This window comes from Sturnira hondurensis, unplaced genomic scaffold (assembly GCF_014824575.4).
Source record: "Sturnira hondurensis isolate 20B ecotype Veracruz unplaced genomic scaffold, ASM1482457v3 Scaffold0022136, whole genome shotgun sequence".
NCBI lineage: Eukaryota > Metazoa > Chordata > Mammalia > Chiroptera > Phyllostomidae > Sturnira > Sturnira hondurensis.
In genome coordinates this window covers 7,306,273-7,450,451 of record NW_028094767.1, presented here as the reverse complement: position 1 = coordinate 7,450,451, position 144,179 = coordinate 7,306,273, and the positions used below count along the sequence as shown (strand labels likewise).

General features: G+C 35.0%; 1 pseudogene; it reads right to left on the bottom strand.

Annotated features, from left to right (window-relative positions):
- Positions 1-41,132: 41,132 nt before the first annotated feature.
- On the bottom strand, positions 41,133-139,435 carry LOC118978727 (keratin, type II cytoskeletal 7-like; annotated as a pseudogene).
- Positions 139,436-144,179: the final 4,744 nt, after the last annotated feature.

Genomic DNA, 144,179 nt, shown 5'->3' with positions numbered 1-144,179 from the left:
AAATGGAACTGCCTTATGACCCAGTGATTCCACTGCTAGGATCATTTCCTAAGAACCCTGAAAGACCAACCCAAAAGAACCTATGTGCCTCAATGTTCACAGAAGCACAATTTATAATAGCCAAGTGCTGGAAGCAGATTAAGTGCATATCAGTAAAATGTATGGATGAAAAACTATGGTACATTTACACCATGGAATTCTATGCAGCAGAAAAGAAGAAGGGGCTCCTTCCCTTCCTGACAGCAAGGATGGATCTGGAGAGCATTACGCTAAGTGAAATAAGCCAAGCAGTGAAAGACACAGACCATATATATGATCTCACTTATAAATGGAATCCAAACAACAAAACAAACAAATGAGCAAAACAGCAGCAGAAATAAAGAATGGAAATAAAGAATAAACTGACAGTGATCAGATGGGACCATGAGGAGGGTAACAGGGGCAGAAGAGGATGGATCACATCAAGGAGCATAAGGACAAAGACAAAGGTGGCAGAGAATTGAATGTGGGAGGTGGGGATGGGTAAGGTAGGGGAGAGTAATTGGGAGGGGATAGGGAAAACTGTGATTGAATAACAATGAAAATAAATTAATAAATGAAAACAAACTCAGTTGTCACTTTAAAAGAAAAGAGACAATGAGGAAAAAGAATTTACTGTAATATTGAGGCAAGTCAAGATCACTAAGAAAAGTATGCAGTTATAATCAGTTGGTCAAAAATGAGTCCAAGAGGGTGGTGAAAATGGTGTAATACTGAAGTAGATAAGTTCTAATAGAGATACTAGTTAGGAACTAAACAAAAAGTATATAACTGAGTAGATAAAGGGAGAAGAACATTTGTAAGAATGAGAGAGAAAGGTGAATTTTGAGTATGAATGCTATAGGTGCCAAAAAGAATTACAAATAAAAACAGCTGTAGGATTTTTCAAGAAAGGTAGAGACTGGTATCCTATCGTATAGGATATCAATACAGTTAAATACAGAGACAGGGGTATAAAACTGCACAAAAAAGTAAGGAGGAGAGATAATGAGATATAAGACTTTTATTAGAAGTGCATGTAATATTTAATAAAAGAAGTGTGATGCAGCCAGTGGTAAGAATATGCATATGGCCTTGGCCAGGTGGCTCAGTTGGTTTGAGCATTGTCCTGTACACCAAAGGGTTGTAGATTCAATTCCCAGTCAGGGCATGTAACTAGGCTGCTATTTGAATCCAAATCATGATGTATATAGGAAGCATGAGACAGATGTCTCAGCACATCTGTCTCAGACACTGTGTATCTCTCTCACATCAATGTCTCTCCCTCTCTCTCCCTCACGCTCTTTCTCTCTCTACATCAATAAGTCTATCCTCAGGTGAAGATTTAAAAAAAGAAAGAATATCCATATGTAAACCTGATATGTTACCCAAGCATTAACCAAGCCAAGTATTTGACAAATTGAAAAAAAAATGTACTTAAGATTGTCTTTTCATTTTTCTATCACATTCAAGTGCAGTTCCTCATCTTTAATTAGATTGTAAAATCACAAACATATATGACACATATGTCACAGAAATGATGAAAAAATTAAATTTCAAGGAAATCTCTCATCAAAAAATTACTGACAAAGCAAGAATTGAATATGAGTAAAAAAGTACAAATATGTCATTGTCAAAGAGGATCTTAATCTAGCAAGAGAACTTTATCTCCCCAAAGATATTTTACTGAAACATCTATAATTTTCATGCTATAAAATTACATTAACTATCATTCATAGATAAATATAGTAATGTAGATTATTGTTTGTCTGAAATCCACTTAAGAAAAGAAGAATCCCACAGGCTTTGATGATTTTATATTTACTAAGATATTTTACAATTATTATTCAAAGGAGAAAAAAGTCAAGCAATATAGGCTTTCCTATAATATGTTTGTTAAATTAAATAATTTGTATCATCTAAACTAATTGACTTTACAAAAGAGAACCAAGTACATAAATAGTCAAATTTAAAGATGTTTTGAAATGCAGAATATATAAGAAAATTGAAAATGGATAAGTTTTTGGTCAAGGAAAGAATTTTAATTTTACATTAACAACAAAAAAGTGTATTAGTGACTTGTCTTAACTATTTTTTCATACTTCAGATATATTTTTTAAAATTATATTCAGATAATTACTGATATCTAGGTGTAAAGATATTATTTCTTATATATCAAATATAATGGAGACATATGAGTGAATTTTGTTACAAATAACTGATAATACAGTGAAACACATATCTTTTAAAGCAAATAAGAAAGATTTTACTAATACTCGGAAAAAATACATGGAAAATAGTTTTTCTTATAATTTATTTTCTTATAACCAATCACTTTACTGTTAATATGGTAATAAATAAAAAATAGTTTCAGAGATTATAAAAAGCAAATTAATTTGTTTGCCTTTATTTTATTTTTTTGTTTTTGTAGTTTTTACATATATTGAATTTACTCCACCTGAATTTATTTAAATAAGTTGGGATTCCAGGTCAAAGCCCTGACTGGTGTGGCTCAGTGCATTGAGTGTAGGCCTGTGAACCAAAAGATTGTCAGTTCAAATCCCACTCAGGGCACATGCTTGGGTTACAGACCAGAGGCAACCAATGGATGTTTCTCTCCCACACTGATGCATCTCTCCCTATAGGTCTCCCTCCCTTCTGCTCTAAAAATAAATACGTAAAATCTTTTAAAAATAGAATAGAACTTTTTGGAAAAATTATATTAAGTTTAAAAATAATAGGGAACAATCAAAAAATACCACATTTTTATGAGTGTCTGTAAGGAAAAATGTTATATCTTTTATAGTGATACAGCTTCCATATATGTAAACCTAAAAAAAATGCCAAAGTGAGAGGCAACAAGCTCCAAAAGAACAGCTATTCTGGAAGCACTGACTCAGGCAGAAATCCAAAGAATGGCCTGATTAGGAGGGGAAGGCAAGGGGTAATTATGAGAAAGGCATGGGAAACAAGAACACTGGTAGAAGGATGTTATTTTTATAGATACAGGTAAGTTAACATAGTGACACTAATTATAATGAATGTTTTTAATTTTCAGTACAGCAGCCCTCAATCTGGTGGACTTAGTACCTGTTTTTTTATTATCTTTGTAAACAATTCATTGGGATACTATGTTGCTTTAGACCCAGGCCAAAGGGTAATTTGTGTCCCATTTTAACATCCCAAAGGTTTAAGGAATAAGGCCAGCAAGGCAGTTCCTTTGGAATGGCAGCTCTGACTCCACTTTAAAGTGGTTTTATTTATTTTTATTTTTATTCTTGTCTTCTTTTCCTGTTCATTCAAGCCATTTTTCGAACCTGTTTGGACTGTCCTTTCCACAAAGGCCTGTTTAAGTGAACAAGAAAGCATTTTATATACTGTTGGTGCATATTTGGTGATATAAGTCTGAATATGAAAATAAATCCCAGTTTGGATGATCAATTCCATATGTGTGAGGTGACTACAACATCATTGGCTATCCAAATATGATTTTAATGATATTTGGCTACCCACTCAGTTTTAGAACTGTAATGAATAATTCAAAAGATGAAGGTGGCCATACAACACAGAATTTTGGATTTAATTCAATTTAGTTTATTCTTACGGCCCCTTGGTTATAATGAATGGCTCTGTCTTTTAGGTTGATACATTATTTTGCTGAAACTATCCACAATAAGCACATATTTAAAAGTCACCTGTGTGGCTCACAGATAGAGAGCAGGTGATAGATCTCTATGGGGTTGGGGGCGGGTTAGGGGGTTGAGTGATCCATCAAAAGGTAAAAGGATTCATAAACATGGACAACAGTGTGGTGACTGTGGGGGGGGCAAGGTAAGGGGAATAAATGGTAATGAAAAACATAATCAATCAATCAATCAATAAAATACACCTGTATGAAGTACAAAGTTTGTCTTTGTTTTTGTTTTTAATACTGTATTTATTTAGTTTTAGAGCAAGGGGTAAGAAAGGAAGAAAGAGGGAGAGAAACATTAATGCATGGTTGTTTTTCAAGCACCCCTTATTGGGGACTTGGCCTGCAACCCAGGTATGTACCTTGACTGGGAATTGAACTGCTACCCTTTGGTTTTCAGGCCAGTACTCAATCCACTGAACCATACCAGCCAGGGCTGAAGTAGTAAGCTTTTGGGGGTCAATTTTATAACTCTAAGAATAGTACTTTTGGTACTATATTCTGGTAATACTTGCTTTAATGTAAATGTAGGAAGCTTACAAAATACTTTAAAGAATAAAACTGTCTGAAAAAAAGGGTTGAAGTTCAACATGCATAAAATAAACTTTACAATAAAAGGAATTCTTAATAAAAATGTGTAGACTCTAATACTTGGGGTACTTAAAATTGGTACAATATCAGTCAATATGTTTAGTGCTCAATGTATCTCAAGACACAAGAGAAAATTTGTTTAAGATTCTTCTGAGAGAAAATATTTAGTTCACTTGAGGAGCTACCCTTACAGCTTGACTTTCATTTCGGTAGAACAAATGTTCTTTTATTTCTCCCTCCATCTAGACACAAATCTTTTGTCAATGTTTTGTAATAAAACCTAGAGGAACAATAAGAAGCCCGTGAAAGTCATTTTGAGTTGTTTTCCCTTTGAGTTGTTTTCACTGTTTAGATGAAAATAGTCAATTTACTACTTGGAATAATCAGACAATGAGCAAGGAATCTCTCCACTCCAGACAAGTCGGTTAAGTTATAGCTCTGACTTGCCTTGTATTCTCTGGGGCTGCCTGGCTCTGGGTAGGAGCCCCTGGAATCCACACCCACTCTGACACATCTGACTCCGCTAACACCCAGGAGCCAGCTCCCATAACTCAGTACAGCCGGTGCAAATGTGCTCATAAAGTTATACATCTGAACCCTATAAAATTGCCATTTTGCAGGTCAGAAACAGTAAAAAATCAGCAATTTTTAAAATAGATCAATTATATCTTTCTTTTTGATGAAAGAAGGCAATTGACACCTCTTTCAGGTGTCATTCAGTCCAATAGCTTCATTTAATTTTAACTGTGCAGTCTCAGCCTGTGCCACAGGAAGTATTTTAGCACATTAATAAAGTGTTTTGAATAGTATAAAGTCATAAATGATCAAAGCAATCAATAACTTTGTTAGTAGATGTCACAATTATCTTAATTTATTAAAATTGTGTACTACTCAAAAGGGGGCATTTAGAAGGGAATTGATCTGTCTATAAGTGTTTATTATTTGAAAGCTGGATATTATTAAGTAGCCAATAAATGCCAGGTATAATTATCACAATAATGTTATTGAATATTTTTCTGGTTGTAAAAATTATTACAAGGTTAAATTTAAATCAAAATCATGTAAGTAATAAATATTATGCGTCATGTAAAGAAAGAGTAGATTTGTATTTGAAAATTCCAATATTTTGTGACAATGTATAAGAAAATTAAAGTTCCTAGAATGTTGTCAAAATAACTTTAAAATTACAGAATAAGCACAAAGTGTGGGACTTGGATATAAGCAGACACATATTTGAAATATTGTAGCTTTACACATAGTCATAACAATATTAGAATGGGAAACAACTTACTACTCTTGTAAACCTTTCAAAGGTGTTTCTGATAGGGCATTGCTTTTAGTGATGATTAGACCACATGTAAGATACTGATACTTTTTGAATGCTGATATGTATCTAATATTGGCCATCCATTCCAGCCACATAGAAATGACATTAAATGTGTTATATGTGGAAAAAATACTCATTTTGGTTTCCCTCTTGATATTTAATGGCAAAAGGGAGATTGTAACAGAACATTTTTTTAAAATTCTATCCTCCACTTATCTTTACTGATCTTTTTTTATTTTTCAAATCGACCTTATCAATACATGATCCACTCTTTGTCTTAAAAATTCAGTTCAAGAAAATATAACCAACTCTCTCAATACATTTCTTCTTGGTGGTATTGTAGTTGTAATACATATGTAAGGCATTTCTGTTTATAATTTGGGGGGAAACTGAAGCTCACCTTTTGGCTGCTTACGAGCTCTAGTTAGCCAAATGCTAAGGCACAGATTGAGCATTGTGTAGGGTCCAGTGAAAAGCAGATGATAAACACAAGCTTAGGTCCTTGCTGTAAAAGAATGAATTCAGATTAAGCATTAAAGAAAAGAACAATAATGTAGCATATGGAACATCTATCCCCAAAGGTGTGTGTGTGAGGGGAACAGGCCCTGTGAAGACAGTAGAAAACCACAAGGGTAGTACTTAGAGCAGCAATTGCCTCTTTGGGAAAAGCAAAGTGATTTGCCAGTTGGAACAACCTTTAGCTTCTAAGTTCTGAGTTAGCCAGGTGCAGTGTGGCTCTGTGCAGGGTGACTCTTAGAACACAAATACATTTTGATTTTTAGGAACTCTGTTGGCCCGTCATTTCTGTTAGTTCGAGTCTACAGAGAATGATTAAGTCCCCATGAGAGTCAAACTATAACTGTTTCCATTGACTCTAATTTTCTAAAACTCATTGCTCACACTACAGTGTTCCAATCCTTCCCGAATAGCTCTCTTCAACTGTTCATATTTTACAGGTACAAGGTTCAGTAAATTACCATCTTTAAGAAGAAGCCCAGGCTTCTAACTAAAGGAATTCATCTTACCTGATTGAGCTGACTAATTCAAATTTTAAAGCAAGAATGCAAAGATATTATTGTTTCAACTTCTTCTTAGATGGCTTTTTGTTAAAAACTCTATGTCTTTATATGAGAAAAATAGACCTTTAAAATAATAAAACGTGGCATCAACAATGAACAAGTAGTGAAGATTCATTGTGTACAGAATGACACAGTTTTCAGAATTCATAAAGAAATAGAGCTATTTCAGAGAAAAATTAAAATAAACCCATTCACTCATTTCAAATATTGGTCAATATTATTAAGAAAAAAAGCAATCAATAATACAACTTAGATACTTATCAAATATGTCATTAAAACAAATAGTACAAACATTTCAAATATCTATGGAACCATTAAAAAAGTTAAAGTATGTGGTCATGAGGTCATGAAAACTCATGTATTCTAAAATTAGATATAATTCTACATTTTCTAAATTAAAATGCTGTAACTAAAATAAAATTATACAAAATAGTAAGCCAGAAATGAAACTTATGAAAAAAATTAAAGTTAAAATAGAACATTTTTTAAAAATTTCAAAGGTAGTATAAAATATTATATAAATAAACTACATGAATATACTATATATAATTCCTTTAAGATCTAGCCAATTTTGTGATCAAAGAAAATTTTATACAATAAATATTTGTATTTAATTATATTAGTAAATAAAAATAAAAATTGTTTAAAAAGCCTATAAGTCAAAATCATTAAAAGAAAACTAAAAAACAATAAAAGTGGAGATTCAATGACTATAAAACAAAATAATAAATTAATGAGTTTGTAAAATTATTGGTTTATTGAAAAAAGAATAAAATAGAAGTTAATATTTATTTCAACTTTATTTCTGTACACCATTAGTAGTAATTAACAACTGGGGATATACATTTAAAAAATTTCCACTTACAAAGTTTTGAAATATTTGTTCTAGTCCTATAAAATATGTCACTGGACTCTTGATAGGAATTGCAATGAATCTACAGATTTTTGCACTGTACTATGGACATTTTAATGTTGTTAATTCTTTCTATCCATGGATATTGTATGTGCTTCTACTTAGCTGTGTTGTTTCAGTTTTTTTCTTCAGCATCTTACAATTTTCTGAGTACAGGTCTTATATCCTTGGTTAGGTTTATTCCTAGATATTTTATTCTTTTTATAGCAATGCAAATGAAAATATAATACTACAACTGGATTCTGGATATTAATTTTGTATCCTGCTACTTTGCTCAACTGATTTATAAGTTCTAGTAAATTCTTGATGGTATCTTTGGGGTTCTCTATGTACAGTATCATGTCACCTGCAAATAATGATAGTTTTACTTCTTCCTTTCCAATTTGGTTATCTTTTATTTCTTCTTCTTGTCTGCTTGTGTCTAGGACACCCAGTACTATGTTGAATAGAGATGAACGAGACATCTTTGTCTTAGTCCCAATGTTAAGGGGAATTCTTGTAGTTTTTCTCCACTGAGTATGAATCACAAAAGGCCCTGCATAACAACAGTAATCCTGAGAAAGAAGAAAAATGGTGGAGACATCATACTACTTAACATCATACTATGCTATAAGCCCACAGTAATCAAAACACCATGGTACTGGAACAAAAGGAAACACATGGATCAATGGAACAGACTAGAGAGTCCAGAAAAAAAACACATACTTTTACAGTCGATGTATATTCAACAGAGGAAGAAAGCACATAAAATGGGTTAAAGATAGTTTATTCAATGTATGGTGTTGGGAAAATTGAACAGATACACGCAGAAGAAAGAAATCATACCACCTTTTTTTTTTACCACACACAAGAATAAATTCAAAATGGATCAAAGATTAAATGTTAGACCTAAATCCATAAATATAACAGAAGAATACATAAGCATCAAAATCTCAGACATTTCCCATAGCAATATTTTATTGGATATATATCCCCTGTCACTGGAAACAAATAAAAATAAATAAACAAATGAGACTATATCAAACTAAAATGTTTTTGCACAGCAAAGGAAACCATCAACAAAATAAAAAACAACTCACATAATTAGATAACATATTTGTCGATACATTTGATAAGAGATTGATATGGAAAATTTATAAAGAATTTACAAAACTCAGCACCAAAAAAAAAACAAAAACAAATAACCCCATTAAAAAATGGGGGCCTGAATAGAACCTGAATAGGTACCTGGCAATACAGATTGCCAACAGACATATGAAAAGATGCTCAATGTCACTGATCATCAGAAAAATGCAGATTAAAACCACAATGAGATATCAACTGACCCATGTCAGAATGGCTGTCACCAGTAAACCAGCAAACAACAAATGCTGATGAGGCTGTGGAGAAAAAGGAACACCTTTGCACTGTTGGTGGGACTGCAAGCTGCTGCACACTGGTACCACTGTGGAAAGCAGTATGGAGATACCTCAAAAAGGAAAAATGGATCTGTCTTTTGATCCAGCAATTTCACTTCTCAGAATATATCCAGAGAAACCCCAAAACACTAATTTGGATGAATATAAGCATCTCTATGTTCATTGCAGTGTTATTTACAATTGCCAAGATGTGGAAGCAGCTCGTGTCCATCAGTTGATGAATTGATAAAATAACTACAGAATATTTTTACACTGTTTGCTGTAAAAAGAAGAAAATGTTACCCTTTGCAACAGTATGGATGAACCTGGTGAATGTTATGTTAAGTGAAGTAAGCCAATCAGAGAAAGATAAATATCATATGATTTCACTCAAATGTGCAATCTAATGAACAAACTGAACTAACAAGAAAAATGGGAGACACACTCCTAGATGGAGAGCAGGATGACAGCTGGAGGAGTAGGCCAAAGGGTTCAGAGACTGAGCAACAGATAAAAAGGACTCACAGACATGGACAATAGTGTGGTGATTTCCAGGGGAGGGGTATAAGGATATTAAATTTTAATAAAAATATGATAAATATCAAATTACAAATAAATAAATTCCACTTAAAATATTCTACAAATATAAAATACTTAGGAATAAATTTCACTAAAGCTATCCAAGAACAATAAACTATAAACACCAAGGCATTTCTGAAAGAAATTTAGGAACATCAATCAGAAGACTCAATATATTTAAATATCAATTCTCCACAAACTGACATGTAGATCCAAGGGAATTGTAATAAAAAATTTTAGCAAAATTTTTGGATAACTTTATAAGTTAATTGTAGAAATTAATGGGAAATACAAAAGACTTAACCAAAATATTTTTAAAATAGATGAAGTCGAAGATACACTGACATCATGATATTATAAAACAATAGCAATCAGGAAAGTGGATGACATTTGCATAAATTAGACAAACAAAACAGTGGAAAGACCAAATAATCTAGAAATAGATCTCCATGTACACAGATAACTGATTTTTAATAGCAGTGACAAAACATTTCAGTGGAAGAAGAATAAGTAGTCTCTTCCATACAATGGTGCTAGAAAAATTGGAAATCCATACAGAGAAAGAAAAATTAAAAATCTTCATCTACGTGTGCATCATATACAGTAATTATTCAAAATGAATCATAGACTTAAATACCTTACCTAAAGCTATAAACACCTAGAGTAAATTTAAAATGAAATATTTTTAAAATTTTTGTTAACTATACATTTATTCAAATTAAAATCAAAAGCAGGACATATAAAAATTTAATTTAATTTTTTTAAAGGTAAGAACTTTTGCTTTTAAAATACACTCTAAAGAGAGTAAAAAGATGCTTATTACTAGGAGAGAACATTTGATATATATGATAATTTTACAAAGAGAATATAAATAATTCTCAAAATTAAATAATAAAAAATTGAACATCCCAATTAAAGAGGCACATAAGATTTGCACAGATACTTCACCAAGGAAAATGCCACGTAAGCAGAGGAAAGATATTCAGCATCATTACTCATTATGGAATACCAATTAAAAACCACAAGACATAATGATACATGCATTAGAGTGACCATATTAAATGTCGGCAAGTATGTGGAGCAATTGGATTACTCATACATTGCTTCTGTGAACATAAAATTGTGCATCCTTAAAAGTCACTGTAGCAGTTTTCTAGAAAGTTAAAGTCAGTGTAACAGTTTTCTAGCTCTAACGGGATGGGGGACTCAGAAAAACTGGAATTTCTTCTGGAGGACAGAGCACTTGTAGCACAGTCTTACATAACAAGGTGCATTCTAGGAACCCATCTGGACCAGTGCACCAGCTGGCGTTGCTGTGAGAGGCTCCATTCAGCTACAGTGAATTTTTTGAAGGCTTTTCAATATGTGCCTTTCATGATAGGTAATTTATTAGTGCACCTGCCTACACCACACTAGTGTTCAGCAGATTTTGACCCAAAATGGCATGACTCCTTCTCCTCTCTTCCTATTCATCCCATTCCACCCCAAGACACCTCTTTTTTGTTTGTTTGCTTTCAAGGTGAAAAAAATTTCTCAAAGGGAAACATTTTGCCAATGTGGAAGAGGTGAAACGAAATTAGCAGAAGCGCTAAAAGATATCAAAATCAACAAGTTCAAACACTGTTTTAAGCAGTGGACAAAAGGTCTCGATAGGTCTTTTGCATCAAATGGAGAGTACTTTAAAGTTGACTGAAGTTTAAATGTATGAAAACACACAATTTTTACATATAAATTCCAGTTGTTTTGGGTAAACTCTCATATATGTCCAGTTCATTCCATTTCAAGATATGACAGTGAATGTCTGTACATTTTATATAGACTCAAATATTCATTGCAGCTTTATTTTTAATAAATATAAATTTAAAGAAACAAATGTCTATCAACTGATGATTGAATAGAATATGGCAAATCCATATAATGAAACACAACTCAGTAATAAAGAAAACAGGTGATACACAGAAAAACATGGATGAGTCTCAATCTAACTATACTTAGTAAAAATTTTAAAAAGTGCACATTGAATATTTTCATTTATATACAATTCTAGAAAAATACAAACTGATATAATTAGTAATGAACTCATATCCATGGTTGCCTGTGGAGAGAATGTGCAACGGGCATGAAGTGAGTGGAGAGAAAGGAGTAAGTGAGTACAAAAGAACATAAGAAAACTTGTAGAGGTAATAGTTATATCCATTGTTTTGATTGTGTTGATGGTTTTCACTGGATGTATAGGTGAAAGATATGATGATATATAGATATTAATAGTTATAAATATACATGCTTTATTTCAAAACTTGTAAAATTATGTGTGGTTTATGTAATGGCAATCATATTCCAATAAAGGTGCTTTAAAACATTTAAATTTGTAATGACAGCATCTTTGCTTTATGATTGGCAAAGATTTTATAAAATACTAACTAACTAGTGAAGTTATAGGGAACTAAGATCTCATATTTTTTGTAGTTGTTTGAATTCCTATAAACTCTACACAGTTCAGAACAGTCATATATTTCAAATACACGAACTTCCACCGACAGTTTTCAACAGTATATCAGTGTAACAGTATTTTAAAATGAGAATCTTTCTCTCTCAGACTTGACAGAGTTTTCAGATTTTGAACATTACAATTGTTTCCAGTAAACTTCAAAACCCAAAACAAAATGTTAATTCACCAGTATAAGAAAATCTGAAAGATTATAAAATCCATTTGGCCAACATTCACCATCAATCGCCTTGTGGGTGTGAGAGTTGAGGTAGAAGGATTTGGACAGGAGTTTCACATTACTATTTTCATAGTATATTCATGTCCCTCATCATCATCTACAGAAATTCTCTGTAAGGAAAATATATGCATTGTTTCTATGAGGATTACATATGTAATTTTAAAAAACTGTGGACTTCTAACTTGTGAAAAAAGTGATTTTTTATCTGAAACTACTAAATGAAACAGGCACCCTTGTACTCGAAGAGACGTGTGCATGACACCCAAAATTAATGTCTTTCAAGATCAGCTGATTTTTTCATGTACCCTCAATCTAATTTTTAAATATATTTCTTTCTGATTACTGATTGAAATGCTTTTAAAATTTTTTCCAGAGTAAATATGGAACCCTGAGAATGCCATATTCCTAGTAAAACTTAAATAAGCAAACACGATTTCCCCCCCAAAATGGATAAATATTTGAATTTGGAATTTGGTCAAGATCTTTTGGAAAGAAAAGGTAAGTTGCTCTTTTTTTTGCCAACTTTGGATTGCTTAATATTCTTACTCACTGGAGCTCATGGTTGATGCTGTTCCCTGGGTCATATGTGACTTTGACTTTTCTCTCCCTCAATTGCCGTCTATTGTGTGCGAAAGACAAGGAACAATTTATGCTCTTACATATGGAATATAGGAGAGATGCTGAGCAATTCAATATTTTTTAGAGATACGTAAAATTGTTGAAAAGTTATCTTTTTTCCTTTGATTTTGGCAGCAAAAAGTTAGAAAGAAGACTGCATCTCTTCTTTGTTCTAACACTCTCCCTAGGAATCATTTGTGGCATGCCATGTGATTTAATTCACACTCTTTAATTCATACTCAGGAAGACGTCAAGGCTTATCATGACAGTTATGCACAAAGTACTTCTAGGATACTCAAATTTATTTTATTTGCTCCCCAGTAACTTCTTCAAGGTCAATTCTTCTAGGATCCCATGTTGCTGTAAATTTAAAGGATTTCTGTTGAATTCTCAGAATAAAATATTTCTCAGATTAATTTTTTTGCATTTGTTGCAATAAGAAAAGTTTCTTTAATTTAAATTTATCTGCTTGTACATCCCAGCAAGCCCTTATACGTTCCAGTTTGTGTTGCCAACCTTTGTCTTTTCAGTGCTTATATTAATTTCATTTTATTTCCACTTACTTTTTGACATCTCAATGGGACTCAAATAGTGAGATGTCAGGGCAGTGGCTTAAATAGTCATGCTTCAAACCTTCCAGCTGTCACCTCTAAACAGTTTCTACTACTATATTACCTTTAAAGTTTCAAAAATATGTAAAACTTTCTAAGACTAAAAAATATCACTAACATTTATATATGAGCAGAATCTACAGAAAAATCAACAGTATAGGTCTAAGTTAAAAATCATAGAGCTATTTGGGACAATTTAGTCTCTGAGAGAATAATTACTTCATATTTAAAGAAATAATGACGTATGTCTCTGAGTCAAGTCAAGGAACATGTATAAAGGACTCACAGACAAGGAAAACATGGGAGGATTGAATATGGTAGAGGGTGGTGGGCAGGGCAGGGGAGAGTAATGGAGGAAAAAGTGGGACATCTGTAATTGAACAACAGTAAAAAAGTTTAAATGTATAAAATGTGATATACTCATTTATCATATATTTTATATAGAAAGAGCAGGAGAGCCCCTATATTGTGCTTAATGTTAATTCATTTTTTAATCAGAAGAGGATATTTTAAAATGAACCTAATACACATTTATAATTATATATAATATAAATTAAGCCTTAGGAAAATATTTTAACTAAAGTGGCAACGATATTTTAGTCACTAATAAGATAGTAAGATATCATCAAAAATATTAGACACTCTGAAACAAAAGCAAGTAAAGAAACACAAAGCTTCATAAGAATTGAAAATGATGAAATTTTTTAATTAAACATTCACCAATATTTTTTGAGTACACTAGATTTTATAATGAAATTTCATTACAAATTTGAACAACAGGCTGGTCTACAAATATACAACTTTGTTTTGGGGAAAAATTAATGATGAATAATTAGGAAAAGTGGTCAAAAAGAAATATAGATAAACTAGATGCATATTGAATCCTGAAAAATATACTTTAAACACTGAGTTTGAAAATTATAGAAATATCTATATCCATCAAAGAACAAAAGTATTTTTTAAAGGGTAATGTCCATACTACTTATATTCCAAGCTTATAAAACTAAGGAATGAGAACAATACTGTAATTGTAGTTATCTGTAATTGGTGGCTTGATGAATATTTAACAATTCTTTAGAAATTAACAATTTACTTTGTATTTAAAGAATCTGTGATTCACCTGTTATTTTGAGCTTTTCCAAAATAAATCTATTTTAAATGTTTAGCTAAGTGAATAGACAATATGTAAATGCTATTTTTTTCTCATCTGTTTGTCTAAGTAACCAAAGATGTCTCTCATGATGTATTGTTTCTATAAAAAATGTATTTAACTTCCAAATATTCTTTAAGAAATTTTGAAATATTTTTACATGTGTTCTATTTCTAAAGGAAGATCTATAAATGATTTTTTTCATTTAAACATTCAATGTTTCTTTAAATGTATTTATATGTATAAACAACCTATACTTTTGGCTCATTTAACATTGTAACAAAAATAACTTTAACAGTTTTGAATTTTCTTGGGCTTAAATGTATAGTGGCTATTTAAGTCATTGAGCTTCTGGCTTTCTCTCTTTCTAACATTCTTTTTCTCTTCCCCAGCCCCACCTCAGTCTCTCTTTTTTATCATCTAAGAAGAAACCTATTATAAACTAACAAATGAATCTTGTGTGCAGGCAGTGAGAACTCACTCATTGGTCCCTGAGGAGTGGTTTGGCAGTAGATGATGGTCTGATTACCTATTACGGTGCAGTGCTCTTGGCCCTTCCATCAGCTGTGGAGTTGCAGTTCGCCTACTATAAATATAGTACATTTTGCTGGCACTCAAGGATGATGTGATCTTGACCTAAGAAAAACTTGATGGCCCCTGGCCTTCTTGACTGAACTATTCCCAACTAGACTTCTTTTATCACAGCAGAGCCTCAAGAGCAGCATGCCCTTGTGTGAATGCTTAATTTAAGTGGCTGTGTCTCAGCAGACACATTAACTTTCCCTTCAGAGCCACATCCCAGCACATTACCTGAGTAACATGGGGAACTATGAGTGTTTCCACGAGAAATAAAGTCAAGGAAAATTTGTAAAAGCAGTTGGAGACGTCTCAGACTACTTTTGAGTTTTCTGCCTAAATACTACACATTGACCTCTCACTTCCCATCCAGAGTCTCCACTCCCCCAACCCTACTTATGGGGACTAGGACATGCTGGGGTGGGGTTCTCTGTAAGGTGTTCACTTAAAATTTTTAAAGGGAACTCAATATCTATCCATTTATCTGATCTATCAAATCTATCTATCATCTATCCATCTATCTACCTACTTTGACACCAATGGACTCTGAATAGTTGAAGATGTCCTCCCTTCCACACACCAACCAGCAGGTGAAGATTGTCTCATTTAGTTTCAACACAAGACATAACAATTACACCTTGACATGACTCATGTGAACATGAAGATTTATAATGGGAAGTGGCTCTGAATTATTGACACCATTGCTTTTCCCCTTAATGGGGGAGGATATTTTTTAAAACATTCTGATATCTCTATTTTCCTCTGCACAGTATAATCAGTCTCTCTAAAACTTTATATTAGAACTCTTTCAGGTTTTGACAAAGCTGTGTACTTTTAATTTTATGAAAAAATGCCTAGCAAAGAATTATATAATAATAATAATAATAATAAATAATTATTTATTATTTAAGAATAACAATAAATTATTATTTATGAGTGTCTTTCTTAAAATGAACAAGTTGAATGATCAAATAAAATACTAATATCTATGTTAGTGACACTAAAGCAATAAATTTTTATGTAAAAAAAGGTGAATGCAGGTTATTTCCCATGCTGGTGTAGTGTTTTTTTAATGAGTAATTCAAAAATAGTCCATTTGCAGTATGTGCTTTACAGGTTTATTGTTGTTGCATACTTAAGGAAATAGGTATCAGTAAATATAGGATATTTCATGTTACTGTGAAAGAAACTTTTCAGAAATGCCAACCTTATTCCCCAATTTGTGTGGAAGAACTTAAGCCGGTGGAAGGCACAGGGCTAGAAGAGAACAGAACCTGCCTGCCTTGCTTCCTCCAGAATTCTGGGCTTTACTTCCTACAGGGGGGTGGAAGCTGATTATCCTTTCACTGGCAGAAAGATAACTTAGGGGAGTAGAAGCGTCAACACTTTGAGTGTGGAAGTACACCTAAATAAGGCATACTATCGCCATCCTCCTAGGGAAACAAACCTTGGAAACTAATACGACTTCATCCTCTGCTTTACTTTTGTAAACAACTAAAGCAATCCTAACACCTCCACATAAACTAATCATCTTTCTATTTTTCACATCCCATAGCCTAACTTAATGGTCATAAACTGGGAATACCCTTGTGTATTTGGTATAATTCTACAATGATATTTATCTTTAGAACTAGATTTTCACATAAAGATATGTTATGTTTTAAATGAATATCTTAATTAAATGTTTATTTGCTAATTAAAAAGTATGTTATGTCACCTCAATTATACTTATCATTGTTCATATGTCAAATCTACATAATGAAGTAAAGGATCCGGATGGTTGTAGTGATGCGTATCTGCTACTTCCAGGAATTTGGCAGATCAAAACTATTTTTAAGACTAATCTGCTAAAAATATCATACTCATGTGCTGCTATATTTGTTTTTTAAACATGTGCTTATTAGATGAATAAACCTTGAGTAAATAAAAACTTATTTATGAATACAATGGCTCTCAATGTTCAGAACAAATAATGTATGGACAATATTCACACATGTTTGATTAATGCTCAGGAATGAGTTTGCTGGAGAATATGGAAAGCACCTATAGAAGCAGAGATCCCCCAAACACTGGAATTATTTTCTAGAGGGCAGGCCCGTCATGATACAGCCTTCCCCCACTAGGTAAGTGTGCTAAGAACCAACCTGTATCAGTGTAACATCTGGTGTTGTTGTGAGAAGCTGCACCTTTGTTTGACTTCAGAGAATATTTTTTTGAAGACTCTTTTCAATGTGTCTGCCCATTTCATGATGGGTGATTTACGAGAGTGCCTGACCACACTGCTTCAGCAGATTTTGATCAAAAAATGTCATGACCCCCATGCCCTGTTCTCCCTATACACCAGATCTCACCCAGAATGACTTTTTTTTCTCTGTTTTCCCAGATGAAAAAAGTCCTCAAAAGGAAACATTTTGCTGATGTGGAGGAGGTGAAACAAAAAACAGCAGCGCTAAAAGGCATCAAAATTGACAATTTCAAATAACTGTTTTGAGCAGTGGAAAAAATATTTTGATAGGTGTTTTGCATTAAATGGAGAGTAGTTTGAAAGTGACTGAAGTTTAAACATGTAAGAATAAACACACACATTTTTATAAATTTGTTCCATATTTTAGGCCACCTTTGCACGCTTGTTAATGAATTGATAAACTGTTTCCCAAAGTAGTTATACCATTTGCACTCCCACCAGTGATGATGACCATTCCAATTATTTCACCTTCTAATCAGAAGTTATTATTTTCAGGGGGGGGTTAATTTGACAATTCTAATAAGTATGTAAAAGTAAATCTGTCATATTTTAATCTACATTTTCTTAATAATTAGTGATATTGATCATCTGCTCCTGTGGTTATATATCATCCATTGATCTTCTTCAGTGAAGTATGTATTTAAATTCTTTTCTCGGTTTGAAATTAGACTACTTTTTACTCTTACCATTGAGTTTGAGTACATCGGCATATCTGTGAGTGTTCATGCAGTGAATTTTGTCATGGATAAGTTATAAAATGCAGATATGTGCTTTGTGTATATTCTCAACGAGTCTCTGACTTCACTTTTCATTTGTTTAAACATGTCTTTTGAAGAACTGATTTTTAGTTTGACCCCGTGGACTTTGCAGCTGAACTGACAGATACAAACAAGCTCTTTTGTTAAATATTGTTACCTATATCAGGTGCATAGGTTCAAGGTCATGCCTAGCTGCATATTTCTACTGACTAATCTTAAACCATAATGTTTAAGTTGTCAGTTTGGTTATAACATGTGTTTCATAAGGGTGTTCAATATTCAGTTGTAAATTTTATCTGAGAGATATCATTTATCAAAATATTTTTGTGTTGTGAAAAGTATTTATGCCTTGAGCATACTGATACTGTTTGTGATGACTGTTACAAATGTTTTGCAAAGCCAGCTATTGAAGATTCTGATTAATTAACATTAAAGACATTTTTGTTGTATTTTTAAACAATATCCATGCTTCAGTTATCTGAAAATGAAAATTTTTGTTCTTTATGTTTTTATATTTCTTTGTTTAACAATTTCTAGGTTGTAATGAAAAATAAATAAATAATCGTGTGTTTTATTATATAAATATAATAAATGCACATTTGCTATATTTTTATTATTTCAATTGTTACAGTTGTTCCAATTTTCCCACTTTGCCCTCCTCTGCCCAGCCAACCCCCTACTCCCACAGCCAATCCCCACACTGCTGTCCATGACCATGGATCATACTTGTTCTTTGACTAGTCCCTTTCCTTTTTTCCACCATTATTCCCCTCCATCCTCTCCTCTGATCGCTGTAAGTCTATTCCAGATTTCCATGCCTCTGGTTCTATTTTTCTCGTTAATTTATTTTTGTTCATTAGATTTCCTCTTATAAGTGACATATAGTATTTGGATTTCACTGACCGGCTTATTTACTAAGCATAATATTACCCAATTCCACCCATGGTCTCACAAAATGTAGAAGTTCCTTCTTTTTTTTTATACTGTGTCATATTCCAGTGTATAAAAGTACCTCATTTTTTATGTTCTTCCCAACTTTTTACATTCTCAGCAGAAGATATTATCATCATCATCATCAGTATTATCATCATCTTTAATCTTTAAATTCAGAGAGTACATGATGTAGCTAAAATGAATTTCTAATATAGGTATCCTTGTTCTTCTTCAAGTGCTGAGAATTACTGTGTATTCAATATAAAAGTAAAAACCAAAGCAATTAAATGATTCTTTTGTGTCTCCTACAAATAAAGATGTAACTCTAGTTAATGCTTACATTTTTATGTATTTATAAACTAGTCAAAATTTTGAAGAGTTTCTTGAACCAGGAAAGGTTATTTTACATACAAGTACTAAATTTTTTAAAGGTTAGACTAAAATATACTCAAAATGATTTTTTCATTTGTTCAGTGTATCTAACAATTAACAATAATAATATTTTTAAATTGAATTTCTTGGGGTGACTGGCTAACAATTTTCATAGGTTTAAAGTATGTAACTCTAATACACAGATGGCAAAAACAAGGCCCACAGTACAAATCCAGCCCTCCACCTTGTTTTATATGGCTCGATACTTTGTTTCTACCCAGCAGTAGCACCTGGCTCTTGCTTAACTGTTAAGGAGTAGTCACATTTATACAGTCCTAAAATTATATTTGGCCCTTTGAACGCAACTGTGAGGCTGATGTGGCCCCCAGTGAAAGTGACTTTGACACCTCTGGGCTAATACATCATCTGTATATTGCACTGTGTGCCACCCACCCTAAATCAAAACATTTCTAAAAAAAAGAAGAAAGAGTAATTATTACACTATTTATAATGTATTACATAATGCATTTTTATACATTAAGAAACTATTGTAAAAATAGCAGCAAATTTCCAATAAAAATTAGATTTATTTTCATTAGCATTAATTATGCTCTTGAAACTATGATCTATGGGTTAAATACTTGACTTGATTTGGGGCATCCCTCAATAGTTTATTTTATGTTTACAGCATTATAAAAAAAAGAAAATACATGACAAGCCCTGGCTGGTGTAGCTCAGTGGATTGAGCGCGGGCCTGCGACTCAGACGATCGCGGTTCGATTCTCAGTCGGGGCACATGCCTGGGTTGCAGGCCAGTTCCCTGCAGGCCAACTCCCAGCAGGGGATGCACGAAAGGCAACCATACATTGATGTTTCTCTCCCTCTCTCCTTCCCTTCCCCTCTAAAGATAAATAAATAAAATCTTTAAAAAAAAAAAGAAAATACATGACAAAGATCCTATGTAATTCTCTACAAAAAGATTTCTGACCCCTCGTATATATAAGTAAATGTGAATTATATAATGTTAATATTACTATGCAGAATTAATAACATATAACATAGACAAGCATTGTGAGGATACCTAACACAGGTCAGGTGGGCAAGAAACAAATAAATACTGTACAGGTAACAATCTTTCTACTATTTCTTTTTTTAATATATTTCATTGATTATGCCATTACAGTTGTCCCTTTCCCCCCTGCATTCCCCTCCACCATGCACACCCCTTTCCACCCACATTCCCCCCACTTTAGTTCATATCCATGTGTCATAAGTTTGTTAGCTTCTACGTTTTCCACACTACTCTTGCCCTCCCCCTATTTTCTCCCCACCATCCATGCTACTTATTCTCTGTACCTTCTCCTCTCTCTCTCCTCTTCCCACTCCCCTGTTGCTAACCTTTCATGTGATCTCCATTTCTGTGGCTCCACTTCTGTTTTAGGTGTCTGCTTAGTTTGCTTTTGTTTTAGGTGTGGCTGTTAATAACTGTGAGTTTGCTGTTCTTTCACTGTTCATATTTTTTATCTTCTTTTCCCTAGATAAGTCCCTTGAACACTTCATATAGTAAGGGCTTGGTGATGATGAACTCCCTGAAGCTGACCTTATCTGAGAAGCACTCCCTCTGCCCTTCCATTCTAAATGAAAGCTTTGCTGGATAGAGCAATCTTGGATGTAGGTCCTTGCATTTCACAACTTGGAATACTTCTTTCCAGCTCCTTCTTGCCTTGTAAGGTCTCTTTTGAGAAATCAGCTGACAGTCTGATAGGAACTCCATTTCTTTGTTGCTTGGTCTTGGATATATGATTTTAATGTTAATTGCTTTAACTTCCTTGTATGTGAAATTAGGCTAATAATACTATGTACCCCGTTATTTAATTGTTAAAAATTAAATAAAGCACCATAGGCAAAGATCTTAGCATAGTTCCCAGAATATGTTATTATTTGACATTTAATAAACAATGGGAAAAAATTTAAATGTGGCAATGTCAAGAATGTGTGTGTGGTACATGGATTAGAATCACAAAGTAGAATGAGCAGAAATCCACTATGTGTTAGTGCTACTTATTTAAGAGAATGTAACTATTATTTATATAATGTTTTACAATTTGGGCATTACTTTTTTATGTATTTTTCAATTTTGCCACATGTAGTAATGATGAAAATTCCCTGAGTGTACGGATTTTTGTCTGCTTTTTTTATTTTCAAGGACAATGTCTGAACCTAATAGATGTTCCATATATATTTGTAAAATGACTAAAAATAATCTTGTTAGGTGGGCATAATAATCTCACTTTGTTTTAATATGCAATGATTAAATAATTTTAATGTAGATGTGTATTTAAAATATACTAAAAAGACAACTACAACTGTTTATCTTAACTTTTAATTCCAAAATTCTCCCCAGATTGGACTTCTGTTTCCATGCTTAACCCATGGTATGTCTTTCAAACATTTTAAAATTTTGTAAATTTTTAAATTTATTAACCAAATATTTCAATTAAAGAAAATTTCTTTATACAGACAGCCATAGTACCACTATATATTAGCACAGGAGGCCACAGAGAAACAACCTATAATTTTCCCAATTCAAATTTTATAAAATAAAACCTCAGAAAAATTTTGATTGATCCCACTACATAACCGTCATAAGTAGAGGTGTCAGGATTTTTGAGTCATCATTGTATCTTTACATCTACCATCTGCCTGGCAAATATAAGATACTCAATAGAATACTAATAAGCAAAATAGTTTTTTTTATTGTTGCTCAAGAACAGTCATCTCCATTTACCCCCACACTCCCCCCACCCGAGCAATCCCCACTTCCCACCCTTGATCCTACCTCCCCTTGGCTTTGTCCATGTGTCCTTTATACATGTCCCTGAAAGCCTTCCTTCCTTTTCCCCCCATTAGCCCCTCCCACTTCTCCCCTGGTCACTGTCAGTTTATTCCTTATTTCCATGTCTCTGGTTCTATTTTGTTCATTTATTTTTATCTGGTTCCACTCATAAGTGAAATCATATAGTATTTGTTTTTCACCACCTGGCTTATTTCACTCAGCATAATGCTTTCCAGATACATCCATTCTGTTGAGAATAGTAGGAGTTCCTCCTTTCTTTCTGCTTCATAGTATTCCATTGTGTAAATGCACCATGATTTTTAATCCTCTCATTTACTGATGGGCACTTAGGCTGTTTCCAGAACATGGCTACTGTAACTGTGCTGCTATGAATACTGGGGTACATAGTTTTTTTGAATTGGTGTTTCTGGGTTCTTATGGTATAATTCTAGCAGTGGAATTGCTTGATATATGCTTTACATTTAAACAAAACGTGTGTGTGTGTGTACATTCTTTGATGAATACTTTGAAGGGCACAAATCTTATTTTGAGTACTTTAAATCTGAAAGAATGAATTAAGTAGAAAATAAATAAGAAGACCACCCATTGGCCAAATGAATACCCATCTAAAGATTATGTATCATCAGACATTATGATCTAAGCACTATACCTTTAAATAGTCAGCATGTAGGATACACAAGAAGGATAAAGGTGTGAGATGAGATGCAAGTTTCCATCAAGTTGGACTATGGACTATGTGGGTTCTTATAGGCCAAGTTATATATTTTGATCTTTATCAGAAATTAACAATAGCCCTGGCTATTTTAGCTCGGTGGATTGGGCCTGCAAACTAAAGGATCGCGGTTCGATTCCCAGTCAGGGCACATGCCTGGGTTGCAGGCCAGTTCCCAGCAGGAAATGCAGGAAAGGCAACCATACATTGATATTTCTCTCCCTCTCTCCTTCCCTTCCCCTCTAAAGATAAATAAATAAATAAATAAATAAGATCTTTAAAAAATTAACAATAATCCTATGGGAGAATTTTGACAGTAAAAATATGTTAATTTGGAAGTAAATACCTTAAAAAAATTATACATACATAATGAAAGACTACATATTTTGAAGTTCTTCAAGTTCATATTCATAAAACTTGTATAAAGTTTGAAGCCACTTTTATTTGTCTTGACTTTGGGTTAAAATAGTAGATGAATTTATAGACATAAGGTCATTCATTGCCTAAAATTTATGTTCTCTAAGAGCAAACTATATTAATATTTAGAAGGAATATTAGAAAGCAAGATCTTGAAGTTTACATTTCTAATATTAATTTTTTTTCTGGACAGAATTTAGGACATTGAATCCTAAGTTCCATAGAAATTCCACTATTGGTTGAAATGAAGCCATTTGCCATTTGGAATCTAGGATTTTATGATTGTTAATATTTTATCATGGTCAATATATATAGATCTAGTTTATAACAGTGTAGTAAGCAGAGCATAAACACATAACTCTTTGTGGTGGGAAAGACCAATAAACTTCTTTGAATACATGATCCATAAAAGACCTAAATGAGGACTCAGCAATAAGAAAACGGTATGTGGTGATGGATTTTAATGCATGCAAAACTGGGGAACAATCTGTTAATGGAAAATATTGAGGGAACCTACTAAGGAGAAAAGGGGCTACAGCTAATAATCAGTAGTAGCTCTACCACGTTTCCTAGTCCAACCTGCTTCATATTAACTAATTTCCTCCATAAGACTGTCCAATGGCATTCTCTCATTTCACTTTGGAGGTCTGTGCAGAGAAATATAAAATAATACTGAACGGAAAGTCATGAGAATATTTCCATGTAATATTGTGGTCAGTCTCTGAACTATATTTGTCCTTGTCAGCTTCTATGGTCGAGTTAGGATCTATCACATCTATCTTGGAACTCATTCAATAGTCATTTGATAAACAATTTTATGGGCCAGCCTCTGTTTTCAGTTTGGAGTACACATAAGGGAGCAAAATAAACAAAGTACCCACCTTTCATGTACCTCCTATTGTATTTAAATAGAAAAACTATAACATAAATGAAATACAATATACCAGGAGGTAATCATTGTGATAGTCCAAAATTAAGTAGGCAGTGGAAAAATATCTTATATGTTTCATCTGAGACTTCATTTCTACAAAAGTACCTTCATAGATAAAGCCAGAGGTTTTTCTATTTTACTTCTTTTGTGGAGGAGTTGAGAAGATCTGCACAGGATAATTTTTTTAAACACTTGAACTCATAGGAGTTGAATAAGTCTGAACAAATTTAACTGACTGACTTGCAAGTATAACACTTTTATTTAACCAAATTTATTATAAATTTTCTATTATGCCTACTTCTTAGAAACTATTAAAGTAAGAAAAAAGACCATATTACACATCAATATAGAACATAAGGGATTATTTAATGGGGTTCTCCCTGGGAAAGAGTTACAAGCTGTTTATTTTTTTTACATTTCATATTATGGAATATTAAATTGCCTGGAATCAGCAGGTTTTATAGTCTTCAAAAAATACCAAACAGATGAGAAAATTTGACTTAGAAAATTTCTTAAATTTGATAAGAATTTGGTTTATTTGGTAACCTTGGGGATTATTTTAGCCTATGGAGACTCTGACATTTCCAGGTGAGTAATTTCAGAACATTTTCTTCTTCAGGCCCTCCCCGCCTCTGCCTCCTCATCCTTTTTCTTGAATGCTCTAGCAAGCATTTTCTTCTGGTCTCTTAGCTTTACATTCTGTTGTGGTAGATAGGTGGGATAAAAATAGACCTCAGAAGGTTTGTTAAAATGTTGCAGGCCTCCCTTTTCAACCTTAAATTACATAGTATTGTGCAAGTGGTACAGGAAAATGCAAATTTTATTAAAAAGAAAGAATGATGTGAGTCATCAAAATCTTATAGGTGAAACGAAGACATGCACAAATACATTTGCCAAAAAGATTTAAAAAACAAATACATAAAGACAGAAAAGGGAAATAGCCAGTGCCCTCAATGCCTAGGAGGTTGTGGCTTTTTCTTACTAATAAGAAGTGAAATATTTTAGTTTGTCCACTTAGTGACATGATTCACAATGTTAATGAGCATCAAATGCAAAATTCTCTTCATTAACAAGATGAAAAATACCTAACAAATCTAACAGGGAATAAAAGCAATTAATGAATAAATTATAACTCAAATGCCCTTTTTATTCTATTTTTCTGTAAAATCAGGTTGTATGGGTCAGAGTCTAGGTTATTACCAGCCAATGACAGTTAAATGTTCTGCTAAGCTTTATTAATTTCTTCTCTAAAGAATAGAAACATTCTTGCAGTGTATTAAGAAGGCATTTAGTGCAAGTTGCTCAGCTCTTGAAGTCTTTTAGTCCATCTTTTTAGTGATTCTCATTCAGTCCATCAAATAGAAAATTAAAATCTTTTCTCTTATAAACTTAGGTGTTTTGGTAAAGATTTACTGCTATACCATTAGAAATTTTCTCATCTATCTGCTTTATTTTTCTTAGATTTTATTTATTTGTTTTAGACAGAGGGGAAAAAAGGGAGAAAGAGAGAGAGAAACATCAATGTGTGGTTGCCTCTCATTCACTCCCAATTGGGGACCTGGCCCACAACTCAGGTTTGTGCCCTGACCAGGAATTGAACTGGTGAACCTTTGGTTCGTAGGCCAGTGCTCTGTCCAGTGAGCCACACCAGCCATGGCTCATCTTTCTGTTCTAGAGATGCTTTTCTGAGTTAATTAGTACTGCCCACAGATATGAACCGTATTAGCCCATACCACTAGCAAATTAAATGCTCTTCTTATTTACTGTCTTGTAGGTGATTCTGAGTGAGTAGTGTCTAGTGAGAATCTCCTCAGAAGATGATAGATGTAGTCATTGCTTCTCTGTGTATTTATGAAATCCCTGGCTATAAGTGGATAACACATGCTTTGGAAATTACCTGATACAATGAGCTAAATTAGAGGGACTTAGATCTCAGGTGGGTACTGAAATTTTTTACCATGTAGTAGTAAGCGATCACTACTTGAGAGCACCAAACTGAGTGCTCTCAGAGCATCAAATTGAGAGCACCAAAACGTTAAGGATAGAACTACCATATAATCTAGCAATTCCTCTTCTGGATATTTACTTAAAGAATATGAAAGCACTAAATTAAAAAGATAAATGTACCCCTATGTCCATTGCAGCATTATTTACAATATCCAAAATATAGAAAAAAAACTTAGTGTCCATTGATGGATGAATAAATAAATAAATACATAAATATAATAAAATACAGCTCAGCCATAAAAAGATGAAATATTGCTATTTGCAACAACATAAATAGATCTTGAATAGATTTGCTAATATTTAGCAAATATGATGCTAAATGAAATGAATCAGATAAAGGGCAAAAACATGATTTCACTCATGTGGAATATAAAACCAAAAAGTAGCAATCCTACCAATGAAGTCAAATGAAAACAAATGCATAGTTGCAGAAACCAGAATGGTGGTCTTCAGAGGAAAAGGGGTGGAAAGAGGAACAAATTATTGGGGGGTTTCGAATATATGATAATGAAAGAAATGTAGACTTATGGTGGTGAGCACACAATAAATATTGAATTACATTTGAAAATGGAAAATTCATGGATTAAATATTGAAAATTCATGGATTAAATATTGAATTATAGACAAATATTGAATTATAATGTACACCTGGCATTCATATTAATGGTGTAATCAATGTCATCAGTGTTATCTAAATGAGCAATAAACCAGTGCACATTATAACTGAAAAGGACCAAATAAATATTCATTAATTTTCAAGTAAAATAACATCACCATTGGTGCAAATATGAAAAATAAGATACCTCATAACTGCTTATTTTAAAAATATATTTCTGATACCCAACCAGAAAATAACATTTTTTAAAATCATCAAAGCAAACACAGAAACTTTTAAATGAGAGGCAAATAAAAGAACTTGGCTATGTAAAGAATAAATAATATAAATGATAAAAATTATAATTCCAAATATCCAAAAAATATGCATAACTAAGAAAACAGTTTAAAGTGGTCTGAAATTTTCAACCATAATAATACTGGTATTTGTTAAAAGAGAACATTTAAAGTCTCTCTGAACTCTGGGGTTTTTGGTCTAAAACTCCACTTAGGTGATTTGCCTTTCAATCATCAATTTGTACATATGACAGAAATATGAGAATGTGAATAATTGAACATGGATTACATTGGTTTGTAGAACTTGGAAGTACCTAAATGTGATTCAAGCTCAGCAGTTAAAGTCTTTCACTTCAGCAATGCTCAGAAGATTCTGCTAAAGTTGAAAAAAATTAGCTTTGATTTCCAAAATTCTGTTTCTATTTACTGCTACCTTTAAATACAAGTAAAGAAATTTGAGAGTAAGTCTATAAAAACTATTTTAGTTCACTTAGCTCTTGTTGAAAATAATGAGTCTTTAACAAGTTTATGCTCTCTTAAGCTCATTCTAAATTCAAAAATTATGAAAAATTAATGACAGCCCTCAGATGATAAAATGCATTTTTTAAAGATTTTATCTAAGTTGAACAATGTCACCGTTCACATAAATTATCATGTGAAATTGCAATTATATTTATATTTTAAGAGCAGATACTTTTAAATAATTGATTTAAATTTTTCAATTAATTCTCCAAACCTATAGCCAGGCAGTACTGCCTTTTGAAAACATCTACTCTAAAGGCACACAAAATATATTTCAATTGCACTAGACAATATAATAATTTAATATTTAGAAATCAATGTTCACAAGAGTAACATTATCAAAAATATAAAACTGGTAGTAGAATATTTGAATGGAACAGGTGACCTCAAAATGTATCCTTTTCACTCTGCTAAGGATTTAAATTTTACATAGAAATATCAATGAGGTTTATGTATTTTAAGTACAATCAGCACAAAACAGAATTACAGAATTCTTTAGGAATATCAGGAAAAAAGATTCTGTGAATAAACACAAAGTTATAGGCTGAGAGTGAGTAGAGCCTAAAGAAAACTCCAAGTGAAGTAGTCAATGTATATCTTTGTCCCTTTTTTGCAAGGAGGATTATGTTCATTGCAGGGTTGAAATTGCATCTAATTCCACCCCCAAACTCATACATGCATGCTGAAATTCATTCTATTTATTTTGTGACTGGACAAACTCAGGTGCTTTAAGAGAAGATTGTAAGGTAATAGCTTATCATGAAGATCTTTGAATGCATCAGAAGGTAAACTGTGAAGGAGAGCATGGGAATAATAATTGCTTTCCCTTTTTGCTTAGCCATGTTGGCAATATTCATTTCAATATGCATTTTCTTCTGTTGATGTGATGAACAAAACAAAACAGCAAAGAGCTAACATCACTAAGTTCATTTATTCATAAAATTTAATTCCTTAGCACAATACACACCTTGAAATTTAATAGTTTCAAGTTGATATGTCCTGTCCCTTACACATTGTATTTTTCTTAGTGAAAATTTGCTCCCTAAATATTATCTAATTATGGAAGGCACATTACAAATGCTATAATAATTAATTTAACACTGCAACATAGTATGAGAAGAAATAAGTTTTCCTTAAATATAAAAATCAAAATTGGCTTCAAAACTTAGGCATATACAGGCACATATATTTTTCACCATTACATTTTCCAACTTCATGGGGACCCTGATTCTTACAGTTTTTATCTCACTGATAAAATTAATGATCTAAGCTTGCCTGTTGTTCAGCCATTCTATTAAAATTTGTAATATAATTATCAAAATAGCTTTGAATTTCCTCTCTGATAATTGCAACATTTTTGTCATTTCTGTGTGGTTCTAATGATTGCTTTGTGTTTTCAGACTTTCTTTCTTGCCTTTCTTTTTTCTTTGTATGTATGTATATGTGCATGTATGTATTTAGAAAGCTGAGAATGTTGTGTAGGATATCACAGAATATTATGGGTAGCTGTATAGGCCATTGTATATATATGAAAATGTATATATCTTATATAGCTTTTTAGATATAAAAATACTAAAAACATTATCTGTTAACTGGAAGTTTTCTAAGATTGAATACATAGACAAAATGTTTTTCTTTTTTGATTATAAGTGTCAAAATTTTAAAAATGTGAATAATTTTTCTGTTGTTAAATGACTCTGAATGATAAATTTAATGTGAAAAAATTTAAAAAAACCTTTATTTGTCTGTGAATAATTTGAAGTTAAAAGTATAAATGAGAATTTTCATTTAGTAAAAATGGTATTTTAAGCCCAGGCTGGTGTGGCTCAGAGGACTGAGTGCTGGTTTGTGAACCAAAAGGGCACCAGTTCAATTCCCATTCAGGATATATGCTTGGGTTGTGGGCCAGGTCCCCAGTAGTGGTTGCTTGAGAGGCAACCACACACTGATATTTCTCTCCCTTCTCCTCTGTCTAAAAATAAATAAATAAAATCTTTAAAAAACTTACCAAAAATGTCATTTTAACATACATAGTTATATACAAAATATAATTAAATTAAAAATTAAATAGATACTTAAAATATTTAGATCTTAATAACTCTTTCATGTTATATGGATATACATATATACATAATCTTCAAAGTGTTATATAGCACATTTATTTGGTTATCCAAATACTGAAAAATTTTTATCAAAAACTTCCTTAGGATGCAGAAATGGTCTGTAATTACTATAGTTTGATGTCTTCATTCTGCCAGGTACCTGCATCACCATGTGCTGATGAATTATCCTTTTTTATGCTTTTTTTGGTTTGGTAGATTGTTAAGATGTATTATATCTTTGAAGTTGGCTTAATACTTTAAGTTGGAATAATTTTTAGTTTTAGGAGGGAATAAACTTATTTAAAAAGTCAAGATTTTAAATGAAAGTTTGACCATGTTTTAAAAAGTTAGTTTTGAGAACACCTATTCATATTTTAATACGAACAGAGTTTAATGTTTATATAAATTGTTTTTTACTTTTTCAGAAGAAAAAAATTTGTTTTTTGTGCCTGAAATAAAAAAAATAATAATAAATCATGTCTCTAGAAAATGAGATAAAAAGACTCTGATAAAAATTGACAAAGTTGTTTTCAAATATGCTAACAATAAAATGGTATCTTGTTTACTTCTTTTTTATGTCAAAAAGAAAAGAAACAAATTTCATATGGGGCTGGAGAGGGCCTATGAGATGGGAGGCTGTGGAAACAGAAGTCAGGGGTTGTTTGTTTATTTTGTTTTGTTTGTTTATTTTATTCTATTTGCTTAGGCTTGATTGGTGAACTGAAAAATTTAAAGTCTCTATTCAATTTCGACTTTAGCTTTCTGAGGAAATTCCATACTTTTTTGACCTGTAGCTGAACCAGTCTGCAATCCCACCAACAGTGCACTAAGAATCCCTTTTCTCCACATCCTCTCCAACACTTGTTGTTTGTTGTTTGGTTAATGATGGCGATTCTGACCGGTGTAAAGTGGTATGTTATTGTGGTTTTAATTTGCATCTATCTCCCTGATGGCTAAGGGATGTTGAACATTATTCCTTATGTCTATGTGTCCTATGTACGTCCTCCTTAGAGAAGTGTTTGTTCAGGGCCTTTGCCCATTTTTTAATTGGATTGTCTTCCCGGTCTTGGATCAAATGAGATCTTTATATATTTTGNAAAAGTCAGGGGTTGTTTGTTTATTTCATTTTGTTTGTTTATTTTATTCTATTTGCTTAGGCTTGATTGGTGAACTGAAAAATTTAAAGTCTCTATTCAATTTCGACTTTAGCTTTTTGAGGAAATTCCATACTTTTTTGACCTGTAGCTGAACCAGTCTGCAACACCAACAGTGCACTAAGAATCCCTTTTCTCCACATCCTCTCCAACACTTGTTGTTTGTTGTTTGGTTAATGATGGCGATTCTGACCGGTGTGAAGTGGTATGTTATTGTGGTTTTAATTTGCATCTATCTCCCTGATGGCTAAGGGATGTTGAACATTATTCCTTATGTCTATGTGTCCTATGTACGTCCTCCTTAGAGAAGTGTTTGTTCAGGGCCTTTGCCCATTTTTTAATTGGATTGTCTTCCCGGTCTTGGATCAAATGAGATCTTTATATATTTTGGAGATCAAACCCTTGTTCAAGGTATAATCGGCAAATGTGTTTTACCATACAGTTGGTTCCTTTTTCACTTCGCTGATGTTTTCTTTATTTGTGCATAAGCTTTTTAATTTGTTGAAGTCTCATTTGGTAATTCTTTCCTCTATATCTTTTGCCCTAGGAGATATATCAGCAACTATATTGTTTGGTGGGACATCTGACATTTTACTCTAAAGCTGGAACTGCCTTTTGATACAGCAATTCTGCTGCTGGGATTATACCCTAAGGATCCTGAAACGCCTCAAAAGAACTTATGCACTCCAGTGTTCATAGCATTGTTTACAATAGTCAAGGGCTGGAAACAGCCTAGGTGCCCATCAGGAAATGAGTGGGTCAAAAAAACCTGGTACATTTACACAATTGAGTACTCTGTAGCAGAAAGAAAGAAGGAACTACTATCTTTTATGACAGCATGGATGCAACTGGAGACAGTTATGCTAAATGAAATAAACCAGGCAGTGAAAGACAAATACTGTATGATCTCACTTATAAGTAAAAACTAATAAACAAAAATAAATTAGCAAAATAGAACCAGAGACATAGAAATAAGGGATAAACTGACAGTGACCAGAGGGGAAGGAGAAGGGTAATGGGGGAAAGATGGAGGAGGGTGTAGTCAAGGAACATGTATGAAGGACTCATGGACATGGATGACAGGAAGGGAATTGACTGAAGGAGCAGGGAGTGGGCAGGGCAGGGGAGAGCAATGGGGAAAAACTAGGACAACTCTAATGTAACAATAAAAATAATAAAAATCTCTATTCAGTAACAATATATATAAATATATATTTATATATTTTTAATCTCAAATCTTCAACTGTTATATTACAGGATTTATGCATTATATATATACACACATATATTAGAACTTATGCACTTCATATATACATATATGTATATGTAAACATATACATATATGTAAACACACATATATATACCCAGCATTTCTACTTTCGAGAATATATCCCAAGAATTCAGAAACACCAATTAAGAAGAATATATGCAGCCCTAAGTTCATAGCAGCATTATTTATAGTAGCCAACATTTGGAAACCGCCTAAGTGCCCATCAGTAGATGAGTGGATAAAAAAGCCGTGGTATATTTACACAATGGAATACTGCCAGTGGTAAAAAAGAAGGAACTCCTATCTTTTGTAACAACATGAAACTCGAGACTGTTATGCTACATTTACAAGAGGAATTTAATGGACAAAATAAACTAATGAACAAAATATACAATCAGAAAAATGGAACAAACCGATAGCTTTAAGAAGGGCAGAAGGAGATGGGGACTGGTTGAAAGAAGTGAAGGGATTAGTCAAAGAACGGATATGCATGACTCATGGACATGGACAACAGTCTGGGGACAGAATGTGAGGATGGGGGGGGCTGGATGGAGGAGGCAAAGGGGGAAAATTTGTACAACTGTAATAGCATAAGCAATAAAATATTTTTAAAAAGAGTGTAAAACAAACAAAATATGTACACTGATATGATAGAGAATTCAAAGTACTTGAGTGGTTATCAAGATGTTATATTTATGATTACTGTGATTTTATCAGTTCTGTATTATGCACAGGCAGGAAGTAACAGGCAGTGAAAGACACCTTATCCACACCAAGATACAGAGTTGAGCATAAAGGGCAAGATTTGTGTTCAAATGACTCACTTCACAATGTAATTTCTTAGCTACCATCGCTTTGGTGCATGCTGTTCATTTATGGTCCATGACACCTAACCTTCCCTTGGATAAAGGCCTGCGATCTAAAAGAAGCTACTACAATCTGCAGACCTCTGCAGACCTCTGCTTACCTAGCCCTTCCTGTTGCCTCCACAGCCTTGTTTTGTGATTTCACCTCCTACTGGAAAAATATTTAAAAATCAATCAAACACACAAAAATCAAAACCCACAAACAAAACAGCAGCAACAAACTCCCCGTCCACCCAAAAAAAAAAGAAAGAAAGAAAAACAGAAGGTTTATTGCTGATATCTAAAATAAACTCAGAGTGTAGTACCCACTATATCTGCATTAAACAAAACTCTCCCCAGGCTTTGCTACAATGACATACAATGTGGTTTCAAAAAAGGTTTGTCTACTAATTTAGATAAGGTTATATTTTGAGATTCAACACATTTTGTATGTCTTCCTAGTACATATGTTACTCCTACACTTGATAAAATGTAGAATGGTTTCTATTTAAGAAAATTCACTTTAAAGTGGTTGGTGATTTTAATAGTTTCAACAGGGAACAAAACTTTTTCATGTATGTTATTACTTAAGGATCACAATGTACTTGAGTTCAGTTGCATAAAAACTGAACACTTCTGCGTGAACTTCTGAGTTATCTAAATCTAATGCTTCTTCACTGATTTTCCTATTATTATCTCTTAAAATACACTTTTAATTCAGGCTGAACAATCAGCCTTCCTGTTATTGCTCGACCTTGTGGTGGTTGTTGTCTGCTTGGTGTCAGGATGCTTTTCTCCAAGCTTTCCGGGACTTCTCTCCGATGTTCTGGTAAGCAGTGGAATTGTGTCAGAGGAAGGGGCACAGTGTGATACAGATCTTCCTGGAGGCTGATAATGCTTTATTTCTTGATCTTGATGGTAGCTCTATAGATGTAATTGCTTTATGAAAATTCATGGATCTGTACATTCTTTTTGTGCATTGACATATTTAAATTTAAAACATATTTTAGAAGTAAAGAAATTGTCAGAAATGAAGAGATTTAGTAGTGTGATGCCATAATAGTGGCCTGGAATAGAAATAAGCATGTAAAGGAACCATGAAGGATTAGAAGATTTTCAAAGCTCTACTTAAAATATGAAGTATTGATTGAAGGATGTGGACTGATGCTCACCTTGTACACAATAGAATGTTTTAATGGTTTAATTGTGTATGTAAAATATATATAGTTATTTTAGCATAAATAGTTTCTGGTAAAGATTTTTATACTATAAGAAGAATAGATATTAAATGTGTATTCATTTTGCATTGCTTTTATCTATAAGCATATTTTCATATATTCATTTGTATAAAAAGACAAGCCATATACTCTTATTATAATTTGTATTAATTCACATTAGCCCCTTCAAGAAATGAGTGATACTTAATTAATTAAAGCATAAAAATTAAATTATTTATTACCATGTATGTTTATTGTTATGTATAGTTATATATAGTAGTAAGAATGTGTATTGTATGATAATATCTTATATATGTTAATAGTCACCCTTTTCTATATATTCTTATTTTAATGCATACATATTTTTATTTTACTTTGTCTTTATTGTAAAATGGTAAGACGGAGCTGAAGTTTCTTCCTCTAGAAGATACTGCAGTTGTCAAGTTGTGTTGCCCTATACCCTTGTGAGGTTGTCTCTATTGTCTGAGTACTTTACAAAGTCTAATTTTCTGTGGGGAAAAAAAAAAACCCTGCAAAGCTATGTGACCAATTGAAAGATTAAATGTTTCCTTTTTTAACACTGGAACATGATATTACATTGTTTAAATGCATTTAAATCCTTTCCATTCAATATTAAGTCTATTCATATTCTTAATGTTAACTAAAGTTTCACTAACAAAATTATGAGCTTATTTTTAGGTCTTTCTATTAGTCTTTTGATTTTTTTTTAAATTTTGTGACTTTTTTCAGTTTCATATATATTTTTAATTAAATAATTTTGAATCTTATTGTTGTTTAAGTACAGTTTTCTGCCTTTTCCTCCACCCTGCTCCCCACCTCCTGGTTTTATTCCATGTGTCCTTTATAGTTGTTGCTATAAACCCTTCAGCTCCCCCCGCCCATTATCACCTCCATTTTCCCTTCTGGTTACTGTCAGTTAGTTCTTAATTTTAATGCCTTTGGTTATATTTTGCTTGCTTTTATTGATTAGGTTCTAGTTAAAGGTGAGATTATATGGTATCTGTCTCTCACCAGCTTATTTCACTTGGCATAATACTCTCCAGTTCCATCCATGCTGTCACAAAGGGTAGGAGGTCCTTCTTTCTTTCTGCTGTATACAATTCTGTTGTGTAAATGTTCCATAGTTTTTCTGATCCACTTAAAAACAAGTATTTATATGTTTGTCTACCAAGATATNCCCACCCCCTGGTTTTATTCCATGTGTCCTTTATAGTTGTTGCTATAAACCCTTCAGCTCCCCCCGCCCATTATCACCTCCATTTTCCCTTCTGGTTACTGTCAGTTTGTTCTTAATTTTAATGGCTTTGGTTATATTTTGCTTGCTTTTATTGATTAGGTTCTAGTTAAAGGTGAGATTATATGGTATCTGTCTCTCACCAGCTTATTTCACTTGGTATAATACTCTCCAGTTCCATCCATGCTGTCACAAAGGGTAGGAGGTCCTTCTTTCTTTCTGCTGTATACAATTCTGTTGTGTAAATGTTCCATAGTTTTTCTGATCCACTTAAAAACAAGTATTTATATGTTTGTCTACCAAGATATTCAACCTTAATATTACACAATAAACAGGGAAGTGGTAAAATGGTCTTCTTTATGTTTAATGTGTTTTTTTAAGTATTATTTTTTTAACAACTGCTAACCGGTCATTCCAGTGACTGTAAGCAAAATTAGGACCCTTTGTTAATGGGTCCTAATGACAAAGTTATGTAATGACAAAGTTACATGCTAACACATCAGTATTTATAATTACTTTACATAAGATGATGTTTTCAAATTCAGTGAAAACAGGAAAATTATATTATTATGTACTCCAGTAAAATTTAAATCTGACAAAGGCTGATATTACCAATGAATGACACAGAGTGAAGGCCTATCTTTATAGCTTTTATCTCTCTGTCATCTTGGACCTTGAGAATATGCCTAAATTGTTCTTTTACTTTCATTTTTCCAGCTGTAAGAGGTTAGATATTTTGAAATGAACAATAAATTATAGAAATTCAAACAAATATCATCAGAGGCATATAATACTGGTAAATCACTATGCAAGACACAGTTGTTAAAGTGTGAAATTATTGATTGTATGTAAATAAAATATTATGAAGTTAAGAATTGTTATTTCACTATATCATACTGAAAATACTTTAAAATATTTTATTTTATGTAATCTTGACACAGTTGTAGACTAGCTTTGCTGAATTGACTTAGTCTCTATAAATCTGTGAATATATTTCTGTCATCGTGGCCTGAAGAACACACTATAAAACCTTCAGGAGTTTGTCACTGACTACAGGATAAAGCACAAGTTATATAGCAAGCTATTCAAGACTGTTAACTACCTTTGAATTTTCAGCTGTAGTTATCCCTACATGAATGTTTAATTCTAACCAAATTACGTATTTGTAAATCTCTCTATACTCATCACATTTCATTTCTAACTTTACCTTTCTTCCAACTTTATTATTTGTCTCTTAGTACATAACATATATTATCTTGAATAGTTTTATAAAGCATGATTATTCATTACTAAGCAACAAATATTTGAGGCTATGAACTGTGCTCTGTGTTTTTTTCATATCAATAGCATCTAGCATGGTGGGCAGACATAAGTGCAACTAATAAATTCTTGATTGTAATAATGGGTATGGTAATATAATATTGAAGACTCACTCATGTAAAGTAGGACAACAGTCTGGTTTGCTAATGTAACCATAGCAACATTGATGAAAAAAGGGATCTGTGGATCCTTCCAAACATATGATTTATCCACTACCAGAAGGGACTTTCTTTCTCCCACACCCAGTCCTAATCCTGCTGGTCCTTCTGTTCTCAGTTTATACAAGAAACTGTGCCATATCTAGTGAGAGATTTGATTCTTCAAACTAAAGTTCTTATTTTTCTCATAAGAATGGGAGGCAACAAAAAATGACAGCTGCAAAACTCATACATAGATATATTACTCAAACTTCAGAATACCATGGGACATCATAGGCATGTGATTTAAAAATCATCTTGAACAGTTTATGTCAATGGGTCTCACAATGATCCTAAGTAGGGCCATTAAACTTGGATTTCCTCGATTAGTCTTCCAGTAAATAATAGAAGGTACCAGCCTGTATGTAAACCTGTAAGTAGAGAATTTAATATATATATATATATATATATATATATATATATATATATATATAATACACTAATGAGTACAGCATTTTCAGTCATTAGAAGACTAGTGATCTGAGTACTAGATGCACTTAAAGTTCATTTATGTAATTAATGTCATCAATAACTTTTTAATAAAAATGATTTGACACAGAACTTTAGAACATATTAAATAAAATAGTTTTAAGTCATGTGTAATTCCTGTGGACCTTTGTTTTTTATTTATCATTATTTTTCTGGCTTGTCCAAATATACTTTAATGGCTTTTGTAATTTGACAACTGGCGCAAAATATTATTGACAAATGCTTAATGGTTACTCTGAAACGTTAATTCAAAACCTAAACAAATTAATGAATACAGGAAACAAACAAAGTAATATTGTGGAGAATATTATAATATCTATGCATTCTATATTGTGTTATATTTTCAAATATATATTTTTGGTAATAATTTTGGTAAAATGTCAAAAGAATAAAACAATGGTTATATGGAAAAAACAGAATATAATAAAATAATAAAATTAGAACTACTATGCCTCTGCCAATATAACAAAATAACAAAATAGGTTAAATGTAGGTTTTATGAATGCATTCTGTGTCTAAAATGAACACACAGTTCTGTTTTTTTTGGGGGGGGTGGGGGAGAGTATTTAGAAAAAAAGCTCTTTAGATATTGAAAACCATGCCAAATGAGCATAATTAACTTTTATTTCAAACACCATTAATCAATTCTAGTGACTCACATTTAAATATGTTCATTTTAACTTTTTAAATTTAAGCTTTACTTTTTAAATTATATTAACATCATCACACATATGCTAGAACATAGTTCTATTGGGATACATACATTTTGGTTTATGTTGTGGTATTAAATGTTTTAATACCACAACACATACCTTTCATTTTATATTTCATACAGTCATGGTATGATGAGATCAAGCAGTGACACAATGGAAAACTAGCTGTTTTAGATAGTGATTTTCATCATGAGGATTAACAACCTAGCTGAATTCTAAGGATGGTGTTATTGACATTAAATCAAAATAATATAGATAGCAGGCAAGGAACTGCAAAACTTTTCATTTCTTTGTGAGACTGAATTATTTCTCATAGGTTAATATTATTTAGAAAATTCTGAATATCAAAACTAGAAAATTCAAAATAAAAACACTTAAAATATCATGGCAAAGCAAATATAAATTAATTTATTTGATCCCATGAGAGGATATTATTTTGTTCATTAACCATGTATATGTTTTAAATTTAATTGCAATTGATAATTAAACACTTAGTGAGGTGAAGTTCCAGAAAAGAAGTTGGATAGTAAAGTTACCTCTGATATAGGAGTCCAGGAACTTAAGATAGAAGAAGGCAGAAAGCAAACTTGAATTAAAGTTAGAGAGACATTTCTTTCAGACCAAAGCTCAGATGGGAAATTACCGTTTTTTATAAAAATCCAGTATGCTGTATAATTCTCTTCCTGTGATGATGGTAGCAGGTGGGGATAGCAGGGGTTTTTGTTGTTGTTGTTGTTTGTTTTTCTGTTGTGTGTGTGTGCATGTGTGTTAACGGAAATCATTCAGAAAGCACTTGTGGAATACATTTGTATAGAAGAGGGTGAGTTGCAAGATATCTGGATGATTCTATATTTGCATAGATATAACTATCCTGTATATAAAAAATATAAGTAGCTAGGGTCATAAAAATCAAGTACCTTTGGGAAGCATGTGAAGGCTTTACCTTAAAGGATAGATGTTTACCTTAAACATTAGTGGATAGAGTATTAGACAGTTTTATACTACCACAGCATATGTAAAGTCCAGTAGTGACAAGGAAAGCATGAACTGCACACCCAAATGCAAAACAAACAAAAAAGCAGTTTCCGGTGGAATGACACATGTTTTCTCTATTCTATGACTTATATACACAATGATAAAAGAGACTCTATTTTAGAACAACTCTTCTCTTCAGTTTTTCTGAAATCCTACACCAGGTTTCAGTTTAGCTTCCACTTGTATATGGGGTATTTATTAGCACTTTGGGAATAGGACTTCCCATAATTTAATTATTGTACAAGTGTGTTTGTGTGTGTGAGTATTGACCTATGAATGTACACAATGCTTTAATTCAACTCAGGAGATGGCCTCATTCTTCTTACCATCTCCCCTTGCTTGCTGCTCAGAGGGAATCAGCTACTCGCAGCATTATAAATATCAATTCCACTTTCAAAGCCTTTCCTCAGGTTCTTCGGGCCGTGCACGAGCACTCTTTTCTGTTTATTTTCCCCTGTTCCCCATTACCTGCCCATCAGTACTTTCTTTCTGGTTCCTCTTGCCAGAAATATGAATTTCTATTTGCTTTAGCCACTGGCTCTTTCCCACACCTCAAACCCTCAGAGAAAAGAAGGAAAAAGTGGGAAATACAGGCCTTGATGGTCATTTCTCCAGGTTTTGACTCCTTCTGCTATTCAACTATTTATTTCTGAAATTCAGAAGTATTACTTTTTTGCATAATGTGTGGGATTTTTGTTATAATTAGCAAGGAATATAGACTTTAGTGGGCTTACACCTCCATGCCAGAACTCTACATATAGTTCCAACTTTTCAAATGACACATTACTTATACTCTAAAGTCTTTTATCAATAACAAGTGAGATCTCACCTATACTTAGAAGAATATTATTTCATTTTAAAATCCTACTTTCTTATTCCTATACAAACTTATGGGGAATAATTGTTTATGAGTAATTCATGATAATTCACTTGAATAACTGTAACCATTCTTTTTTTTATTTTTTTAAATTTAATTCTTGTTCAAGTACAGTTTTCTGTCTTGCATTCCCAGCCCTGACCCCGCAGTGTTCCCCACCTCCCTCCCATTTCCACCCCCCACCTTAGTTATTCTCCATGTGTCCTTTATACTTGTTCATATGAGTCCTTCCCCTTTCCTCTGTAACTATTCTTAAATATAACATTATGCATTTTCTATCTATTTATTGTTTCACTATTCATTGTATACATATTGTAATTATTTTAATTTTATCACTTTTAAATTTCACAGGCACTTTACACATTACATTTGGTGTACACTGGCTATAATGCACAATAAATAGTTGTGAATTGTACATAAATTAATTTAATCATTACCAGAGAATATATTAAATTATAATATATGATCATGATTATGCATGAATTATATGCTATTTTAATTAAAATAATTTCATTTTAAAGAAAAAGGAAAATAACTAAACATTTAAGCTTGAATAGTATTAACTTTTTTATTTCCCTGGTCATGGGTTCACCCAGGGCTCAGTAAGAGAATTTATTGGAAGCTGTTCTGACATCATTTTTCAGACTTCTTTGCGGTCTTGGGACCACGGATGGGACCAGGACAGTAATCTTCTTGTGACTGTGGGGGGACAAATCTGGGTGTCCCATATGTAGGACTCAGTCGAGGGCATTCCTGCTAAGGTTTGATGGGCTCCTCATGATATAGGCCTTGTTGGTTTCATTTGAGAATCTCAGGGCATTGCTGCACATGGTCCCCCCGAAATCCCACCCACTGCCACCAATGGTTCCCCTGTAGGTCAGTGTGCTGCCACCACCACCAGTGGTATTCGCCACAGAGATATTTGGGGGTATCACTTCATTTCCTTTAACCTGTACTCTGCCTTTGAGCAGTTTGCAGTAGGTGGCAATCTCAACGTCCAGAGCCAGCTTGACATTCATGAGCTCCTGCTACTCCCAGAGCTCTCAGGCCATGTTCTACCTGGTTTGCTGCAGGGCAGCTTCCAGCTCCTCCTGTTTGGCATGTGCACCCTTGAGTGCTAGCTCCCTATCGTCCTCAACCTCAGCAATGGTGGCCTCCAACTTAGCACGCAGATTCTTGATGTTGTTGATCTCAGCTTGCAGCCCCTGGATGGTCCAGTTCATCTCTGCAATCTCATTCTGACTGTTCCTGAAGTCCCAGCCTGGGCCTGGAGGATCTCAAAGTGGGTCTGGTACCAGGTCTCAGACTCAGCCAGGCTGTGGTTGGGGACCTCCTAGTACTGGGCCGTGACTTCGGCGGTGATGCTGTCTAGGTCCAGGGGGGAGTTGTTATCAATGGACAGCACTACAGAGGTGTTCAAGATCTGGGACTACAGCTCTGACAACTTCATCCCAGAGAAGGTCCTGAGAAAGCTAATGTCTTTCTTCAGGGCATTCACCTTGGCCCCCAACTCCACCTTGTTCCTGTAGGCAGCATCCACATCCTTTTTCAGCAACACAAACTCATTCTCAGCAGCCATGCACCAGTTAATTTCCTCTTCATTCTTATTCTTGAAGTCTCCAGAACCTGCACCTTGTCCATGAAAGAGGCTTACTTGTCGTTAAGGGTCTTCATCTGTTCATGGTCCTTCCGGAGCACCTCTTGGATGGAGGGGTCAATGCTCACCTGAAGTAGGGCCAGCAGGGTCTGACCGAGGGTGACCTGGTGGATGCAGGGGCCCACCGAGCCCCATAAACAGAGTGTACCACCATGTGCAGCCGCAAGGTGTCCAGGCCTTAGAGGCTACTGCCACAGGAGCCGCAGCCAGTGCCGACAAGGCTCAGGCACACCTGGGCACCACGACCATGGAAGGAGGCAGAGTGCAAGCTAACCAGGGAGCTGAAGTGGGTGGACACGCTGGCTGCACCAGGCTGTACTTAGCAGTGGGTGAGAAGGAGCCAAACTCTGAATTTTTTAAATTCAGAATTTTTAAAATAAATATTAAATTGAAGATAACATAAAGTAAACTTGGTATTGTATTTAATAAAATATTAAACATTAAAGAAAATGCTTAATTGGAGTGATTAAAGTTTGTATACTATATCTAGGGTTATAGTCACATTTTTATTATATCTGTTCAATTGATTAAAAACTTGAACAAATAAATATATTTCCATATGAATAAGTTGTTTTACTGACTATAAGCATTAATTAGATGGTTTAAAATAGTATTATTGAAACTTCCTCTAATATTTCAAATGATTTAAGTTAAAATGCTGACTAGCTATAACCAAAATTATAGTATTATTGTTTAGTTAAGCAAATAATTCTACCCCTTTTAAAATCTATTATTTCATATATTTTAACATCAACTAGCTTTAGCATATAAAGTATGAATGGATTATTGATTAAAGTCTCCTATTGTTTTAATGTACCTGTACTGTTAAAACAAATTTAAGATTAAATGCATTTAACCATTTTTTAAAAATTGAGAAGAAATAATTTTACCCTGTTAGAAATAGAACTATTTTATTGTCTAACAGTGTTGTACTAGGCCTTGACATTTTACAAATTCCCAAATACATAAGATTCTTAAGGATAGTTATGCAATGACAGAGAGAGTTCTTATTAGAGAGATATGCAATGTTCCATGATACAAACAAGTTAAAATCGTAGTTTGATAGTATATGCTACCCGCCATTACAGTCCATTATTTTATTGCCTTAATTATCTATTAGCCCTATCTTACTGCACCCAAAGAAACTTCATAATATATTTTATTCAATCCAAAAGCATCAGACATTTTACATTTTATTACAAAGACTAGCTTTAATTTCTGAAATAATCAGATTTATACAAATGATTATATGCTGTGCAACTGTTTGACATTTTTGTATTAGAGAAATTTATTATCTATTTGATATTTCAAAGTATCATTTGTGAAACATATTGTAAATGTTCATTTGAACTTATATGCTATAAAACATGTTTACATTCCTTAAAATTATAACAGGCAGAGCACTTGATAACTGTCCATAACTCACACTTAATCATTGTCTGTGTTCAACAATGTGCCCTTTTGGAAAGCAAATAATATGCTGGAGGTTTAAATGTCACCCAAAATAGAAAAAAGCAGTAACCAACTCTACAATCACCAAAAGAGAAGATCAATTTTCCTTTTCTCTTGAAATTGCTGTTTCCCAGGTGGTCAATTGCACTTGTCATCTGCTATTTTGGAAAGTGTACAGGATTTAATAGATGAGGTATATCAAACTAACTACATTAGGAATGTACCGGCTGTCAATATGGCTTCAACCCAACATCATCTTTTGGGAAAAGTAAATTCCAAAATGCAGACATTATACTATTAGTCTGATAGAATGATTATAAGTCCCACCATCTGTTGCACATTTTACAATTAATTGTGATTTGTTTTCTCAAAAAATGTACATTTTTTTGTCATATAAGAAACAAGCCATGATGGACCATTTATTCTCTGGTAGTGACACCATAACTATCACTTTAAAGGTGACACACATTTGCATAATAATTGTCTTGAAAACTAATTATAGACATTTATTTAAAAATAGTAATTCTGTGTCAATTAATTCAATTTAAATTTCATATGGATTAAAGTTGCCTTTTAACTTTCTTTCCAAGTATTACTACAGTGCAAATTATGAAAAATGTATTCAAGCAGATAAATACAAGTCAGATTTTCTGCTATAATTTTTATAGATACCAATAGTTTATTCTATTACAGAGTGTTTATTTTGTCATTATAGAGTGCTAGTTTATTATTTAATTTTAACATTTTCATTTGTTTATGATGTTAGTTTAAATTATAATTTTTAAAAAATGTTGGGAAAATTTGTATCAAATTGATATATCTTATAAAATATTAATAAATCTTTATTTCAATTATATTGAAATTATATTGTGAACTCTATTCTGATTTTGATAGCTTCTACCATTTCTAAATAAAAGAAGATACCCCTTTTCAAAAGTACTCAACTTGTCTTCTGTATCAAAATACTAATTTTAACATCAATTTAGTTTCAAGGGAAATCTACGAGAAAAGTCTTAAATAACTAAAGCCTGTTACTGACATATTTTTGATAGAATAATTTTAACTCTTTCTGTGGAAAGTTTAATTAAACTATAGTGGTATAAGTGCACTTATATTCTATTTACTTGGCATAATAAACAATAAATTAGTAATTCTCTATTTTATGGTTAATAGTATTTGGTATAGTTCTGGAAAATTACACAGTTCAGAATATCTAAATCTAAACTACCTACTTTTGCATATTTTATAAATACGCATGTTTTCTTTTTTAAAGATTTTTTATTTATTCATTTTTAGAGGGGAAGGGAAGGAGAAAGGGATAGAAATATCATTGTATGGTTGCCTCTCGTGAGTCCTCTGCTGGGAACTGGCCTGCAACCCAAGCATGTGCCCTGACTGGGAATCAAACCGCGATCGTGTGGTTCTCAGGCCCGCGCTCAGTCCACTGAGCTGCACCAGCCAAGGCATGTCTTCTTGAGTTATAACATTTCTTTGGATAAGTTGATCAGTTGTAAACACTGTAAATAAATCTCTAGAATTTAGACAAGTGAATGGAAACAGAAACTTAATTAGATAAAGATCTGTGGAGTTTGCGGTAATATACCTTTCTAGTTATAATTACGATTGGTGGTATTTACATCATAATATAAAGAACCCTCTGAGTTTCCATCAGAACTTACTGTTCTGTGACACCATGTTTCAGAAAGTCATCAATGCAGCATTGGAAAGCTGCCGAGATTTGTGGACATCTTTCCTATCATATGTATCACAAGAGCAATTATTTTGGAGCAATCTTTCTAATTTAAGGTAACATTATTTGTACATTTCTAGAAATAAAAATCTATATTTTTCTAAAACGATAAAATTGCCAAAATAAAAATCGAGTTATCAATCATCTTAAAATAAGTATATACAATAAGTATGTTTACGTATTGACCCAATATGTCCAGGTTTTAAAATACATTAAAATTTTAAAGTATTTTTATCAGATATTAAGCTCCAATGTGGACTAGATTCTATTACATACTCTGGTAGAAAAATGGAATGCATGTGGTTTAGATTCTGCTTTGAAAGTGCTTACCTCCTACATAGAGACTTAAAAAATCTACATGTGAAAATCTATTATCAAATTATAACTAATACATTGAAGGTGTATATAAAGGTTTGAGAAATAAAGGAACAATATAAAACTCCATCAAAATAAACCACTTGGATATGAATTTGAATGATCGATAGGTCTCAGAATAACTGAAAGGAGCATGAAATTTCCCAGACGCACTGAGATCCAACCCTGTAGCAGCTACTCTGCTTAGCACTTTATATTCACCAGCTAATTTAATTTGCATTGTAGATTTCAGGAGGTAGAAATCATATCATTTTACAAATAAAGAAATTAAATTTCAATGGGGTTAACTAAGTCTCCCCCTATAAAAGAGTGTTAGTTTAATATTCCCGAGGTGTTGTGAAGGTTAAATAAAATTATTCATACAATAACAAGCTAAGAAGGTATTAAACTAAAAAAATTAAAACTCAGACACAGACAACAGTATGGTGATTATAAGAGGAAATGAGGAGATAGTGGAAATGGAAAAGGTAAAGGAGGAATAAATGGTGATAGAAGGAGACTTAGAGTAGTAAACAAACAATGCAATATACAAATGATGTGTTATAGAATTATATATCTGAGACCTATGCAATTTTATGAACCAATATCACCCCAATAGATTCAATTCAAGTAGGCAAGTTACAGATATAGAGTATTATTATTTTGAAGAATCTGTAATCCTCTATACAACTTGTTTGGGGTAACTGTGAAAGGCCTGAAATTTTACAATACTTGCAAGATGACAATTATATTTCCAGTTTTATATATATAGGCAGAAGATATGAGACTCTTGGATAAGATACAAAGGACCGTTTATTATTAACTGCAATAGCAGTAACCAGAAAACATCATTTTACTTGTTCTTTGAAGCCTAGTTATCAGTATTATGTGCAAGTGTCCTACTCATTCAGTAGATTGTCTATGGGAAAGAACTCCTAGAATGAGCAAACCCTGACATTAGATGTGGGCTACTAGAAAACACGACCAAACTGTCATAAAGGGAGCTATCTCATGTTCCTGGACACCGGTCAAATCTTCTCCAGAGAGGAATGCTGTATCTTCCATGGATGTTTTCTATAAAACATTTATGGAAAGACAGTTAAGAACAAAAAATGCAGAAATGTTAGCAAACATTGTCTCTGGGCATCTATATTCACAATGACATTTGATATATAATAATAAATGAATAAATGTTAATTAACAATATTCTCAAGGATATATTAGAGGAATAATATATGAAATAAAATAGCAATACCTATGGTAATTGCATGCTAATAAAACAGAGTAGTAAATTATGTAGTGTGATAGAGACAATGTTTTAAATATTTAAATGTTTAAAGTACTTGCATGATTAAGCATTAGTATAAAATAATTTCAATGTAAAATAACTATTTTGGGTTGGAGTTATTTTAAAATAATATTTGAAGGTTATGCCTCAAGATGGTCTTTATTGGTAAGGCAAGGAATAGGAAAATAAGATCATCTTCATGCCAACAGGTCTGTACACCAAGAAGGTACAAAGAGATGTTTATGGTAGGACTTGAGGAAAAAAGTAGTGCTGACCTATTGAGGGAATGCCTGAGCATGGGTCAGAAAACATGCTCATGGTAATTGAATAGCAACTCATTTTTGGACTCTGTTTAAGGTTACTAGCACAGAAGTTTAATATCAGCTTAGAGACTGGGTGGAGATGAATCTTCAAATGGTAAAACTTCTTAGTAGCATGTAGGTGGGCAGAGCTTATAGGGATTGCCTGAGAACAGATTTATTCCCCATGAATCAAAAGACAGTATAAGCACTTAAAGATATAAATCAGTTTATGATTTATTTCCCATATATTTTCTAATTTTTGTATAGGCAACATTCTATATTTTATGTAAATGCTGGAATGGTGTTCTGCTTGGTATTATAATAAAAGATTGATTTAAAGGCTTTTTGTAAGAGAAAATTGGGGTAAGGTAAGGAAGGGATTAACTATAAAATTCCATTTAAAATTCTTTCTTATTTAGAGATAATTTACATCAAGTGCATATTTGTCTCTATTTTCATACTTCAGATGACTTTTATGAAATATTTAGAGGAAGTATAATTCAGTATGCAGCATAAAGAAGAAAACCAAATTTAATAGTCTCAATAAGCAATGTGCTAATGGAAATCTATAAATAAATCACATATCCCAATAGAAAAACAGGGAAACCAAAATAGCTCACAGTAAAAAGATTTTAAAATATAATAATTAATTATAAATAAATTCAACTTCACTATTTATAAGAAAAATTGAATTTTAATGTGTCTTATACCAAAACCCCAAAGTTAAAAATACAATTATAGTAATAATATAATGAAATAAGACTGCTAGTGGGAATGTGCATTCAGGATCACTTTCTGAAAGTGACTCTGTCAAGTCAATCCATATTCAATCCCTTAAACATGCTCGAATCCTATAAGTTTCTCTCCCAGGAATGTATATTCAAGAGAGTTCAGTAAGATCCTAATCAGGACATGAATGCTATCATGTGGAGCAAAATGGGGTTAGTTGCTTTTTTCCATCCACACATCTTCTGGATCATTAGCTCTAGTCATGAGTGGGCTGTCAATCAAACAGGATGTTAACATTTTGAAGAAAAAGTGATTGGCCATGTGGGTAAATCAATTTAACTTCAAAAGGCAAGGGCAGGATACACTCCTGTGCATGGTGTATATGAGGATAGGCTGAACATAGGATAGTAGTAGTGAATATCAACAGAAAAACAAACCAACCAACCAACCTTGGGGCATTCACCTCTGGTAAAATCAAAAGAGAAATTTAATAATGGCCCTGGCTGGTGTAGCTCAGTGGATTGAGCATGAGCCTGTGAAGCAAAAGGTCACCAGTTCAATTCCCAGTTAGGGCACATGCCTGGGTTGTGAGCCAGGTCCATGGTAGGGGACACATGACAGGCAACCACACATTGATGTTTTTCTCCCACTCTTTCTCCTCCCTGTCCCCTCTCTCTAAAAATAAATAAATAAAATATTTTTAAAAATTTAATGGAAAAAGTTAGAATATCTTTTAGTTTCTGCCTCTGGAGCAAAATGTTACCATACTCTCTGCAATAAGTAAAGTTACATTCTCTCTGGATATGGGGTAGATATGGCCCATTTAGTCATAAAGTTCTCTCTCTGTCTCTCACCTCATCTCTTCCTCCTGATATCCTTCTCTCTCCCCACATTTCTGGACTGTCTCCATAAAGGAGATATCTACAAGACAATCCAAAATTTTGATTGAGTCTATATTTGCCGTTTATTAGTTAAAATGTATTTTTGACCCCTGAATCAATAGTCATGCACTTTTATAGTTATTCATATGTGCACCAAGCAGCAGAAATGGTCTTTTACTCGGGTTCCCAGCTGAGTCCAAACAAGGAGATGTTTGCCTTCTTGTCTAAGAATTCATGCTGTAAAAACTATCATTTCTCAGTATTTTTAGTGTCAATTTTTTGCATATTTTGGTAGTGATTTTGCTCCTTTAAATGACTCCCAAACATAGTGCTAAAAGTTCTATGCCTTGTTTCTAAGTCCAAAGGGGCTATAATATATATTATTGAGAAAATTTACATGTTAGATAAGTTTAATTATGAGGCATAAGCTATAGTGCTACTTCTAAATAAACAGGCATCACTTCAAATTATAACCTGTTATTATTTATTCAAACTGTTAAAAAGTTTAGATCTTTTGATCTATAGGTCTAATTTTTGAAAATTATAAATGCAAAATTAAAAGAGGCATATAAAAGTTATGGGTAAGAATATGCATTACAACATCACTCATTATAATAAGATACTATAAAAAGCAACTTCAGTATTCCACAATAGATAAAAGAACATGCAACACATAAAACATAAGTATGATTAAGTAATTTTTTCAAAGAACATTTTACAATATGGAAATAGTGAATATACATTGTTCACTTTATAAAGAAGGTCACAACATTATATATCAGAGAATAAAAATTTTGTTAGTAAATAATATTTATATAGTATTAACATATTAACATATGTATTGTTATGTGACATATAATGAATGATGTTTAAAATACATCATAAATACTTTACAAGTAAAATAATGCTATTAGAGTTAACAGTAGTTATCTCTATATACTGTGAATTTTAAATTATTTTACAAGTACAATATATTTTTACATTTTATTTTTGTTTCAAAGAAACTGTTTCTTTTTCCTTATTTATTTATTTATTTATTTATATTGTTGTTCATGTACAGTTGTCTCCATTTTCACCCCATCACGCTCCCCCACCCCACCCATCTCTGGCCCCCACCCTTGAACCTACCCCCTTTGGTTTTTTCTATGTGTCCTTTATACATGTTTCTTGATGGACCTCTCCCTATTTTCCCCTATTTCCCCCTATTTTCCTTCTCCCAACTCCCCTCTGGTTACTGTCGATTTGTTTTTTAATTCAAGTTTCTGTTTACATGTTGCTTGCTAGTTTGTTTTGTTGATTAGGTTCCACTTACAGGTGAGATTTTATGGTATTTGTCTTTCAATAACTACAATATCTTATATTTCACTTTTGTTTCAAAAAAATGTGTTTCTTTCATAATAAAAGTTTATATAAAGTATTTAGAACACAAGAAATATTTTTAAAGTGTTGCATTGACCACATTGTATATTTGTTTTTAAATGTGTTATATTATGTATATGAATTTCTGAAATATTATTTTCTGCTTTTATAATAATGATAAAAATAAAAGAAATTCCACTAGTTTAAGTAACAAATTTAAGTACTAAACCTGATAGGGCAACTGTAAAGCAAAGGCACATTATAAAGCCTGTGGAGGTCATAGCTGATCTGAGAGATACAAACTCTTTCCTGAAATATTGTTACATATATCTGGTGCATAGATTCAAGGTCATGACTAGCTGCGTGTTTGTATATGACTAATGTTAAGCCATAACATTTAAGCCATCAGTTTGGTTATGAGGGTTTGTGATATTTGATATGAATTGTGTCTGAGAGACACTTCGTACTCCAAAGTCAATGTTGTGTGTGTTTGTTTGTTTTTCATTTACTGGAAATGACTGGAACAACATATTGAGTTGATAATCTAAGAGTTGTTGAAGAGCCCAATGTTGAGAATGATAAAGTTGAATGGGAAAATGAAAGTGATTTAGAAGATGATTATGTAGAATTTCATTCAGGAGATTCAGATACAAATCAAAATATTTCTAGTGAAGAAAGTGAAGGAGAATTAGACATAAATGAAAAAGAAGTTTTTTTTGGAAAGAAGAAAGAATCAAAATGGAAGAAAAGTCCAATAAGAAGAAAAAAATTAAGAACAACTGCAGAATAGTTTGTGTCAACTTTCATTAGCTTGAGGACAAACTTACCCACTTAGGGTATCAGAAACTGGACAAATTAGTGGCCATGAGAGACATTTTCTCAGTATTTGGAGGAAATTGTAAATTATGTTACTCGATGGAAAAGAATGTAAAAATAGACAAAATTGTACCTGGATTTAGAGGCAAATGTGGGTTTAGACAATACATTACATCCAAACCCAGTAAATGTAGTATAAGATTTTTGCTAAGGTTGATTCAAATGTGTTTTATACAGGAAATCTTAAAATATATGCAAGTAAGCAGCACAAAGTTCATTACTTGATTAGTAATAAACCAGCTGAAATAATCAAGAGAACTGCAGAACCCATTTACTCATTAGAATGTAATATTACAACAGATACCTCGTTCACTGATATAAATCTGATCTCCAACTTGAAAAAAAGAAGCAATTTTCATATGCAGGTACTGTTTGTAAGAATAAACCCCAACCATCCCCTGAATTTATTTCTTCTAAAAACAGACCAAAAAAATCTAATTTATTTTCTCTTGGTACAGATTGCACACTTGTATCTCATATACTCAAAAGGGGAAAGATGTAATTTAAGTTTCAAGTATGCATTTCAATGATGACATAAATTTAGATTTGCAAGACTCCTGACATAATAGAATAGTACAAGCAAATAAAGTCAGTAGTTGAAATTGTAAACCAAATAATATAGGTACATATAATGTATCCAGGAACACCAGAAGATGGTCTATGGTTATATTCTACACAGTTTTGAATATTGCAGGAATACATACTGAGACCATTCATATGCTGAACAGCAACGCCAAAATAAGGTGCAGAATATTTATTAGAAATCTAGCAAGGCACTTAGTGTCAGAACAAATGAAAGGGCATTTGAAAATCTCTACAGGTGTGCATAAGCATTTACACCTGAAGCTTCATCGATTTCAAACACAAATTGAAGTAAATTCTAATGACAACACAGATACAGCTCCCTCCACAGGCAGAAAAAGAAAAAAGATGTGTTAGGTACTGTGTATCTAAAATGAGTGCTTATCAAAGTATTTTTGCTAGTGTTGTGAAAAGTATTTGTGCCTTTAGTATAGCAATATTTGTGATGACTGTTACAAATGCTTTGCAAAGCCAACTATTGAAGATTCCGATTAAATAAAGACATTTTGTTGGTTGTATTTTTAGCAATGTCCATGTTTCTGTTATTTGAAAAGAAAGATTCTATTCTTTATGTTTTATATGTCTTTGTTTAATAATTTATAGGTTTTAACTGGAAATAAATAAAACATGTATATATTATATAAATATAATAAAAACAAATTTGCAGTGTTTTCTTCATTTCAGCACATACTATAATGAGTATATCCCTTAGATATGTGTTACCTAAACTGTAATTTTTTTGGCCATGGCCTCCATGAGGTAAGCAATAGCTGTTAAAAAACATAAAATGAATAAATTTTCTACTCTCACACTGAAAGTGTAAAAGTGTGTCCTAGTTACAATGAAAAGGTAACACACAAATATGAATTTATGGGGTTGCTTATTACAGTTTTCCAAACTTTTACCAATATTTCCTTGAAGAGCAAAAGATGAGAAAACTATGGGTGTTCTTATAGAAGATGTACAAGTTTTCCAGGAAATTCTAAGGAATAGAAGCTAGGCATAAATCAGAATGTTAACTATGGGTTAAATTAAGGTCACACCAAAGTGTATTCACGAGAGGAAAACAGGTAGGACAGAAGGAATTACTTTTAGTAGAGAATGTATAAAGTAAGATTAGAGTTTCCAAGCCCTAAAGTCAACTCTCTGACTCCCCTTTGATTGATGCTAGAAAGAACTGAAGAGACTGAAGCTGCTTTAAAAGCAATGACTGGATATAGGGGAAGTTTATTCTGAGAGAAAGTGGAAATGGTAATATTGCATTGAGTTTGGGACTGTACCAGAAATTTATCCAAAATCATCAGTTTAGGAATATGATTAATTGTGTTTCCTTTGACATCTTTATTTATCTATGACTAGAAAGCACATTTTAAAAACTATCCCCTTCCAAATTAGAAATGTTGACTCAGAAGTTTTCATGAAAGAAACACTTAGATTTGAAAAATGTTTATTGTTGTATTCAATAGAGAAAAGGGCCCTCTTGTCTTTACTATTTGGAAATAATACCAGCTACTCTGTATTTAAGTATGCATCATGTACTAGACATAGTAAATTTCTTACATGTATTAATTCATTTAAATCTTGTTACTTCTTTATGAAGTAGTTATTTCTTTATGTTAGTTTTACGTATTTTGAGCCATAAAGGTGTCTAATGACAGTGTTAGACAGCAAATAGGTGGCTGAGCAAATCTGGCTGGTACCCAGAATCCTTGATGTTAACTAGTGTCCTAAGACAGCCATGAAGTACAAATGGAAACAAAACTGCATATCCCAGCCAGATAGTTTCATGTACAGTGAGTTCTCCCTTAACATCCTCCATAATTTCTGTGACCTTAAGCCAAGTAATGTATAATAAAACCAATTTTACTAGAGGCCATCTCATATATAAGCAAGAGTTAAGTTCTTATGCCATGTCATCAATGATGTAATCAAATGATATTGAACAAAACAACATGATTTAAGCATATGCTGTATTTACTTCATGTATTAAAGAAATCTAAATATTTTATTAATTTTTCTAAAAATTATCCACATTTTTATCCTCCAAAATAGTTTGAGAAGAAAAATATATTATGCAAGAAAATGACTATTTATATACCATTACGTGGAAAAAACATAAATTAATCCAATGAACACAGTAGATGAGCAAGAAAGTTTTTTAACATATAGACCTATATTTTAAGATATAAAATTAAAAGGAAGGTGGAGTTACTGTATCCACACATTAAATATGAGAATTCTGCACATCTTGACACATAGGAAATAGATTTTTTAATTTAACAGGTTATTTCCGTGATCATGACACAACATGGACCTAGTTCTGCCTACCATTTTGTTCCATTAGGCAAGAGAGATAGAGAACCAAGGCAGGAATTCGAAGGCAGACAGATTCACCTCAGCAGTCCTGAGCCCTGTCAGATAAGATTACCAGGTCTTCTAGTGACTAGAGAGAAACATAAACACAGCAGGAGGGAAGCTTTTGAAATTCTGTGGATATTGTTGTCACTTCCTGGGAAAGGGGGACTTTTTAAGCCATATGTTATTCCCAAAGTCCAGAGTAGGGAGACAGAGGGGGAGCCTGGAGGCTAGCTGCAAACATATAACCCCTAAAACCCCAGTGGGTAAGGCACTCAGACTAGCTGGGTGTCCACTGCAGCTTCATGCTCATGTGTATTTCATAAATAAAGGTGTTACCTCGTTTCCACTATATTTTCTGTCTCTTGTCTGAATTTATTTTTACAAGCATGGCAAGAACCGAGGAGCAGAAGTCCTGTAATTTGGGTCTTCCCAATAACACGTACTATGCAGAGCGCATGTATTACAGCACAGGGCTCACTCAAATGACCATCGTTTTCTAACTCCCAGAAGAATCAATAGTATTTTAAATAAAAAACAATCTTAGTTACCTGTTAGGAAGATCAGAAACAACTCCCCCAAAACAAAATGTGTGTGCATCTGTTTCTGCACATCCCATAAGCATCTATCATCTATCTGTTACACACACATATAAATATAAGATATATAGGCATATGTGTTATATTTAGTATGCATATGTATGTTTTACTAGAAGCCTTCCAACGTGCTATAATTCAAAGTGATTTTTACCTTTTTTTCTCTGAGTTGCTGTCATGTAAGTTAATAACACATCCAAATCTCCAGAAGTGGTTTATTTCATAGATACAGAAATAGAGGGCATATATTGTTCGACTACTTAATCTCCTGACAGTCTGTCAACTCCCGAGTCCATATAAACTACTTCTAGGATTAAGTTATCCCTGTTCATCTTCATTGTTTTCAAGAAAATGCAAAGCTATTTACATTTTTCAAGATACTATTTTTGTCCCTATTAATATTTATAAGGGTATTTTAATTAGATCACTTAACAGATTAGATCACTTTTAGATTTTTCATCACAATTATTTCTCTCATTTCTAAAAAAGTCTTTTGAAGTCAAACTTTTAAGTGACCAATGGAAATTGGAGAAGTGTAAGTGACAAATCTTCCCCTGGACAATGTTAGGTCTTATAACATATTAAGTCCTGTTTTACTCTGAGTTAGATGGAGTAGAAATATGGTAATGTTTACAGAAGATATTTCCTGTGTCCTAAGAACAAGGTTATATTTGCAGTGTTCTGTTGATGCTGGCAATTTTGACAGCCCCTCTATTACACTCAGGATATTTAGTTGGTTTAATCTATGTTTTCCTTTCAGTAAGAGAATTCTTGAAGGTAGGAGTCCTGTTCACCTTGATCAATCCTGTGCCCTAGTATGTATATATTACTAGGAATGTAACAACAATATTTATTCAGTAAAGAAAGTAATAAATAAAGAAAGTATTGGATGTAATTCTACAACATTGTGTTTATATTCTATATTGTCAAAGTAATCTTTGTATCAAGTTGTGACTAAAAGATAAAAGGTATGGGGAAGTTGGTAAAGTGCATCAGTAAAATATTCTAATCTCTAATTTATCTCAGAATTTTTTTATAAACCATTGGAAAGTAAAAAAATCTTCTATTATAAATGTGGGTAATTTAGATTATTTTAACAAAAAATGGAACCCAATTTAAATTGAGAATACATATGAAAACATATTTCTACTCTGGTAACACAAGATTTTAATTTTTGCATGATTTACAAATAGTGACTTTAAAAAAAAACTCTATCCTTTATTTAAATTTGTCAAATTGCATTTTTGTTTGCTTCCATAGGAATTCTAGAATTGTTTTTCCAGCTTTTTAAAAATAAAGTAAATGAGTAGAATTTTGACTAAAAAATACATTTGAAATAAAAACCTCAGTTATTTCTATCTGAGAGCACAGCCTTTACTCAAGATATATATTACAAACATTGAACTCTGAAATTTAAAATGTTTAAAGCAACAAATATATTTATTTAAGAAAAAGTACTAAATATCAATGATAATTGTGGATTTTGTTACATGGTAATTTAGGACTATTCCCAAACTATAGCCTCAAAAAACAACAGCCTTCATACCTGTTCGGAACTCACTGAAAGTCCCATCACCAGTCTATTGTCATTTGATCCAACATGAAGCTCCCAGGATAGATTTCACCCCAAGGATATTATGGCTGTTTGACCTGATTCAGATCTCAGCTCAAGAGGAAAAACCATATCCTGAAGCACTGAGAACAATCAGCTCCAATTGTTCAACAAAGAGGTTACCTAAGGTTACAACAGAGCTTTGGACAAACTGTGGACAAACAAAACTACAGCCAAAAATGTAAGGGTAGTATCTGGGGAACAGAATGTGTCTAGTGAGTTAAGAAAGGATCTGACATATACCTGGCGATTGAGAAAGCTGCCTGTATGCAGGAAAGCGCTGCAGTTACTTACCCCTGGCTGTTCTCTAAACACTGCACAAGGACTAAGTGAAGTGTTAAGAAGAATTACACACAACCAGTATGTTGAATGTTGAAGGTAAGCCTAACACACACACACACACATACACACACACAGTGTAATCTCTTCTAAAGGTAGAAGTCTTTTTGGCTCAATGAACCTAAAGAAATCATTGGCTAACCACTTATCTATACTATATGCTGACTCAGGTGCAAACATGAGGTTGCATGATTTATACAGAGTGAATGTGTACCCCAAAATGTATGTGTTAAAAGCTAATCTTCATGTGATGATATTTGAGGTGGGAGGTTTGTGATGTGCTTAGGTCATGAGGCTGGAGTCTTCATGATTAGGATTACTGCTCTTATAAATGAGATTCTAAAGAGCTCCTTTTGTTTTCTGCAATGTGAGGACATAGCAGAAAGAGGAACCAGTTGGAGGACCCTCACCAGGCAAGGTCTGCTCGCACCTTGATCTCAAACTCCCTTGTCTCCATAACTGTAACAAATGAATTTTTGTTGTTTATAAGTGACCCAGGTTTTGGTATTCCATTATAGCAGCCCAACAGTCTAACACAGTGATAATAATAAACAAAAAGCAACACATTATTGGTTGCCTGCTACAGAGAATGCAGGCTATGTCTGGAGCATGTCTAGAAAAGTAAATAACAGTAACTATAGCAACAACAGAACAACAATCATTGGATAATGATCTCAGAATTAATAAAAGGTATTATCTAAAATGTCCAATTTTTTAAAATTAGGAGACTTGCAAATAAATAGAAAATTGTGGCCATACAAAGGAACAATAAGCAGTCAATAGAAACTGTCTATGAAAGCACCTGTACATTCAATTTAGTAAAACTTTAAATGGACCCTTATAAATAAGTTCAAGGAACTAAAATAAACCATGCATAAAGAAGGGTGTGACAATTTTATCTCACCTAATATTTCAATAAAGACATAGAAATTACATAAAAGGACCAATAGAAATTATTCTAGAATTAAAAAGTCTAATAGCTGGAATTAAATTTTTTGTTTATTTTTTATCCTCACCTGAGGATACTTTTTCATTGCTTTATTAGAGAGAGAGGAAGGGAAAAAAAGGGAGAGTAACATCAATGCAAGAGAGATGCATCGATTGTTTCCCTCCCTTGCACACCCAGACAGCCACACTGGCCATTGCTAAAAGATAGAATTAAATTTTCCTGAAGAGGCTCAATAGCAGATTTGAACTTACAAAGCACTAGGTACCAAGAGAGTGCTAGAATACATACTACACCTGAGTAGCATGGAGTACACCCAGCCCTCAGGTCTTGGTTTCCAAGATCATTCTCTAATATAATAACTCAAACTCTTTGGAGAAATGACTGATTCTAGGGTTAAGACAGGTAAAATAAGCCTGTAACATCTTATAGGAAAAGAAATTAAGAAACTGCTCACATAATTAAATGATGAGGGCCTGTTAAAGGGACATAGAAACCAATGTGAAAGAACTCCCAAAAGCCAAAGTTGGAATATAATAACAATATTATTGAATCATAAGCCAAAGAATAAAAGAAAACCAATAAATCCATTAATTTATATATAAAGTATTAAATAAATATATAAACAGGAACACATTTTTCTTGAAGAAAATTCCATGGAATAAAGAGAGAAAAAAATCAGAGACAGAAAATTAGTAGAAACATACTAATAGTTGCTGCAAGTGAGATTCATTGAAGAATGTTAAAATTAATTTTAAAAATTACAGATAAAATTTTATGGGAAAAAAAGGATGTTCAATACATTAATTACTAGAAGATTGCCACTCCATTGGAGTTCAGGCTCAATTTAGTGATTTTCTTCTAAAAAATGAAGTATTGAAGGGGAAAACAGTACTTACGATGAAGGAACCTCTGACCAAGGTTGTCATCTTCACTCATGTCAAGTCGAGATCATGTGCCCACTGACATGCTGTAGAGAAGAAGGTCACATAAACCCACAGCTTCAAGAAGGTCATGAGAAAACTTCAGATAAACCTAACTGATGGACACTCTGCAAAACACCTATCACAACTCGAAAACAAGCAAGTTTGTAAAAGACAAGAAAATTCTAAGATATGACCTGGCTGGTGTGGCTCAGTGGATTGACCGCAGGCCTGCAAACCAAATGGTCACCAGTTCCATCCCAGTCAGGGCAAGTGCCTGGGTTGCAGGCCAGGTCCCCAGTAGGGGGCGCATGATAGGCAGGCACACGTTGATGTTTCTCTTCCCCTCTTTCTCCCTCCCTTCCTCTCTCTCTAAATATAAATAAATAAAATCTTTAAAACAAATTTAAGATAGTGTTATACATTGAGTGACTCTAATTAGAAATAGCATTAAAGTCAATATAGTGTCCTGGATTGAATGATCAAATAGAAATCTAAATTACATATATATTTATATATAATATATGTTAAAATATAACATAATTATTTATATAATTTTATAATCTATATATTATATATCATTTATATGGATATTATTTAATTATAATATAATTTAAATATATATTTAAAACTATAGAAAAATCTGTAGTTTACAACATTGAATTAATATTAACATCTTTCTTTTGATAATACCAATATGCTAATATTGGTTATGCCAATATTAAAGAGAATTATGTAAGAGATATATGAGAACAGTATTACCTTTGAAATTTTTATGTAAACTATACAAATTTAAAATTAATAAATTATTTTAAAAGTTCAAACACTTAAAATGTAAAAATATTTAAAATGTTAAATTTTAAATGAAAACAATACAAAGTAAAATAAAAATTAAATTAATTAACAATTACAATGACAAAAGTCAAATCAAATATTTTATAATTTTAAAGTTTCAATAATTAAAAACAAAATGTTAAAAATTAAATACAAATATTTGCAAATAGAAAAAGTTTAAAAGTTAACAATTACTGCAGTCTCTAGAGAACTTTGGTTTATGTCATTGCTATCTAACAATATTTAATATATTAGAAATAAAGCAAAAAGTTAACATTATTTATTAAGTCACTTAAAATTAACAATAAAAACATTATTTGTTACCAGAAATAATTTTTATTCAGAATAACTGCATAAGTTATTTAAAAATAAATGTGTTCAAGGCCGTTCCCAGATAGCTCAGTTGGTTAGAGTGTTGCTTTGACATAACAAGGTTTTGGGTTTGATCTTCTGTGTGAGTAAACCAATGAATGCATAAATGAGTGGAACAAAAAATCAATGTCCCTCTCTCTCTTCCTCTCTCTCAAATTCAGTAAAAAGCAAAGCAATTTTCTCAAGAACATTGTTTTACATTTTTGTAAATCTCTTCAATCTCTGGTTAAAAAAAGATAATTTCATTCTCATCTTCTTCCGTATTTAATCTATTATCATATCTTGTTTTGATTAAAGTATATGAAGAAAATTTGACCTCCTAACCACATTTAATTAGAAAAAAATGTGTTTGAAAAACTTTTTGGATAATTATAGATGTTCTTTTTTTGATATTTTACCCAAATAATATTGGCAATTTGAAATCTCAAGTCATAACAACACACTTTTTATACTCTGTATTGTAACAACCCATTGTCTTGAACTTGAATGAAATTTCTACCCATAAGTAATCATTTTATAACAAGCACTGATCATTTGGAAATATAGTTTCACTGAATTATGCAGATTTTTCAATTGTTGACAAATTTAATACATTCCATAAAAAATCACATTTTCTTATAGAAACAACCTATTTTATTATACAGTTTTAAAAGTCGTAGGTAACTAAAGTGACAAGTGACAGTTACAAATATTCTATATTTCTAATCTTCATTTGAAAGCTCAGATCTCATTTGCAGTAAAAACTATGAATTATTTCCTTTGAAATAACAGTCTTATTTTGATTCTTTTTGAGAAAATTCTACCAAGTACTCTGCAAAAATTATTAGTTAGACTTTTTATTACAAATGGGTTTTTATGAAAAAATATTGGCTATTTCAGCTCAAAGTGAGAACCATTACACAAGCGGTTTTCTCAAGAAAATCACAATCTGATTGGCAGGAGAATACTCTATGTGTACTTTCCATACTGTCACATAAAATAATAATGTGCCAAAAAGCTAAGATTAAATAAATATATTTACTGCTTCATCAAGGACATCTTTCACCACAACTTTCTGTGTGTGTATGTGTGTGTGTGTGTGTGTGTGTGTGTGGACTATGAATATAACGAAAGGACTATGAATATAATTTGGTGTCCTGATTTATTTAGGCTAAGGTATTAGCAATTGCACATATCATTGCTTTTGCATCAACAGAGAAAACATCAACACAGACAAAAAGAAAAACAATGTCATAGTATCATTATAAAAATGCTTTACCTCTTGTACTCCCTGAAAACATCTAGAGATTACACATTGACAGCCTTTTGTCAAAGGCAATGGGGAAGTAGGCCAAAGACAGTGTAGATGCATTCCTAAGGAATAGTTCCAAAGCATATTGGAAGCTGCTTCCTAGAATGTGTTAGAGTGTAAGCCTCTGATTTCTATACACTTTCTATTTTCATGATTCAGACATATGAATTTCATAAAAAAGAAAAAAAATTTAATACTTTTAATTTTCTATTTTTTGGTGATGATATATAATAGATTTATTATGTCACTGAACAGGACCTTGAATTATATAATTTCTTAAATTATTTTGGACTTTTAAGCTAAAACGTAGTGTCTTTCAGACTACATATTTACTCATAAAAATCCCCGTCTTTCTTTCTAATCATCTATTCTAATGATCTCCAATGTCAATAAATTTATAGGCAAATATGGGTTGACACGAGCATTCAACAATCCATAAAAAATAACTTAAATTTCAAGATTACAGAATAATTGGCGTTTATATAAAAACACTTCATCAATATACTGAATATAATAAAATGTACTGATTAAAGTGATATATAAATCAAAGAGTTATCAATGCATAGTAAATTAAAAGAAAACAAAATTACAGTTTATGGTATGTATTTTACACACACAAATTCAAGATATGGTCATGTTGATAAGTTATATATCCATTCTATTTTCTTTATTTCATCAGAGATACAGTCTGGCAGTCTTTGTACTGTTGACAGTCTTACCAACTTGGTATTAATACTCTCCCACTTATTATTTCATTTTCACAAGAGGAGTTCTGACAGATTCAGCTATCTTAGGCAAGGATTCTGAGAATTAGTTGGTCTCATTGTCCTAAAATAGAGATGACTTCCATTTTTAGGACAGTAAATTGTAGATCAAAAATGAAGTAAATATATTTGAGTGAACACCCTTTGGAGAGGCAATATTTGGTAACTTCTCTCAGAATTGTATAGGAGAAATCTTGGGATTACAGTGTCCAGAAGTGGTGACTCTTCCACTAATAGTTCTTGTACTTGAAATAGTTATTTAACTTTACTGATTTTCAGCTTCTTTGGTGTAAAATTATAAAATAATTTTCATCCCTACAAAAGTAACTTTCAGTGTGTCTTCTTACGGTTTAGGTTCAGCTACTAAGAATGTACATCATAAATTTTGCTTACAAAATACAATTAATAAAACTTTATGAAAATCACTGGATGTAGTTGTTTACAAAGTTATAATTTTTAGGAAACTTTTTTAAATTCAAAATATACTTCCAAATTTCTACTTCAGAAGTATGGTTAGGCGCAATGATAGGCAAGCACGGGTGTCTTGACATGGCCAAAAGTCAAATGGAAAGCAAATAGGGGAAAAGTTTAAGCACTAGCAAATCTGGAGACAGATAATATGATTTTGGGGAGAATGGTTTAGAATCTATTTATGAACAACTATTAGTTTGTACAAGATAGAATTGTGTAAGTTAAAAAATTGAATCTATAAAATATTGATTAGTCAATATCAAAACTGAAAAGTTAGCTATCTTTCAAATTCAACTTTCAATAATAAAAGTTTTGAGTTCACTTTATGAGTTTTTATTACACTCATAAAAGTGTTAAGAATACTGAATAAATTTAACAAATATTAATTGAGTGTAATGAATTCCGTGAAACACCTAATTGAAGTAATTGGGGTTGAGACCCTGCCTAAGGCAATTAATTTTTACAATCTAAATCTGGGAGTATTTCTCACTGAAAATATATTACTTGCTTCATTATCTCTAACAAAAGTTTCTATAGTAATTATATCCAAATAGGTGAATAGAAAAAATGTGACAGAGAAATTTGTAATTATTTTTCTCTGATATTTTAGTTCATTCACTATATTCAGATATGATTTGAATAAATTAAATTTAAAAAGGTTCAATAAAATAAAGATCAAAAGGTTGGCTCAGGTAAAAAGTGCTTAGGCTGAGAACATTGAACATATCAGAAAATATTTGATAAGACAAAAAGTTGCTACAACTGAGCATAATTTGTAGCTCTGTACTTCCTGTCAGCACGTAGCAACACACAGAGTAATGCATTTTAGAAACACGTGTTGTGATGGAGAAAATAAGTAATCCCCATGTACATATTAAATCTTCCCCATAAAGAAATGCTCTATTTTCAACAACATTAATGGTTAGGTTTAGAGCTTACATTTCAATACACTTTATGTTTGTGATATATACTCAAGCCTCACATCAGTATTAGAAAACATAGTGATAGAATAGCAGTGAATGCAATCTTGTGTTTTTCAACTTTTCTCTCCCAAGAATAGAAGTAAAGATGTTTTGAACCTTGTCACACTGTAGATAGAACTACTGAACCAATTTCTTTTTGGGCTGATTTAATTTTCTTTTCATGGAAGAATTCAGAGGAAGTTTCACAACTCTTTATCTATTTATATCCAAGCACTGAATTCAAGAGACAGAGTTACATTAATAAGGTAATATTTAGGTTAATCCATTAATTTTCATGACATAGAGAATAAGTAAATATTCCAGTGACTACAGAAGTCAGTGCAAATCATAAGATTATGACCAAACATCCAAGCCAACCCCTTTAAGACAGTGGCAACAGATTTACTATATTCAGTATATTAAGCTCCCATGCACTTATGGTTATTTTCACTTTGGGGAACAATCAGTTGAAATATTTAACTTTTTCTGCTTACGATTCCCTTTGCAATATGACCTTCAATGATAAGATAGAATCTACTCAACTCCCCTTGAGTATAGACTAGCCTTGACTGGCTTTTAGCAATATGGTGCAGCACAAGTCACTATAAACCAAGTCTGAAACTAGGCCTCATGAAGTCTAATGGAATTCCCTTCTCTCCTTTGGAAATCTGCCACTACTATGTGAATAGGCCCAAAGATTTTCTTAGTGGAAGATGAGAGATGTGACAGGCCCAGTGGTCCTTGTCTCACCAGACAAGCCAGTGATACACAGCACTATATATGTGAGTGGGGTAAGTCTGGACCAGTCACCTCCAAGCTAACCTACCAGCTGACTGCAGGTAACAAATGAACCTTTCAGATATCAGCCAAACCTGGCTCAGAAAGAATCATAGCTAAATTAATATTTGTTTATTAAGACACTGATTTAAGTATTTTCATACAACAATAGCTAAAAAAAGAGTATTTCCCATATTTTCTTTAATAGTTGAAAAACAGAATGTTTTATTTGGAATTCAGACATCATTTAGAATAAAAATATCTAAACTTGAGTCTTCATTAGATTTGGTTAAGGATAATGATAATGTAAAAAATAGAATCTCAAATCACAGTTTAAATCTAAAGAATCTTCCTAATACTTGTAGCTGCCAAACATGAGTACAAAGTACAATCCTAATCTGTACAAAGTCAGTCTGCATGTAACCTCCCAAAATTTCAAAATTATTGGAATTTTTATTATTTTAAATTTTATCCTTGTAAGCATAAATGTCTCAATCAAATCATAAGCTTACTGCTTTAATAATTTTTCCCATCAATGAACAAACAGCACATAGCATTAGCAAACTCCAGCTGTCTATAAGACAAACAAAACAACAAAAAAGCATGGCTTCATGTTTCTTAGAATTCTGTGTGTTTCTTGCTGTAACCTTTTAATTAATATTTATTTACATTGTGGTGCTCAGATGTAAATATGTTAAACATCATCTAAAGAGTGAAGAGTAAAGTGCAATATTACTGTTCATATCTGGATACTATATTCTGCCCAATTAACTTTGTTATGGAGATAAAAAATCTCCATAAGTCTAAAGATCTTGGGAAACATATCTCATTTGCATGTTTGAGAATCACTTTTTTCTCAGTCATATTTAATGTGTAAGTAAAAATATACACATTTCTGCATTCTAAGGGAGAATCTATCACTTGTTTAACATGTTAAAATAATTTTCTTCTCTGCCATCTTGCTAAAAACAAGAACTTGCCAATGTTCATTATTGTATTCATATAATAGCAATACTAAAAATCTAGAAAATAGGTACTTACAAAATATAAAATAAATTTTCTTCACAATGGCAAAATTTATATAACTAGAGAGATTCTATAAAAGCATGTGCTACACATACATACACAGAGAGACAGATGGAGAGAGTGTAAAAAATATCCAAATGTACAAGTAGATACAATCTTATAAAGACTGATGTATCTCCAATATAAATTATAACTATACATTGATCTATAGAAATGTAATGGCATTCCATTAAAAGTTAAAATAAATTAATCTATCAATAGTTCATTCTATATTTTTCATGAAACAATTTCTCAAGAATAACCGAGGCATTTTTGAAGAAAAATAAAATGTGAAACAGAGCAGAAGTTCTGCGAGGGAATGTTCCTATGAACAAATACAAATTTAAAAATTGTAAGATCATTTGAAGTTTTGTTTTTACTATCTTTCTCTAAGAGAAGATTTACTTTCCTTACTGTAAGCCAGTTTGGCTAAAAGCAGTCCACCTTGGTACAATACAGGATTGATTCATTTAAAGCTGTTTCAGTCGTTGTGAAAACATACCTGTTTTCATTTTACCACCACTACAAAGGTTTACCCTACTTCTGTCTTAAAGACAGTTGGGACTTGATTGCTCCTGAACTCTAATTTTGTCCAGTCATTTTAAAATTTTAATTGAGAGTGCCCACCTGTACCAAAAGTGAACTAGAACTTTTGAGAATGAGCTGGAGTCCAAGGAGAAAACTAGGATACATTACTCTCTCACCACTGCTACAACGCCAAATTTAATGATAGAATAAGCATGACTCTCATCCTGCAGCTAACTCTGATCATGCCCAATAATTAAGTAAGCAAAGGAGGATATTTAGCAGCATCAGGGTAACTTGTGGGCCAGGGTAACAAGCTGCTGCCTTATGCCAAAAAGGTGACCCAGGACATCCACGATAAAGCACACAAGCAGAAACAGTATGCAAACTATTATCCTAAAATCTTAAAATTTTGAAAACTCAATCCAAGTTACAAGTACCTCTTGCTTATAACACTGCAATAGCGTCCTGACTGTCCATACCACATCTTATGTTACTCATCTTAAACTCAACTGCTTCCAGAAAAACATTGTGATTTTAAATTCTATTCTGATCAGCCTTGGCACGATTAACATTTTGGGCCAGATGTGTGTGTGTGTGTGTGTGTGTGTGTGTGTGTGTGTGTGTGTACTCTGTCCTATGAATTGAAAGATATTTGGCAATATCTCTTCCCTCCAGCCACCAGATGCCAGTTGCCCTCTACCCATATATAAAACAACGAGGACAAGTAGATAGCCAATAGGCATATGCAAAGATGCTCAACATCACTAATCATCTGAGAAAAGAAAATTAAAACCACAAAGAAATACCACCTCACACCTGTCAGAATGGTTATCAACAAATCAACCAACAAGTGTTGGGAAGATGTGGAGAAAAGGGAACCCTGGTGCACTACTGGTGAGAATGCAAACCGGTGTAGACACTGTGGAAAATAGTATGGGATTTCCTTAGAAATGTAAAAATGGAATGGCCTTTTGGTCCAGCAATTCCACTTTTGGGACTATATTAGAAGAAACCCGAAAGATTGATTTGAAAGCACATGTACACCCATACATTCACTGCAGTGCTATTTGCAGTAGCCAAAATTTGGAAGCAACACAAGTCACCTTCAATAGAGGAGTTGATTAAAAAAAAAAGAACAAAAACACTGGTACATTTACACAGTAAAATATTACTCAGCCATAAAAAAGAAGGGAATCTCATCTTTTGCAACAGCATGGATGGACTTGGAGAGTGGAATAAGTGGCTAAGTGGAATAAACCAGTGAAAAAAAGATAAATATTCTATGATTTAAGTTATGTGTGAAGTCTAATGAAAAAGGTGAAGAGATTAAGCAAAAACAAACAAACAAAAAACCAATAGACACAGGCAACAATACCATATGTACCAGAAGGAAACGGGGAGAGTAGAGGAGGGTTAAAAGAAGGTAAATAGTGACAGAAGAGGAATGACTTTGGATTGTGAACACAGTACAATATACAGATGATATATTATAGAATTGTAGACCTGAAACCTCTAAAATTTTTATTATTGTCACCCCAATGAATTCAATTAAATACTTTAAGGATGTACCTGGCTGTGGTCTTAGTACGTGGTCAATATTATTTATTGAATCAATTAATGAATTAATAAGAATAATTATCACCTACCTATTCATCCAAGTCAGGTTAAATTATGCTGGGGGCAAGAATTATTTATCTCTCTCAGGTATTGTCTTTGGCAATGCACCTTTTTCTCTGTCTGTTAAAATGCTTTGCACATATTAGGAGCTCAAAAGCATATGGTATAACTCTTTTCATCTAGGCTCCAGCATGATAAAATTCCTCCTGGCAATTTTTTCCTTCATTGTGATTCAGAAAACCTATTAATTAGAGAAAATCTCTAAAGACAAAGGAGAGAATAGATTCTCAATCATTAAGGTCAAAATGGCCTCTTCTGGGCCTGTTTTCATGCATATTGTATTTATTTTCTACGCTCAGATGAATGTAAAGTGATCTCCTGATGCCACATAAACTGGCTTTGTTGTGTCTTTTCATAGACCTCATAAATGACTATTAATCAGTTTCATATGCAGCAAGATAAATGGAGGGTAAAGGTAAGCTGGAAATTTTTCTGCAGAAAGTAGGTTCCTATAGAAAATGTATCTTTGCTCTTTCAGAAGCTGCAGCTAACTTCAAGTAATCAATGCATCTGGTGGAGAATAGTTCTATTTTCTGAAATCATAACAATTTGATGAATTGGAAATCAATCCACTAAGGAAATGAAAATGACAAATGAACAAATGAATAATCCAAATAATAAAAAAATGACATTATGTTTTTCTCAGTAGGACATTCATAAAAACATGTTCAGTAAAATATTAACTCAAAATAGAAAGTTTCATGGAATGATAAATTCATATATTATAGTAACAAGTAATTTTATTAATAACATTTTTATTTTTATATTCTATATAATATGATTATATAATTCTGATTTTCAAGTGTAAGTTTATGATCATCTTTCAGTTAAAATTTAGTATTTCTTCCACAATGTCTACTAAAATTAATCAGGTATAAAAACTGTAGTGAAAGCCTGTTTTTTCTAAAAACTTGATTGTCATCAATTTTATTAGACAGAATATTGCAATAAAATGTTTGGTCATAATGAAATGTACCTATATTATTATAAGGACAGAAGGACTCATATCTTGCAGTTACCCACTGTCTGAGACTCAGTCTCTTGTTCTAGTTATAGTTTTGCACTGTGGCTTGAAACATCTGTACTTCTGATTTTTCTTCCCTACACTCAATCCTATCCAGAATCAGCTTTGAGTATCTGAATCTATTTATTTCTGGTTGCTTCTAGCAAGAATCTAGACCAATATAGCCTGGTATTTTAGAACCTCAATCTGCAGCAACAGGATTTTTGTAGGCCAGTGCACCTGCTCCTAGGGATTGCTCTATAGCTAGGAATTGCACCTTGAACACCTATTCTGTCTTGTGAATTTATTGGTACCCTTTGGGGATGGCTGGTTACAGTGTCCTGCTCTCTAGGAGCAGATAAGTTATTACAATTGGGCAGATAGTAAGAATCTGGGCAAGTGGAATGGGAAAATTAAGACAGACAGCTGAATAAATGACTGAGCAATTACAGCCAGATACAGAAGGTCACCTCCCTAAAGATAACATCTAAGCTTCAGTTGTATCTCAGCTCCAGGCAAGGAAACTCAGCAAAACCAGGTGGGTGGGGTGATGTCATGACCAGCTGCAATGACTACTGACCCCCTAGCTTTTGACTGACCAATGAATAAAGACCATGACTCTGAAAGGGCACACCTGGAAACCCTCCCCTGAGACCCTCCCTAAGATTCCTGCCTGCAAGAGAGAGATAAAAGCCTCAGGACAAAGGACCCAGAGTGCACTCTCCATCTGGTGAGCAATCTGTGCTATTATTACCTTTCACCTCTTCTTCCCTTAGTTCTTCCCCCACAGGCACACATCTCATAAACTCAAAGGGTCCTCAGGAGACTTGCAAACAGGGGAGCAACAGGCATTGGTAGCTTGTCTGCAGCTAATTCCCTGAACCTGTCCCCAGGGCCCCCTTTTCTCTGACTTCCCAATGAGCTAAGACAGCCCAGCCTAGTCTCTCCAGTTGCTTCTTTTATGCTGCCTTTGCTTGTTTCACTGTCTTTAGCTTTAATACATGTACCTTACAGTCACTGGACTCTACATCATTCCTTCATGAAACCGAGAACCCACACACTACCGGCGGATCCTACTCAGACTTACTCAAGGCCAGGTCCCCTGTCTCGTAACACAGTGACCTCTGAGGATATGTGTGGGAAGGAGCTGGTTAAAGTTTTTCTACAGAAGTCCAAGGGAAGTATTCCTCTGAGGATTCATAAGGGTTTGATAACTAACCTTCACCTCAGGCTTCTTCACTTAAAGCTGTGACTAAGGTGTTTCCAGGCAATAAGATATAAAAATAATGGCACCCCCTGGTGCAGTTCCACACTGTAATGGTAAAAAGTTGCAATAAAAGTTAGAATGTACATAAAGTTTTTGTCACTCCTGAGGACATTTTATTAAATACATACTATACATTTAAAAAACTAATTTTTGAGCACCTTTTTTGCTGGTGCTATATGCTTGTGCTTTGTCCACCTATCATATAATCAAGGAAGTATTCCACATTTTTCTGAGTCAGTGTTCAGGTTCAATGATCCTCCTTAAGCTAAGGGTAAGCTCTCACAATTCCTACAGGAGACTTTTTGAAAAAATAATGTTTTATTGTTTATGCTGCTCCAATTGTCCCAATATTTTCCCCTTCACCTTCCTCTGTCCAGCCCACCTCCACTTCCATAGTTAGTCCCCACACCATTGACCATGTCCATGGGTCCTTCAGATATGCTCTTTGACTAGCCCCTCACCTTCTTTCAGTCAGTCCCCACCCCCGCCCCCACTCCCCTCTTACTGCTTTCAGTCTGTGCCATGATTCTATGCCCTTGGTCGTCTTTTTTCTCATTGGTTTATTTTGTTCATTAAATTCCTTTTGTAAGTGAGATCATATGATATTTATCTTCAACCAACTGACTTATTTCACTTAGCATAATAGTCTCCAGTTCCACCAATGCTATCTCAAAAGGTAGGAATTCCTTCTTTTTTTCGGTTCTGTACTATTCCATTGTGTAAATGTATCACAGCTTTTTTATCCACTCATCTGCCGATGGGCACTGAGGTTATTTCCAACTCTTGGCTATTTTAATTAGTGCTGCTATGAACATAAAGGTGCATAGGTTCTTTTGAGTTGGTGTTTCAGAGTTCTTAGAACAAATTCCAAGCAGGGGGATCACTGGTTCAAAAAGTAGTTCGATTTATAATTTTTGGAGGAAATTCTATGCTGTTTTTCACAGTGGTTGCAGCAGTCTGCATTCCCATCAATAGTGCAATAGGGTTCCTTTTCTCCACATCCTTAATACTATAACAACTCAGGTGTAGACCTAAAATAAAGAAAGAAAATACAAAAGCAAAGAAAAATGCTGGCCAAAAATAATAAAATCAGAGTCATGGGACATTGTTTTCTAGATATATCAATTACTGCACTAAATATAAACAGACTAAGTAATCCAATTATTAGATCATGGTAAACAGACTAAATTTTAAAAGAAAATGAACTATATATTATCTGACAGAACAAAAACATATTTTCCTAAAATCCATACCTCCTGACCTTCTAGTCTTTATCCTTTTGTGTAATTCTTCCTAACCCTCTCCTCCAAGTGTAGTGAAGGCCTGTGTCTTATTTCTAAGTATTAGATTATTACAAAGTTGATGACTATCATTACTTGGTGGCCATCAAAGTTGGTGGCTATCAACTTTACCCATTATATAAATCTCCAATGTCCTAGAAGATTCACTCCAGACACTCTTATTGCTTGATGCCTTAATGAATAGCAACTACATTGTGAAAACCCATATAACAAGGAATTGTGTCCAGTCTCTAGAAGCTGCAGGAGACCTCAAGGAGCTAATAATGAACTTTATCTAACAACCAGGTGGAATGTGGGACCCTCTGATCTTCAGCTGCAAAAAAAATAAATTCTGCAAACAATTTGAATGAATTTGGAAATGGATTCTTTCCCATTCAAACCTCTAGTTTAGAATACAGCTCAGCCAAAAATTTTGACAGCAAAAAAATTAGCTGAGCCAAGTCCAGACTCATGATTCACAGCAAGTGAGAGATAATTAGTATGGCATATTTGAAGCCATACAAAATCATAAAGATTTTTAGGCATTGGTAGAAAATTAATACACATGCCTTATAAAAGGTAATCCTTGAATATAAAAATACATGAAAAATGAAAAGGAAATATGGAGAGATACAAATCAAGCAACTTTCAATGCAAAAAACATTTGCACCAAATGGACTTTAATATAGGAAGAAAAATAATTAAATTAAAATATAATTATATTAAAAAGCTCATAGTGAAAAATGGTTATTCTAAAGAATTTGAAAGAAATGGATATCCTTTCAAATTCTTTAGAATATTTGAAAGAATATTCTAAAGAATTTGAAAGAAATAGATAAACAGTGCCCAGCCACCTATATACTTATATGTACATAAATAAATTATATTTCAAAAGATTTAACTAAAAGAACAATTGATATATATGTGTGTATATATACATATACATATATATACACACATATATACATACACATACATATATACGTATATGTATATACATATATATACACATACATATATGTATATGCATATGCATATATGTGTGTATATATGCACATATATAACACTTAGTATTGTTTTTAAAAGACACGTTTGATATGCTAAATTGCTTGACACATCTGGGCAATAAATCTGTGGAGAGTACTTGCAATCTAGATTTGAAATTATCTTGGCCCTGTAGAGATTAGTCCATGATACTTGTTTATTACAATATTATCCACTTTATTAAGTTGATTACAAGTTGATATTGTTTAGAAACAACATATATCATAGATTCAAAGGCATTTATATATATCCATTAGAAAATGGAAGCATATTTATTCATATAAATTTCACATCACTAGTGTGTATAACACAGTGATATTAATAAATCAGGGGCACTTATCCAGAAGAACATTATCCAATTTCCTGAGGATTAGCAAAAGATAAACTGGTGTTATTCTAATGATTGCTGCTTTCTAATGTAGTGTTGCAAATTTTAATTAAAAATGATTGCACAATGTTCATATCAAAAGCAGTTACTATGCTGAAGAGATTGTTAGAGTTAAGATGACAGAGGGCCCTCTAGGTTAAGCACACACTTTGTTCTTTATGAGGTAACCACAGGAAGTCAAGGTGGGGTTTAGTGAGGAGAACAGCAGGAGCAGATATTTATTTAGAGAGTCTATGTTGGCAGAAGTGCTGAGAAGAATTCAGAGTAATATTTTACCAGATACATAACAATAGCATCTTGTGATAATATATGTCTAGTTAAAAATCCATTACTGAGTAAGAAAAATTAAGTTTTTAGTAAAAAAGTATAATTTTTTAAAATATAATAACTAAATTTGATAGAATATTGACTATGTTTATGACATTATGCTATATGCTTTAAGTCATCGTACTTATTTCTTCCAGGAAATGATTGGTTATGTTAAGGCAAAAACAACTAACAACTGTGTTTAACTATTTATAGCTTTGGTCCATGTCTGTTATTGCCTTCCTATAGCTGTGCTAGCTGGTAATATCTGTCCACGTTGAATCTTGGCTTGACTATATACCTTAATTTGGCTAAAGGTACAATAGTGAGGTAAGTCAAGGTGTGAAACTTGTTTGCACCTTGGGTTTTGCTCTCTTACTGTTCTTGGAAACATGCCATGTGCAGCCTCATGAACCCCCTTAGGCTAGCCTCCTGGACAAGATATATGAGGTCTGTCTAGAAGGCATTCAGCCATGTAATATGAAAAAATAAAGACATTTATTGAAGAAGATATAAGAAACATCGCACATAGGACACTAATGCCTCAAAGGCCCCTTCAAAGTAGGCACCTTGGGCCTCCATACAGTTCTAGTCACCATCAGCTGCCTCAATATATTTCCCTGAATTTCCTCAATGGTCTAAAATCTCTTCCTTTCAAAGGTGATTGTAGTTTTGGATAAAACAGGTTTCAGGGCACCAAATCTGAGTTGTAGTTGGGTGGAATTGCCTGGGTGATTTGATGTTTTCCCAAAAAACTCTGCATAAGACTTTATACATGAGTGGGAGAGTTGTCATGATGAAGCAGCCAATCACCAGCTGCCATTAACTGCAGCCTTCTGAATCATCTGAATAGTTTCTGTGGAGGTATGTTCAAGCTTAACACCAAATTTGATGCAAATTCATTGTTCTACTTGCTCAGTCATTTTGAATGTGGTGGCCACACAGCACACATGTTCTCAGTGGCATCTACTGTCCCCATGGACTAGTACAGTGAAGTCATCATTGTTCACACATGTACATTCCAGTGTACCCTCTTTGGTTGTCAGGTATCATCAAAGTTGTACCAGCCATTCTTGTAATCTGATTATCTGGATTTTTTCTGGACAGACATTCTATGTAGCCCAGTCACTACAATTACTTCTCACAACCAGAACTGACAGGGAACTAACTGCCAGATCATCCAGGCTTCAGAAAGCCTGAGGGAAGTCAAGTTCAGTGGAGCCTAATTCAGATGAACAGAGTCTCTCTGTTGACCCATAGACATAGAAATAATAAACAAATGATTAATGCTTTAACTGCAACTGATGGGTTCACTTAGTAGAAAAGTTCATATTCCTATATATCTCTATTTCTTTTAATAACTAATTAATAGAACTATAATTTTGTTGCAAAATATTAAAATATATGTTTAAAAATACTGTTTTCCTTGATTGCTAGAATATGGGCATAGATATTTGTCCCAGATCTGGCCAGTGAAAAGGAAGGAGAATTTATCTAGTAAGGCATTAAAGAAGACTGCCAGTTTCCTGACATAAAGGAATGCGTAATTTATAAAGCTTTACTTTCTCTCTTCTTCCTGCCTTTGACACAAATGAGATGCCAGAAGATTCACCATAATCTCATAAAAATAATGTTTTTCATGTGTTTTGGGATGGAAAAGAAGAAAACTAGAAGAAGTTTGTGTTTTGATAGTCCTGTGGCTTTAAACTTCAAAGTACACACTTCCATGATTTTTACATGACAAACTAACCCCTCCTCTCATCACTTTATTCTTGCTTAGTTTCATCAAATGCAGCTCGACATATTGTTAGCTCATTTATAAGACTAGAAAATGAGACTTTTGAATGTTAACTAGCATTACAATAATACTTACCTATCAATTAGATGATATTTTGAACCCTACACATCTATATTGAGCACAATGCCTGGCATTGTTTCATGTATTGGAAAGTGCTTTAATTTGAACCCAGAAAGTCTTACTAAAGAGTATTTCTATTCTTTAATAATAATCTTCATGTTTCTCACTGGTAGTTCATCTCAAAGTCTTTAAAGCACTGATATGTAGTTTTAGAACATTTCCTAGGACCATGATTCTAAAAGATTCAACTGAGAAATGCTTGTTTAGAGGTCTGTAGGAGAGGGAGCAAGGAAAGTAGTCAGAATATCATTGCACTGTCTTGAGTAGGTAGAAGTCATGTGTCTAAACCAATAAATAAGCAGCAGACAGTGAATAGAAGTGCTTTAGAAGAATAGAATAGACAGTACTGTTTGGGTGTAAAAGACTTGGTAGGAGTGGACTTCTCTGGTGCTATTTGAGAATATAAGCTAAATGAAATTACTGGGATAACTGTGATGTGTTCTGTGGGCTACCTAAGCAAAGTCCACATAGTAGACATGTGGTAAAAGGATTTGAATATGCAGAGGGAGAATGTGAAAATTATTTAACAACTAGTTTATATTGGATAATGATCATTTAGAATAGATTATTATACCCTTGGGCGAGTAACAGGTTTGAATCTGTACTGAATATATAAAGATGTGAAGAAAAGAGAAAGGAAGAAAGAAAGAAAGTGGGGGGCGGAGAAAATACAAAAGTAAAAAGAATATTCAACAACATACAGAGACTATCTCCTCACATGCAGCCAAATTAGAAGATTACCTGCCAGAACCAGAGACAGCCAACTCATCTTCATTCAACAAATATCAGGTGGCTCCGTCCCTTAAACCAGAGACTTTTCTAAGGACAGTAAGTATTTTGAGAAAGATAAAGCAGAACCCTGTTCCTGGTGTGTTTACCTTCTATTGTGGAAAGGTAGGCACTAAATAACTGAACACATCTAAGACTGAGATATTTTATAGACATTAATATGAACTCTGAATAAAAATAAACAAGGAAATTGTGACAGTTGTCATTAGCATTCTCTAACATAATGGGAAACTGTGGTCTTTGGAATAGACCACAACACAAATGTGCAATTCTTATGGATCCAGTTTTGACAAGTAGCAGCACTGTGTGAAGGCTGACAGTAAGGCAAAGGAGAGATTGTGGAGCAATGCTCAATATGCTGGTTTTTCCTACATTTGAGCTGTGTTAAATATTACTTTATTTTTAATTTAATTCACAAATAAGTAAAACAAGCAATCAAAATGTATGTTTTCTACAATATTTAAAGACTCCAACTGTGTCACATATAATAATTTAAGTCCCAAACTCTAAAAATAATTATCCTTTGGCTCAATTAGTACTTTCTTCAAATTTCATATTACTGAAGTATGAAAAGTCCATTTAGGTGGCAAGACTCAGAAGTCTGTGTGTGTATGTGCTTTATCCTAAGTGTCTGAAAGTTCTATGCCTTACCAAGCCATATGTTATCTACTATTTTCCAATCTGTTCACACTAGTGAACTAGTGTGATCCTCTATTCAAATTGTAAGATGGCCAACCTTCTTAGTGCTTATATTGTACATTAAAAAAGAGAGCTGATGTCACTCTGAGGAGAAACAAAAATGTCTCCAATAAGAGATTATAAACTTCAAATATGTGTTGTGTTCAGTATGAATCCGGTGAACAATTAATAGCAGCAAAAATTCACCAGGAGATAAACTGAGTAACTACAGGAAGGAACTGAGAAATAGATCTACATATTTCAGCATAAGTAAAAATAACCCCCCTCAATTCTCAATGACTCTACACCATAAAGATTTAATTCTTGCTCACCCATAATTTCATGGCAGTGACCCTGGTCTGCTGATTTCTTGATGGCCACAGTCCATTTAACATATTCAAGGACATAAAATTCCATCAGGTTCTATTCACCATTTTTGGAGTACTTCACTCCAAGGCACTCAAGCAGAGAATAGATGCGAGAAACTGCAATATTGTTTTGCATCTAGGCCTCAATACATTATACTTCGTTTCTCCCAAAGCTGACCTGAACTCAGCCACATAGTCCAGTCTGAAAGCCTAAACTTTCTAGTGCTTGGGAAAAAAGGAAAATATTTTGATAAAATGCATCATGTTCTCTGACACATACTCAATCAAGGTCAAAATGTAATTGAGCTTATGATAAACACTTGTCATTTTACTAAAGCTATCAAACCTTTTCACTGAATCTATTACAGGATTGAAAAGAGGCATGACAGCAATCAATCTATGAAGTTGCTCTGATGTTTGAGTATCTGAGCAATTCTCTTAGGAATGAGTTACAGTTTTAGTAACTATTTTTTTAAAGAGCCATATCAATAACTGCCATTCGTCCCTCCCTATGAATATAAATCTTATTCACAGATCAGGAAACTTGTTATAAATTATGGTCAATTGAGGGTAGACCAATTTTTTAAATTTATTTTTATGGTATTTTTTCATTACTATTTACCCTCCTTAAACTCCCCTCCAAACAATAACCACACTGTTGTCCATATCCATGAGTACTTTTTCACTTTTGCTTGATTTCCCCACCCCTGCCCTGAGCTGTCAGCTTATTACCTATCTGTGAGTCTGTTTCTATTTTGGTTGTTACTTCAGCTTGTTCATTAGATTCCACATATGAATGAAATCAAATGTGTCTTTCTCTGACTGGCTTATTTCATTTAGCATAATGTTTTTCAGATCTATCTGTGCTGTCACAAAAGGTAAAATTTTCTTCTTTGTCGCAGCTGAGTAGTATTCTATTGTGTAAATGTCCTATAGTTGTTTTACGCACTCATCTACTGATGGACACTTTGGCTATTTATTGTACATCTTGGAAAATGTAAATAACACTGCAATGAACTTAGGGGTGCTTATGTTCTTTCCATTTAAGTTTCAGGTTTCTTCAGATAAATTCTCAAGAGTGAAATTATAGGTCAGGGCCATTTCCATTTTTAATTTTTTGAGGCATCTCTATATTGCTTTCCTCCGTGGCTATACAAGTCTACATTCCCACCAACAGTGCAAAAGGGTTCCCCTTTCTCTCCAGCACTTGTTTGTTGACTTATTGATAATAGCCATTCTGACAGGTGAGATGTGGCATCTCACTGCGGTTTTAATTTCAGTTCCCTGATGATTAGTGATGTTGAGCATCTTTTCATACATCTATTGGCCACCTGTATGTCCTCTTTGGAGAACTGCCTTTTCAGATCCTTTGACCATTTTTAATTGGATATTTTGTTTTTGTGGTGTTGAATTTTATAATATCTTTATAAATTTTGGATATTAACCCCTTACCAGAGGTATCTGCAAACATATTCTCCCATTCAGTGTGTTGTCTTTTTATGTTGATGGTTTCATTTGCTGTGCAAAAACTTTTAGTCTGATGACAAGGATGTTTGTTTTCGCCTCTCTTATTCAACACAGTAATGGAAGTCCTAGCCATAGTAATGGTCCTAGCCACAAGAGGAAAAAACTAAAAGTAGCCAAATTGAAAAGGAAGAAGTAAAACTCTCTATTTGCAGGTGACATGATGCTGTACATGGAGAACCCTAAAAATTCCACTGAGAAACTACTAGAACTGATAAATGAATTCAGTAAAGTAGCAGGATATAAAATTAATATCCAATAATCATTTTCATTTTATATGTCAGTGATGAATTTTCAGAAAAAGAAATTAAGAAAAAATCCCACTCACAATTTCTTTAAAAATAATAAAATACCTAAGAATAAATCTAAGCAGGAATGTAAAAGTTCTGTACCTGGAAAATTACAGACACTGAAGAAAGAAATTAAAGAAGATATAAATAAGTGGAAGCATATACCGTGCTCATAGATAGAAAGAATTAAGATTATTAAAATGTCCATACTAGCCAAAGCCATCTATAGATTTAACACAATTCCTATCAAGATACCAAAGATGTATTTTACAGAAGTAGAGCAAATAGTTCAAAAATTTACAGGGAATGACACAAGGACCTGCATAGCAACAATGACCTATTCTAGAAAAAGAAGAAAAAAGTTCAGGAATCACACTATCTTATATCAAACTATACTATAGGTCCATAGTAATCAAAACGGCATAGAAACAGACACATAGATTAATGGAACTGAACAAAGAGCCCAGAAATAAACCCATACCTTTATAGTCCATTAATATTTGACAGATTAAACAAGCACATACAATGGACTAAAGCTAGTTTATTCAATAAATTGTGTTGGGAAAATTGGACAGACACAGGGAGAGAAATGAAACTACACCACCTTTTCATGCCACACACAAGAACACATCCAAAAGAGATTAGAGACTTCACTGTTAGGCCCCAAACCAGAAAATCCCTAGAAGAAAACATAGGCAGTAAAATCTCAGACATTGCTCATATCAATATTTTTATGATATATAACCTCAGACAAGGAAATCAAAAGAAAAAGTTAATAAGAGGGTATATCCATTATAATCATGAACTTCAAAGCTGGAAATGTGACTACCATTGAGATAGGAGCTCACCTATACCTACCCTATAGCACTCATGTCAGCTCCATTTTTCTCTTAAGACTCATAAACTCCATTCATGTCAGCAGACTACAGTGAATAATGCTATATTAGACCCAGCATCCAGTAATTCTCAATAATTATGTACATTTTTTCTTTTCATCACAGCTTTATCACATAAGTAAATAAGTGCAAGAGCAGTGGTATTTGGGGAGAAGCTTAAAAAAAGGATCACAAAATGAACATGTGGCTTTGGAGCACATTATTTCTCTTGGTTTCAGGACTAGGTGATATGCTATGACTGGATACATAAATTGAGTGGAGCATTGTAACTCTATAATGTAATGTATCAACTCAATTTTTATTAACTGTATTATATAGTAAAATAAAAGATTACTCAAATAATAAAATTATATAGTTGTTGCTTTGATATATAAAACCATATATATATATATGGTTTTGACAAAATAACACATTTTGTCATGTGTAATGCACACTTTCCCCCAAATATTTGAGGGAAAAATGAGGATGCACATTATATAGAACTAGTATTCACATAAATGTTTTTAATTATTTTATTAATGTTTATGCATTGAAAGTGTAACTGGAGGAAGCAATAATGATATCCATATGCAAAACCATACCTTAGAGTATGATAATCAGCTTTGTCTCTGAATACAAATAAATAAATCAATGATTGAATTAAAAGTTAAAACAAAATGTTTTTTTCTTGAAACTTTGGTCCAAAAAATGGGGTGCACACTATACATATAAACACATTATACACGGAAAAATACAGTAGTTCCTTACAGCAGTGGTCCCCAACCTTTCCCACACCAGGGACCAGTTTCGTGGAAGACAATTTTCCACACACAGGGGAAGGGAGGATGGTTTAGGGATGGTTCAAGTGCATTACATTCAAGTGCATCTCCTGCTGTGCTGCTGGGTTCCTAACAGGCCACAGACTGGTACCAGCCCAAAGCCTGGAGATTGTGGACCCCTGCCTCACAGGACGGCCTACAGATTTCTCTCCAATGATGCTATTTTTGGCCTACTATTCTTATCCTTAGAACCACATGTTAATCACATCAACTTTGTTTCTTTTAAAACTTTTGTTTCTTAAACTTAGATGCCCATGTTTCAAATCCATCCACATACACTAGAATTAGAAAGCCCTTTTCAATCAGAACTCCTTACTACGCCATTTGTGGATATATATCTATATATCTATATATTTATATCTATATAGAGAAAGAGAGAGAGAGAGAGAGAGACCTGTGCTTTTTTGCAAATCTCTTCCTTAAAGTTGGTGAAGTGCATTCTAGTATCTCTCAGGAAATATAACTAGGCAATAGTTTTCAATTAATTTGTAAAATGTGTCCAAAATTTCAAAATCTTTCTGAATCCTGAAGTCAATATCTTTGAATCTTAATTATCTTCAAATATCATGTGATTTCTGTCTGCTTAGTGTCATTTGAGCACCAAATTTGCATGCTCATTTCCACCAGAAAACGAAGTCACTTAAGAACCACAAGGTTTCTAGTAAGTGCACTTGTAAGGGTAAGTCCAGTCTAAATGGTCATTGTTTTTGTTTCTTTAGTTAATAATCTAAAAGTTTAGCAAAATTAGCCTTTCAGATATGAAAATATATTAATAAGTTGCTGCTATATTTGATGAGTGAGAACTCATTATTCTAAATTTTAATTCTATGTTACTTCAGACAATGGTAAATATAGATTTTGTTCCCTTTCACAGCCTAGTGGTGCTTACTTACATTCAAATGCATGAGATGTACAATTGCTTTCCTTACTTTGTAATCGTTTGCAATTTTTCTTCTTAAACAAGTATATAGAACCAAATGTACAGTTAGCTCACAGCTAAAATGTAAAAAGTGAAATATCCTTCACTTTCTGATTTGGATGACTGTCAGTGACCCCATCAGATTTTCTCCACTAAGCAGTGCCATTCCAGGAGAAATGAATGGCCTCCCACCATAGGCACTTACTCCCTGTCTACGAAAGAGTAAGCAGAGAGAGAGCAAGGTATCCCATCAGGGAATCAGAATGCTTTCCTCCCATCTTCTACCTGGCCTTCTCTCTAAGTTATTGTTTATTATTTGTCTCTCCTCTGAGTGTCTCTATGTCACATGAATAGCAGAAGTTACATAGAATGATGCAGAAAAGTTTATGGGTGGTAGGACAAAATAGTTTTCTCATTCAATGTAGTAAAATTCCACCAGTTTGTGTGAATTGAGAAGATTCTGTGAGTGGTATGCAAAACTTGAATTTATCTTTTCAATCACTCAGAAGGGACATCCACTAGAGGGGGAAAGCACTGCATCTAGAGCCTATGGTATGAAGTGGAGCTCACTCCAAGGATGCTCTGCAGGGTGAAGCTGCGGCTTGCCTGCATCCCTCCTTCACATCAGGTATCTGCTTGAATGTGGAATCTTTGAAGAGTCTCCTGTAAACCTAGCAAACACTTCTCTGCAATGTTGCCAGTTTTTAGATGTCAGTGATGCAGAGGGAACTGCTACATCAACAAGATTAGGTAGAAGAGCAACTTCTATCGAAAGAGAAGAAGCAGCTCTGACTGGTGTGGTTCAGTTGGTTGGGCCTCATCCTGCGAAGTGAAAGGTCACTAATTTGATTCCCAGTCAGGGTGCGTGCCTGGGTTGCTGGTTTGTTCCCCAGGAGGGGCACATTTTAGAAGCCACTTATTGATGTTTCTCTCTCACACTGATATTTTTCTTTCTCTTTTTTCCCCTCCCTTCCCTGATCTCTAAAAATAAATAAATAAAATCTTCTTAAAAAAGAGAAGAAAGATGCAAATATGTATTTTCTTTTTTTATTGTTGTTCAAGTACAGTTTTCTCCATTCCCCCCCTACTACTCTCTCCTGCCCCAATCATCCCCACTTCCCACCCTCTATTCTACCCCCTTTAGCTTTGTCCATGTGTGCTTTATACATGTACCTGACAACCCTTCCCCCTTCCCTCCCATTCTTCCCTCCCACCTTCCGTCTTGTTACTGTCGGTTTGCTCTTAATCTTAAAACTACTGTGAGGGTTTATGTTCTGACACAAAACCAAAAGAGAAAATATATGGATATCACAAGAAGCAGTTAAATTAACACTTTTGGCCTTCTCCTAATAATTCACTGAGCTCAGTTATTAAAATTACCAAAAAAAGACTAATATGCTCTAGAAGGTATTGAGATGCTATTGAATGAAGACTTTACATTTTCCTCTGACATACTCTCACCCTAGCTCCATAAAGTTTTCAAGAAATACTCAAAAAGTCAAAGTAGAATGGTAACTACTTGGAAATGAACTCATAGCTGAGTTCATAGCCTATGGACCCATAGACTAATTACTTAGGCTGGTTAATTAAATCTACAATATGAATTTACTAGTGTATTCCTGAATCTGCACATGTTTTCATTCTCTTTTTTTAAATTTATTTAACTTTCATGTTAAAATTTTAGAAGGGATTTGAATACAATAATGTTCTAATTTATCAAATCAAAAGTTGATCTTTTCAATTATTTTAATCATATGGCTACAAATATTACGTTCTTTTAACAAAAGTATTCTATGTTAAAAGTTTCTGTGACTGGGGAAAATTTTTAAGGATATGATTATTCTCTTCTCTTATTTAATTGGACACATAGCCTTTCCCCTCACTATGATTACATAATTTTTTATCTTCTTTAAATTATACTGTGTCTTTAGCTACTCAATTATACAGTTTTCTCCAGAGTAGGCAGCATTCTCTGTGACCATAGGTGGTAACTTAATTAGCTACCATGGAATGTTACTTTTACATCCCAGAAAGTCATTACCACTTTCTGGGTTGAGATTACCACTGCATTTTGCCCTATGTCAGCTCAATAACAGATTAAAACCTGTTTCCATCAGAACTTGGGTTTAGCCCATTCTCTATCATTTGTACAGTGATTACATACACCAGCTGACTTTTGTTACCATATGCACAGATTAAAAGAAATGTAATACATAAAAATTTTAACAGATATCAATATATAGGGTAATTCATACAGTGAAAGGAAAAAAACTGAAGAATTCTGTCTTAGATTAAAAAAAAAGAACTAGCACTATTTCTTTATTGTCTTCTCCTAAATAAAATCAAATTTCTGTAAGAGAGACTGATTGCCATAGACTAAATAAGATTGGAACCATCAAGTCAAAACTATAAGCAATGGAAAATTGAAATGCCATTGAAGAGGAATCCTAGGCAGGCAAAAACAACCAATGCCATTTTTCACAATGGTTTAAACATTTAAAAAAGTTATTGAGTCCAGCCAAGATGGAGGCATAGGTGGGAACACTGTACCTCCTAACACAACCAAATATAAGGACAAATTTTAGTCACAAATGAGATGAAAAAATGAAGGCTATGCTAAGTGAAATGAAGCAAAATGCACAGGGAACCAATAGTTATGGAAAAGAAACTGGGACTCAAATCAATGGAGTAGACCAGAAGGAAGAAAGAAACAAGCAACCAGAAAAGAATGAAGAAATAAGAATTCACAAAAATGAGGAGAGGCTTAGGAACCTCCAGGACATCTTTAAACGTTCCAACATCCAAATTATAAGGGTACCAGAAGAAGAGGAAGGGCAACAAATTGAAAACTTATTTGAACAAATAATAAAGGAGAACTTCCCCAATTTGGCAAAGGATATAGACTTCCAGGAATTCCAGGAAGCTCAGAGAGTCCCAAAGAAGGTGGACTTAAAGAGGAACACACTGAGGCACATCATAATTACATTACCCAAGATTAAAATGAAGGAGAAAATTCTAGAAGCAGCAAGAAATAAGGGGACAGTCACTACAAAGGAGTTCCCATCAGACTGTCAGCTGATTTCTCAAAAGAGACCTTCCAGGCAAGAAGGGGCTAGAAGGAAGTATTCCAACTCATGAAACCCAAAGACCAACATCCAAGATTGCTCTATCCAGCAAAGCTTTCATTTGGAATGGAAGGGCAGATAAAGTGCTTCTCAGATAAGGTCAAGTTCAAGGAGTTCATCATCACCAAGCCCTTATTATATGAAATGTTAAAGGGACTTATCTAAGAAAAAGAAGATGAAAAATATGAACAGTGAAAGGACAGCAAACTCACAGTTACTAACAACCACACCTAAAACAAAAAGCAAATTAATTGGACAGCTGAATCAGGAGCAGAACCATAGAAATGGAGATCACATGGAAGGTTAGCAACAGGGGAGTGGGAGGAGGAGAAGGGGGGAGAAGGTGCAGAGAGTGAGTAGCATGGATGGTGGGTAGAAAATGTGCAGGGGGAGGGCGGGAGTACTGTGGGAAATGTAGAAGCTAAAGAACTTGTAACACATAGACACGAAGTAAGGAGGGGCATGAGGGAGGGAGTGTGAAAGGTGGAGGGGAATGAAGGGGGGAAGTGGGACAACTGTAGTGGCATAATCAATAGAATACATTTAAAAAGAGTTATTGAAACTTTGAATAATATCATTATAGAACTAATTCAACAATAAAAATGAAATAAAGTTCACAAGTGACATGGCAGAAAAATAATCAGCTTTAGCAAAAAGAGAGGCAGTATATGCATAATCCAGAATCCCTTAGCGAATAAGTTCTCTAAAGTCCAAACAACAAATTGCAAATATAGTACTATTGCTTACCATTATTATTTTCAGCCATTAGCGGAGACAGCATCCTATTCCTAAAGTGTACAACTGAAACCTACACCTGTGTCCTGAATCCAAATTTCCTGCCTTTTTTAGAATCCCCTTCTATTTATGAAATCTCTCTTTTTAGTGTGATGGGTACAAATACTTTGTATATATGGCATTAAATTTCTCAATATTTAAACAAAATTACTTTAAACTTTATTAAATATTAAATACATATTAAAAGGTAAAGCCATTCCAAAAAATATTCAGATGGATTAATAAAGCAAAAAATAAATTTTACAATCTGTCAGAGTATGAATGTATCTGTGTGTGCAGTTATTTTATGGGAATTGCAAAATTTCAACTATCAAAAAATTCAAATAAAGTTAGTGATATGATCAATTAGCACTTTTGAATATTAACATAATGCTAAAATTTATTTTATAAATTATATTTCATAAAATTTATTTCATAAAATAAGAATAAAATTAAATATATAATGAATAAGTAATTAAATTAATAAAACACTACCAAAAAATTAAATCAAAGGAGCTTTGTTACATAGCTGTAAGACTGCTTAAAGTATGATGTAAAAAAAACTAAGAAAAATTTTAATTGAAATTATTCTATAAATTGTAAATGACTTATATGGAAAATTTCATGATAAAGTGGTAATCATTACTATTTGTTCAAATCTTGCAAAGTATAACTATTGCTGAGAGACTATTTTCCGTGTTTATTTCACATTTCTGTGTGGTCCAGATCCTCTGAGTAAGGCATTTACAGTTAAGTTAAGAATGCTCGTATAGGGGAAACTTCAGGATAATGTTTATGGAGTGTGCCTCCCTAGTCCAGGGTAGTGAGTGTAAAGACATCCCCTTCCCTCCCAGAAATAGATTGGCTTTTTTCCAGAAGGAGAAGTCTGAAGCCTCTCTCTCTGTCCCTAGATGGTTGAGCAGGTCACCCGCAGCCCTATATAATTTCAGAGTTTTCTAATCTTAAGGTTTTTCTCCCAGGATACCCTCCAAGTAGAAAAAAAGAAATAAAATGAAAAACAAGTGGAAAAAGGTCAGTTAATAAAACTAGAGTCCATGTGAAATCTCTATGAAATTATTTTCCAAGAGCCAGATAATAAAGTAATCAGAGATTAATAAATCAGTGAGTAGTTATGGAAGAGAAAGAGAGATGAAGTAATGCTTACTGCCCTCAATGTTCTCTTTGAATTATGTGCAAAGGTACTTAGTAAAAAAAAAAAAAAAGAATAGTCTCACTAAAGAGCCTACATGGTGTCAGAAAGTGAGTTTGTGCTGAACATATAAAGGACCCTACCTCCTTACTGAGTTTACAGGTCATACATTATAATAGTTAAATTTTCTGGTTTATGCCATTTTTCATGGAGCTTCTTAGAAGTAAAAGTATAGTGATGAAGAGATCAGATATTTGAGTTAACTCAAACTCAAGAATTATTGTGTCTATTCATCAGAAGGAAAAAAAATAGTGATGACACTATTATTTTCAAATGTGACAGCAAGACTGGGGAGATATAAGTAATTCTCTGATTGACTGAACAATGTGAAACAAAGTGAACCAGAAGAGACAGTGGGGTTCCTGGATGACAATAATTACAAGTTCAAAAAAGAAAAAAGAATGAGATAGCATGACTACAAAATAAATTTTTGAATAAGAATAGAATAAAATTTTGAATAAGAATAGAATAAAAAATAGTCTTTAGTTATTTGAAAGACTGCTAGTGAGGAGGTTAGGGGGTGGAGGGATTGAGCAAAAAGGAAAAAAGACTCATGGACATGGACAACAGTGTGGTGATTGCTGAGGGGAGGGTGTATAAGGGGGCTAAATGGTAATGGAAAAAATTACAATAAAGACTAAATCAAAAGGAAAGAAATAAAGAAAAAGAGGACGGAAGGAAGGAGGTTAGGAAGGAAGGAAAGGAGGAAGGAAGGAAGGAAGGAAGGGAGATTCTTTATCCTAACTCTAAGAACACTATATAAGAATGAGTATCACTTAGGTGAATGTTGCACAGGGGAGAAGGCATTCTCAAGAAAAACTAAATATAACCTAAGACACAACAGGACAGGATGATGCAGAGTACTTTGTAAAAGAATGCGATATAGACTTCCACCAAGATGGAGGCATAGGTGGAAACACTGTGCCTTCTCCCACAACCAAGTTTGGACACAACAAAAGTTTTGGAGAACTAACACACACCCAGAGACCAGAAAACGGAATTATACGGAAGTCCGACAGCTACGAACCGTTCGACGAGGACAGTAAGAGGTGGAGCCAGCAGCGGAGCTGGGTTGGGAAGGACAGACCTAGGAGCGCAGGCAGCCCGGACCTAGTCGGGGTGCGGGGCAGACTGACCAAGGTCGCACATTCGCGCACAGTGAGACGGACCACGCAGGCCCCAGGGGGCGAACCCAGTGGTGGAGGGCTGACAGCGGTGGCACACTCGTGTGCCGTGGAGCGAGGCGCGTGGGCCTGGTGACGGTGGTGGCTGCGGTGCTGGTGGGGGTCGCGGCAGCTGGCACCGGAGGGAAGGCATTGTCCCTCTTTGTCCCCGCCCCCACATACAACGTCACAACCCAGCGACTGAGTTGCCCTGCTCTGGTGAACACCTAGGGCTCCGATCTGGCTACTTAACAGGCACGAACAGCCCAAAAGATGGCACAAGAAGAACTCAAAGTCCCAGAGCCAATAACTCTAAGTGACCAACAGATTGCCAGCCTCTCAGAAGCCCAATTTAAGACACTATTTATCAGGATGCTCACAGAATTGGTAGAGTACAGTCACAAATTGGAGGAACATATGAAGGCTAAACTAATTGAAATGAAGGGAGATGTCCAGGAAACCAATAGCGATGGAAAGGAAACTGGGACTCAAATCAATGGAATGGACCAGAAGGAAGAACGAAACATCCGACCAGAAAGGAATGAAGAAATGAGAATTCAAAAAAATGAGGAGAGGCTTAGGAACCTCCAGGACATCTTTAAACGTTCCAACATCCGGATTATAGGGGTACCAGAAGGGGGAAAGAAACAGCCACGAGTGGAAAACGTATTTGAACAAATAATAAAGGAGAACTTCCCCAGTCTGGCAAAGGAAATAGACTTCCAGGAAATCCAGGAAGCTCAGAGAGTGCCAAAGAAGTTGGACCCAAGAAGGAACACACCAAGGCACATCATAATTACATTAGCCAAGACCAAAATGAAGGAGAGAATCCTAGAAGCAGCAAGGGATAAGGGGACAGTCACCTACAAAGGAGTACCCATCAGACTGTCAGCGGATTTCTCAAAAGAGACCTTACAGGCAAGAAGGGGCTGGAAAGAAGTATTCCAAGTCATGAAATCCAAAGACCTACAGCCAAGATTGCTTTATCCAGCAAAACTTTCATTTAGAATGGAAGGACAGATAAAGTGCTTCTCAGATAAGGTCAAGTTCAAGGAGTTCATCATCACCAAGCCCTTATTATATGAAATGCTAAAGGGACTTATATAAGAAAGAGATGATGAAAAATATGAACAGTGAAAGGACAGCAAACACGCAGTTATTAACAACCACACCTGAAACAAAAGCAAACCAAGAGGACAGCTAGATCAGGAGTACAACCATAGAAATGAAGAACACATGGAGGGTTAGAAACAGGGGGTGGGAGGAGGAGAAGGGGGGAGAAGGCACAGAAAATAGCATAGATGGTAGGTAGAAAATAGATAGGGGGAGGGTGAGAATAGTGGGGGAAATATAGAACCTAAAGAAATTGAGACACGTGGTTATAAACTAAGGGGGGGGGAGAATAGTGGGGAAGGGAGTGCGTGGGTGGAGGGGAATGAAGGGGGGAAGAGAACAACTGTAATTGTATAATCAATAAAAAATATTTAAAAAAAAGAATGTGTATGTAAGGGTATTTACAATGGCATAAGATTTCAGAGGCTACTGTGTAGCAAGTAGACAAGTGGGACTTGGGGAAAAAAGCAGTGTCAATTAAGAAATAGAAGTAAATAAAAGTAGTGGAGATAAGATGACCTTGCATATTTAGAAGTGGCCTAGGATGGCAGAGAAAAAAAAATTACAAGATTACAAGAGCACATGCAGTCCTGTGGAGCTCAGTTTACTGAACGTTTCCCTTAACTTTAATTAAAAAATATTAATAGATTTATTGAATGCTCAAAATATAATGTAACTATTTCAACTGAACATACCTTCAAGAATTTGGGGTACTAGCAGGGAAAGTCATAAGGTCAATTGATTTTTTTCGCTCACCAAAATGACTACAATTACATCCTTGTTTCTAAATAAGCATTTAAATTTTAAAAGCAACCAAAATGTAATGTAGAGCTTGCTAGAATATATATTTATATATTGTTGGGAAAATGGTTTAAAATAATCTACTAAAGCACACGCGGGGTCACCCTGGACAGGGCTCCTCCAACACCCATGATGGACGGCTGGCCACTGGGCCCCTGGCCAGAAGAAATGGGTATTTCTTTGGAAATGGTTTTAATTCCCTCCTTCTCTCCTGTGTGACTGCTTCTTGACCTTTTCCCTCTGCACATACACACTGAGGTAATGTAGTTTGGAGTCATATATAAGACATGTGCCCCCTTAGTCCGGAACCCCTTAAAGCAAGTCTCGGACTCAGGGAGGTATAGTCCTGCTTCACCAATGTGTGGCTGCCAGTACTCCCAGTAATGTGAGTAATAAACGCTATGTCTGCCCCATCTAGTTCTCTTTCTTTTGGCTTATCCAAATGAGCAGTTGAGATCCTGGGGCTCGACCTCCTGCACTACAGCACAACATTATAGAGAGACCCTGTGACCTAGCAATTCCGCTTCTAGTTATTTACCAAAAATGGTTCCAAATGCTCAGTAAAGAGGTATATAAGTGTTCAATATAACATTAAAAAATGATCAAAAAGAAAATTTAAGATCTCAATATTTCTATTATTTAAAGCGTTTTAGATGAAAGGATATTATGAGACAAAAATTTAAATTAAAATCCCTCATAAAATAGATATAACATGAGTACATATGAAAATAATGTTCAGGCAAGTAATCTCTGAGATGATAAATTCTAAAGCTATAAAAATTTGAATGTTATATTTTAAAATTTCTATAATTCCAAAACACCCAACATAAATTAAATGTAAAATGCAATTCATGGAAACATTTATTGTTTCAATTGGAAAAAATGGATGGTATCATTAACCCTGACTGAGAACTCAGGGCAGGGGCTAACAATTTACATAATGTAAGTTAAATCCGATGTGCCTTTAATAAACCAAAATGTAGATTTAAAGTCCATTATGCAAAATTATTAATGCCAAATGTATTTCAAAATTCAGACTTTTAAAATATTTTACTGAAAAATAAGATTTGTTTTCATCTTTCAACATCCTTTAAACTTTTGTAATAATGAATAAGAGATTTAGAGTGAAGCATTTCCACTAGACATACCAAATAACAAAACCTCAGTAGAAGCTGAGTGCTAGAATTAGACACATTGAAATTTCTGGCATACATACAATAAATAAAACCACTGAAGCAAGAATGTTCAGATTAAATGTAGGAAATGAGAAATCAAAGATGGATTAGGGTGGAGCTGTGTGGAGCATGTACTTCATGAGAAGTAAGGAAGGAGAAGCTAGAGAAGACAAATCTTAATTATAGAAAAAGTGATTCCATGAATCTTGATTATAATATGAGGGAAAAAATCAAGAGAGGATGATTGTGTTATTGAGGGTAATTTAGAGAAACTAATATAATGGATATGTGGATAATAGATAGGTAGGTAGATATGTAGATAGATGATAGATAGATTTGAAGGAATTGGCTTATGCGATTATGGGGGTTGGTATGCCCAAAATCTGCAGGTTAAGTCTAAAGGTTGTCTGCTGGAGAATTTCTTATTGCTTGGTAAATATCAGTCTTTTGTTCTGCTCAGGACTTTGACTGATTGAATGAGACCCATTTCACATTGCGGAGCGCAATCTGCTTTACTCAAAGACCACTGATTTAAATGTTAATTGCATTTAAAGAACACCCTCATGGAAACATCCAGAGTACTGTTTGCCTGCGTATCTGGGTGTGATGGCCCAGCAGAGTAGACCCATAAAAGTGACCATGACAATAGTTAAATTGTCAAAAGTTTAGAATATTTCGATAAGATAAGACTAAAACACTTGCACTGAATTTTGTAGTTATTATTTACTAGTTGTATATAATGATTCAGTTGAACATAAAAACACAAAGATTTTATTTAATTGCTTCAAATCTACCAAAGTTCTTTCTTGTCCCTTTCTGCTCTGAGGGCCTTACATTCTCTTGATTTTGATTAGAGCCTGAATCTCTGCCATTCTTTCATTTGGTTACTTGGGTTCTGAATTGCTCAATGAGAATTCTGCATCACATAACCAATAAGTTGTTAAGTTGCTAAAATTCTACCTCCATGTTATTTCTCATATTTATTTATATTCTCTTTTTCATTTCTAATTATATTTAATAATTTCTGTCTAGGGCGTTATTTCTAATCTCCAGTATGGAATTGGAATAGTAAGCAAGGTCATCACCTACCCTAGCTTCACTTTGCAATCTGTTTTAACATAGGCCCCTGAACAACTTGTAGCAGAAATGTAATCATGCTGCTTACCTGCTAAGTAATTTAACACCACACCGTCTTAATTTGTTTACTTAGCACAAAAAGATCATGGAAGTTAGCGTCTTTCAAGAAGTTTGCTGTCACTATAAAGCTTGAAGTCCAAGAGACTTGGATAGGGCCTATGTATGTCACATGTCAAATGACTTTCCTAAGCCATAAATATACCTAGAAAATATTCCAAATTGCTGTAAACTGAAGGAATTGTTATAAATATCCCCAAAGAATAAACTCAATAAAGAAATCTTGGTAAACCCCAGAAGTGGAAAAGAATGTAATTAAACTTGGTAAAAATTATTATTAGTTATGTGTAATTATGCAACTATAAATCTAACTAATAAAATACATTTTCAATAAAACATATTTAAAATTATTCAAATAAATTTTAATAGTGAAATGCTAGTTCAGTTCAATGAACTATAATGAAAGCATTACACAAATCACCTATAGTACAATAGAAATGTGTTAAGAATTTGCTTTTAAAGTTTTATGATTAGAATAAAACAATACTCTATAGTAAAATATATACATATACTATTTAAAATTGTATTAATTATTTACTCAATTGCCTCCATAAGTTATCTGAGAAATTATGTTCTGTATGGCAAAGTCCTAGGCACATAGATCATATTGTACATTTGATGAATTTAATTAAACATAATTTATGGTACTCAAATACTCTCTTATTGCAATTTTTAAAAATCTGAAAACCACAATGAAGATGGATACATGACCGCTTCTTTGCAAATTAAAACCCTCAATGGCACTTCTAGTACCTCCGATGGCAGAAAAGTCACGAGAGTAAGTGATTGCTTTTTCCTATTCAAACATTTAGGTACAATATTAGATGTTTCACCAGTCCAGCCATCTCAGGTGGCTTTACCACTGGCTGAGGTATATTACACCATAAAGGGCTCAATTTCATCCTTAAATTTGTTAAAAAATAAATCAACTCAGATATATGAAGTACATATTTTAATATTTCTTTATTTGGTATTTACATTCCAAAATAACTTAGAATATGCACAATATTATGAATCTGAAGCAAGAAGGTTTATTTCCTGAAAGGTTTTCTTAGGCTCTGCCAAGAAAGAAATGCCAATCAGCCACAAAGTCAGGCAATAAAGAGCTTTATTGGGGTTTGTGCACCCAGGCGAGGTTCCCCGGTCTACAGAGTGAGGCCGGGGAAGTCGTGCCCAAGCGGGGAATGTCGTGGGGTTTTATTTCCGTTGGCTCCCCATGGAAGCTGGGGATTGGACTCTCTGAACAAAGCAGCAATACAGCATTGGTGGTCTCTTCCTCGGACTCAGGTTACTGCGAGGATGTCCGTTTTGGCAAAGTCCAATTGGAGCTTCCTCCTATCCCTGCCCACCCTAACATTTCCAGGATCATGTTTGGTGTGTTTCAAGCAGCTGCAACAGCATTTGCTTTGGTCAGTCTGGAGTAGGCAAATATTTAAAAAACCACTACGTAATAGAACATGCTCCTTGCTTGTGTCATGTCTTCACTCTTCCTTCTAAACGGAATGTTCTTTATATATAGGAAGAACTGCTCCCTCACTTCATTCAGGTTCTGCTCAAATCTTAATTCCAGAGACAGACCATCACTGTTATATCTGTTTTGTATAATATGGCAACCACTATTACTATCTGGCTATTTAAAATAAAAGTTAAAAATTTACTCCCTCTGTCTCACTAGCAGAATTTCAAGAGTTTAATATCATGTAGCTAGTGACTACTTTATTGAATAGAGCAGATATAGAATATTTTTGTCATTAAAGTGACCTCTACTGGGTAATTCTGCTCTAGGTCCTTAACCTACTCTATTGTGCACAGCTCAGCACCGTCTAATATAGTATTAGAATTATTTTTATTTCTCATTATTTATTTTTATTATGATGGAGAACCTTACTTTAGTTACCTCTCACCCTAATATCTAAAATAGTGGTTGATACAGACATGTTACCCAATAAATATCTGTGGACTAAAAGGCCAGCAAATTCTTTGCTTCATGTGTATTTTCCAGTATGAAAAGTAAAAAGAGACTTCAAGAGAAATGAGGTCAGGAGACTTAGAAGAGAGATCTCTTGCACACCTGTCACTCAATACAAACTATTGATCCAAATGGGAAGAGAAGTAACTTGCCATTTTGACAGGAACTGATACCACATAACTACCTCAGCAGGAGGAAGAAAAAAATTACTCCTTACCCAGTAATGGCTTGGCCCATGGTTCACAGTCATAACTTAGCCAATGAAAAGTCACTATACTTTGAACTAAGTTTTTTTCCATGCAGTCTTGTTGATAACACTCTCTCAGAGTTTATAAGAGCGTTCTTCTTTGTTTTGTTGGATTTGTTCATGATTCTCCATTAGACTCCAAGTTCCAAATTGCAGCTCTTTGTTGTTCTGGAACAAATCTATTTTTCTGGAGAAATATATGACTATTTTGTAAAAGCCAGCATTATGATGTGGTCCATACAAGGATCCAGAGAAGACCCCTGGCAACTCTGTGGCTGCTTAGTAAATAGGTGTGATACCCACAGGGTCCATGGAGCTCACTGCTTTCTTCTGACCCTGGAGTTCAAGAGCATGTCTTTTTCCTAGATCTGAGATTTTGCTCCCTTTGCATCTTGAAGCTCTCTGGGTTCTATTCAAGATCTAATTTGAGTCTTTGTCTTTTTCTGACTAAGGTCTTGTTTTGTCTGTGGGGCCTCAGGTGGCACTTACACCTGAGTCTTTTGAAATCAGGCTGTTCCCCCGAAAGTGTACTGTTTAGTTTTTGGTCCAAATCCTTTTGGAATCATACCAATCCTATTGGAATTTTCCTGTTTAGCCTTTGATTTAGCTTTTTGAAATTGAACTTCTCCTAGTAGAACCATGCTGGTGCATGGCCTGCAAGCTATTTAGCCTTTTGTTGTAGAGAACAATCTCCCTAAAAAAACAAGGTCTTGCCCTGGCTGGTGTAGCTCAGTGGATTGAGCGTGGGCCTGTGAACCACACCATCGCTGTTCAATTTCCAGCCATGGTACATGCCTGGGTTGCAGGCCAGTTCCCAGCAGGGGACTCACAAGAAGCAACCATACATTGATATTTCTCTCCTTTCCTTCCTCTCTAAAGATAAATAAATAAAATCTAAAATATATATATAAGGTCTCAATTGTCTAAATATTTTAAGAGCACACACTCTTCACGGCTTCTGAACTATTCATGTGTAGAAACCTCATGCCTTCTCATGCACTTTTCTAAATAAATAGATAAACTTGACAGAAATAATTTAGAATGCCAATGGCCACTATAGGGAATGTTTGACACCCCCCAAACTTACTTAAAACTGAAGTGGACAACCATAGCTCTGATATTGTCAAAATTGAATGAGATGCCTAATTTGATTGGCATTTGAGGGCTTCCAAACGTTACCAGGAGTCTAAAATTACAAGTTTATGGTGAATTGAGGGAAACAAACAATTAAAGAAAGACAAAATGACCACTGAAGCTACCTTGCTTCTCACCCCCACTACTTGGTCTCAGGCTGTGCCTCAAGTGCCATCTTCGTCCTCCTTTGAACCTCTTATTACATCCTCCTCTGCACCTGAGAATTGAAAACCTACACCCCTAACTTCTTATATTCCCCAGACTAACAGTGAGTCTAGTGAATACTTTTCACAAAGTAGCTGAAAATCCCCACAGATTTGCTGAGGATTTATTATAGTCACTCAAATGTATTAACTTGGTTTCTCTGACCTGTATGAGCTAGTTCACAATAATGCAAATAATTCCAGCTTTTTGATAAAGACTATGCTTAGCATTGGATAAAAACTACTGATTGGGTCCTGACCAAGAAGCTCAATTGGTTAGAGCATTGCCCACATATGCCAAGTTTGTAAGTAGTCTGCAGTCAGGGAACATACAAGAAAAACCAGAGTGTAGTAGAAAAAATCAATGTTTCTCTCTCTCTCTCCCTCTCTCTCCTTCCCCTCTTTCCCTATCTAAAATCAATTTACATATATGCTGTTGCAAAACGTAGGAGCTCCTTTCTTTCTGCTGCATAAAATTCCATTGTGTAAAACTATGTACCATAGTTTGTTGATCCATTCATTTACTGATGGGCACCTAGGTTGCTTCCAGCACTTGGCTACTATAAACTGTGCTGCTATGAGCATTGGGATGCATAGGTTCTTTTGGATTGGTGTTTCAGGATTCTTAGGACTAGAGGGGGGAAGGGAGGGGATTTCAAGTGAAAAGAGGAAGGGTTTGCAGGAACAAGTATAAAGGACACATGGACAAACACAAGGGGGTGTGGAAATGGAAGGGAGGTGAAGAGGGATGGGGGTGGGTTGGGATGGGAGTAAAAGGCAGAAAACTATACTTGAACAACAATTAAAATAAAATTTTAAAAAAGAAGTCACTCTTTAGATTTAGACCAAATCTCTCTCTGTTGTCACCAGAGCAATACACTGTTAGAACTATGCCCTCCTCGAATTACTAAAAGAATTCAAATAGTGGGGGGTCTCTTAAAGACTCAACAGTTTTCGAGAGAATGTTAAGATGGCCACAGAGTAGCATGGACGGAACCCAGCTCCCGTGCATCTGGTAGAAAATCCAGGCGGATCTACCGAAGAACAGCTTAATCAACCAACAATTTCCCAACATTTATGAAAATAAGTGACCAGAGAGTGTGACAGAGGAACCAGACAGCTGCAGGTCTGCGAGGACTCCAGAAGGCAAGTGAGGACAAAAGTGGCTGTGCGCCTGAGCTTGAGTACAGACGAGAATTAGCGCACAATGGGGGCCGGCACCATCTGTGGGAAACAGAGGCCCGGTCTGAATCCAGGGCCAGGGCGCCTGTGACAGAAGGAACTCCAGAGGCCCGGCACCTGGTGGGCCGGCAGCAGAATCCTTGGGAGAGAACTGACTCCCCCCCCTCCCCGTCTAGGCAGGCAGGTTAATACCAGGCAGAGACCTGTGGGCTTAGATTAACGTAAAGGGTGGAAACTGCGGACTCTGTGGTTACCAGCCCGCCAGCCCACCAGCCCACCAGCCCGGGGAATTTAAGAAGGACACTATTTTTGCTGGTCTTTTGGGATTGGGCTGGCCTGAGAGGCAGGCTTTGTGGAGAAGTCTCTATTGGAAAGTGAACTGAGGTGCTCTGTGACAACAGCTGGCCTCACGGCCCAACCACCCAGCAGCCATCCAGGGGAGGGGTGGGAACACCTGGGTCCCCCCACGGGACTGAGAAGGACAGTGCCAGATACCGAAGGAAACAGGCAGCCTCCCAGGGGTGTGGGCGCCCACATCCCAATCAGGCACCCTGCTCGCGAGCACCTGCATACCTGCCCTCAGAGATGTGGCAACCAGAAAAACCGGTTTGGACAATTTGAAACCGACAAAGGAAGGGTGCTTTTTTTTTTGGTTTAAATGTGTGTGTGTGGGGGGGGGTTCCCCTTTCCCCCTTTTTTCCTCTCTCAACTTCTTTTGTAAGTAATCTTATATCTTTTAAATTGTATTGTTGCTCTATCTTTCAATACTGTGTCCCTCATTTCTTTTTCTTTTTGTCCAGTTTTAGTCCTTCTGTTCTTCCCAAATTTTCTGCTTATTCCTCTTTTCTCCTGACTTTTGTGTGTGTGTGTGTGTGTGTGTGTGTTGGATTGTTTGTTTGTGTGTTGCTTAGTTTTCTTTTAGGTGTATTATTATTATTTTTTGCATTATTTATACTTCTTTTTTTATTTTAAGAATATCTTTGAATCCCTCCTCTTTCTGTAAAGGTTTCTTAGTCCTGGCTGGTTATATTGTACTACCTGAGAGGTTCCCACTGCTCTTTCCTCCACAGTGTATTGCTAATTTTCTATACTTCACTTGCTTTCCTTTGCCATACTACCCAAGCTCTATAACCCCCATTTAGACAGATCACATAGAGTCTATCACATGAGTGTTGCTCTAATATTATTGTAAATAAGAGCTGTTCTATACAACAGTAATACTTCATAACACATCTCTCGGAACTTAGACCACCTTACAGGTGCCTGAATTCTATTACTCTATTTACTCACACACTACACCCAGTTACTAATCTGTACTCTCACCTTACCTCAAATCTGACCACCCTCAACCACACTACTTTCTAGATACAACTCAGAAGCCCCCCTTCCCCAACAAGAGGCTTAACTTCTGTCCATCCTTTCCTAAAAGTGGCATGCTGGGTCAAAGAACACGGTTAACTCTATACATAGCCTAAAGATTGTCTATTTTTTCTCTGCTGACTGTGTCTGTAAATAACAAAATAATCCTCTGCTATCACAAACCATTTTGCCTCCCCCTCCAACTGATCACACACGCACAATAAAGAAAGGAGTAGGTGGAAGCGGAGAACACCAAGATACCTGCAGGAGATTGCACCACTGAATTTCACAGGTATCCTACCACAGAAGTTCACACCATAAACCCAGGGAACCAGAATAGATCAATTTAAGAAGCTGAGGCCAACAAGAAGAGTATCACAAACAATGGGAAGACAAAGAAACAATCCCCAATGAAAGAAAAGGAGAAGCCTCAGAAAGAATGTTAGATGAAATAGAGGCAAGTCAACTATCAGCTGTGGAATTCAAAGCACTGGTTATCAGGAAATTCAAAGAGCTTACAACGAGCTGCCAGAAACTAGAGGGGAGCTACAATGAACTCTCTGCAAACTATACCAACATGAAAAAGGAAATAGAAACCATTAGTAAAGGCCAACAGGAAATGAAGAATAAAATTTCTGAACTGAAGAACACAGTAGAAGGTATGAAGAATAGAATCGATATGGTGGAAAATCGCATAAGTGAGATCGAAGACAGGATAGAAAGAATCTCCCAGATGGACCAAGTAAGGTAAAAGAGAATCAGAGAAAAATGAGGAGAATTTAAGAGAAATGCAAGACAACATGAAACATAATAATATCCAAATAATAGGAATACCAGAAGGAGAGGAAGAAGAACAAGGGATAGAAAACCTACTTGAAAGAGTAATAACAGAAATTTTTCAAAAGTTGAGGAGAGATAAAGTCACACCGATCTAGGAATCACAGAGAGTCCCAGGCAGGTGGAACCCAAAGAGGCCTACTGTAAGACACATCATCATTAAAATGGCAAACCTCCAAGACAAAGAGAAAATCCTAAAGGCAGCAAGGGAGAAAAAGGAAGTAACATACAAGGGGGTCCCAATAAGGTTGGCTACTGACTTCTCCATGGAAACATTCCAAGCAAGAAGAGGATGGCAAGAAATATTCCAAGTAATGAGAAACAGAGGCCTACAACCAAGGCTACTGTACCCAGCAAGGCTCTCAATCAAGGTAGAAGGCCAAATAAAGAGCTTCCAAGACAAAAGAAGTCTAAAAGAATACGCTTCCACCAAACCAGCTCTACAAGAATTACTAAAAGGGTTGTTTTAAGGAAAGGAAGGAAAAGAGAGAGACGGAGAGGAACACAGGTACATAAATGGCAATGAATAACTGCCTTTCAATAATAACCTTAAACGTAAATGGATTAAATGCACCAGTTAAAAGACACAGAATAGCTGAATGGATAAGAAAGTATGACCCACACATATGCTGTCTACAAGAGACCCACCTCAGGTCAAAAGACCACCACAGACTAAAAGTGAAAGGATGGAAACAAATTTTCCAAGCAAATGGACAAGAAAAAAAGCCGGGGTAGAAATCCTCATATCAGACAAATTAGACTTAAAAAAGGGGGCCATAAAGAGAGACCCAGAAGGTCACTTCATATTACTCAAGGGAAGAATCCACCAAGAAGACATCAACATCGTAAATATATATGCACCCAACTCAGGAGCATCAAATATATAAAGAAAATCCTAGAGGACCTCAAGAAAGATATTGACAGCAACACAATTATAGTAGAGGATTTTAACACCCCACTGTCAAAAATGGACAGATCTTCCAAACAAAATATCAACATAGATATTGCAGCATTAAATGACACTCTAGATGAAATGGACCTAATTGATATATATAGAGCCCTTCATCCCAAAGAAGCTAAATACACATTCTTTTCAAATGCACATGGAACATTTTCAAAGATAGATCACATGATAGGACACAAAACGAGACTCAACAAATTTAGGAAAATAGAAATCATACCAAGCATTTTCTCTGATCACAAGGTACTGAAATTGGAAACTAACCCCACAGGAAAAAAACAAAAACACCCAAAATCATGGAGACTGAATGGTATGCTATTAAACAATGAATGGGTCAAGATAGAAATCAGGGAAGAAATCAAAAAGTTTCTGGAAACAAATGAAAATGAACTCACGACAACCCAAAATTTATGGGACACAGTGAAGACAGTCCTGAGACGGAAGTTTATAGCAATACAGGCTCACCTAAAGAAGATAGAAACATTTCAAACAAACAACCTAACCCGATGCCTGCAAGAACTGGAGGAACAACAACAAAAACAGACCAGAGCAAGTAGAAGGAAGGAAATAACCAAGATCAGAGCAGTTAAACGACATAGAGACTAAAAGCACAATTCTAAGGATCAATGAATCCAGGAGTTGGTTTTTTGAAAAGATAAGCAAAATAAATAAATCTTTAAGTAGGCTCATCAAGAATAAAAGAGAGAGGATCCAAATAAATACAATCAGAAATGAAAGAGGAGAGATTACAACTGATACCACAGAAAGAGAAGGGATTGTAAGGAATTACTATGCAGAGTTGTATGCCATGAAATTTGAAAACCTAGGTGAAATGGACGAATTTCTAGAAAAATATAATCTTCCAAAACTCAATGAAAAAGGAGCAGAAAACCTGAATAAGCCCATAACAGCAGATGAAATTGAAGAAGTAATCAAAAAACTCCCATCACAAAAAAGCCCTGGACCAGATGGTTTCACAGGAGAGTTCTAAAAAGCTTTTAAAGAAGAGCTAACCCCTATTTTTCACAGACTATTCCAAAAAATCCAAAAGGAGGGAAAACGCCTCAACTCTTTTTGTGAAGCCAGCATCATCCTAATTCCAAAACCAGATAGAGATACAGCAAAGAAAGAAAATTTCAGGCCAATATCGCTGATGAACATAGATGCTAAAATCCTCAACAAAATATTGGCAAATCGCATCCAACAATACATCAAAAAGATCATACACTAAGACCAAGTGGGATTCATCCCAGGGATGCAAGGGTGGTTCAATATTCTTAAATCAGTGAATGTAATACACCACATAAACAAAAGCAAACACAAAAACCACATGATCATATCAATAGACTCGGAAAAAGCTTTTGATAAGGTACAACACCCATTTACGATAAAGGCACCTAGAATAATGGGAATAGAGGGAGCATTCCTCAACATAATAAAGGCCATATATGAAAGACCTACAGCCAACATCATACTCAATGGGAAAAAATTAAAAGTTTTTCCACTAAGATCAGGAACAAGACAAGGTTGTCCACTTTCACCACTTCTATTCAATATAGTATTGGAAGTTCTAGCCACAGCAATCAGACAAGAAAAGGAAATAAAAGGCATCCAAATCGGAAAGGAGGAAACAAAACTGGCATTGTTTGCAGATGACATGATAGTGTACATGGAAAATCCTATAGCCTCTACCAAAAAACTGCTCGAACTAATAGATGAATTTGGCAAAACAGCGAGACACAAAGTCAATATCCAGAAATCAAAGTCCTTTCTGTATACCAACAATGAAGCAGCAGAAGCAGAAATCAAGAAAAAAATCCCATTTGATATAGCAAAAACAAAAATTAAATATCTATGAATAAACCTAACCAAGGAGGTAAAAGACCTGTATACAGAAAACTACAGAACACTGAAGAAAGAAATCAAGGAAGACACAAACAAATGGAAACATATACCATGTTCATGGATTGGAAGAATTAACATCATCAAAATGTCCACACTACCCAAAGCAATTTACAGATTCAATGTAATACCTATTAAGGTGCCAATGGCATATTTCACAGACATAGAACAAACACTTCAAAATTTTATATGGGACCATAAAAGACCCCAAATAGCAGCTGCAATGTTGAGAAAGAAAAACAAAGTAGGAGGGATCACAATAACTTATATCAAACTGTATTACAAGGCCACTGTAATCAAAGCAGCCTGTTACTGACATAAAAACTGGCACATAGACCGATGGAATAGAACAGAGAGCCCAGAAGTAAACCCAAATCTCTACGGTCAATTAATATTCGACAAAGGGGGCAGTAACATAAAATGGAGTAAAGATAGCCTCTTAAACAAATGGTGTTCGGAGAACTGGACAGCTACCTGCAAAAAAATGAAACTCGAGCACCAACTTACACCATACACCAAAATTAATTCAAGGTGGATAAAAAGACTTAAATATAAGCCATGACACCATTAAAGCCCTAGAGAAGAACATTGGCAGGAAAATCTCAGATATTCCATGCAGGAATATTTTTACTGATACATCCCCCAGAGCAAGGAATATAAAGGAAAGAATAAACAAATGGGATCTCATCAAAATTAAAAGTTTCTGCATGGCCAAGGAAAACAGCATCAAGGTAAAAAGAGAAGCAACAGTCTGGGAAAACATATTCACCAATGACACCTCAGACAAAGGTTTAATCTCCAAAATATACAAAGAACTCACTCAACTCCACTCAAAGAAGACGAGCAACCCAATTAAAAAATGGGCAAAGGACTTGAACAGACATTTCTCCAAGGAGGACATACAGAGGATCCAGAGACACATGAAAAGATGCTCGATATCACTAGCTATCAGAGAGATGCAAATCAAAACCACAATGAGATACCACTTAACACCAGTCAGAATGGCTACCATAAACAAAGAAACAAACAACAAGTGTTGGAGAGGTTTTGGGGAAAAGAGGACCTTAGTTCACTGTTGGTGCGATTGCAGACTGGTACAACCACTATGGAAAACAGTATGGAATTTTCTAAGAAAACTAAAAATGAAGGTGCCTTTTGACCCAACAATTCCACTGTTAGGAGTATATCCTAAGAACCCTGAATCACCAATCCAAAAGAACCTATGCACCCCGATGTTCATAGCAGCACAATTCACTACAGCCAAGAATTGGAAGCAACCTAGATGCCCATCGGTCAATGACTGGATCAAAAAGCTATGGTACATTTACACAATGGAATTCTATGCTGCAGCAAGGAAGAAGGAGCTCCTACCTTTTGCAATATCATGGTTAGAACTGGAAAGCATTATGCTGAGTGAAATAAGCCAGGTGGTGAAAGAGAAATACCATATGATATCACTGTTAACAGGAATCGAAACAACAAAACAAACAAGCAAGTAAATATGACCAATGACACTCAAATATGGAACAGACTGACAGGGTCCAGAGAGGAGAGGGAAGAGAATCATAGGGGAAAAGGGGATGGACTCACATGAACAAGTATAAAGGACACATGGACAATAACTAAGGTGGAGGGCGGAGATGGGAGGGAGGTGGGGAGCACTGGGGGGGCATGGCTGGGAATACAAGAAAGAAAACTGTACTTGAACAAGAGTTAAATAAAAAATTTTTTAAAAGACTCCACAGTTTTCTTTTTCTGAACTTATCCCTTTTTGTTTGGGCCCTTTCAGAGGTATGTAACCCTTTGCTCCTTTATTCTATTATCCCTATTTATTTACTAGTTTGAGACATCTTAAGAAAGTATTTTTCTACACAAAGAAGGAAATAATTCTAGAATTTGGCAGTTTATCAAAATAGCTAATCAGGTGGATTAAATGACATGTCAATATAATTTGGCCCTGGCTAGGTAGCTTATTTGGTTAAGGCATCATCCAATACACCAAGGTTGTGGGTTTGATCCCCCAGTCAGGGCACACACAAGAAACAACCAATGAAGGCATAAATAAGAACAACAAATTGATGTTTTCCTTTTTCTCTCTCTCTCTAAAATCAATCAGTAAATAGTTTTAAAAAGAAATATTATTTGCTCTATTTCCAACAGAACTATAACTTAACCAGGGTGCACTGATCATTTATGCCTATTAGATCAACTATGATTTCCTTTACGGGAAAAAGCATTAACTGATATTTGCATAATTCACAGTGTTCCTTCTATAAAGATTCTTTCCAGAATCAATCAATACCCCATAAGCAAAGAGGTTCTTCAAGGTATAAAGCTCATAATAAAAGATTATAAAACTCAGGGTTTCATAGTCCTTTGCACGATTCCTTGTAACACTCCTGTTTTACCTGTGAGAAAACCCAAGGGCTGGAGGAGGAGGTTTGTCCATAAATAAATAACATTTTTATCCCTAAGCACCCTAGTCTTAATCCTCATATATTGCTAATTCCGTTCCAATTCAACATAAAATCTTTACCGTAACTGACTTGTGCCATGCATTATTTAGCATCCCAGTTGAGAAAGTTAGCCAATACGTTTTTTGCTTTTACTTGAGTAGGAAAACAGTTCGCCTGGACATAATGCCTCAGGGTTTTACTGAGAGTCCTTCTTACTTCTCACAAGGCTGGAAAGCTGATCCGGATGATCTACAGTCCCCCAGGGGTTCTACTCCGCTGCAATATGTGGAAGACTTCTTTTCTCTTCCTCCTATCTCTTAATGGGGAGACGTCATGAAAGCTTTTAGCCTTCGATAAAGTCGGCAATGAAAAATGGCAGTTTGCCAAAACCTGACACGGACATTTAGAGGATGTGATGTCAGGACTAAGGCTACACCTAGATTCAGATAGGTTTCATTGTGTTCTGAGATTCGCAAAACCCCAAACTAAGCAGCAGCTGCAGAGTTTTCTTGGGCTAGTTGGTTATGGCTGAAGCTGGATTCCAAATCTCATCCTTACAGCCAAATCTCTGTATATTGTGCTAAAGATCAATAGCCTCAACCTAATTTTATGGAAATAACAGGATAATGCAGTCTTTAAAAACTTAAAAGGGAACTTAATAAACCCACTTGCCCGTGGGCATTTGAAGGACCAGGTTTCTTTTTTTCTTTTTGTATGGGAAAATAAGGGAAATGCCCTCGGGGTACTTACCCCAGAATGTAGGGACTGTCATTAACTAACAGCCTATTGTATCCAGCAACTGAATCCTGTGACAAAGGGATACCCCTGTGCTTTACAGTCATTACTGGTGCTGCCCTGTAATTAAAGCCATGGAGGAAATTGTTATGGGGTCCCTATAACAATAGGGGACCCCATAACAGGTTAATCACCTGTCTTCCCTATGCAGAACAAGATGTCCTGAAATCTCATCACACTCAGTATTTTTCAGTCAGTCACCTCCTATGAAATCCTTTTGTTAACTGCTTCTCATATAACCACTTAATGTTATAATAGCTAACTCTGTCACTCTTCTCCCCTTCATTTCCAACACATTCCCTCCTGATGGCTTAACTGACAGATCACCTCCTAACCCCTTGTGATAATCTGCAGAAAATTTCTCTGAGTCATGGCAACTTCTCATGCTTCACTTATGGTTCTTACTCAAACCTGACCACAATAGATTTCCAATCTGTATACTTTCCCTTCAAGGAGGGACATGATATTGAGGGGAAAAAAAATCATTCCTTACGATTGAGGTTTTTCTCAGTACAACATAGCAGGAAAACATTATAAAAGGAATATGAAATGGAAAGAAAGGCAAGACTCTCTTAACTCAGGAGGTTACAACTATGTAGTGATTTAGCAAGATCAGAGGATAAAAGATCATACAAATTGATAGATTTATATATCAATCTACCAATTGTCTGAATTGTCTTTGTGTACATTTAGGAATAAAAGCAACTAAAAAGTTAAGCATACCATACCATTTATAAGAACATGAAATATGAAATAAAGACGGTCATATGTAACAAAATATGTGCAAGCACTTTACATTGAAGAGCTAAAAATACTCAAAGAAATTAAAGGAGAAAAAATAAAGAAAATGTATCACAAACTAAATAAATTATATATATATATATTTTTTAAAGATTTTTTAAATTTATTTTTAGAGAGCAGGGAAGGGAGAGAAATATAATGTTTGGTTGCCTCTCACATGTCCCTACTGGGGACCTGACCTGCAACTCAGGCATGTGCCCTGACTGAGAATCAAACTGGCAACCCTTTGGTTTGTAGGCCAGTGCTCAATCTACTGAGCCACATCAGCCAGGGCTGTGTATGTCTTATATAGAGTGTTGGAGAATGTCTTTGCAACCTTAGGGTTAACAAAAATGTCTTTCATAGTAATATAATGCCAAGATATGAAAAATAATAATAAATTGGTCTTTGTAAAAAATTAAAACCTATCTTTAAAAAACAGAAAAATTAAAATGCCCGCCCCAGATTATTAATTCTGAATACCAGCTTGCCTTCCTATACTCTGATATTCAAATTAATTCAACTCTGGCTCTCTGAGATCTATATATTCTTAAAGATTTAAAAACACTAATATCATTTTAATTCATGCTATTCTCAGATTTTTCTTTAAATGATAAATTCATATAATGGGTAACTGAATGTAGCATGTATCAAAAGATCTGCTTTCTCTTTAAAATGTAAAGTATTAAATAAAACTACATGCTTCTGAACCAGAGAAATTAGTACTTTGATTCTTGTTCTACTACTTGTTGGCAATGAGACTGTTAACAAGATGTTTAACCTTAACTGTTTTAACATTTGTAAATTGGTTAAGAGAATTTAATAGGGTTGTGGAAAGGTGTTTTAAAGTATTTAGCAAAAATCCTTGAAATGTGTTAGATTTTAATATTATTTAAATAGATTTTAGTGTTATCTTTAATTTTTTTCTCCTTTTTTTAAAGTATAATCACTAATTCTCTAGTTTTAAAAGTACCTTAAAACTATTACCTCTTTTTCATATGCTATTTTCTTAATCCTGGTCATATCAATTCTCCCTTAGTTTACCCCAACAACCTCAATTTTATCCTTTGTCATGGAATTCATAAAGCTATAGCCACAAAATTCTTTCTAAGAAACAAAATTTCCCTTTAGTGTAGAAATGTGCAGTACCCTTTTGGTTTAACTTCATACTACAACTAATGAACAGCTTGCAAAGCGCATGAATATGTGGCCCTTGCTTTTTAACTTTTCAGTCTCCCAGTGTACCTCCCTGTACTTGATCTTCAGCCGAAATGAGTGAACGCTCACTCCTCCCGTTATACTCTTTTTCCTGACTGGAACCTGTCATACCTCTTTGCCTGAATGACTCTTACTCATCCTTACTGTCGCTTTGCAGAGATGCCCTATCATTTTATACTGATCAAATGTCCAGCTATGTATTTCATAGCACCCTGTTTTTCCATCAGAAAGCTTGTGAGATTATAATAACATTAGCATTTAGTCAGCTGACACCTGCAGCAGATTGCATGATTTATAAGGACAGGCACTGCACTGAAATTCCTATAGAGAAGATAAGCCAAAATGCCTGGTACACAGCACACAGAAAATGGTCAATAAGTATTTAAGTAATCTCTTGATGAATAAGTATAATTTCTTCCTTTGAAAGGATCCCAGAATCTGTGGAAGTTGTTATTCCATAAAATTACCTTCTTTACCAGGATTTTGTCATTTCATGAGATAATTCCAAGCTCTTCTTTTGCCACTTGCTAGACTTTTTTGCTTGCTCATTGCTTCTGATTTTGTTTGGATCTGGAATTTGATATTGGTCTGCTCCTCTGGGTTTATTGCATCTCACTTCCACGTATTCCTATAAAGAGTTGTCCAGGGTTCAGAATCTAGTTGTCTTTGATTTCAAATGTTTTCCTGCCACCACTCATACTGACTCCCAGGCCTAGAAGTAACAATCCTGCCCAAAGTTCAGATCCTCACTGTCTAGGAAAGAAGGTGGGCCAATCCTCTCAAAACCTGTGATATGGACAAATCAATCAATAAACAAACTAGCAAGCTGAACAAACTAGTTGTCTTGTCATGATACATTAAATGCATTTATACTCTACTACTTTCAGCTCATCACACATTTCTATCTTTTTACCTCCATTCTATAATCTTTTGACATATTATATGTCCATTTTACAATCAAAATACCAAAGGTCAGAGGCCTCTGGACATTAAATGAGTGAATTTATTTATTACTCTCAAGTCTACATTTCTACCCTAGACTCAAAATCAATTTCATATCCAATAAACTAAGGTTGATTAATAATTGGCCACAAATAAAACATGTTTACTTGCCAGATATATTTCATTAGCTCAGAAGAATATGCTAAAGATTTTTCTATAGTATAACATATTCAACTAAACTGAAAGTTTTTATTGTGTTTAATATTTTTGGCTTAAAGGGCCTAAATTTATTTTTTCTCACAATTTTAAAATCTGGAAAGGCTGAGATAAAGGTGCCAGCCAATTCTTTCTCATGCGAGCTCACGTCTTAGCTTGCAGACAGTCATCATCTCATCACGTGCTCACCTGTCTTCTTTGTGACCACAGACAGAGAGGGACCATAAGGCCTCTGGTGTCTTTTGTTATAAGGACGATAATTCCATGGGTCTGGGCCCTACCCTGTGACCTAATGTAACCTTATTTTCCTTTCTGTAGGCCCATCTTCAAATGCAGATATGTTGGGCGTTAAGGCTAGGACACATAAATTATGGAGGGACCCAATTGAGTCCACAGAAGAGTAGAAATTCCAGGCAGTAATCTCCAAAGGAAACAGTTTAGATGATGACTCCATATGTGGGAAATAAATGCATACTGGTCAGATCCCTTTCCATACTATTCTGTAGTGTGGAACCCCTTCTGTCCCTTTGGAGATGCAAGGAAGGGAAGGGCAAGCTGAAAATGCCAGGTTAAAATTATGTTTTAAATTAGAAGGGAATGAATGTGCATAATAACATTTATGCATATTATATAGAGAGCGGAACAAAAGGAGGCTTATTGTTTGTATGGAAAATAATACAATAATGAATAAATAATAATCTAAGAATAAACTGTTTCACATACTCACTACTGTAAACCTACTTTTGTCCTTCCCTGTATGTGGAAATACCAATGCTTCAAGAACATATGTAACTCTTTTAAGATAAACAGTGTAAACTACTTACAGGTAATATGTCACAGGCATTCAATTATACTAAATAACATGTAACAAATCCACATTTTGTATTATATTTTATATTTAAATATTTCTATTGTATTTTCTATTTATAGTTATGTGCAGGACATTGTTTGTTATATTAAAAATAGTGTCTTGTTCTCATCCATTTCATTTTCCTCTATGTTTGAATTAAACAGAAGCTTTAGGAGTTGATGTAGGTGGAGCCCTTTCAGAATGGAGTCAGAGTTGCCATACCAGGGGACTGCTTTGCACATTTTTGCTCCTTGAACTGTGAAATGTTTTGACTGGGCAAAATACCTTTGGATCAGACTAAACCAACATTGTTTTACATTTGTTTGCCAAGCTAACAGCAGAGTAGACATCCTGAGCACCAGGGCTGATGATTACGGACTCTGATGATAGAATCAATACCAGCCATGTATAGCTAAGAGTAACTCAGCTTAACACCAGTAGGACTCTCTTTCTTCTATTCATTTCCTTTTTGCATAAAAACCCGTGTCCTCACTCTGTAATCAGAACATTATTTGATTTTCTGCCTGAATCTGTGCCTCAAGAATTGCAATTCATTTTGATACCGAAGAAAAGGTTGCCTCTCATTTTGGCTTTTTCTTTGGAAGTTGACAAGGCCCATTCTGTTTGCTTCTCTAGTCCTAGAATGCATAAATGTTTAATCTTCCATTAAAGCTTTTGAGTTAAGCTTTATAAATTATAAATGTGTTTTCCTTTTTTTTTGTAACTGGTAATCAACATCGCTGTTTTGTTGTCTTTGATTCAAGTTCATTTTCTTAAGTCACTTGAGCCTAGGTATACTCATTTTGTAAGTTAAAAGTTAATAAAAGTAAATTTTTCAGTGAATGTGTGACCGTTCAAAGAACACCAATATATTCTGACACTTTAAAGCAATTGGTCTCCAGGCACAAAATGCTAACAGAGACAATGTCGCAATAAGTTTAAGTGTATTTATTATATTAACTAAAATATATGTTTTCTTATAATTCTAGAACTTTATATATCTATGATATTTCTCATTTGGTTGGATTTTTCTAAAAGTAAAATTTAATTCTTCACTTGTAGCTATTACCTTTTAAAATATTTCTCAGTCTTAAAGAAAATATCACTCCAAAGTAATGTGCTTTGATTTCTGAGTACTCACGTGGATTCATTGAATACTAGAGATTTTGGAGATTCAAATATTTATTAGTCAACCACCTTTCTTTCCCAAACCTTCAGTTCCTCTGCTCTTGAGAACTGTAAGTAGGTTCTGAGCATCCATCCTTAACTCCAGAAAATGCAAAAGGAAAACATTTATTTATTGCTTAAAACCTATCTCCAAGGCAAGTAAAACTAATGTAAATTCTGATGATTACCTTTTAATGTGATATACCTTTTATATGATATTTATATGATATGCATATATTTATATATTTATATAATATATTTATCTATTTTATAAAATTATCATTCCTTTCAATATTTGTTCAATAATAAGGATTGAACAAATCCTTCTATTAAAAAGTTAATGTTGAGGTTTTACATATAATTTATTGTTTCCTCTCTCATAATTCATTTCATTTGGATTCAAAATAATTTATGACTTGGTTTAAATTAAATTATTTGAGAGCTCAAACATTTGTTTGCCTCCATAAATGTTAGAATTGGTATAGTAATCATCTTAATTATAGCAAAAGCTAAATGTATGTATTCTCACTTATAAATTTCTTTTCAAATTTGTATAAAATCCTGTAATATAGGTAAATAATTTTCATTAATTTTTTGCAATTGTTTTAATGAATTTTACTTTGAAACTATCAAATATCTTTAAAGACACGCTTTATCATCTGTAAAGGCAAAATTATTCATTTAACGATAAAGGAGGGTTTTTTTATTGTTGTTCAACTACGGTTGTCCCCATTTTACCCCCTCCAGTTTACCCCACCCCACCCACTCCCACCTCCCACTTTCAGTCCGACCTCTCCCCCTGTCTTTGTCCTTCGGTCTTTTATACGAATTCCTTGATGATCCTTCCCCTTCTCTCCCACTGTTATCATCCTCTCTCCTCCTCTCTGGTTACTGCCAGTTTTCATAACAAAGTTAGGTTAATAATATAATAACTAGGTTTGTAGACATGCAAATGGCTAAGTAATGAGTCGGAATTTAAATATAAGCCTGATTTACACTTTGGTTAATAAACTAGATGGTGGAAAAATGGAGACAATCGTAAGTATAACAATTAAAAATTTTTGAAAAATAGAGAAAGCATATGATGGATTATACTATTTCCCATTGTTTCTCTCCCAATCAAAAAGTTGGCATTTTTATTCATCAAGGATTAACAGATTGCAAAAATACAATCCCAAAAATTATATTGAATAATTATTACCAAATATAATCCCCCTTGCCCTTATATTCTCTTAATATTCCTCAAGGTAAATTCTCTATGTTTTGTGCATTGCTTTTAAATTACAAAAATTACCTCAATGTGAGTTGTAGAGAGGACATTAATTAATAATATCTTTTTACTCATGTAAATATCTCTTAGGTGTTGCTCTAGTTTCTTTAGTCAGAAAAATATTATATAAAAGAGCTAACTAAGAGAATTATTATTAATATAACTTTAATGACTAGTGGTTGTGGCTACAGACATTTTGTAATTTCAATTTACTTCTCTTATCAAACTGACTAGGAAGAAAGAGTAATAGTGCACAGGACTCTGGGTTTACTCTTTAAGAATTAATAAAATATAGAACTATTTTTTAAATATAGTAAGATTTTCTATTATGGATAACCTGAAAGGAGCCAATGATAAATTACTAGAAAGAAAATGTAAGAAACTTCATTAAGGGCATGAAATATAAATGTAAGAAAATTTATGTTTTAGTGAATAAGATAGGTTGGAAGAAAGTTACAATATTAGGAAAATTGAAACAAATCTTTAAAGTGAAAAAAATAAACTATACATTTGAATATGAGAGCTTGTTAAATAAATTCTCTTCCAAATTATAATGTATCTTGGGACATACTGACCTGATGCCTAAATAATTATAAGAGAACATATTTTAACTAGGAGGAAACAAAATGTAATGTTGATTTTAATTACTCATATAAATAATTGAAAGCATGTATTTCATAAACAGATTTATTGTCCCTTGACAACCATCACTCTGATTTCGCCCACTCTCAAAGATAAACACAACTAAGTTTCAGGTCATTTACAGTGAGAATATTCTACATACCCATACATAAAGTTTTCTATTCTTTGTTCTTTTTCAAAGCAATTGTTTAGCTATTTTAAATTATTAATATTTTAAGTGTTTTTATCAGAACATACTACTTCAAGAATTCATATTGCTTGGGATTCTTATTACATGATATATTCTCTAATTGGTGTACTTCCACGGGGGATTTTCTTGCAAAATTATTAAAACACCTCCACCTCCTAGGTTAGGCACCGGCAATAGTTTAAGTGTTCATCTCCTACAAGCAGAGAGCATCAGGTTCCTCCCTTATGTTACACAATATGATTTTGTGGGCTCAATTATCTACCCAATGAGACCACAAGTTCGATGAGAATGGAATTAAGATGCTTACTATCATTGTAAGTCTAACATATAAAACATTTTCTTACACATACAAAATCTTCAAAAGAAGAGGAATAATTTAACCATTATTCAACATCTTCACAGACAGCACCTTTTCACTATATTTCAGAAGATAATACGTGGTTAAACTCAAACAAAATTTCACTATGTCATGTGACTTCTTTACATTATCCCTAATAATGGATTTTTATAACTAATTTTATTTTTAAAATATTAGCCCTGGCTGGTGTAGCTCAGTGGATTGAGCATGGGCCTGTGAAGCAAAGGGTCACCAGTTTGATTCCCAGTCAGGGCACATGCCTGGATTGCAGGCCAGGTTCCCAGTAGAAGACACATGAGAGGCAACCACACATTGATGTTTCTCTTCCACTCATTCTCCTCTCCTTCCCCTCTTTCTAAAAATAAATAAATAAAATATTAAAAAATATATAAAGTTTATAGGCTTAACATGAACTCAAAATAGTAATTATATGATCTTATTACTAACATTAATATGTGTTGTATATTTTCTTGTTTGTATCTCTTCTTATATTCTGGGTACAATTATCCCTGATAATTTTAAGAGAATCAACAACTATTTCTACTTTATATTATTTATTCTTTGGTTTATTCATACTTTAGTTAACAAACATATGTTGTTTAAGATACTGTCCTACAAACAAATAAAATACCAGTGAACTAAAAAAATAAGGCCTTTCTTCCAGATATTTTTTATATATTAAAGTAGAAGAAAGATACAAAGCAAGATATTAATGATACAGGGTGCAGCCAAGGGGGGGGCCAAGAAAAGATTTGGAATGGTGTCCAGAACTCAAAGTGTACAGGAATATTGGAGGAAATATTAAGATGTCCTCACCACCACCACCCCGCCAGGTGTCAGTTGGGGGAAGGGATGAATGGAGCAGGGCCATTGAGAGCTGTTTTGCATAGCAATAGTTTTGCAGCTAACCTCTGGAATGGTCATTTAACATATCTATAACCTTTAACTGGTTTCATAGATATGTTAAATAGCTGTGGCCAAGTTTTGGGCCAGGGAGAAGTGAGTGGCGAACCAGGCTGGAACTGGGGCGGCTTCTCTGAGAGAGTGCCTACGAGAGAGGCATGTGGCTTTAGCAGAGTGAAGACCCCCTCTTGGCCAGGTGAGGGGGAGAGCCACGCTATTTAGGAAGATGTAGACCCCTGTAGCCATTAGGAGGGAGAGCCATGCGGTTTCAGCAGAGTGCAGACCCCCCTCTTGGCCAGGTGAAAGGGAAAACCACCCAGCTTTGCCAGAATGGAGATCCCTGCGGCTAGGTGAAGAAGAAAGATGCACGCTTTCGGTGGGCCTGAAAAGCAGGAGAGACTTTGACTGGAACTTGGTACAAAGAACTCTTGCCAGTGAAAGGTGCCACATGACTTTGGATTAATTGGAGATCCTGCCTGGACAGGCAGGCGACACAGCTCACGTGCCAGCAACCTGAAAAACGGACGTGTGCTCTTTTCCTGATTTACGGTACCCGGAGTTGGGACAGTGGGAGAAGGGAGCGCTATTTGTGTGTGTGTGTGTGTGTGTGTGTGTGTGTGTGTGTAGGTGTATACCCTTAAAGACTTTAATATTTTAAGGAAGGCATTAGGCCTGAATAGCATTAAATAAACATTTTGTTTCCTTTTCACAAATCTCTGGCATTGAGAGATGTCTTTCCAATTGGCGGCGGACAGAAGAGCCCTATAGATATTAGTGTATCGTCCTTGGGAGGGGCCCCTGTTTTCTGTAGCAGTTTTTGGCGTCCCTGGGTAGGCCAAGTATTGCCCCCCCCTCGGACCCTTTGTTCGGTAACATTAAGGTAAAATCTTTAGTTAATGTGATGAAACACATGTTTAAGTCTTCCAATTATAAAAGAATAAAAGAGGTAGGAAAGAAGAAAAAACGAAAAAAATAATAAGTTTTATAAAAATTTTAATCTTCTTTTTGTGAAACCAGAGAATAAAGAAATTCATTTTAATAGATTTCTTGGTTTACTCATGGTTTACTAGAACCAAATTTACAACCAGAATTTAGCAGCTGTTCTGTCAGAGGCCTTTTCTACACTCTGATTTCAGGAAAAGCTACAGACTTTCAACCTCCTGTACTGTGCTCCTGCCTTTTACACTGAGTTAAGAGCTGCAAGAAAATTACTGGTTTTGTCTTTTGACCAATGGACTGAGACCTGCCCTATTCAATCAGAACTGCACAAATTACCTGTTTATTTGTATCCATACTGACCAATCAGAACTGTACAATTTGGAAACCTCATTTGTCTGTCTAAAATGGACCAAATTGAGAACTTGGACAGGAACTTTCTCCATATAAGATGCCCTTCCCTTTGTCTCAATGGGGCACTTCCATTTTCCATCAGAGGCTCTCTCTCCCCAATTTTCAAATGCTCACTTGAATACAGTTTATTTTCAAGGAATTTTTTGCTGACACTTGCTTCTGTTCCAGTGATAATTGAATTTAGCATAATGGCTAAAATTAGACTTAAACATTTTTGAAAGTCTGATTTATTGAAATAAAATTTTAAATTTAACCTCATTTTCAATAAATATAGAACATTATTTCATCTCAATTTGATATAAACAAAATATTATGTTAAGATAGCTCTATTTTTGGTTGACACGTAACAATAATAGGTTAAAGAACAATAGCTTTCTCATAATCTAGCTAGAGCAATTTACACCAAACCCTATTGATCAAGCAAGACAGCAACAGAAGAAAATTAGTTTAGATTTCTACTCATAACTTGACGGACTTATATATAACTTTATTATTGCAATGTTCTGCTGGGTAGACTTCACGTTTGTACAATCCATTTGATTTAAACTTCAGTTGTCAAGTGCTTCACTCCAGACTACATAACTCTAAATCCCTTTACTCCTATTAAACATGCTATTACATTTTTTACTTGGTTCTGATAGACTTTTGAATTAGTTTTGAGAATAATTGCATTTGTTATAATATTAATGTTATTCTTTAATACAACGGCTATGTTAAGTGCTTCATAAAATATTTGAATGTCTTTAATTAAGAAATAAAATGTTATTGGCCCTTTGTTGCAAAGAATAGCAAAAGTTAGAGCCAGGAAGTGGTGAGAAGGATATTGCTGATTTGTGCTATTGTTGTTGATCTTTTTTGAAAAAATAAAATAGGAGTCACTGAAAACCGTTTATTTTGCTCCACATTAAATTAATGTCTTACTGAAACAGTTTGTGGGATTACTTTTCATAGTTTTTGTGGCAATAACTAAGTATGCACTGAAGCAAGAGAAAAAATACTGAATAGAACTTACACTTAAAAATACACAGGAATTGCTTCAGACCTAGGGAACTTCCTAAACTTGGAACAAGGCATGAGAAAGTGTTAGTGTACCCAAGTGCAAGTCCAGCTGCCTGCTGCTACAAAAGCTAATACTTCAAAGGCAGGTGCTGATGTAAAGGAAAGTGGTTTATTTTTAGGTGCTGGCCACCTGGAAGATGGGGAATTTATGTCACGAAGCCCATCTCCTGGGAAGATGGGGAACTTGTATCTCTAAACCCATCTCTCCATCTCAGTGGAGGCACAGGTTTTTATAAGGAGGGAGAGGGGAATAGAACGAAGAGATCAAGGAGGAGATTGAAAGTTCTTTACATACAAATGAGCAGAGTCCATTCTGACAAAGCGAGAGATCGTCCCCGATGCATCACTCTGGTTTAGTCATCCTGGATTAATGTCATCCACACTCCATGTCAGTCTGGCTCCACAGCTGGAGGTCAGCAAATCTCCCAGAACTCTGATGCTTGAAGGTCAGAGTCTGTATCTCTTGAAATTAGTTCCTAGGATTCATTTTTAATTTTTTTTGTGATGAGAACTTTTTTTATTGTTGTTCTAGTACAGTTGTCTCCATATTCCTGCCACAACTTTCCCCACCCACCACCACCCACAACTTTCCCCACCCACAACTTTCCACCCACCACCACCTCCCACACTCAATTCTACACCCCCTTTGGCTTTCTCCATGGGTCTTTTGTACACGTTCCTTGATGACTCTTCCTCTTCATCCCCAGTTATTCACCACCCCACTCCCCTCTGGTTACCATCAGTTTGTTCTTTATTTCCATGTCTCTGGTTCTGTTTTGCTTGCTTGTTTGTTTTGTTGATTAGGTTCCACTTATAGGTGAGATCATGCAGTATTTGTCTTTCCCCATCTGGTTTATTTCACTTAGCAGAATGCTTTCCAGATCCATCCATGCTGTCACAAAGGGTAGAATATATAATATTCTATTGTATAAATGTACCACAATTTTTTGATCCACTCATTTACTGATGAGCACTTAGGTTGCTTCTAGCACTTGGCCATTGCAAATTGTGCTGCTATGAACATTGGGGTGCATAGATTCTTTTGAATTGATGTCTTGGGGTTCTTGGGGTATAATCCCAGCAGTGGAATTGCTGTGTCAAAAGGCAGTTCCATTTTTAGTTTTCTGAGGAAATTCCACAGTTTTCCACAGTGGCTGCACCAATCTGCAACTTCCCTGGGGTTCCCTTTTCTCTACAACTTCACCAGCATTTGCTGTTTGTTAATTTGTTTATGATGGCCATTCTGGCCAGTGTGATATCTCATTGCGGTTTTAACTTGCATCTCTCTGATGGCTAGTGAGGCTGAGCGTCCTTTCATATGTCTCTGGGTCCTACAAACATATAGTTCATCTACAAGCTACATATCAGTCAGAGTCATCACTTACAGAAACAATTTCAAAAGAATACTGGGGGTTATACTTTCCCACCATTACAATTTTCCAATACTACATTAGAGGGGCAAGTTTTAGGTGGAAGACCTTGGAACTTGGTCAATACCAGATCATCCAGAACAAGAGACCCTTGGTTTCTGAAAGGATTTTGGTGTTCTGGTTCCAACTGTGTCCTGGTCCACCAGGGAGTGGGGAGCAAGACTCTAGAAGTGAATCCAGCTGAAGGCCAAAGTTCTTGCCTCTGCTTCTACCCCAGCTGCATGATTTTCCATCTTGATTCATTGTCTCTGAAATCAACTCAATATCTCTTTAAATAATGTAGCACCATTTTGAGCTGGTTCTGTGGTTGCATAACCTTGTAACACAACACCTTACACAAATATCATTGTGGTTTAACTGCTCACTGTATTCAGTACAGTAAGTAACATGTTGTACTTATTACTCATGAGCTGTCAGGAAGTAGGATTTGTCACTCCAGAATATGTCTCTTTGACACAATGATTATTTTAAGATGGTTAATTTTAAGAAACAGCAGATATAGTAGAAGCTCTAAAAACCAGAAGCAACCCTTTGTAAAAGGCATTTGCATTTGTAAGGGAAATCTCCATTTGTAATGAAGTCTCCCTTGTTGCACCAGGAAGAAGATAATGACCTTATATGTAAACACTGTTATCAATACTGATGAAAATGACTGAATATTGATTACAACCTTACCTGTGTTTACCATGTTTTCCCCACTAATCTCTCATAACTGACTCCTGACCCACTCTATCTTATTTTGTCTTCAACTGAAGATGTTAAGGTAATAGATTCAATCAATTTGGAGGAGTTTATCAGTTTTTAAACTTGTTTTTCTCCCATTCATCTGCCTTTTTTTGCAGGGATATTTCAGCTGAGAACCCAGAAAAATAGAGGGAAAATTATTTTATTTTTCTTACAGAGCAATAGACGAGGTGTAGTAGGTGTGAACAACAACAAAGTTTCTGTAACAAAAGTGACCTGACCAGTGACGAAAAGCAACCTCACAGAGAAATCTCATAATAAATTCCTAACTGGGAAGGTAATGGTGCATACTCCTACCCTAAGCATATAATTTGTTTTAATAAAATATTTAGCTGTGCCTTAAGCAAGTCCCGTCTATTGTCTTTTGCGTCTAGGTTAAGACACCTTTGATGTGTCAGAAGTAAACTGCTTTTGTAGACCCCTTGAAGTTGTAACCTACCTCAAGAGCCCATAATCTTGTTTACTATGCTGTAACACTATTTCATCCTTGCCTTCTTCCACTTTTGCGTAATCTTTCTTATATTTCTTCCTTAATGCATGAAATAAACTACAAATTGCCATTCCCTTAAGTATTTGAGATCTTTCTCCCCAGTAATGCCATCGGTTTGGCTCAAATAAAATCTTATAAAAATTTTCTACAGTCTGGACTTTCTTATATCAACTTACACTGTTCTACCTCATTTTCTGCGAGTGCACTTCTACAACACTGGCGTGGGGACAAAATCACCTAGTGACACATTTCTCAGAATGTATTCTTCTCCTTAAGCATTGCATGACTATGTATAAATAAGGGAATATTATTTATCCATGAAGAAGAAGGAAACCCTGCCATCTGAAACAAAGTAGATAGATACTGAGGACATTATTCTAAAAGAGATAAGACAGAGAATGACAAACATGGCACGATATCACTTACATACGGAATCTAAACCAGCAGCTGTACTGGTGAAATCAGAAATTAGAATGTTGGTTACAAGAGGCTGGGGAAAGGAGAGACTGGGGAGTTGTTGTCTGAGTACAAATCTGCAGCGAGTAGAAAAATGAGTTCTAGACAACATGCACAACTTAGAGATTATAGTCAATGATGTTATAAATATCAAAGTTGCTAAGAGAGTGGGTTTGTTTTAATTATTTTTAACACAAAAGAGAAATACTAATTATATGATGTGATAGTGGTATTAGCTAATGCTATGATGATAATCATATCGCAGCATTTAAATGTATTATATCATCATAGTGCACAGCTTAAACTTACACAATGTTGTATGTCTGTTACACCTCAATGAAACCGAGAACAAGAAGAAAAATCACCCCTTACTTATACTTTGTACAACCACCTTGTATGGTTGTATATTATGAACTATCTTAGTCTTTTCAATAGGCCTAGAATTATTCCCGATGTTGCACATCTTTTTCTTCATCTCCCCTAAATTTTTTTATCCTATATGCAAACTATTAAAATCAGTTGAGCATGCAAAATTAGTAATGCACTTTAATAACAACTTCAAATTTACTATTAGCATGTTGATATCAATTCAGCAACACATTAGCACAGTTGTTAGGAGCTCAGGCTCTGGGTCAAATTGCTTTGGTTTGAATTCTGACTCAATCAGTTGATAGCTGTGAGATCTAGGGCAACCCATGCTTTTTAAGCTTTAGTTCTCTCATCTTTAAAATAAGGGTAATAATACTTAATTCAAAGGATTTTTAAGATTAAATACAATAATGCATGAAAAGTGTTATATAAGGTGTGAGACTAATATGTAAGTATTTAACAATTGGGAACAATTATTGCCACTAATTATGTTTCAATACACAGTTAGCAATGACTGAAACGTGGAGAGAGAGATATTTTCTACATTTTCATAATGACTAAATCTATAGGTAACTTTATGTCCCTTATGTATATAGATTTATTAACCAGAATAATTCCACAATACTACATTTTTACTCATATAAGTCAAACAGTAAACATTTGTCATGAAATCAACTTTTGGGGTACAGTAAATATAATTGCATTTTGAAATGGGCAAAAACTTTGCTTTTCATGTTTCATTTGAATATAGATTCTGCTTTTGTTCATTCTTGTTGTTATCTAGAGTTCTAATTTTATAGCTATATTGTATCTCCAATTTATGAAAAAATATAAAATGAATCAATGGAAAATGGGGAAGAAAAATTGGCATTGATGGGATACTTACTGTGGGTGAGTCACTGTATTAATGTTACAGGTACAAGGTTCATGTGCCTGATGCTTCCAAAGAAAGCCAATTAAAAAACCAGAGTTTAGATCAAGGGAAGGTTAATTGATAAAGAAGACCCAAATCGAGAAGATGGCAGAACTAATTTTCAAATCCATCTTAAAAGAGTCTGAAATTCAGGCATGTGTTATGGTCAAGGGAAGGAAGGAGGTGTGAGGCAAGGGGTGTGCCAACAGTCGCCGGATAAGCATCAAAGGGTTCCAAGGAAAATTGTGAAATTTCTAAATTTATTTCCTGGCCAACCTCTACTGATCTTTATCCTGTTCTGGAGCCATGACTCTGTGCATATTTTCCCACCTCTTCTTTGACAAAGGGCTGCTCGAGCCTCAAAAAAATCCCTCTAGTTAACTAGCATACTTATAGAAAGAGCTATTGGCATGATGACCAGAGAGAAGAAGCATTTCACTTTGTTTCATTAAGTCCTCAGTTTATTGTGTTTCTATAAACTTCAAAATACCACCCAGGATTATGGCTGTAATCCCCATGCCACACACGAGGAAAACATAAGTAGCTCAGTACATTCACAAGCTAGTAATATACTATTCCAAATGACAAATATTTGCTATTTGAATGCTGCAACATAGTTGAGATGTGCAGTGGAATATGGATGTAGTTATAATCTTTTTGTTAATTGTGTAAAAATGATGATTTGGAAATTAAACTTTTGAAAAATAATTATACATGGAATGTGGTGAATTTGAATTTGCAATTATACTCTAAAGAGTATAACAAGTTTTTCCTTTGAAGTGTCAGTGTCAGTTATTTTAGGCTTTGCATGCCATATATTTCCGGGTTTTTTTTTTTTTTTTACTTTTTGTTTTCATTTTTATAACATTTCAAATATATAAAAATTATTCTGAGCTCATTGGCCATACGAAAAAGAAGTTGCTTGGTTCACCTTGTGGGTCACTGTTTACTGACTTCTGGTCTAGAACGGTGTTAGGCAGTTAGACAGGCGTGAGCAGAGCAGGTACAGAATATCACCAGAGCACAAAGTTCTGGACACTAAGCAATGGATACCTGAGAATGGGCAGAACTGGGAGAGGAGATATCGGAAATAAGTGTTTTTAATTAGGATCTTCCCCCTGTGGCACCCTTTCCTCTGCAAGATCATTTCAGATCACATGGGTCAGATCCTATCTCTGACTTTTTTTGCTGGGTATGTAGCTAGTCTTGTGGTAGACCACCCTCTGCTCTTCAAGGAAAACAAGGGGACAAAAGAAAAGCCCCATCTGACTTCCATACAAAGGAGACAGTGGGACAGGTCCTGATAGGTTAGCTCAAAGACAAAAATAATGACTCCTCTGAAGGAGTCAAAAGGAGCCCTACCCTACACCCTGCGGCGGCTCTTTGAGACACTGGCTCAGAACTTTCTTTTGAGTATGCTTTTGCTTTGCTGCTGATTAAAATATTCCCTTGCAAGTTTGAGTCTTGGCTCTGAATTCTTTCTTAGCCAGAACTCAAGTACCAGCCATGTATATGTGTTTTCTCATTCTTTTCCTAAGTGTTGGAGGTGCATTCCCACAAAACTTGCAGCCAGGGGAATAGTAGGCTATGGCAGCACTCTCTGGAACTGTCTCTAAGGATTCCTCCTCCACTTCTATAACATGCTTCCTGAAACCAGGTCATCCATGGTGACTCACTCCTACCTCTTTATGCTCTCAGGCTTCTTTCTGAGCACCTACAGCCAGGGAAGCAGTAAATACCATCAATTTGCTAATTACCTTCTGGGAGTCTGAACAAAACTTTTTGCTGGATGAATGATAGCTTGAACTCATTCAGCTGAGAAGATAAAGGACATTTCCTCCTTCCAGCTCAAATCTCAGGTATTCTTAGGTGACTTAGAATCTATGTGGAGGTGTCAGAGGGCGTCCATCATGAGCGCCGTTAGGGAATTCCAACTCAACTGTAATTAAATAACTGACTCGTCCGGGGATGCACACATAAAGACTGGCTACCTTGCACTCTGAGTCCTCCCAGCTATATTAGACAGCTTGGGAGAAAAAGCAAGACACTTAAGAAAGTCTGAGATTGCTGTGGAGGTGACAGCCCGTGGGAGCTCAACCCACAAGTAGCTTACTTCAATCCACTACATAGTTTCCCTAGAAATGTTCAGACTCTCCAGATCTTAAACTGAAACTAAAATTAACATAGGAAAGCTTGTCTCCTGAGGCTAAAACTCAAGTTAGTTCCTCTACTCAGTCCCTTATCTATCTGTCTTCTTTCCCCAAATGTCCTGGAACATTAACCTTCTGGCTAAGGGGCATACTCACTACTTTATCCTTATTTTTAGTTGACATTAATGTGTTCTTGGGTCCTCCTAGATTTGTATATTGCTGGGGGTCCTGCTGTATCTGCCTTGCCTCTTGGCAACACTGGCCCCTTACAGCATCTCCTGAGTCCAAATCTTCTATTACTTCATGTCTTGAGATCAGCTTTGGCCAATAGCATGCTCGATTACTCATGGCCATGGCAAACACTGGCATGACTCTTGCCCATAAGCCCTACTTCTAGCCTATGGCTCTTAGTCTGCACCTCACAGCCTTCAGGAGACCCTCTCTTGTTGGCTTCTTCATTGTGTCACCTGTCTTCTATGAGTGTCCTTTCTTGGACTATCCATGTTTCACCTCTACAATTGCTCTCGACTCTGGCATAAGGGCATATTTTTCCCCTATGACTCTTGTGGTTCCTCATACCCAAGGACACCAGAAACTTCTAATATTCCTAGGAAGGTTGATGGGATTTGTCCTCAGGGCCCAACGTGCTGTCTCTGACTGACCAGCCCAGCTGACATACAAGGGTCAATGGGGATCTCCTCTGATACCTCCTGGGTCCCCTCTTTTTTTAAAACACCTTTTCTGCATACTCCCTAAGGTCCATGAAACATAGGAACAGGAACACCCTTAACTCCTTCTACACTCACTTAACCATCTTTTCTCTATTTCTAACTTCCATGAGAGCCTAAGGGATAGCTTAACAGGGACTCTCCCTTCCCTTTGAGGGGTGGCTACTCTCTCTCTCCTAGGCCTCCTAAAGACTCTCCTGGGGGATCTAGGAAACATAAAATACAAGCAAACACATCACTAGAGACCAGAGTTGCAGGATGAGTTTTCCATCTGAGAGGACAGAGATACTAGGCACAATTTATGTGGACAGGCATGATAACAGGAACCTCTGGTGAGGTTAGCTAAGGCCAGAGGCCAAGAAGCAGTTCTCAGAGTGAAGTAAATACAACTAAGCAGTATCCAGCCCTCAAAGTGATTGTTGGTGAATCTGCCCTCAGGGCATGGGGTATGCACTCTATATTCTGGGGAGTTCCCAGGTGACAGGGTACATTTCCTACTGTGGCTCTCAGACCACAGGACAGCCCAATACAGCCCAGAGACTAGCACAGATGCCTTTAATTCTCAGCTCAGAACTTGTCACTCTGTAGTTGAGGAACAAGTCCACAGAACCTTGAGTTATCCATTTGGAATGTGCATTCACCTATGGAGAGTAATTTGACCCTAAATTTCTAAAAAAAAAAAAAAAAAAAAAAAAAACCACAAAAAAAACGCTAATCTCTTGTAACATGGCCTGCCTAGGGCAGTGTTATAAGCTGGGCAATAAGCTTGCCCTCAAAACACAAGCTGGGCAATGAGAGGCTTGGCAATGGCACCATTAATTTTAATACTGTCTTACAATTAGACCTGTTTTGCCATTCCCGAGGGAAATAGGAAGGAGTTTCATACATCCAAGTCTTCATGGCTCCCAGGGATTGCACTAAACTATGTACTACCTGTAAACTAGATCCCCCCACAATTGCTATACTGCGCTCACAGGCCATGCTTTCCTTACCTTCCCCGGATAACGCCCCTCCTTCTCCTTGCTCTCTTATGACCCCAAAGGAAATAGAAAAAAGTAACTGTCAGGCTCCAGTCTCCTTTCCCCCATATCCAGGGCCTTGTCAACCTACTTTAACTTTCTCCTTACAAGAGACAGCAGGACAAATTAGGATCTCTATAAGAGTACATGTCCTTTTCTCCATAAAAAGACCTACAGCAACTTCAAGAGGATTTAGGAAAATTCTCAGAAGAGCCAGATAGGTATATAGAAAAGTTTCAGAGGTTAACCCAAAGCTTTGATCTGTCCTGGAGAGACGTTACTGTCATTCTTGCTCAATCCCTAAATAATAGAGAGACAAGATCACGGAAGTGGCAATTCAGTTTAGGAATGGCATGTGTATGACAAACCTCCAATGCCCTGTAAGAATGACTGCTTTTCCAGCCACTGATCTTGTGTGGGACTATAACACCTCCCAGGGAACCTGCTACTAGGACCATTTCTTAATAAGCTTTCTAGTGGGAATAAAATTGAGCCTTTCTAATCCAGTTATTTACATCAAGGTTGCAACTATAAGCCAGGACTCTCAGGAGAATCCTAATGCCTTCCTAGAGAAACTAAGGGAAGCCATCACAAAACATACTAATTTACACCCTGACTCAGAGGCAGGAGGACTAGTCTTACAAGATCCATCTCCAACCTAGGCTGCCCTCCCTAATATTCAGGAAAAAATCAACAACTTTTTTAAGACCTCATACCGCTACCCCAGATCTCTTTAAGGCCACCTCACCCATCTTCTATTGTACAACCAGGATCTAAAGGAGGAGGAGAGGCTCCACTTAAGGGGGAGGCATAAAGATTAGAGGCACGTTTATCTATTAGCCACACGCTAATCTGGCTACTCAGCTCAAGTAGATCCATGTTGTCCTGGAAGAGGATCTCGTTCCAGAAACTGTCATATCTGCAGAAGATCTCGACATTGGCAGAACTGCCCTCAAAAGTGTAAGGCCAAGGTCAAAATGAGCCACTGGCCACTGTTCACTCTGTCACAATCTTGGGTACTGGAGCAAGCACTGCCCCCATCGCTGCAGGGATCCTGGGTTGAACTCATCTCCCCTTGTGTCCCTGTACTGAAGGAGCCTTGGGCATCATCTGACTCCCGGTACAAACATCAACATGAAGGTGGAGCTCAGGGCAACCTTGGAGACGGCAGGTGAAACCATTTACAATTTACTTGATACAAGAGCCCCATCCTTGTTCTCCGCAAGCTTTTCTGGGTCTCTCTCCTCTGCCTCTCTCACCTGAGAGTAGGTGTAGATGGTTGGTCCACCCCCAGCCCATAGCTCACCTCACTAATGTGCTGCCACTTGGAGAGCCTCTTATTTTCCCATCAATTTATAGTTTTCCCCGGATGGACCAGCCATCTCCTGGGTTGCGATCTTTTAGAAAACCCAGAAGCCCAGTTAATTTTCCAAAGGAGACAGGCACTTCTTCATTGAAATGTATAGACACCTGTCCCCCTCAATACGATCAAAATTCAAAGAAAGAAAATAAACTAGTTACAGAGTTAATTTCCTGGGTAAACCCTGATGTTTGGGCAGAACAAATACCCAGATGAGCTAAAATGGCCAGTCCAGCCCAGTCCAGATCCATTTAAGAGACCCCAACACCTACCCAAGAAAAAGACAATGCTCCGTGAGACCAGAAGCAAAAAAAAGGACTTGAGCCCCTGATCAGCAGACTCATCCAACACAGTCTCCTCAGACCTTGTAATTCCCCTATTTTAGCCATAAGAAAAATAAATGGTGATAAAAGGCTAGTCCAGGATTTCCAAATAATAACTGAAACAGTAGTTGCACTCCACCCAAGCATCTGGAATCCATATACTCTTCTAGGGCAGATTCCCCCAGACAGTAACTGGTTTTCAGTGCTGGAGCTAAACGATGCATTCTTTTGTATCCCAGTACACCCAAATTCCCAGTATCTATTTGTCTTTGAATGTTGGATACTAGTATCAAGTCAAAAATACCTCTCTCATAAGGCCTGAAGTGCATGTTCATATCTAACCCCTGCCTTTCATTCTCACTGGATGCTGAGGACTTTGCTCCCCACGGTACGTAATCCCACCATCAGCATTGCCTGGGGTAAGATCTCACTCCCCCTTCCGGTTTCCAGTAAAGAAAGATTTTCCAAAAGAATATTTCCCTTCATTTCCCTTTTCGTAGCCTTTGGTGTCACCACTGGAGCAATGGAATTAGTTTAAGACATTTGAATATTTAACTAATGAATATTTCTTACATAAAAATACAAAATATTTGCCAAATAGTTTGATTAGGTTTAGGCTGAAAATATAATTAAAACTGCAAGTTTCAAGTATGCTTATTGAAATATATTTACTATAAAGATTATTGACAAAGAGCACTTGGTTAAATATAATGAATAAGTTGTTGTCCATAAGTATAAATTCACTGTATTAGCAGTATAAATGTACCAGTCAACTGGGGTAATTTTTAAAAAATTTTATCTGTGCATATTTCAAATCTCAAGAATTGAGATTCCTGGAGCATTTGTTTAGAACTATTTATTATGAATTTAAGTTGCACTAAATTTATTATAACTCACTATGCAAAAATATATTTGAGGTTATGATGATTATATATATGTATATATACATATACATATACATATACATATATGTATATATACATATATATATACACATGTTAGCACTGAACTTTTTAGAGAGAATTTCAGTTATTCATAAATGTTCTTATATTAAATCTACTGAAATGTCTGATCATTTCATAATTATTTCTACTGATATCCAAATTATGTACATATATTTAGAGAAAGAAAATCATTTGTAAGTTTTCTTTATTATAATGATTTACATAAGATAAAGTATGATTGAAATAAAATCATTGTAAAACACAATGTACAATACCTGTATTCATAATATAAATGAGGCAATGTTTACCTTTTAGCTTTTTATAGATTAATTTGTTTCTATTAATTACCTGTTTAACATTTTGCTTACATTTTTAAAAATATTTTCTGTGTAAGGATCTATTTATACTGGTATAGTAACCCTTTGTCCATGTTGTATCATAATAACTTCCTTCAAAGTATATTTATCTCTTAATTTTGGTTAGGTCTTCTGTAGGGGAACAGTTTGTCTTGGCCTGGCAAATGTGACTCAGCTCTGTACGGAAAACCTATAGAAGTGAAGTGGTGGGCAGGAGCCAGACCTTCCAATCGAGTTTTCCCGTGGGAATCAGGCCTAGAAAATGCATACAGACTGTAATGGCTTGCTTGCTAAAACTCCCTCACCCCGGTCTAAAGCAACAGATGTGTATTGCCTACCTTCAAGGTAATATCCAAAGCTTGTATGAGTTTTCCCAAGGACAGAACTAATCAGCTCATCGTCATTCCCCTATGCATGTTATTTCCATTGTCTTGATTGTATCTAAAATGTAGATAATAATATTCTATGTGATAGATAATAAATCTTACTTTGATGTAAGATCCCGGGAAAATAATAAAAGCCTGTCTAGGCAAGGGTCGGGGCACTCCCCTTTTGAGGGAGTGGCCGAGGCACCCATAGGCACTCTCCCTTAGAGAGAGTAGTTGTGCCTGTTCACATTTTCCACACAGGATTGTTGTCGCCTGTGCATTAATTCTTGTCGTCAGCCACAGCAGGCGGACTCTGCTGGACAGGGTCTGCCACAGTCTTCCATACAGAAATGTCAATTAATGATTAAGTATTATTTAATTAATGTATCTACTTATTTATTCTTTATTTAATTATTGATTAAATAAATATTCTTTACAGCTTTAAAATTTTCTGCCTTACTAAATTGGACCTTCACTGAAGTTACATACATTATTTTAATTGTTCCTAATAATTCATAATTTTATAAGGCATTTTATAGTTTTAAAAGTAAAAATATTTTAAAAAATAAAAATATATACAACTGATTCCATTAAAGACTGAAATGTAAGTGGAAAGCTGTAATTAATTTAGTTAGTCATAACTGATGGAACTTAAAATATATCAATGATAAACTCAATTATTTATATGCATGTATTTAAGGGTATATTGTTGATTTTACAATGATAAATTATTTCATTGTACTAACATTATTTTTGTGGTAAATATATTGTGTTTTATTTTAAAAATCAGTAGAAAAGTCTTAGAAATGCATACTTTATTTGAACTTGTGAATTATTTTTACAAATACTAAGAAACCAAATGAAAACTATAAATTCAGTTTCAGTAAATTTTTATATTTATATAAAATGATTTATATTTTTATATTGTCTTCAACTCTAAGACAAGTTTATGCCTATTCATATAATTCAAGGATTATTAGTTTAATAATTTTATAACTTTTTGTGTACAGGCTGATTATATTTTCTGCACTATTTTATATATTTCATTACTATAGAAGAAATTTCAGAAATATTTCTTATGACTGGTACAATTATGTAGTGGAAGGCTTTTATTTATAATGTCATTTTTTTGTTTCTCAAAATTGGCTACTAGGACACAAAACTGAAGCCAAGGATATTAATTAACTGACATCCTATAAGGAGTCCATTCATGTGGGGGCCACTCTCCTCAGAATTTATTAAAAGTGTCTGAATAGTTGTTTTCCTAAAGTTCATCTTACTTCTAGAATTTAGTTAAATATTGACCAAATTAATAAAAATATCTTCTCTTGGTTTTATTTATTGACTTAATTACTTGAAATTATATATGATTATCGATTGTTTTATATGACTTGTTAGCATCTTGTGGTATATTCTTTCACTTCTATATACTTTAATGTATTTAAGAACATATATTAATATATTTCCTAACTCAACCAACTCTGCTCTGCTCTAATGAACAATATTTGATCATAATGAATATTCTAAATATGGACCTTTGAATCTAAACTTTATTTAACTATGTTTGGTTTAGAACTATAATATCTAAGTAAATTTTGATCAGTATAACTTAATTAATCTTATGCCATAAAATATAATATTTACCTTTGCTTTTGACATCAGCTAAAAAGAACCATCTTTTTCACTTCAGTAGATGAAGAAAAATTTACATTTAGGTCCATCATTATTTTGAATTATTTTCTGTGAAGGATATAAAGTCTGTGTCCAGATTTATTATCTGTTTGCATCATTTGCTTCTAGCTGTTCCAGCACCATATTTGAAAAGGCTGTTTTTGCTTCACTGAATGGTCTTTTCTTCTTTATCAAAGATCAGTTGTGTGGATCTGTTTGGGGGGTCTCTATCCTATTTCACTGATACATAAACATATGTTTTCACCAAATCACATTGTTCTGATTGGTATAACTTTATAGAAAGTTTTGAAGTGAAGGAGTGTCTGTCCTCCACTCTGTTCTTCCCCCTCAGTACTGTCTTGGCTATCCTGGCTCTTTCACCTCTCTGTATCAGCTTAAAAATCTCTTTGCTGATATTCGCTATAATATTTGTAAAAAGAATGCTATATTACCAAATCTCTTAGAATTTTTTATATAATATTCTTTGAAGATAATCTTATATTAGAATAAAGATCAGGGTTATATGAAAAATAAATGTAGCATAGAAACTGTAGCAAAGTTATAAGCAGTGTTCACTTTTTTAGCAGTGAAGAGTTTGATTTCATGTATTGTTGATTTCTCTGGGCATTTTAGCCAAACAAAGACATCCCCAAAATCATACCCAACACACACAGGTTGTGACAACATATTTCACTCCACCATACTAAATGCCAACTTGTTCATACTCAATAGCAGAAATAGACGCAGTTTTAAAAATTAAAGCATTTCAACATTTTGCCCTGGCTGGTGTAGCTCAGTGGATTGAGCGCAAGCCTGGGAACGACATGATCGTGGTTTGATTCCCAGTCAGGGCACATTCCTGGGTTGCAGGCAGGTTCCCTGCAGGCCAACTCCCAGCAGGGGACGCACGAAAGGCAACCATACATTGATGTTTCTCTCCTTCTCTCCTTCCCTTCCCCTCTAAGGATAGATAAATAAAATCTTTTAACAAAACAATACAAAAAAGAATTTCAACATTTTTACCTTATACATCTTTTTTAAAACATAAAAACAAAAGGATACCCTTGCTTTGTACGGGATTTCTGCTACTTTTATACTATTTTTTTCTTTTTCATTGAAAATGGCCCTGGCCCACTTTTTCTCTCTCAAAAAGCTTTTACCTGACAAACTGACACTCTCCAATAACTCTTAAATAGTCATTGTATGAATATTCTCTCCATATTGCTAAGACAATGGTGTTTCATTTCTTAAACAAGTAATTTACAAAAAGGAAAAAAATGCTATGGGGCATATAGAAATTCAAGTAAGAATCCCTGGTTTTTAGAGTTGGCTTTTTTTTTAATCACAACTTTTCCTGGATTTGACCCTTTAATAACAACCACAACAGAATTAGCTTATTGAACCAGTTCCTATAATTGACTTTTTAGGAGAAGAAATAGATAATCACAGTTCTGACAAATGTGGCTGATACCTTGAAAATTATAATAGCAATTCAGGAAAGATGTCTGTACCTAATTCTAAAGATAATAACTACAAACTTCTCTACTTGCTCTATTTTTTAGAGAATATAAGACAGAAACCTGTATTTTTCATTTTGTCTTCTTAACTGAGTCTAATGTAGCCCTTTGTAATTGCCCAATAAATATTTTCAGAATTAAATTGAAAATTGTATCACGTTAAGTGACTCTTCTTGGCACAGTATTGCCAGTGGTTTGTTTAATAAACTGAACATTACCTTGAACATAAATGTTGGAAATAGCATTTTCAGCTTAAACTAATTCAACATATTCCGATACTTCTTTTGGAATTGTATTAACAACATCTTAACTTTTTAAAAAATACGTAATTCATCTTATGACTTTTATCAAAGAACATATTTGTCATCTAAATGCTACTGAATCAGTAATATCCTGGTTTGGTGTCAAACTGGTCCACAGATTGATTCAGCAGTTGTGAGAAAACTGTCAAGACAAGTAAAATAAATACATTCTTTCACAAAAAAAGAAAACCCACACAGAATGCTAATGAATCTTACGCATTTCATTTGGAATAGTCAGGGTTCAAACTGTACTTCAAAAGCTATCTGAAGCACATGTGATGATTTTGTTATTCAGCTTAAAGTAGTAGATAACCAGTGACAATGACTTAGTAAGGTGTGTGACTCTGTACATTTAATGTAATTTTATTTATTGAAATATTTCTACAATTTAATTTGGTATATATAAATTTAATTAAAAGTGACACTTATTAATCTAAAATAGATCAACAAACAGAGGTTTTAATATGTCTGTTTTACATTTATATATATATATATATTTTCCAGTAAGAAAAGAAGCTGCCCCACCTTATTTATCTGCTCTGGTGAATTAAGCAATGAGGTGTAAGAAATCACATTAATTTTTATATATTTCAGCAATGATTCTCACATAATGATTCTCAAATATTCCAGGTCCACTCATCAAAATCCCTTGAAGGGATTTTTTTCTCTTCAAATTAACGTAACATAGTCTGATCTGTCTTTCATTTCCTCAGGCAGAAAAGGAAACACAGGTTAATTTTTGCAAACTGAGGGCTGTTCTCTCAAAAGCCTTCAGTACCGGAGACAGAGTATTTCTCTGGGGCTCCCTGGTCATTCAAATCCGTTTTCTTCTTCCTTTTTCTCTCAACTACTCCCTTTATGTAGGTATTTAACTTTGGCTCAGTGTGGGCAATCTTCAGTTCCTCATTATGACTCATCAGGTCACTACTAATATTCACCCTTTCTGTGTTGATTAGCTTATATTCTCAAAAGATAGACTTTTATGAGTTGTCTTCTTACATGCCAGAAGTTATTGGAATGACTAGGGTTTCTTTGCCCAAAGGTTATGTCTAATTATCTGTGTCTGAGGATTCATGTGGTACATGAGACTCCTATGCTAGTTAAAGTGTCTTTGAAAAGGGTACGTACCAAAAACTTCATCTATTATACTCCAAATATGCTGTGTTTAATCAACAAACATTTACTGAGTGCCTACTACATATAAGTAATGATGAGTTATGGGCAAATATGAGGGTAGTATTGAAGGTCTTTACTGTGAGAATATTGCAATTAAATTAAAACTGATGCATCTATAAAAACATGAATAATGATAAAATACTATATGTAACTCCATATGTTACACACATGTATACAGTTTGATAACTAAGTGATTTAGGGATTCAGAAGTAAAAAAATATTATTGTGGACAATTTGTAGTCAAGAAGATCTATTAAGGGGATATAATTCAAGCTGAAACTTTATCAATCAGAACTAGCTGTCTTTAATTCAGAGTGATGGGCGGAGCTTGGGCTCTGACCAGTCTTTAAAATGCATCCTTTTTCTATAGGACTTCTATTTGTATGTTTCATATGACAAAAATCCCCATGAATTATACAATAATTAAAGTTTGCTCACATATTTTTCTATCAACATCGTTAACTTCTTAATAACAATCAACCCCTTGCTTCTTGGTAAGCCCCAGAGTAGCCAGCACAGTACCATAAACTATGTTTGTAAACAGTAATTATTTTTGTATTTTTCTCACTTGCTCAATTTGCGGCAGATATGAGAAAAGCACTTAGAAAACTTAAAAATGCATTCTATCTTTACATTTTCAGACTTATTTACCTACCTACTTCATGTAAAATACTATAAGTCCAATAACTTATAATAAGTCTTGCATTTCATAGGAAATCAGCCTAGTAGTTTATTGCACTGACATATTTGAATTAAACAGTATTACATTTCTTGCCACCTCAGCAATGATTGTTTCATGAATTTTGACAAGGTATACTTCCTCAAATTTTAAATGTAAAAAACTCTTGTTCAATGTAAAATAGACAATTTATGTATTTAATAAGGCATATTTGAAAAGTGAAAAGTAACAGCATAAATATTTCCAAGCTTGAAAAAAGCTTTTTATGTGTTATCAGTTTTATAAACTAGGTTTGGTTAATATAGCATCTTCTTTATTTGTTCCCCCATTTTACAGTTTTAAAAGGACGTGAAGTATATACAGATGTTTTTGGTTTTTTCATAAATGTTGACAAATTAATGGTGTTGGTGTGGGCAGTTAGGCAGGCGCGAGCAGAGTAGGAAGGACAGGCCAGGCCCCAGAGTTCACCAGGATGGCAAGCCCTGGGTGCCTAGAAATGAATGAAATGGAGAATGCAAGTATTGCTGGGGGGATCCTTGCCTCCAAGGTGATCTCTCCTCCCTCACAACATTGCCGGTCATGCGGTTTAAGCCTCCAACTTTTCATATTGTTAGTCAGTGCGGTTTGGATCTTTTCCTGATCTTTCTTCCCCTGGTTTGTCCTTTGTCCTGTGGCAGACCCCTTTAGAGGAGGTGAAGGGAGCCAGAGAATAGTCTCTGTGACTCCCTCCCAGGGCCAGTCCCTTAAACGTTAAGGCCTCAGTGCAGTGTGTTTCTGGCCTACATCAAATAATCAGAAAAATAACCATGGGTCGGTAAATCACAGAGACAGTGGTTTGGTCAAACTCGAGACAACCTTTAGGCTTTGGTTGTGTTTCAGCTCTAGACACAGACAAAAACAAACAAACAAACAAACAAACAAAAGCAGAACTAATGAAACGATGCCAGCTGTCATCAGGACCAGCTGCCGTGACTAATGACCCCCTGCCCTGGCGCTGACCGATTATTGGAGATTATGCCCTAAGGAGACATACCTGGAGAGCTCATGACTATTCTGTTAAGATCCTCCCCTAAGACATCCTTAAGGTGAAGGACTCAACATGCTTTTTTCTCTCCCTCTGGAGCGTGCTTTCACCTTTCTCCTTCTCCTTCCCCCGGGGCCTGTTTTCTTTGCCTTCTTTCTCCTAAGCTCCAAGGACACTTCTTTTGTCTCTGTAACTCATTTCTCGAGTCCATGCAGCCCAGCTGGCTCACTTCTAGCTCTGTGGCATTCTAAGTAAATTTTTGCTTGTATTTGAGTAATAGCTCTTAATTCTTTCTTAGCCAGAATTAAGACCTGAGGTCTAACATCTGAAACTGTTTCACTGTTAACAATATAATTGTTTACTTAGCTTTGAAAATTACCTTTTTCTTTGAATAAATATCAAAATATAAAATGCTGGTGTCACTATATCACAAAAAGAGTCACAGCAGATCCTGAAAGCAGTCCAAAGCACTTCAAAGTGATTTTTGTGCCTAAGGCTTTTTACACGAAGCCGTCACTCCTGGAGAGAAAAACAAAATTATCCTTGAAGACAATTGAGGCACATTATGAACTGATTAAAATCTTATGTGTAAAATTGAATATGCCACTCCAGTTTTTATACTACCAAAAGAATCATATTACCATTTTATGGATGGGCAAGCAATTATAATTCAGGACCACCTCTGGGAAATTTGCAAATTCTTACAGTACATTCACCCTTTTCCTTGTGGGTGGGAGCACACCACAAAAAAAGAGAAAAAAATTCAAGGCAACAATACATAATCAGAAGTGTTGATTTCTATTCAATGTATGGGAATTACTTGGAAAGTTTAAGAAATAAAATTATGGGATAGAGGTTAATAATCCTTGAATTTATTCTAATACATACTGAGTTCTGGCTGACTATAATCACTGACAATCTCTATTTAATTTGATTATAATATTTAAATGCTTAAGACTGACAGACATTTCAAGCTGCAAGATAAATATCACAGAAAAATAGGTTAATTTTATCTATTTCTAAATGTGCATGAATGCAATGAGTTCAATTTAACTCATAATATATTGAACAGCTCAAGTTTTTTCTTTTTTTCAATTCCTTTTCTCATTTACATTACATTTTCTTTGGAAAAGATATTTTCCTTCACTTCACAAATCAATCATATTTTATTAATATCTTAGCAAAATTTTCCATTTTAAGATTCGGCTGTCCCTCAGTTACTCTAGAATCTATCAATAACTATTACTAAATAACTATAATAACTAAATAACTATATTATTCTTGTGGGGGTATTTTGTGTGTGTGTGTGTGTGTGTGTGTGTGTGTGTGTGATGATATCTCCTCACCTGCAATCTCTTTCTGAGCTTTTACTTCTCTAGTGAAATTGAAATGCTCAGTGACTCTTGACTTCCAGGTAAGATTAGGAATGACTTTCAACATTAGCACCAGAGTTTATAATTGTATTCTGGCATCTAAAAATCAATAAAAATCAAATAATGCCATAAGGATTTACTGAGTGAAGTGAGCATTTATGAAGATAGCGTAAGCAATATTATTTCCATAAAATCAGTGCATCTGAATAAACACTGTTATAGCAACTATGGTGTTTTAGAATTTTGCTGAATAAAGACTACTTAATTATATTTACATGGTACATGTCTCCCTAGAATGGTGCAATTGATGCCACTGAATAGCCCCAGCTTGCAGGACAGAAATTAACTTAAACAAAATATCAGCTATAAGTGGTTGGCAATAAGACACTGACCAAAGGTAGTCAGTAACATTTTACATAAGGAAACTATAGAAAGACTTTCAATCAAGGTTGAAATGACAATAATAAGATATTGTGACTGGAATATGAAGGCAAGGCAGCAAAGAGAGGAGGAACCAAAGTTGGGAGCTAGAAAAATGAGAGTTAGTAGTGTATCATAGACAGGAAAACCAGAGTACTTCTGAGTAAAGATCATGAGCTGTAAAAGAAAGCTGTGGTTCCCTCCTGAATGGGCCTCGGGTGATGCTGGTAGGTGAAAACAACCATATGGAATATCCAGTTGAAGACTGCTAAAAACTGGAAGGACTTTAAGTGGATAAGAATTTGGGGGTATTTCATCAATGAGGAAATAAAAGCAGAGAAAAACTCCCCAGAGATAAGTAAGATCCTTCATAAAGAGATGCTACTGAACAGAACTGGGGTTCAGGTGCCTGCCCATGAATGCAGGCATAAAACAGAGTTGGTGGGGAAAGAAAAAGGTCTTTATTAAGAGGTTGCACAATTTGAGGGAGCAGAGGGATCCCTGGACGTGGGCTCCTCTCTCACAAAAAAAAAAAAACTTGTTTCCAAGAAGATTGAAATCTAAAACCAAGCCTAAAAATCTCCCCTGTATATAAGGTTGCTAAACAGACTGCCTTTTGGCTTCAGTTTTTTTCCCCTGGAGTGTGTGCACGTGAGGCCAACACTGCATCGCCATGCCACAGCCATCTCCACTCCAGGAACCTGGGGTCGCTGCCAAATGCTGCAGTCAGTCGTGTAGGAGCCCTGTGCCCAAGGTTGTCCACCCCCTCTGAGCCAGTGAGTATTTTGGCCTATGCATCCATGCCCTGAACTCACAGCAAGAATAGGGGCACAGTCTGGGACTGTCCTTGTGGCATGGAGCTTCAGTGTCCCGTGGGCTGCCATCTAAGCACATGTCCTCAGGGCAAGGCCCAGCACATGAGACTCAGCCTAGGTAGAAGCCAACTGTGGACAAGACACATGAGGGGAAGGAGAAGAGCCTAGTTTCTGCCCTACCCTTGTTTAAATCTCTGGGCCCAAAATTCCATGTGCTCTAAAAGCATCCAAGTTCCCTAGTCAGTACGTCTTTTTGCTGGGCTGGCAGGTTTGCAACTCCCCTGCCCCCGAGTTCTAGAAGGGAGTAGGAAGGTTTAATTCCTCCATCTATGAACTGGGCCAGTCTGTGCAAAATCCGTGCAAAGTCTCCCTCTGTCACCACGCACTGGCTAGCTCAGTTGCTGGGAGAACATGACGCTGCCTCGATAGTCAGTTCATCCATTAGCCGGCGGTAGGGAATCTGCTATGTACCATGCTGCAGTTTCAGTCCTGTTGCCTCTGGTATTCATGGGACCCCGCCTTTACTCTGGGGACCCGGGCAGGCACTGGTATCATTCATCCCCTTTAACACTTCTGAACCTTTGTAATTTTACAAAGGCAAATGAGCAAACGGCTTATTTTTTTTGCTTGCTACTTTTTCTTGGCTATGTGCATATCCAGACTATCCACAGATCCAGAGAACAAAAATTCAGGGGCTCTGGAGAGAAGGGAGGTCTTTATATGAGGGAGGAGAACTTTGTAAAGTCCAGGTCAGTTGGCTGTCTCTGGGAAGCAGAAACACATTATCCAAAGGATGGCATGGCTGGACAAGTATGCATCCTTGTATTTGTCACATCCTTGTGACAAATTTGGCAAGAAAGTTAGAAATCATAGTCAGAACCACAGAAAGGTTGGGAATGATTCTATGCGTCTACGTTAAGAAAGGAGAGGTTTCCTTCTAAGAAGGTGTTTAATAAGTGTCATAGTCGCTGAAGCCCTTTTGTCCACTGTATTTAGTTTAAATTAGGCTGAGAGCAACATTCTAAGGTTCCCTCCCTCTAAAGAACCGTGGGCCTTTTTTTTGTCTGTGTCATTAAGGCAGAAAAGGAAAGTAGTTTTAGGTGAAGCTGATAGACTGCCTCATGCTTTATTCACTCCACCATCCAGTCCGGGCAAACAGTTGAGTCTCAGGGGGCAGCAGCAATATAGATGGGATTCTAAAGGAAAGCCTGGATTGTGTAAACCCGTATTCAGGTAATGAGGTCATAGGTATACATCTTATGAAAATAGAAGAAAGATAATAAATGTTAATTTACATATATCCCACTATTTGAGTGTGCAAGACTCTCACTTGAGAAGATGTCCAGTTGTAAGGCCTTGGCTGAAATGACATTAAATAAGGACAATTTGACAAATCATTCTGGTTTGTAAATGGAACATTTCTGGTGATGTTTTAGGTGCTGATGTAAAATTTACACGGCAAATATGGAATTTTTTCAATTTCCAAGTGAAAATAAAACTTTGAAGACAGTTATCTTCACTAGAGTCCAATATCCATAACCGAGCATTGCGATTTTTTGAAACTTTTTTAAGATTACTCTCATTGTCATCAAAGAGATGGCGAGTTTTTTTTATTTTGTCTGCTTATTTGCATAAAAACAACAGGAACAGAAATTAATTATATATAATTTTTATATATATTTTGCTGGAATTTTTACAAGGAACCTTTAGACTGAGCTTTAGTCAGCCTTTTAGGGCACAGAAGTCAAGTCCCACAACTGCCATACAGCTTTGCCTGTCCTACCTGTATTCCTATATTCCTCAAGTCCTGGAGGTTCCCAAAGTGCCTTAAGTTTGCTCCCATGTCATCTTTTAGGAGAGTAACTTCATCTGAAAGACTTTTATGAATCAATGACCAAATAAGGTATCAGGCCATTTCCCCGGTGGCCTTTTGTTAGCGTCCAAAGTCAATTTAGTTTCTCAAGGTTTTCTGGTAATAACCAGAGTCCAGGCAAGCATCCTTTAGGTATGACATTCCAGTCAGAGTCTTGCTTAAGAAACCACAATTAAACACTGGTCTTACTGGTTTTATGCAAATAAACTTTTTTCCATCACTCATTAGGAGTGCCAAATTTTGGAGGCATCAGGTAGGAAAAAAATACAAGGCAAGAAAAGAAAATCTCTGTCCTTCAAATATTTACCCAAACTGTATTTTTATGCCTTATGCCTTTTCTTTATAAAACCATACAATTTTCCCCAATGTAATGTGAATTTTTAATACTTACAAATTTTAATTTGCTTTCAAAGTAGACACAAAAACAAAATTTAGAGTAAAGACAAAGTTCCTAAAAGGGGGGAACTGGAACTAGTCTTAGAATCTTGTCTCCCACCAACTGATATCCTAACCAGTATCCCAAGTGACCTTTATCAGGTCAAATGGCACAAAAGTCCCAAACAGCAGAGACATGCTTTCATGCCAGCCAGTACACCAACCAGCACCAGGTGGCACAATGCCCCAAATGACAGAGACATGAGTTCTCATTATTCAAAACACCAACTGGCACCAAATGGCACAAAGCAGATTTTTAGTGCATATAAAGTAGCACAGTTCAAACCAAGTTCCTAAAGGATAAGAAAGTAAACAAAGAATAATTGTAACCATGAGCTGAGGTTTCTTTTTTTTAAGTTTAAAATTTTCCCAACCTTTTACACCTTTTACAACCTTCACAAACCTTTTTGTAACTTTCAGAAACTTTCTATGTACCTTTCTAAAACTTTCACAGACTTTCTCATTAATTCACAAATAACCATAACTCATTTTTAATCCTTTTCTTTTAACAATGGGAAGGACCATAATCTAACTCTACAAGAGGCACCTAAAAGTCCCTATATTTGTAAACTTATTTTGTAAATTTTTGAAGCACGGGTCATGCAAAAATTCTATTGTGCGATGACCTGAATGCCTGGATCTATGGGCTTTTCTCCCACTTTTCCAACCACTGGCAATCTAGTTCCAACTTCATAATGATATAATAATCTAAGGAACCATTTACGGGCCATTTTTCCCCATGGTCTAAAATACACATAGGCCAAGCCATGTTACAACAGAACAGCAATTTCTTCTCAGACGTTGCATAATGGTTGTACCTACCCCAGCCCACTAAAATTTCACACAGTGGTTCACTCCAGTTGTTGCACAAACTTCTCCTAATGGTCTGAATGTACAGAATCAAAACTATGATCAAAAGAATGTAGGCAAACTGGTAACATACTGGCAAAACCTGAACCTACAACTTTATTTTACAAGCGAGTTTTAGGAACCCATTTTTTGCCAATTCGTATTGCAAATCGTGGCCCCCATAAGATTACCCCCCAGAACTCAGACAGTTCTCATCCAGTTCTAGTCACATGGCTTTCCTGGGGACACTTGTGTGGGGCTGCAGTGCCAAATAGTGGCACCCAAACAGTGGCCATTCAAAATTCGGGTGACTCTCACCCGAATCCTCAAGTCTGTCTCCTTCCCAGACCTTTTTCCTCGGTGGCCCACCAGAAGTCAGACAGTTTTCATCCAGGCCTCTGTTCATGGATTCCAGAATGGTCCCCATTTCATACTGGCTCAGGGCCTCCGGAGCATGATCAGGATCCCCTGTGGATCCCATTTGTGCACTTAAATGCTCTCCCTCAGACCCCAATTAGTAGTCCTCCAAATCAGAGCTGCCCCCATCAAATCTCAGTTGTGCAGAAAACCTGTCTGGTGTGGCACATAGTCAGAATGGCGGGTGTGGCACATAGTCAGAATGGCACATAGTCAGCCTGCTAAGTTCCCTGGAGCTCAAATGGTGCAGTGCCTACGTAGCTTATAGCCCGGATGGCAGGTGTGGCTCACCAAGTGGTACCACGGTGGCTCTATCTGGACCCATGAGACAGAGTGCTCAGTCCCCACAGTGCATGCCTATTTGACTCACCCAGTCTTGGGGTCCCTTTCTTCCCCAAACCTCTTTTCTTCCATCATCTGGTAATCCCAGCTACTGGAGCCTTGACCAGGGGTGCAGGGTAGTTCCCTGAGATTGGGAAACCCACACAGTTACATTCTTGGGGTTCACCTGCTTCAGGCAGCTGGGATCTGACTAAGGTCCACAGAGTCCCATGTGGGTTGCCAAACTGGTATGGACCAGAAGTGGGGATCGGCTGCTAAACACAGGCATAAAACAAAGTTTGGTGGGGAGGAAAAAGGTCTTCATTAAAAGGCTGAGCAGTTTGAGGGAGAAGGAACTCCCTGGATCTGGGTTCCCTCTTCTATAAAATACAGAAAAAACACATTTGTTTCCTAGAAGACTGGAACTCGAAATCAAGCCCAGAGATTCCTCTATTCTTATCCCTCCTTTGGAGTACATGGCTGCCAGGCAGACTCTCTTTCAAGCTTCCTCCTTGAAGTGTGCACCTGTGGGTCCCTCACCGCCATTGCCATACCACAGATGTTTCAAACTCCAGGGCTCAATGCCACTGCCAACTGCTTCATTAGGTTATGCAGGTGCTCAGTTCACTGGGCCCAATGCTGGCGGCTGCTTACAGCCCTCAGGCCAGTGAGAGTGCTGGCCTTTATATCCATGTGCTGAACTAAGTGCAAGAGAAGGGGCATGATATTGGAACCAGCCATGGTATCCTGCAGGCCACTGCCAGGGCTCATGTCCCTGGGTCATGGTCCAGTGCAGGTTTTGGCCTTGCCAAGAGCTGACTGGAGTGGGTGAGCAAGGGAAAGAGAAGGACCGAGCCTCTCCCTTCCCTTCACTTAAATATCTGTGCCCCAAATTTTATGCGTTCCAGAAGCATCGAACTTCCCAGCCAATCTGTCCTTTTACCAGGCTAGAGTGGCAGGTTAGCACAACACCCTTCCCCCACATTCTGGAAAGGAGTAGGAGGGCTTTCTCCTCTGTCAGTTACCCTCACCCGCCTGCACAAACTCCATGCAATGTTTTTCTCTGCCACCGCCTACCCCGCTAGCGTGTTTGCCAGGGTAACACAATGCTGCTGCGCTGGTTCATTTACCCTCTACCCAGGGGTAGGGAAATCTAGCATGTGCCATGATATGGCTTCAGTCCCACCACCTCTTGAGTTTCCTGTGACCCCCTCCCTCACTCCAGGGGTCTGGGCAGTATCAAAACAGTAAAGTTATATTAAATGAGAGTTAATTTGCTATAAAAAATAAGACAGGGCTTGGACATTAAAAAACAATCCAAGTAATTAATCAATGAACTGAATAATTTTAATTTGATGACAACATGGTCCTTCAAAAATGACAGGAGAAACATAAGCAAGGGAAAGTAATGCAGTTCTGATCAATGGTCAAGGTACTGTAATGCAAAAATTTGAGAGAAATATTGTTTTACCTACACAGGGTGGTTCAGCATCTCCCCCGCCCCTCTGTTGAAGCTACATGTCAGTGCACTTGGTCTTCTAAATCAGCAGTCCCCAACCTTTGTGGCACCAGGGACTGGTTTCCTGGAAAGAAAAATTTTCCGTGGACAGAGTGCGGGGAGGATGGGGGACAGGAGGCAGAGGTCAGGTGGTAATGCAAACGAAGCTTCCCTGGCTGGCCCACTCCCTGCTCTGCAGCCTGATTCCTAACAGGCCCCAGACTGGCACTGGTCTGCAGCCTGGGGATTGGGGACCATTGCTGTGATTTAACCCTCGTGGAAGGCACTGCCCACTCATGCAAGACAGCTCCAGAGAGAAGAGAAGAGAAGAAAAGAAGTTCCTCTAACTACTTAAATCAATCAGGGAATGTTTTTATTTTTGAATATGAAGGAGCAACCAAGAAGTAGTAGACATTTTAAGCAGTGCCCTAAACACAAACCATAAAGAAGAATCAAGTGACGCAATAGAATAACTGAATTTGATATCAATACAAGATCAAGATTCACTAAAACAGAAGGAATTAGAAAATCCACAAAAGATTATGGAAATTAACAAAATTTTTCTCAATCTGTTAGTGGGTTGTGATTGGCCTGGCACCCAGGGACTCTGTGTGTGTATGTGTGTGTGTGTGTGTGTGTGTGTGTGTATTTTTAGTTAGTTATGTAAACACGAATACATTGCATATTTATTATAAATAACAAATTTATATGACCAACTTATGTGACCACATATAATTTTATTATGGTATCTGGTATAGCGTGAATGATGAGTTAAAAAGAAAAAATTAGAAGAGAGACCAATATGGCAGCTATTATACTAGTATGGGGGAAATTTTGAAAATGTGAATGGAAAGAAATAACAATTTTTTGAGATATTTTAAAATTATAGGTTTATCTTTAAAGCATCTATATTTTCTAACCTTGAAGAGTACTTAATAAAAACTAGTATAACAAAACCCCTAATATGATTTTCTCTAGGAAAACATATATAAACATATAACACATTATATGAAACATATAATGTAAATGTATAATTTTTGTTTACTTCTAATGTTTATAAAAGTGGGAGTCAGCCTTAGCTGGGTGGCTAAGTTGGTTGGTCATTGTCCCTTATAGCAACAATGACTGCAGGTTTGATTCCTTCCTGGTCAGGGCACATACCTAGGTTGAGGGTTAGATCCTTGGTCAGCGTGCATATGGAAGAAACCAATGGATGTTTTGCTCTCACATCAATATTTCCCTCTCTCCCTTTCCCCTCCTTTCTCTCTAAAATATCAATAATAAAAACATATCCTCACTTGAGTGTTAAAAGCATAGGTGGCAGTCAGACCCTTATTTTGTCTTTATCTGCTTCCCATATTATGTGCCAGATATATATGTGTTATCTTTTATGTGTTTGCTTTATTTTTAAAATAAATCCTTAAGTACAATTTACCACATTTGCAAAGACACCAGTATTTTAAGCTGCAAATCTTAACTTTTCACAAACGTATACATTTTAAAGTGGTTGCCCCTGTCCAGAGTTGTTGGAAATTTTTATAGGAGGTAACACAGTTGAATAAGCACTCCATACTTGGAATTCTTCCCTTTCCATTATCTCTTTGACCCACTCCCACTTAGAGTGATGGAGTGTCTGTATCATTATATCATCAAAATAAAGAATGTGAGCACTAATTGATTCACTTCCTGACCTATAAATCTTCATAAAGAATGACAAATCAGAAAATAAACACATGCTGAAGGTAGCTGAATTTCCTTACCTTCCATTGCGGAGCCACACTTCCTGCTGAGCAGGACAGGGGATGCTGAAGAGGGACAACCAAACCAGCCAGTTGCACATCTTAGTTTCAGCTGTTTTATCAGGAGTTTCTCATGAAAATTTCTCAAAATGGCTTTTAAACAGTTATTGGAAACAGTAAATCAAACTATATATTGTTAAATATATTTTAGAGAATCAAAAATGTTCTATGAAGCCCTAAACTGATATATAAACAAGAAATATTTATGAATAAAGCTCAGGAAGAAAATTATAAATTACAGTAAAATCCCACATTACAGTGCATTTATATTATATGTAATGTGAAATTCTTACAGACATTATAATTTTGAAGACACAAAGTTATTTCAATATCTTGTAATGTTGTCTAATGTCTGTAAGTTGAATGTACTTGTATCACTGTGTATTGCTGTAAGAATAGTGTCAGGCATATGTTGGACACCTATTTGTTAAATTTAAAGAATAAACCATATTGATACATAAAATTGCTCACCGAGCCTCTCCACTATATAAAAGGCTTTTCAAAATCTACATGTTCAAAATGAAATTATGTATTCCTGACTCCATACAGGCTTCTATGTCGGTATGTCACATCTGAGTAAATGGCACCAAACACCTAACTGGATACTCAAGTCAAAACCCCAGACAGGGATCACAGCTGTGATGCAGAAGCTTTTCCCATGTCAGTCCTTCAACAAGAAAAACGGTGACAGTTAGATAATAAAAAATAGCCTGTTATAGTAAATAGATAGCATCTGAGAGAACAATGACTTTGTGTGCCAATGTTCTGGGAAATATTCTGGATAGTTCATTGAGGTGACATCCACATTCTGTGAAATGCTTTTCCAAGTCCTTAATTCTGTGAGCTAGAGGCTGTGAAGCCAGAGGGTATCCATTAAGAAGCAGAGTAGCCAGAAGAATTTTTATTGTGTCATAAATCTGACAGGACAAACATTTAAGTTCATGCCTACAAAGCTACGATAAATTTAGGGGTCAAAATTCTGTAGCAAGAGCACTGAAGTAAGTTTGACAATCTCACCACTTTTTGACTTGAGACATTTAAATTGTCATTTTAAACTGAAGTATAAAAGAAGCAATGAAAGTAGAACTCAGAAGTGCTTTCACCAGTTTTAAATAAATGGGTGAAGGAAAACTGTAGATTAAAGTCTGCCAAGGAGGAGGATTACTAGTAAACATATTAAGCTCCCTCAG